Source organism: Pyxicephalus adspersus, chromosome 6, assembly GCF_032062135.1.
Source record: "Pyxicephalus adspersus chromosome 6, UCB_Pads_2.0, whole genome shotgun sequence".
Taxonomy (NCBI): domain Eukaryota; kingdom Metazoa; phylum Chordata; class Amphibia; order Anura; family Pyxicephalidae; genus Pyxicephalus; species Pyxicephalus adspersus.
Window position 1 is genome coordinate 88,928,323 of NC_092863.1, and position 104,311 is coordinate 89,032,633.

The 104,311-nt window shown below is 38.1% G+C and overlaps 2 protein-coding genes and 1 long non-coding RNA gene across 4 annotated transcripts; 1 reads left to right on the plus strand and 2 right to left on the minus strand.

The window, feature by feature from the left end:
- Window positions 1-1,351: 1,351 nt before the first annotated feature.
- Window positions 1,352-14,043, plus strand: LOC140334266 (uncharacterized). Its single transcript, XR_011921501.1, has 2 exons — window positions 1,352-3,963; window positions 7,244-14,043. It is a non-coding gene; the product is annotated as an uncharacterized lncRNA (long non-coding RNA).
- Window positions 14,044-20,681: 6,638 nt separating this feature from the next.
- On the minus strand, window positions 20,682-60,531 carry ALPK2 (alpha kinase 2). 2 transcript variants are annotated; one of them, XM_072416537.1, is made up of 9 exons: window positions 59,563-60,531; window positions 50,247-50,394; window positions 45,670-45,797; window positions 45,038-45,073; window positions 40,746-41,020; window positions 39,767-39,855; window positions 34,874-35,091; window positions 32,243-32,291; window positions 20,682-23,970 (listed from the first exon to the last, which is right to left on the minus strand). In XM_072416537.1, exons 1-9 carry the CDS (start codon window positions 60,518-60,520, stop codon window positions 23,754-23,756), a joined length of 2,118 nt encoding a protein of 705 aa, XP_072272638.1. In that variant the 5' UTR covers window positions 60,521-60,531; the 3' UTR covers window positions 20,682-23,753. The 2 variants fall into 2 exon arrangements, with proteins under 2 accessions (XP_072272638.1, XP_072272640.1); XM_072416539.1 differs by lacking the exon at window positions 59,563-60,531 and adding an exon at window positions 53,257-53,343.
- Window positions 60,532-60,845: 314 nt separating this feature from the next.
- LOC140332781 (uncharacterized) lies at window positions 60,846-73,067 on the minus strand. Its single transcript, XM_072413975.1, has 2 exons — window positions 71,615-73,067; window positions 60,846-61,814 (listed from the first exon to the last, which is right to left on the minus strand). Exons 1-2 carry the CDS (start codon window positions 72,944-72,946, stop codon window positions 60,846-60,848), a joined length of 2,301 nt encoding a protein of 766 aa, XP_072270076.1. The 5' UTR covers window positions 72,947-73,067.
- Window positions 73,068-104,311: the final 31,244 nt, after the last annotated feature.

Here is a 104,311-nt window from a genome sequence, read left to right on the forward strand (position 1 = left end):
AAAGTTATTTGTATTCTTATTATTAATAATATTATTAATAAACAGTATTTATATAGTGCCAACATATTACGCAGCACTGTACATTTAATAGGGGTTGCAAGTGACCGACAGGTACAAATACGGTGACACAGGAGGAGGAGAGGATAGAAGACACAAATAACATTTCAAGATGATTCCTATACCAAAAGCAAATAAATACCCTTTATATTCAGGTCTAAACTTAACCAAAATAATTAAAAGCAATTCACACTGTCTGGATGTCTCTGGTAATAATAACATGTACAATACATAACATAACATTCTGATTGGCTGCTTTGAGTGTCACGCTCTGCGCTTGCTCCTTGCACAATTTTACAATATACACTCACAAATAATCATTGTCTAATGCAGATAAATTTAGAACTTTTCTAAAAAGGGTAATAAATCTAAAAGAAATGTAATTTGATAGCGTTACTTTCAAATTGTACATGCCCTTAGAAAGTCGAACCTACATTATTGAAACAAAATCAGTTCTTCAACCCAGAAAATCAAAGTGTTAGATATTGTGTGTTTGTTTTCTTTATTCATATATAGAGTTGGATAAACTACAAAAGAGATATACCCGTTACATAAATGTCACTATTTGTCCAGTGGTGGGTCACTGCAAGGGAATGCAAGACCAAGTCTGTTAATCAATATTTTAATGTGACTTATCAGAGGGAACGCAGCTTGTTTACTTAAAAGTTCAGCTTTACATAAAGGCAGAGTGGGCATTTCCTGTGCAGCTACATTCACAGGAACGGGACCGATAGCACCAAGTCTATGGCATCACCTGCTCAAATTTAGTTTTTATATAAATAATATTTCTATTTCGTTCTCTTTAAGGTAAGAGATTTATCTCTAGTTAAAGTCTAACAATTGTATACATTTCTTTATTTGTAACTATAGATAGAAATAACTTGTAAATAAATGTAGATATTAAAAAAATAAACTAAATACAATTAAATAAAACAAATTACTGCATCTTAAATAAATAAATATACTTTTATATATATTATATTTTATATATATTATACCTTTTTGTATAAACTATATTACACAGAGATCATTTGTATTATATAATGTATAGTATAATATGTAATACATAATACATATATTTAGACATAAGCAAATGTAAAACACACATCTTTCTATATACAAATTAATTTGTGTTTAGGAATAATATATATAAGATTCAGCTTTGTCATTTATTCATTTATTTTATCTATTCTTTCTAATACAACATCTTGCCTTTCATTTTTGAATCTAACATACATAAATAATATACCTTTAAATGATCCTAATATAACTAAGTTATATTTTTAGCTGGTAGCCTAATGGAAAAATAACTTTATTAGAAAACTATTACAAATTATATATACAATTATTATATATAAAATATTATAAAAATAAGTAATTTTATACTGCAACTAAAGTAATACTTTTCCAGCCTCTGTCATTAAAACATATTTGCTAGTTAGTATGGTGTATAAATATTTTTTTTAGCCTAATTTGTATTTTGGTTGAGGCTAACAAATTGCCAATAAAGACTTTAGGTCTGACGGCCATTGGCTCTAATTTCTTATATTTCTTGGAACGTGATGTTAGGATAACACTTGGGAAATTCAACATTTACCAGCAAATGCCAGCTGTTCACCAATTCAACTTTTTCATCTCAGGTTCATATTAGTCACAGTTAGGCATCTGATTTTTCCAAAGATCTCAGCAGTTTATCTACAATCCCAGCCTCTCAAATGGATTACTGTAATGCTTTGTATGTAGGTCTATCACAAATAACTTTAGACTCACTTATAATTACTATAAAATAGTACATAAAGGTTTCTAACAGCTGCTAGACTGGGGAATTTAGTGTTATATTCGATATCTTTTAAAGCACCGAATGACCTGAGCACAACACATTTGCATAATCCAGTGAAACCTCACATTTCAGCATGTTCCCTTTATTCCCCGGACAGTGGAAACCATATGTTGTACAGATCTTCTGTACAGTCTTCAGTATAAATCAGCCCTATGTGATGAATCTCAAACCTTAACCATAGCTATGACTTAAGATGTAAAATCCAAATGTGAAAAGCAAGAATAAGGCACTTCAGTGAAATTGATTTTCAGCATAATTAAAAATTTCTACGTCTAGAAATGTTGAAAAAGAAGATGTCCAATGAGCTTTTTTAAAAAAAAATAGCTTCAGGAGCCCTTTAAACCGCCCTCCCCTTAAAAACCACCCTAACCATCCTAATGTTGCAATGACTGTTATGCATTTAATCAAAATGGCACAATTTAGCTGAAATCTCTGATTTATTTCAATTTCTGTTATTCCTCATGGCAATTTGGATTTTTACGTGCTGATATATTAAATAAAGTGGTGGTTTGGGCATTGTGCATACTACTGATGTATTTTAATATTTGTAATACACTTATTTATTGAAGCTCATGGGATTCATAACATGCTCAGCATAAAAGCACTATAAAAATACAATTATTTTTTTATATTACACTTTCTACAAAGCTTTAAACTCACTATATTAAATTTAAGAAATCTTATTTTTAAATCTTTAGTGGTAGAATGGATTTTTTTGGTGTTACAATATACATGGCTATCACCGCCACCAATTCTCCATATTGTGAGATGAGTCCATCAAGTTCAGCCACTAGGTAAAATTATTACATATCCTAGATAAAACCCTAGAGCCATAGTTGATCCAGTAAAAGGCAAAAAAATCCATCTAAAACATGGTGGGTGACTAACCCTAGAATGCTAACTACCACGCTTAATATATCTAAAAGAAGCTTAATGAGGGAAAACAATAAGTTTATTAAGAACTGTAGAATAGAATATTATAACATAGGCTTGATTTTCAAGAACTCCAACAATTGGGCGATCCAGCAAAGTTGAATAGATCAGGTCCAGGATTGAAACATTTGCCACCTAACATGAAATGATTTTTAAGAAATCTCTTCCAAGTTTGCTGAAACACCCAGGTTCTCCCATAATAGTCAATTTTCTCCAGTCTTGGAGAAGTTTACCAAATTAAGCCCATCATGGGGCATATGTATATGTAAACCTTTAGCCGAGGAACCATTTAACTCCATAAGCTTAGTTTTTGGATTGTGTACATAGAATGGGTGGAACCATTTGGGTATAGTGTTTCTGTGAGGCGAAAGACACTCTCCCATATTCTAATTCTCTAAAGCCTGTGGTAAGGAAAATGGTTATCCTCTTGATTTCTCTGCCATTTCTGCAATCTACCTACTGTACATTTTTTAAACACTGAGCTTTTGCAGACTTTTGGTGTTTTTGGTTAGGAGGCACACTGTGGCAATTTATGCTCTAATGGTAAATAATCCTGCAGAAAAAAATATTTGAGAACTATGTAGATATCATATTCTTGTAGAATTTTCAGGGGTCTAGGTGCACATAGGTCTTGCTTCTAGGATATTCTTTGATTTATATGGATCTTTGTTCTTCTGCATACATTGATGCTAACTATGGCACTTCCCACGTTCCCTCGATCTGTTGGACTTTCTATTTGTCTGTGTTTTTCCTGGCTTTATCTGTATATTTCCTGTCTATCAATCCTGTCTATGTCCCCGCCCTGCTCCACCTCTAAACTCACCTGTCCCACATTCCAACACTTCATGTGGCTATAAAAGTGCATTGCTCTCTTCCAGTATGAGTATACCCATTGTTGGTTGGGTGAGTGATTTATCTTTGTTTCAGTCAAGCCCTCTTGGGTCCACTAGTTTGGCAACCATCCATCTGATCTCTAGCTTTTGGGTTGATTCTACCTCCATCTGGTTTTCCATTGAAGCCATTTGATTTTTTTTTTTACCTTATTCCTGGGGGTTACTTTTCTCCCGATGTGTTATCACCATCTCTGTCCTGGTGTGTGCTCTTGCATCTAACGTGTTCATCTGGCACCTTTGGTAAGTTTTATCTTTTATTACATTTAATGTTTAAGCTTCCATTTTACTGTTTGGCATTCTTTGTTTGTGCTACATCATTTTTAGATTTCTTGTACATTCTTAGTGGATTTTTTGTGCAGCTCTTCCGCTAATCCCATTTTTACATTCCTTCATTCTATCTCACTATAATTCCAGCGTTGGCCAGTGTATTTTTCAGTTATATTCACTCCATCAGTACAATCTCTGGCAACTTTTGTATGAGCCTTTCATGGCATCACCCAACCTCTGGTACCATCGTCGGTTGAATAACTGGGAGTGACTGTGAATTTTGACCAAAAGGGAACTGCTATTGGTGGATTCTTCTCTTACCTGACCTTACCATATCTGACCTATGGCTGGGTGCCTATTGTATGTAGACTTGTCTATACCTTGTCCTATTTCTTGTATATTCCTGAAATTGTCACCTTGATGTCATTAGACTATACTATCTGACTCCCAGTCCTTGGCTTCCCCTATTTTCAAAATTGCCAGCCATGATCCTATGCATTCTGTTCCTAAACAACACTAGAGTCCAAATCAGTTGATTCCTTCTCCAAAAGGTCCTGACACACTGAAAGGGGTCAGTGCTTTGCTTCTATTTGTGGATACCTTGTATCCAGCTGATCCATGCTTTTACCGATAATTGGTGCTCTTTCACCGTTACTGTAAACATTGTAGTGAGAAAATAACATCGACTTTAGCTAAGTCCTAGTAGGTTTAAATCTATTTTCAAATAATTAAAAAATCTGTTGACTTATCACATTCTGGGACCAGAGGGGAGGTTGGAGATCAATTCTCTTTGCAAACCCAGGCATGATTTAAGCTTTTTTTTGGATTTCAAGAAACCATATGTCTTTTGAAGGCCAGAATAATTGTACATTATATATTTTAATATATATGACACATTTGTTAAAGTGTAACGTTCGAGACAAAGGTCACTCTGAGCACAATTATGTTGATTGCCTACAGAAGTGCTAGGCGCTCTAGCATGTTGGAGCCAACATCTAACTTTTGAAGTAGATTATAAGGTTAAGGTAAGGTAAGACACCAGAAAACAAATAACCTTACCCACTGATTCCTTGTCAATGTGAATACGAATATAAAAATTAGCAGAACATTTTGTAAATTGCCTTTACAGCATTACATTTACATTGCATTTACAAAGGAATGGGATCACAACGTCATATCATTGGATGATTCCTGAAACTGCCTGCCATCAGATCTAAAGGGAAATAGCAAATGCTTCTGTTAAATGACCACTAATGTCTTACTCTTGATAGGCTGTGATCGGAGGTTTTAGTGTCTCTTTTTCTAAGTTCTTTCTTATAAATGTGAATGTTCAGCCAACCCAGGCATATATGAAGTCAATGCAGTGTGACCATAGAAGCATTGCTCCTGTATGTCCACCCCTCCGCTTACTTCTATGGCCAGTCTTAGAAAAGACTATTTGTTTTCTTATAGAATATGTGTGCGGGTGTGTGTAATGGGGTCTCTCTGATTTGCTGCATCTTATAATGAACATTATGGGAAGCTTACAGTGTGCAATAAAATTAAAGTAAGCAATTTCAGTCCAGGAGAGGAGCTGGTAGGGCTAGAATACAGCTTTGGAGCTAAACCCGTGCTACTCACCTATCCCCGTTCCGTTGCAGCTCAACTTTTTTGACCGTTCCCTGGTGCGATCAGGCAGGTAAAGTAGATTATAGCAGAAGGGACATCGGCTGTCCCATTCTGCAATAACCACCTGCCTTATCACGTATTCTTCAAAGTGGGGCTTTAGTTTCACTTTAGATTCTGTTTAGGCCCATTCTAAACTGATCTTTTTCACATGGTGACCATGAAATCCATGCTATTGACACCCATAAACATGTATTTCATTTTCATTTTTTCTGCACAGTTTAAACAACAAATCGTCTGCCCTTATACCCTACATATAAACTTATTTTTATCCAGTCTGTAAAACTCCTGTCTTATATCTGATGCTTACCCCCTAGATAGTAATACTTTTATTTTCCGTCTGTTCCTCAGTGGCTGAGCGGGGAAAGTGGACCTGCCAATCACAGAGCTGCTGTTGACATTTGCGCCTTGTGCCAGTAACAGGCTGTACCTGCTGGGATACCGGGCTTATTGTGTCTTCATCAAAGCTGAAATCCTGTTTCTGCTCCTGACAAGCCGTTCAGCAGCAAAGCATCGCAGGGGGTTTACCATTGTCATATCATTTATTTTTCATGAGATCTTAGCCATATTTTCATGCGTAGTGTCAATTGGAAGGAATTTGCAGCAGTTATTTCTGTAATTTAGCACTTACTTAACTTTAATTCTAAATCAGCTGAAAATATTCTGATCAATGTTAATATTATTATATTATATAATATATCAGCTCCCATGTAGACTCTGGGACTGAAAGTTAGAGGAAATCTCGATGGATAAACTGACAGCAATATGAAGATCGAGCCTCATATATAAAACAAGTAAATAATTTACATAATTATAATAATAATAAAAAAAACAGCTGAAGAAATCTCCAAGCACAGAGAAAATATTCCCAGCATAACTTAATTAAGTAGAGCTGAACTTTTGATTGTGATTAAACACATTCAAGGTTCACCAGAAGGAAATGTTTGTAGTCTCACTGATCTTTTTGTTAAAGCAGCCACAGCCTGAGCAGAAAGTTCGTCTCCTATCAGCATGCTGTAGAGAAGGACCCTTTTTCTGTATTTGGAAGCAGTTGTCCCTCTGCAAAGGTGTGACATGCCTGCTAAGAAAGAGCTATGATGTTGCAACCAACATGAACTTGGGACACAACAAACGTGGGCAACTCCTGCTGAATCAAACCTATAGTTTTACAGTTAGTAAAGCTCATAGTCCTTGCAGATTGAAGATCTCTTTCTCAGCAGGCATATCACACCTTTGGAGGGAGACCACTGCTTCCCCAGAGGGCATGGGTTCTGACAAGGTACAGGTTTTTATCACATGTAGAATGTATTTAGCCTGAATGCATTTGTGTTTTAAGACTATGAGCTGGGTCTTGTAGCATTAATATGGGTGCAATGTGAATACATCATACATCATCTTTACATGTATATTCACTTCTTGGGGTTTATATATATTTATTATTGCCTAGTAGACTAGGTATACAGATATATTGAAATGGATATCGTGATATAATTGCATGCTGGGGACAATAAAATTCTCTATCTGTATCCCAATATAACACATCCAATGTACATGTTGAAAATTCTAATGTATATTGTCTTGTTTTCAGGATGAAGCAGTAGATGAATCTTCTTGATGGATCACTGAATATCTCCGCGTACCTCCAAAGGCCACATCTTGCTACAGCAGCTATGGAGTGTGACAATGGTGTTTGTGTCGAAGCTATCAAACGCCATTATCACACTAATTAGCTACTGTTAGACCAAATTTATGATACCAATACAAATCTTTCTTCCACTCATAAATCAGTCTGTTTTACTATGTAATACTATAACCTTCTGTTCGGAAAATTTGATTAAAAATGATTCACAAAGTTTGGTTATTATATTAAAAGTCATCATGAAAAATTGTTGTACACCTGTAAGAGGGGAATCTGTGTTGGGTGTCTGTAGATTGGTCACCTATCACGAAGCAGAATCAGGATGGCACGCTTGAAGATGGAATTGTGTAGGTGTTCCATTTCTGCATTGCTGCTTGTGAAACCATGTACGGTATATCTCTCTTGGCAAAATTATTAGGATTGAGGATCAGACTGGCAATGAGGTTATGGTGTGGTGCCCCTGAACAGTTTCTTAGGATACCACATTTAACCTCTCACCCTTGGCAGTCCATAGAGAATGAGTCTGAACCAAGCCTAGGTGGGACAAGAGGGGCTGGAGGTAGAACTCATCATTGCCCCTAATAAGGCCAGGCTCCAGGACAGCAACCATGAAACTCCATTCCTCAAAGGTTCAACAGCTGGTGCTTCCTGAAAGGTGGGCCCCAATGATCTGTATGGACATAGTATGTAAGGCTATGCTTAACTGGCAAGAAGGGCATCTCGCATGGAAAGTGGGAAAGCAATAACATTTTGGTAGACCCCACAATGTACCCCATTAGATGCCATCTGCAGCTGCCAAAAATACACTTTAACCATCTCTGACTCCAGGGGTCTAAGCCCACTTGGTCCATGCTCTTTGTGCTGCAACCCCTCCAATGAAAAATTTCTGTCTTAGGAGTGGGGGATTCCCGTCCACTATGTTTAAAATTTGTTTTTAATATAAATTATATGAATGATTTTCACCAAACATTCACTAGTGGTCAGACAGTTTTTTAAATACATACACCAGGAAAATGCACCTGTGGTGAATATTTGATAAATGTCTATTAAATACTTTATGAAAAACAGGCAATTTAGAAAGTGGGTTTATGATACTGCCAATGAAACGGTACAATGGGTATTGCAGTAAAGCAATTTTATTTGTTATCGTATTATTTTTGGCTTTTGCTTCAAAGGTTTATTTAAAAAAATAAGTAAAATAATTTTAAAATCTTATCAACTCATACAAGTTTATTTAAAGCCTATAAACCTCACTATTATTCTAAAATATCTTGTTTGCATGATTCATCTCATACAGTCTAACATTCATCCTGCAAACTGCATAAATATTACTTCTCCTCTACCTGTGAGATTTCTATACATTCCTGTCAATTAAGCTCTCTATTAAACTGAATATTCATTTTATTCTCAAGGCTTTCTAAACCTGGCCTGCATTACTCATCCGACATCTCCCTATACAATCCATAGAGATTCCTCTGGGATGAACCTGTCTTTTCATTTCTTCTTATGACAGATAATACAATCCTCAGAAACTGACATCATTTTATTGTACAGGAAATGGGTTGATTGTTCTGGCAGTGGGTGGTTTGTGTACGTAGGTGTTTAGAAACTTTGTCTTTAGTTAACTTTACCAAAACCTTTTTTTTAATATTTTCTTTTTAGTTATATACTTTTTGGTTTGGTAGAAAATAAAACGCAACAAAACAAGATTAGTCCATAGGGGAATGTAGGCACAAAATGGCCATATCAAATCCATATTCCTTGAAATCTGAAGTTCTAAATCCAAAATCTTCTTATTTAGGGAATAAAGGTATAAACATATAGACACAACTGTAAACCTTGTGCACACAATTGCATGCAATATATAGTTTGCTACATTACTAGGGGAGAACAAGCAGTATTTATGGCATTTAAAACCAGTGACATCTGTATATATGGTATATGTGTATACTAGATATACTAGATATAAAATCTTTCAAAAGCTTGCAGGCAGTGTTTCCTAAATTTTTTTAACATGGGGAAACCCCTTAAAATAACTGTCAGCTCTTCATGGAACCCCTATAATTATTATATTTACACATCACAGTACATTAATGTGGTGGTCAGTAGTAAGAATACATTTTACATTTTGCTGGTTATCGGTGTGAGTCATAAACTGCTCATTTCTACTACTCATCTCTTGAGGAAACATAGGGTTCCCATGAACCCTGGTTGAGAAATACTGCTATAAGGAATCATTTATATAAAACATAAATAATGCTCCTTGTTCAAAACCTTCAAGAATAATTTTTTTTTGGTCCCACAGACCTTTTTCCTAATGTAACTTTTGTTGCAATAAGTTCCAAACAACTAGTGTTGATGCCCCTCAGTGAAAGACCTATTTAGTGAGAGACCCCTACAGAATTAGAATCTCCAAGCAGTCAAATCACCACCCCAAATAGTTTAGACCCCTCCCTTGAGTACAGACCCAGCCCTAAAACATGTTCCATCACAGTCATAGACTGTCCCCAGTGCAGACCCCCTACATTTGCAGACCTCCCTTGGTGCAGGCCCCTCTTCAGTGTCAGATGCCTCTTAGTTCAGTTCCCTCTCATCTTATCTATCTGTAACTCCATTCTTGCATTGAAAATGGCTTCAGCTGGGCAGCAGGATAGGTGAATATTGACAGCTGGCCTGGCATGGAGCCTGTATGCAGAACCATAATGAGGGGTGTTGGTACCAGGTCCTACTAAGACCTTATCCCACACCTAGTCCTGGCTGTGGGTCTGCATACAGGACCCATTGTGCTATTCTACAGTGATGAAGAGCCTTAAGGGCCACCCTGGGGCAAAGGTTGTCATTCTGACCATTGTAATTCCTATTCTAATGTCGGTGCTACTTTGGGTACTTTTAGTCAGGAATATTTGGGAACCCATAAGAAATGTGGGCATTTTTCTTACTGTCCCATTGTGAAGAAGTCTTTGAGAAAGTGAGAATTTTTCAGGGAAGGGAAACTTCTACTACATGGCTGTCACCAGATGAGGTTCCTCTCACCTCCTTCACCAAGACCATTAGAGATGATGAATCTGTTTGGTGTTTTTTTTTCATTTTCAGATAATCATTTAAGGAGGTGATGTCAGTCTCAAACTGGATGAGATGGTATGCACAATCCTCAACATGGCAATGATTTGTTTCTTCAACCCTCTTACCACTCCAGACTTTAGCCCTCTAATAATAATTTTGGTCCCTGATGAGGAGGGATCTCTGTAGCCTACGAAAAGTGTTGGCAGATATATTTACCAATAACATTTACCAATGAAAGATTCATTCTTGGATACAATTACTCTGGTCAACAAACATTTTCTTGCCAAACAGACTAAAGTCTTTTTAGGTTATGTTTGATGCACATATAACTCTAGTTTTTGAAATAATGACCTCAATAATAACCTCAGCGAAAACTAATGAATCATGAAAATTAAGCAAAGTTCAACCAGATATGCCTATGTATACAAAATACATTTTTGAAATACTTAATGTCAATATATTCTATATTCAGTATATTTACAGAACTAATCACAAAGAAGTCATTCGAAAAACTCTGTTTGTATGATTTCCTTTTATGCTGAAGATCAGGACAATCATGTTGAAGACTCCAGCAGTAATCTGCCATCATGTGTCTATCCCATCTGCCCTGATACCTTTCTTCCATCACCTTTATATGTACCAGTTCTTCATAATTTTGTGCTTTATGGTTACCCAAGAAGTTCTTGACAACCATGACATAGCTGTGCCAGGCAGAAGCTTCAGTATCAGTCATGTAACTTGTGAAATTTGAATCATTTATCAGTTTCCGAATCTGGGGTCCATCAGACTCCTGCTTTTAATTTTTCAGTACTCAATCCAGGGAAGAATCTACAAATGTATTTGAAGCAATCACCATCCTTGTTCAGAGCTCTAACAAATTGCTTCATTAATCCCCACTTTATGTGCAGTGGAGGGAGAATTATTTTTTCTTTGTCAACCATTGGCTCTGTAATAATGTTCGCTGCACCTTTTTTCATGTTTTCCTTTGGAGGCCATGTCACTTTTTTCCAGTGATCCTGCTTTGTTCTACTATCCCACAAGCAGATGAAACATGGGTACTTTGTGTATCCACTTTGCTGTCCAAGTAGGAAGTTCACCATTTTTAAATCAACACATATGGACCATTGGTGTTCATGATAGCAAAGCTTTTGTGAGACCATTTTGATATTTTCATAATTTTCTTTAAGTTTTGTTGAGTGACCAATTGGAATTGATGCATAGCAGTTGCCATTATGCAGTAAAACAGATTTCAAACTTCGAGTGGAACTGTCTATGAAAAGCCGCCAGTCTTCTTCTCTGTATTCTGGTACTCCCATATGGGCTAGTAGTGCAGGGATGTTATCTATAGGGCTGACATTCTTCTGTCTAGCAAACAATGTAAGAGGCATTCACTCCATTGACCACCAGGCTAATGTACCATGAATTGGACATATAATATTGGCAGGAGTTCCCTGAAATCTGGACGTTATTTCAAGGGTTTCTTCATGATAAAATAGTTAGGAAAGGCCAACTTATTGGGATATTGTGAACCAAGAATCTCTGTTTTTTAAAAAAAAGTGTGTAAGAGTGTATAACAGACAGTTAAATCAGATCAAGATTGTGTTTTAGACTGTAGAAATTATGAAAGTACACTGAGTATTTTGGTATTGTTTATTTCATATTTTTTTACTTTTTACTAATTTTTTACCTCTTTCCCCACTTTTTTCTCCTATGAAATGTCAAGGCTAACATGGGTTTAGGGGTAACACATTTAAGAGAAGGGAGATCATACCCAAAACAAATATTTCAGATTTTGTGGGAAATAATAGAAAGAAAAAACACATTTTTTTATCTCTCAGTTGGAGACAATATTTTTTGTGTCCAACTTCTATAGCTTGCATACCTATTCCACACTTCCAAATAACATTTTGCATCAATAGAGAATTCACTACCAAAAACAACAAAAACAAATAGAATCAACCTTTAAAGTTGGCTGGAACATTTTCTATGGAAAGGAGATTTCTCTTCTCTCCATATTTCAATATTTTAAGCCACTAGAACACTAGAACGGATCTACAAGTAACAAATTATTTTTGAGTAGACTGGCGCCTTAAGTTTTTTTTAATAACTGAAAATTTTGTTTGCCTGAAAAATTAATAAAGCTGTTCACAAATTGGATGTGTTTACTAGATTGTGTCCAGTTTAAATAAATATCAGAATTAATGGGCAATTCAAAATCTGATTTGCTGTGTAATTTAAATTCATTAAGGAGACAAAGTATTCCGTCATAGAGAATTCCATTATTCTGGATCAGTGAAACTGGAGCAGGGTGGCATTTGAGATTAATTTATTTTCATTAGTCGTGGGATATCTCACAGGTATTTTAGAAGACACAGGGAAAAAAAAAGTTAGCATACACATTACCATACACAGTAAAGCCTATTTTCCAAATGAATGTGAACAATGCATAATGTCAGATGTGGTTCCTTCATTCCACCACTGCAGCTTGAAGAGGTCTTCTTCTTCACTTGTAACAGACAGATTACACAGCTCAACAAAACCAAAAAAATGTTTCACTTGTCAAGGATTTTTCATTATATTTAGTGTATTTCAGGTCTGCTAAATCCAGAAATGACATCAGTTTCATTGACTTGGCTCTAGTTCTTTATTTACACCGATGTTTTGCATTTTTTATATTAAATGTAGCATTATTTTCATGAAACTTTCATTTGCCTTCTTTTTATTCATACATTTTCTTTTTTTTTACAGAAATATGAGTTCTTCAAGAGAAAGTTGTTTAAATGATCCTAATGTATTTTGCTACATTTGTGGTGAATATTCTCAGCAAAAACAGAGAAGAAACATTACAGAATTTGTGAAACAAGCATATCTTGCATGTTTTGGTATTAAACTGGGGGACCAAGATAAGTATTGGGTTCCCCATATGGAATGCAAAACTTGTGTAGAGTGTCTTCGTCAGTGGAAAAATGGAAAACTGAAAAGTTTGAAATTTGGAGTACCAATGGTATGGCGAGAGCCCAAAAATCATCATAATGATTGTTATGTATGTGCTGTAAATGTAAAAGATTTCAATAGTTACAGGAAAAACAAGTGGGAGTACCCTGATATGGAATCCGCAAGACGACCTGTGCCCCATGGTGCTGATGTTCCCATACCAGTGTTCAGTACACTCCCTGATATTCTTGTATCTGACATGGAGGATATACAGGGTTTGGAGTGTAATCCAGGAGTTAGCAGTGGAAGTGAATATGAAGGAAGTGTTTCATCAAACCAGCAGTTCTCCCAAGAAGAGCTCAATGATTTAATACGTGACCTAAGTCTGTCAAAACAAGCATCCGAACTTTTAGCATCCAGGCTAAAAGAAATGAACTGTCTCAGACCGGAAGTTAAAATAACGGTTTATAGGACAAGAGAGGTGACACTCCTACCGTATTTCAGTGAAGATGGAGACTTTGTGTATCATTGCTGTCAGTGGTACATAACTAGAGGGGCTCAATACGTTCATTGCTTAAGCAACCTCTGCAATCATAGATTGTAAGCTCTTCGGGGCAGGGTCCTCTCCTTCTCCTGTGTCACTGTCTGTATTCGTCTGTCATTTGCAACCCCTATTTAATGTACAGCGCTGTGTAATATGTTGGTGCCATATAAAGCCTGTTTAATAATAAAAATAATATTAGTCAAGCTGACCAAGGGAAGAACTGAATGTCTTCATTACAGAAATCCAAACAGAATATTGTCGTAGTGGCTAATGACGCGAGAGGCTCAATGACCAATACTTACTCTACCAACTTTTTTTTATACATGTAGGGCTCTATTTATAAAACAAAAATTCAGACATTCCCTCAAACATTCCCTCGTGGGAATCTTCCAGGTTCACGTGTTTTAATGACAGTAATTGATTCCCGCAAAGAATAGTGTACAGAACCTGTAGCCTTTAGTTACCCTGCTTGTCCTGAATATCCAAGGCTGTTCTAATTGATCAGAGCTGAAGTTGGCACTACTGAAGTTTGCCCACCCCTTCCCTCAGGTATCCAAAATTGCTTGATGCATTAACTGGATAAACAATAAGATAATAAGTGGATAAAGTAACTAATCACAGAAAGGCTTTATGGGATATCCCAGAACTATTTTTAATGACCTGAATATAACACCTATTATTTTCTAAAACAGAAACTTGGCACTCGGGATCGGCATCGTTCAAACTCACTTATAATGATAATTCATATTGCATGCTCATGATGGCCACCATACTCTCCCTGACAATTGGGATACATTAACTACACCGAGCTAAACTCAATTTGTGGATTTAAAAACCCAGCCTGGAAGAGATCAAAAAATGCAAGTCTGAGCAACAGACAGGGGTTGCGCTTTTGCATCCATGGCCTGTGGGGGTAAACCCTAAGGGATTTATTTTTTTTTTTTCTCCGTGACTTCTTTAAATTTTACTGTTTTTGTGCACAAAATTTCAAAATTGCAAAAAATGAAACTATAAATTTGCTCTGCTGTGAATATTCATCGCTCCTTAATTCATCATTGGCATTTTGCTGCCCCCATCTGCTGGCTGCCTGACAATGGTTGTCAGTAACTAAAAACTAAGCTTTTATAACAGTCTGCTAACACCATAAGCGTGCTGTTATTTACAAGAATGAATCATTTATTAACCATGTTTTCTAAACGTCTGTTTTCAGCCTTGGAGTTTTCATCAAAATGTTACAATTCATTGCCAAAAAAAATCTAATATTCTTCGCCTATGAATTATTTCTTCTGCTGCACAGAATCTTCCTTATTTCTGTAGTTTAGGGCTGTGTAATTGGAGCAGCGGTTTCAATATTTCTAACAGATCTACAGTCATGTGAAGTGAAAAATGTGAATTATTCCCTTCGGGAATTGTTACTTTTTTTGCAACATATCCGCATGGGCAATCATTAGATCAGCCTCTATCAACAGGGGTCTAGTGAAACCCTGAGGTTCCCCCGAGCAGTTCCTTGAGCTTTGATCTCGGGCAATGTGTACAGCCATCCCCAGACTTTTGTTTAGTCATGGCCGATCACTAAACAACCAAGTGGGGGTTGCAGCGGGATGTCTTACACTAATCCTTCCCTTACCATGGAACAGAACAGTCCTGTGTGTACAGGGTTTATTCATTCCCCTGGGTCCTGCTTAATAAAAGATAGATTCCAGTAACACAAAATTACCATCTGCCATCATCTGCAGCCTAAAGCGTATCTAAATATTCACTTTGCATTAATAGATAGATAGCCCTTTTATATAAGGTAAAAAATCTGTTGTTGTTTTTTTTTTTTTATGTTCAACACCCTTTTCTTTTAAAAAAAAAGAGTGCAGCGCCCTCTAATTCTCGACAGCCTAGGCATCCTGCGAAAGAGAAAAATTGCAGATCCCACGCATGTGCAGTGAGATTGTCAAATTTTTTTTTCATCCTACATCACCCGATCTCGCGTCTGGGTTGGGTGACATAGGAAGAAGATTAGGAAGAAGAAGAGAAGATGGCGACACCCAGAGCGCTGGCTCCGGTACGGATGCCAGGATGACGCGGGACCAGATGCAGGACACCCCTGGAGGGATCAGACTGCCCTGCAGGATTGAAGGTAAGTATATTTTTTTTTTTAGTTTTGAGTTAAGTTTCTCTTTACGTATTGGTGGGCAATATATTTATATCTTTGTTCTCTGTTGTTAGATTAGATATTCCTGAAAGTAAGTATTTGTCACAGGAAGAACTCATTATGAAGTCAACTTAAGGAGTAAAAATTAGGTTGCTGAGATATATTAGATCAGTGAGCCATTGCCAATTTGTTTTCATTCCTGAGCAAGTCCCAAATATGTATATATCAACTTTGCTTTTATATGTTAATATTGAGTTCTGCTTTAAAGTGTGTGCAAACCAACACAATGAGCTTGTATTTCATTATAACTCTTCAACCAGACATATTTTGCTTGGTTAGTTGCCCGTGCCATCAAGGAAGAAAAAAATCCATTGATAAAAAAACCTGCAACTACATTTTTGGCCGCATAATGTATCTAAACCAAAACTCAACCAAACTGCCACCACAGACTTGGGGACATTTTTTGGACCAGGCAGTGTATTTGTTCATCCAGGAGTCTTGTGAGCTGTGCTTTCTTTATTGCACAAACCATTACATAAAATAAAGCCTAAAAAAAACATTTAATACAGCGCAACACAAAACAAGATTACAGAATGTTCCATTTTTTCCTGGGTTTAAATACAATTGAAGGACCAGAGAACACTGTGACAATTTGCTGTTCCTCTATCACAGCTGGGAGTTTCTCCTTGTAATTGTGAGCTTTTTTTGCCCTGGAATTACTTTGAGTAAATTTCTGCAATGTTTCAAAGAAAGATGCCAGAAATGATCAATTCCTTGAAACAAATTAAATTGTGACAAATAAACCCTAACGATATTACCATAAAAATAAATGATGTTTTAGTGTGTATTATTCAGTGCTGTTGAATTGATTCATATTCATGACTCATACATACATTGCAGATAAAAGTATAAAAATTACCTTTTTTTTTCTCGCCGGGACTTATTTGCACAGTTCTTGCAAATAATTTTGTTGCTGGCATTTAAGTTTATCCTCCGACGACCAGGGTAAGGGTCATTTAATTAATTCTGTGTTTGGTTTTCAAATGGAATCTTCTAAGGGAATGTAACTCAAGATAGAAAAAATAAGTATATTATAGAAAAATTCATTTTGTTGGAAAAAAATCAGATTATGAACACAATTCAGGAATAGGTCAGTAGAACATTCAAAAGTAAAACCTGTTTCTTAAATCTCAAACCCAGCACTGCTCCTGCATTATAGAGGACCAAGAAAGAAAGACCTAGGAAGAATATGTTAGGAGGAAGAGTAATATGTGCCATATTGATCAAATCAAGATTTTTTTCCATCAATATTTTTTTTTTTACTGAGGGCATGGGCATATTCCAAGATTCCAAGGAGTCATTTAGGGAGCATCATTTTCACATATGGGTTGGCACTACAGAGTCCAGATCTTAACCCCATTGAGAACCTTTGGGATGTGCTGAGCATACATACAACACATTTGTGGTGGTGTATCATCGCTCGGACAAAGGAAGTAACTGAAGATCTTAGAAAAAGAGTTGTTGGTGTCCAAAAACTTAGAAAATGTTACAAGCCCATCTTTAAAGAATTTGGGCTCCACCTATCAACAGTCAGCTCTCCGAGACTGGAGAAAATAAACTACCAGATTCTCCAGCAAATCAGAAATGTATCCAGTCCAGGATTGAATCTTTTTCCAAATAGGAGCAAATGATTTTTCATATTTGGACCACACAAGTTCTCTTTCAGACAATAGTGAGTCTTCTCCAGCCTTGGAAAGCTTTAAGTAAACAGGCTCATTGAGCCTGATTTATTAAAACTATCCAAGGCTGGAGAGGAGACACTTTCATCCCTGAAGCTGGGTGATCCAGCAAACCTGGAATGGATCTGGTCCTGAAACCAAAACATTGGCTAGCAAATAGTAAATGACTTTAAAAAAAACTATTTCCGTCCAGGTTTGCTGGATCACCCAGCTTCACTTATGAAAGTGTATCCTCTCCAGCTTTGGAGAGCTTTAATAAATCAGGCCCATTTTTCAGGTAAAAACGCAGTATTCCTGAGTCACACTCGGGGTAGCTTTTAACTAAAAAAAACCCCACTTGACTTATTCCATCGCTCTCCCCCGGCGTCCTGCTGGTCTGTGCAGGTCCTAAGGACACGTCCTTCCTTCTAGAGCTCCAGCCGGCGAATGCAGCAGTGATCTCCAGGGTTTCCCGGTTACTTCGGTGCATGCGCCGGTGCGGGGGCTCATGCGTGAAATTGGCGTGAAATTCAAATAATTTTAAAATAGATTCAATACAAAATAGCTGTATTGAGTCCATTACAAAAAAATATTCATATAATATATATATAATTATATATATATATTATACATGCTACTGTACAGTTAAAATTACACGTTTAATTATTTTTTTTTTTTTTTTTACACAGATTTTTGTGTTTTGTAATCTAAAGTTTATTAATAAATTTGTAAAATGTAATAAATATCAGTGAGTTATGCCTAAGAATTATAGCCTACAATGAAAAAAATTTCATGCAAAAAATTGTACCGCTTTTTGCATAGAAATTTGAACCGAATTAAACCACTAGAGAGGTTAATTGTTTTAACACAATGCATGGCCCAAAACAGTTGTAGTTTTTAATTAGAAAACCCAGCACAATTAGACTGAGGATCTAGGAAGGATCTGAGGAAGGAGAAGTAGGGCCATCAGTTATTTGTGTCTGTACTGACAACACAAAAGCAAGCTGCCTATTTAAAATTCTGGAGTTCCAAACTCTCCTCCTGCTAATTGCAAATGGTAAAGAATATGTTTATTCAATATTTGTATATATGAATATGAAGAAAGAAAAATTGAAAACTTTAATTTTTACTCAATATAATATATATAAAGGGAAATGCTATCCATTTCCTTAAAGACTCACTGAGTTTACAGTCAGGCATCTGTCACTTGGCAAGCAGACTTGACACATTTCCAAGGCTCCAGCCTTCTCTACAGCAGAAATCTAAAATCCATCTAATCTAATTATGTTTGTCTCCATCTATTAGGTGCAAGAGGAAATTGAATTTCTGTCAGCAATCTTTCTTTCCTGAGTGTGTTGCTTGTAAGAAAAATACTCTGAGATACCAGCATAAAATGACTCTATGATGATGGTTCTGATCTGTTGAGATGAAGGGTTGCAAGGGCGGGTAAGTAGACATATTTGGCTGCTTATGTAGAGGAAGCAAAAATCAGCAATGTCATCCATAACTACAAAATCTGAAGAGGGACATTGTTCAATAAGTGTTTGTTGGCAGAAAAAGAAATATGCTGCAACATGTTGAGGGTATCGGGAGCACTCCTCTTGCTTTTTCTCCATGCAATTATAAAAAAGATAGCCAATGCCGGTATATAGACATATAAGCATTTGGTTTGGGATGATGAGGTTAGTGGCACCACTATAATGACATCCAGTGATGGCAGTACCAACAGTCTTTAGAGTGAAATGGGAAGTTATATGTGGCCATCTTCCTACAAAAAAAGGTACTGTCGGTTATTTAATTAAAGAAAAAAAGGTAAAGAAGAAAGGGTGCCAGGGGAAGCTAATCTGGGTCTGTCATCTCACACAAGGTCAGACAGTAAAAATGGAGATGAGAAATTAGGTGCCAAGAGGTAGATATGTTGGTGCTTGATCATCATTACTTCCAACATTGGGCCTGATTTATTAAATCTTTCCACGGCTGGAGAGGAGACGTTTTCATCAGTGAAGCTGGGTGATCCAGCAAACCTGGAATAGATTTCTTTAAAGTCATTTACTATTTGCTAGCAAATGTTTTGAATACTGAACCTGTTCTATTCCAGGTTTAGTGGATCACCCAGCTTCACGGATGAAAAGGTCTCCTCTCCAGCCTTGGAGAGCTTTCATAAATCAGGCCCATTGTCTTAATAAGCAGTGCCATTAAAAGGGAAAGATGTCTTTTCTTTCAATAAATGGTGGGTAAATCTCTAGAAAGGAGCTCTTGGGAAAAGGACAATAGGGAGGAGGTGGTAGTTTTGCAAGAATTGGCCCATTTGTTTCCAGAGGTGGCAGTATCTCATTCCCAAATATGTTGGTTGACCAACGTCCAGTAGAAGCTCTCTTAATTCATCGTGTCCGGCAGACCGGAGGTTCACTCAGTGTGTAATGAACAAAATATTCCACATGACTCTGTGATGCAGTGAGGGGATATGTTTCACTCCATGTGACTGTGGAGGGCAAAAAAGCTTTTTTAGGGATCAAGAGAAGAGGAATAGTTGAAAGCCGAGACACAAGAGAGTTTTACCTTCATGTTGTTCCTCCACAGATAATCTCGTAGTGATGATGTAAGCTGCACTAAAACACCTTTTCAGGGGTATGGAGAATGTTTTTTCGTTGCTCTGTCTTTCCCCGTTGGCGAGAATTCTCCATACTTGTTGCCTTCTAAGTTGAGGTATGACCAGGACAGAAAGTGAGGGAAGGACTCCTGAAAATGCGACTCATAAAGCTATACCTAAGCTATACACATGAAGCTATACCTATAGAAGGTATAGAAGGTTTACCTTCTTCCAATGTATTGTCCAACTATAAGTTTCGGCAGAAACCGATCTTGCCGAATCTGCGTATGAATATACAGATTCCAAAGCAACAAATTTTTTCATCGTTTTGGAAATAAGGAATAGATGTTGGTGACCTTGATGTTTTATTGCTTACAAAGGCACATAGATACCTGTTACATTGTAAAACAGTTTATTTAACAGGATATTGCCTGACATTTCACACAAATCGTTGTAAACTTCTCGGACACAGTACACAACAATCGTTCCGAAATATAATTCTTAACAGAAGACAAATACATTAGAGAAGGGCAATTAAAACACAGTAAAGCACAAATACAAAATATGTGCAAATTTTTGGGTACACATTGACCGGTAGTGCAAAACATTTGCAAAGTTTGTGATGTTTCCAGTACTATAAAAGAAATCAGAAGCCTTTGTTTAGATTAATGAAGAGAAGGTAACTGCAAGTGCATGCATCCTTAATTACCCTTCCTAAATAATGACCTCTAATTAGCTTTTTTGGATTGCTTTTTAGACTACAATATTGACCTACAGCTGGATGAAGTAGTGGCTTTTCAATGTGGGGAAGATTTAAAACTTTTGTTAGGTTATACATGCCTCCAAAAACTAAGTAATATTTGTTAATGCTGCAAATGTAAAATGTGGATTTAATGCTTATTTTAGCATTTGAACACACAGGTTGACCTTGTAACTTTCTGCAGTCCCTAAGTTTTTCCTCATCTTTCTTTTGATCAAAATTTTTTTTTTTCTGCATGCATTGCCTGTGGTTTGTAAAATGTGTGGAACTACATGTTGGAAATCAGTGCCCAAAGTAAAAAGCAGCAATGATGGCTGAGCAACAGCTATCCTGGAAGGTAATGGAAGGCAAGCTATGATGAAAATCTACCATAATGTGCAAGTATGTTGGGTTTTTTTTCCAAGCATTCCTATTGCCCCTCCATGAGCTCTCTCCATTCTCTAAATACAGTTAAGTAACTGCTCTTCCATTTATCAGGACAGGAATCCAAACTGCACCATATGGTAAAAAAAACTGCCTACCATCGTTATAACCATGGGACACTTTCTGAGCAATAACTTCTTATCTATTACATGAGTCTGACATCACAATAACTGGGAACTAAACAATGCATTTAAACACAATACAAGAAATGAAAACATGATAATAATAATAACATGCTTTTTGACATGATATAAAAAAGACAAACATGATGTGAAATGATATCCATGGGTCTCCTGTAGGATTACATAATTACACTAATATACAATACATAATAAAGGTTTGTTGTACTACATTAAATAGATGAATGTGGGTGTGAAAATGTTTGTAGTCTGCTTTTATATAAATATTTTTGCCTAATTTTCTCTGAAGTGAGTCAAATCAAAGCTACTTCATTGACTGGTAGGGTGGCAAGATGGAGCACCAGCTGTTTTATGTTAACAGATAGTGATTCCAATGGGAAGGTTCTGTAAAACATATACAGGTTGACAATCGAAAATCCGGCCATCAAATACGTCCCTGCTGCCTGCTCCATGGAACTGTGCCAGATGTCCGCGGAGCTGCAAGAGGAAGGCTGGCCTGTGTGTGGAGGTAAGTATAAAAGAAACAATCCAGAATTTTTAAGAATCTGGCGCACCTCAGGTTGCCAGATTTTTGAATGTCAACCTGTATTAACGAAATCCTAACACTAATAAACATCAAGAGGGTGAACAAGATTTACTAGCATTGATGTGAACCGGAGACGCAAGCACAGAGATATTGCAAAGAGATATAGGAGGCCTGTCAAAGAGTTGACATATAGTTTGTTGGCCTTACGATGGGTTGCCATGAGTTATTGCAATTAGTTATTTTCCCTATTATATGTCTTTTTACCATAATAACTGGAATAATAGATATAATGCATTATATTCCACCTATAGCAACATCCTTATATAAGACCACACAATAAACAGAATATATGACTACATTGCATATAATTAGAAAAATAGATTGTAGCTGATATACAAAAAAAAACAATTGTATCACTCTCCTCTGTTTAACCAACACTCCTAATTCAGAGAAGCTAATATAAAAAATGAAATGCTAGATTGCTCAGCAGAAAGTCAAATACACAATGCTACCTACTAAGCAGTGTGTATCAGGGGATATACAGGAGCTGGGGCTTTTCTTTACAGCATTTTACTGAATTTAACTGAAGCTTATAGAGGAGAGCCCAGTGAGAACAAGTTGCATGTATTCTGGTCCTGAATAATTGCACTTTACCTTATAATATTGGTTGTTTTTTTTTGGAACTTACTCATTTCCTAAAATTATACTATCAGCCTGCAGACTTAGAATATTTGCTGTAAAAGTTACTTCAGCTCAGCTAGTTCAAAGCTTAGTTCCAAGCCGAGATAGTGACAGAATTGCAGAGCTTTATACCAAGTGATAAACAGATACTAGCAAGTAATTTTGATTGTGCAGCAATTTTTTTACACTTGCAGGTTGCACTTTGTTCCTAATATCCCAGTAAAGTCTCTGCATCAAATATGAGGGCCTCAGTAGCTTTCAAACATACAAAAGTGGACAATCCCTTTAAACACTTTCACACTGCACAGTGGTAGTAAGAGAATCATTAGGGGATACAATAAATCCAATAGTGTTTAACAATAGATAGCAAATATCTCACATGTGCCATTGTAACTATTTTTTAAACTTCTTGTAACACTACAGCAGGAAATGGTCCTAATACAGCACTAGCAGAACATTTTAATATTTTAACATTTATACTCTACTCTTCATGACCAGTAACCTGTTGGGACAACCTACTGAAGTTAACTTCTGTATTCTCCTACTATCCTATGGCACACGTGCAAGACTTTATCTTTTAATGTGATTCTGTTGTACTTCATTGTACCAGTGGCCCTGCAAGAAAACCTTTTATCAAGAAGAAGATTTAAAATTTAGGCATCAGGGCAATTCTAGCAAAATAGGCTTGTGTAGAATACTTATCATATAGGCAGAGGCTTAAATTGTCCAAGCAAACCTACAACATGTTTTTAAATTTGTGCTCAGTGGATAATATCAATAACAGGATAGCAGGCAGCACTACGTCCATGCAGCTACTGGAGCACAGATTGCAATGAGTTCTTGCCTGATTTACCCTCATGGCTGCCAGTGGGTCCTGTGTGTTCCTCAGTCACATGATACAGAACAGTTCATTTGGATGGAAGCGCCTAGGAAATCGCTATGTTTTATTCTTTGGGTTTGTGCTGTTGCGACTTTTGCGAGAAGCGGTCAGGATTGGCTGAGGTTTCTCTTTGGTGGCGGTTGGCTTTTTTGGTTTCGGGTTAATAGGCTTCAGGGACTTTAGACCAAGGATTTCACAAAACTTGTTGCACTGATGCAGGGCCTTGAACTGATCAATGAACGTCACAGAGCAGTTTCCTTTAAATCCCTTATATCTAAAAAAAAACAAAAAAACAATAAAGAGAGAATTTGGTTTAATTGCATACTATATCTGAGTAAATTAAATACAATACATGACATTACACATAATACCTTACTATTACTTTAGATCCTTACAAGCAATATCTATAAATATGCAGGAGCTAGTACACTTCGGCACAGTTTTTGCACCTAATACAAAGCCACTGATGATATCACCCTTCTAAAGTTTACAAAGTAACTTGCGGGAGCAAAAATTCCTATGTTGCACTTACTGTAAATAGCAGGCATCTCCAGCTCTATGCTTGCTAGTAGAGTGATCTGAGATACATATTACCAACCTAGAAGCCTAAGGTCCCCACCCCAAATAGAAATCAAGGCTGGAATTCTAAATATCCAATATAGGCCATGGCCTAGGGTTACAGATCTGCCAGGGAATGGGGCTGTTATCACACATGTTGCTGTCCATTAGCAACACTTTCTCATTGATCTGCGTTATTTCTGTCCCTGTTTCTGCATTTTATTGCTGAAACTGTATTCTGTGTACTCTTAGGCTATGGACACGTGTTAAGCTACGTACGCACGTTTAATGGTTCTCGCCCGATAATCGGCTACGGGCTGACATTGGACGAGAATCTGGCGTGTGTTCAGCGCCCGTCGTCCATCGTCCCAACGACTGTCCTAACAGATCCACGGACGATGGACGACGAACGATCCTAATGCAAGGGAAGGGAAAGCCCACAGCAGGGTGCCGCTTCATCGCTCTCCCCCTCCCCTTTTCATAGAGCAAAACGGTGCTGTATGTACATCACTTGTTCATGCATCGTGCAGTGCTTAGTCATTGGAAAGGATCGCGAAAGATCCTTTCAAACGACAATAATTGCACATGTGTATGCAGCTTTAGACTTTTGTCATTGGAAAAGATCTTTCATGATCCTTTCCAACGATAAAAGACTGAAAGATGCATGAACGAGTGCTGTACAAACAACGCTGTTTTGCTCTATGGAGAGGGAAGGGGGGGGAGAACAAGTGAGCGGCACACCGCAGCACACTCTCCCCTTCACCCACATTGCGGTCGTTCGTTGTTCATGGATCTGCCAGGATGGATAAATGAACGACGTCGGAAGGCCTGCTGTACACATAAAAGATTCTTGTCCGATACTAGCCCTGAAGCAAAAATAAAAGTTAGTCTATGAAAATTTAGAACCAAACTACAGAGTAGAGCAAGACTTTGGGTACACAGCACTGCTACAAATCAGATAATTTGCACCGGTTGAGTGAATAACAGAGTTTACCTGGGTGGACCTGTTATCTGCCCACCACAATAAATACAACATATTTATTTCTGTGTTGTTTTCTAGCAAGCAGCCTGATTTTGCTTTACATTCTTGTCATCATTCAGTGTAGATCTGACTCTAAATAGTTGATTGGCCCAGTACAGTTTTTACTTTATATCCATAGTTAAACTAAATCATCAACTTATCAAACTTATCAATTATCAAAAATGAAAAGCGGCTCTACTCTCCTCACTATCCAATTACCATTTTTAAACATACCAGTGAAATACATTGTAAATGTTAACATTGTGACACAGAAATCTGGAAGTTTCTAAAACTAATCTCAAAGCAAACTTCATTACATGAACATGAAAAATTAATAAGACTTTTATTAATATTAGTCAAATATGTTACCACTTTTTAATTCTTTTACTTTAAGTACATTCTTAAAGTCCAATAAATCTCTTTTTTATGATATTTTTGGTCCCCTAGTATTGAAATTGAAAAAGTTCTGGCTGCAATATACCTGCTTTCCAGAGCTACCCTAATAACTTCCCACTGCTATGTGTTCTCGGTCTTTTAATAAGTTAGGTTTCAAGCAGCTAAAGTTTTCAGCAACTGTCAGCTCATGATTGAAGGCTTCCTCTTCCAAATTACTGAGTATTTCTACAAAGTCTATTGCCTAGGTTTTTCATCCATTTCTGACAAAGCCCTGATGAAGTGGGTACAGCTAAAGGGGAACGGTACTCACTGGTGGGTGGAGAGCTTTTGCCATAATCAGATTGCCAAGTACATTGTACTTGGCAATCATGGCAGAAACTTGCCAGAGGCTCAATCATCATGTTGACCTTTCATAGTCTTTGTTCGACCACTGCATTGGAATAGATTTCATTTAAACTTTAAGACTCTGGGTGGCCATTACTATCCCAGACCCAAAAAAGGACATGTTACTTCATTTTCTGTTCCTGTAATACCAAGACCAGAAATGGGAGAAGTGATTGTCACCAGAGCAAGAAGCCAAAGATATCAATAAAATATTGCCTTCTCAGAATATTTTTTCCATCTGTGGCCATTTTGAAAGCTCCTCTTTACAATCAGGACTTGCAAAGTAATAGAAACAGACAACCCTTCCCTGTTCCATACAAAATTAGGTGGAACCTAAATATTTGGAAGTGGAATAAAAGGATCTTCTGCACTTTGACCATCTGCCTCCCTACAACTATGTGGTTGCTCATAATCCTAGAAGACAGACACCATTTGTCCTCTGTGGGCCCCTTCGAATCAGCACTGCCTATAGGGCCACTATAAATCAATTCACTATGATCCTCTGTGTACAAATCTATAAAAGAACGTAGTTAAGCAAGGTATCTGAAATAGGAAAAAAAACTATAAAACTGTGACTGCAGAAAACACAGAACAATTGGAAATAAAGCAGGCTGGCTGTGCTTGAAAATGCCAAATGTATATTTTTACAGAATCTTGCCGGTTATATGAGTCACATATCAGCTTGGGGTCAAATAATATCAATAACTGAGTAGGACCATTTGTATTTAATAGGATGAGCAATCACACACCGCAGGCATTCTAAGAGGAAATACAGAGCATATCAATAATGTGGCCATTGTAAGCACAAATAGAGAATGGACTCTGCTGAACTCTGAATCTTAAAATGTTTCATTTTGGGTTATATTTTCAGTTTGCAGAACATTGTAAAGCCTAATGGAAGTCGCATATTTTTATGTCCTGCACCACACAATTTGGGATTTGTAATTGATTTTTCCTTGGAAATGAATTAAACCCCTTTTTCACCTGGGGAGGCATATCTCAATAACAACAACTGATAGCAGTGGTTCCCATCCAGATTTGTATTGCAGAGGAATACGGGGGCCTTGGCTGAGCAATTCTGTTACTGAATGCTAGTACCAAAGAACAATCTTTATCTAGTGCCTATTGGGCTGGATCATTATTTTAGGCACCCTGTAAAGCTTCCTTAACAAGAACAAGTGAAGGTAGGAGTACAAAAAACTGACTGCATATCTATTTATGTGACTACAATTTAGCTTTAAAGGTAAAATGTCATTGTAACTGGTCATTTGTATATAGAAGGCGATGAGATGTCTCCTAAATTCTTGCAGGGCCACAGTAGGCAAAGTAGGGCAGTGTGCATTGGTGGCAAATGTAATTGGTGGGTTTTACTGTATAAATATTAAGCGCACATTTTGTTTTCCATCTTTGCATGAATACAACTATTTATTATCCCACTATATACACCAACCCTTCTCTGTTACCTAAAAGGAACCCTTTAAATGATTTTCAAGTCTCAATAAATTATGCAAAAACGAAAATTTGGGATCAATGGTGAAAATTTCCCTTATGGTGGTGATTGAAAAAAAACACCCTTACAGATGGATAAAAATATCATTGGTGTCATGCAGGGGGTTCTACCAAGTGGCATTGGACCCAGAACTAGGCAGGCACCATCAGACTTGAGGTCAATGAGCCACAGTTTAAGGAATCCCTATCAACCTCAGGAGGAACCCTGGTTGAGAATGGCTTATCTACATAGTTACAATATTCTAAATCAGATTAGGAATCCACAAACAGAGAAAAGTACTTATGGGGAATTAACTGAAGAAAGCACTTCAGTTTGTGGCCAAAGTATCTTGAATTGACACGTTTGTGTTTTCTTCAAGCATTGACAGCAAAACTATGACTTCGCAGGGGGAAAAGGAGCTTGGCTGCAAGATGATTCCCCTAGTGGCAGTGGTTATTATCCTTCCAGAGAGGTGTTGCTTTGGGTAGGAAATATTGTGGAAAAGGAGAACAATAACGTCATCATGCAGCTCTCTTCCTAAGTCTGCCAGCTCCCAGTGTTAGATTAACAGCATGCTGTGCAGTAGCCATGGACTACCTAGCATTGCTGCCATTCTTTAATAGTCTAAGATCTGATGTGTGGGAGATTACTTAAATCTTATCCAAAGCTACTGTTTATGCTAGCTACATATATATATATATATATATATATATATATATATATACCGTATATATATATATGTATAAGAATAGAAAGATTTTTGCTGGGTGTCACTAGCCACCTAACCTATTCAGAAAGTCTCCGGGCTAGTTTGCACACTTGCAGTGCACTTCCTATAGTAAGGCCATATTATTTTTATTATTATTATAATTATTATTAAACAGTGGGTTGCAAATACCAGAAGAATACAGACAGTGACACGAGAGGAGAGGACCATACCCTGAAGAGTTTACAATCTAGTAGGTGGGGGAAGTATCACACAATAGGAGGGGAGATATGTAGTGGTGGGAAGTAGTGACGGTTTCAAAAGACAGAAGAAGACGGGTAGGCAAGTTTGAAAAAATGGGTTTTGAGTGCTCTTTTAAATAAGCAGAAAGTAGGAGCAAGCTGAATCGGATGAGGAAGACCATTCCAGAGAATTGGGGCAGCTCTAGAAAAGTCTTGGAGCTGTGCGTGTGATGAGGTTATGAGTGAGGAAGTTAGTTGTAGGTCATCCGAGGAGCAGAGAGAGCGGCTGGGGGAGTATTATAGACTGCTGGGGTGAATAGATTGAACATCTTCATAGATTGTCAGCAGATAAGTAAAACACCTGGGGGTCTTGAGTGAAGAGATACATTAAAGGTACTTTGTGTTAAAAGCACTGTTATCTAGTAAGGATACAATTAGTATTTTTAAGAGTACACAGCGAAATAAGGGGTGACTTTTGAACTACCTAGTGTTCAGCTTTTAACAAATAAAACAGAAATTCCAAACTATTATTTTAGCACATTGCCAGTGGCTGAACTCCTTGGAAACCTTTTACTCATTAAATAATATTGCTTGCGTTACTAAGACATTTGGAGAGTCACGACTTTGAGAAAAGGAAAACTATATTAATCCTTGTGTGTGGAAGTGAAAGATTTTAATGATGAGGACGTTGCAAACATAATGAAAACACAATGAAGAATGTTTCAATAAAGGCGTGCAACCCTCTGCTGTGAATAAAAAGAATACGTCATATAGTAAGATCTGCACAGACAGAATAAAGGAAACACAAAAAGTCACTTTTAACACAGACATTTGGTTTTATAATGGCACATTATGGAAATGCACGTTGGTGCTAAAATTTCTAATTATAAAATGTTACAATATGTGTTTTGAAGCAATGTCAGCATGAAAGCAATCGTCATCATGACTGTATAAGGTAGATACAGTGGATTGGCAGCTATATGAGGGATAGAGGATGTTGCATCAATTCCATCTGCATCAGCAACAGCCGCAAATTGTGCTGCATTTTGGTTCATGCTGTGTATTTTTCACATGCACTGCCACATTTTCAGGGGGGGACAATTACCTTTCTACGTATTTTTGGAGATGTAGGGAAAACCAGAACGCCTGGAGGAAAACCCACATGAACAGGGCGAGAACCTAGGACCCAGCATTTCAGAGGCGAGAGTGTTAGCTAGTGAGTTATACCTGCAATTTATTTAAGAAATAATTGGATTTTCGAAGGCATATTTACTTGTCTGAGAAATCTGTAACTTATTATAGCTAACAGTAGCTAGACACATTCAGCTTCACTTGTTCTGTAATGTTGAAGACATTTCACAGTTTATCCAAGTAGCTTCTTCAGGATCAATGAGTGTCTGGAACATAGCCCAGCATGTATAGCTGCACAGGCAACTCAGTCAAACTACCATGAAATGAGCAATAGCAAATATGGATTGTCCAAGAACATGATAGTTCTATGACATTCTGTTCTAATTATGTAATCCAATTACCAGTTTGTTATATTTTTTAATGGTTTGAGGTAAATGGCTGAAGGTGTGCACACTTGCCAAATTGCCAGGGAAGAGATGTTAAACATAAACATTCTCAGGTGGGAACCAATTGCTGCTATTGAAAGACATAGACCTGGAAGATTCCCACCAGGTTTGAGGGAAAGTCAGATGCCAGGCGTATTGAAAAATCATCAACATAACAGGACAATAGGTGTGAAGTTCCAGTTCCTCCAGCTTAAGTTTGTTGGTAACTCTAGTGCTTCAAGGCCTGCAAAATTTGCCAACCGATGTGGAAATTCACAAACTCGGAACATTAATGTGGTGGACATGGTAAGTTGCTGCCTTCCTTGCAAATGACTCCCTAATTGTTGGTCTTTAGGTGCAGTACAACCTAACACAATAAAAAATGTAGCAGAAATCTTTGAATTGCTGTATTTATTTCTACACACAAATATAATTTATTTTATTCTGCATCCTTTTTTTACTTTTCAACCCCATTCAGATACTTGTTAAAACATGTGTGGGTTCTAAACATGCACTTTAAAAATAGTCTTTACGCCTTTTTTATAATATGGTATTGATTAATTTGAACCATCCATAAGTGCTTGGAAACTGCCAACAATCCCATTATTATGACGTTCACTGCATGAAACCAAAATATGTGAACTGTAACTCTGAATAAAACAGTATAGTTCTCAGCTTTCTATTCATCCACCACTGCACTTAAGTGTTTGTATATGAACAAGGCATTCTAGTGTTTGTCATATAGTAAGTGGAGGTGCTAGGAACAGAAACATTCCAGTTTGATTGAGAAATATGACTAGAAATGGAAATTCATAGTCAATATCTGTATATAGCCGTTATCTTCCAGTGGTCATTGGTACAGTACAGCTCAGTAAATTTGGCCATCGGGTAACAGCTGTCACTGGGATTGTGCAAATTCAGAGTTCTGATCCCAAATGGCTCTGATATAAATTGGATTTTTTTTTTTTTTTTTTACATCATACAACAGAAATACATCTATCACATTTTGGAGGTGCATTAAAATCACCATGTATTATGGCTTGGTAGTAACAATAAATTAATTATTTAATAAGTGATTATAAAAGTATTCTCTGAAGGCTTATAAACACAGGGGACACACCCAAAAAGCAGCACAGAAATGTGTTGGCTGTATTTCTGCCATCTGCACATAGATAATGATCACTTTGATTATGATTTGTATTTATAAAGCACCAACATTTTACGAGACACTTTACAAAGTTCATGTCACTAGCTGTCCCCCTAAAGGTTCCACAATGTAATGTCCCTACCATAGTCATATGTGATTAACACGGTCTAAAGCCAAGTTTTAGGGGTAAGCCAACTAACCCAACTACATATTTTTGTGATGTGGTAGGAGTGTCTGGAGGAAACCTATGCAAACACAAGGAGAACATACAAACAGATTGTGTCCTCACAAAGATTCAAATCTGGGACTAATACTACAAAGGCAAGGGTGCTAGCCACCCTGCCACCCCTACTAATTGGTTTGGCTAACCTTTCTACATTTTTTCTCTTTTCTACATTCATTTTTTATTGCCATCTTTACTAAAGATTAACCCTCACAAAAAAAAAAAATAATGATAACAATGATTTTAGACTTGTACTTAAAAAGGACCTCTTATAGAAAAATCTGCCTATTGTGTCAAAAGTCATTCTTCTATTGGGCTACTTTGGTTTCTATTAGAGAAGAATGCCTCTAATATTGACCATGCTTACATTCAGTTTATTATTTTGTATAGTTACTCTATAAAGCATCTGTTAGATAACTTTTAATAAACTGATGTAACGCCCCTGTGTAAAAAGCACAGGGCAGTTGTTTTTAGGCTACATCCATGAATCTTTGCAGGCAGATAAAATGACCGAAATATTATGACTAGCTAGATTTTCTCTTATGATGCATGATTTTCTCTTATGAGGCTATGACCAACCTTACTTTAACTTTAGGATTAAAATTCAGTATATTTATATTTGCCATGGTCTCTCTTGCTAATATATCTCACAGCCTGTACCAAACTGTGTGTAATAAAGTTATCTTTTGGAAAACTATTTCATTATAAATGTCAGATCAATATTGTATCGGTACGTGTGAAAAATGTTACATAGTTAGAAAAAGTTCAAACCAATAAATGAATCCAATGAGTTGCAATAAATTGATTCATAACAGTAAACTCACCCCTTGCTTATGGTTGCTATTCCAACATCTGTTAGCTTCATTCCGACTCCTGGGGAGGGAGATAAATATGTTTTAGTATCACAAATATCTGATGAATGTCTATATCTGTATGTTAGGACCTTGTTCCAAGCAGGGTGAAGATTCTGTACTATGTGTGACCTAAGGCTGTAATCAGCTCATTTGTCAAAACACTTTCCTGTTAGTGTTAGCTAGTTAGTTAGCTCTAACTAGCTGAACTTCAGGAAAACCAGATACAGTCTAAAGTGTACTAAATTATTGTGTGTTCTTACTTTGTGGTGGGTTTTATGCATTTCTTTCAGTTCTACAAGTAACTAGTCTTTTATCAGCCCCCTGTAGTTTTTAGCAGACACACAAAGTGATGATCACACTGCTACATTTACCAAATATTATTTTGGTTTGTAAAGGCATTTAACAAAAGCAATGTAGATTTATATCCTTTGTGGCTCTTTTTGTGCCCTTGATTTCAACTTTAATAGTCTTTCACAATCTTCTGGTAATGTGTGCCAGAGATTCAAGCCAGAGGTCCAACGTTGCATCTGATTGCAGGGTAAGCATTCTTTTCTAGTGTAACGTGGCCTTATTATACACAATTATGGGATCCAACAATAAGAGCCATCATGGTTCCTGACCAACTGGGAATTTTGGGTGTTACACCCGCCTCTGTGCCAACTCCAGATTTAAGTACACAAATCCTACCATTTGAACCCCTAAGAGATATACATGACCTGAAATATTTTGATATAAAATGACCCTTAAAATTAAGATGATTCCAATAAGTATAGTACCGAAGTGTGCACTAATTTGTAAAATGAATGCTGTTCCTCACATTAAATAGCAGACAGATGGTATAACAGTTATAATGTGTCTGGTGCCAGTGATTTTCTTCACAGCAATATCAGAATGTTCCCTGCTGGAAATGTTACTCAAATCTCATTCCCTGGCAGCCTCCCTACTTACCCGCTGAAGTACATAAAAATATATTAGGTTCAGCACGTGGGACTGGATGACCTATGACAGCTGGAATGATTTGTAAAACTTGGAAGAAAGGAGAAAGGGTGTTGACCACCCTGATCAAACTGATTGGTTGCTGGGAAGAATATGAATAGCTTTGTGCCTCCCAAATTTCAGGAAACTGGAATCCACCTTTGGATTTGAGACTAAAGCTAACCTGCAGAAGGATCACTTTGCTCTTTGAGATTTTTACTACTTGCATATACTTGCAAAAGTTGGTGTAAACTATAGTAGAAAAAGGAGAGGGGTATGGGAGGCAAGGCTAAGCCTGCTTTAAAGTGACTCTTTGCTCATCCAGGAAAACAAAAGAGTCCCTTAAATAGGCTCCTATTCTTATATCTGCTATGATTTTGTGTAAATTTTGCCATGTTTGATCATTGCTTGCTTTCATCAATATTCACCAAGATTCTAATTGGGATTCTCCATATCCCATAATCCTAGCTCAATGTCTTTGATTGGCATTATGAGAGCAGGAATACACAATACTCCTGCTAAATGATCCTATACAGTTCTATGGAGAGTTTAGGGGATGAGCATACATTATAAATATGGTGTCCAGCATAAAAATATATTTTGAAACAGCAAGGAAGGTTTCACTAATAGGCTTACACATTAATATATATATATATATATATATATATATATATATATATATATATATATAGGACTGCTTATATAGCAGATAGTAACTCAGTCAAGGAAAGAGAGAAGGGGCCTTAACCATTACCTATGATATCTAAAAGCACAAAACATTTTGACTTTAGATAATTGTAGTATCCTCATGGTTTTAGGTCCATTTAGGGGGGGCTATGAATCTAACTAGAAAGTTTTGGACCCTGATCCTTGAGAGTCATGAATAGCTGCCTTCTGTTGCCAGTATGTGAGGTGGAAATCTTTCCCTTTCCAAGTGTATTTGTCTGATGACCAATGGGTGAGTTTAGTCCCCATTAGGGTGAAAGTTTTAAAACAGGTAAAAAATCCAGAGCTGTGTAGGGTTTCCCTGGGATGGAGAGATAGAGGCCTAGGTGTGTGTGAGACCAAATGGTCCTGGAGCCTTTGGGCCTGGCTAAGTCAGGGCGCTTGTCAGGGATATCACTGGTAAAACCATAAAAGTTGCTTTGTGAGTTGAGGTCTACCATATAATGGAAAGAAACTACCCATGGAGGAACCTATAGGAAGATGTATTATGGCAGGAGTACACATGTTCTTGTTTCAGGATTGTCACTGCAAGATTGGCACTCCAGAGGAATTAGATTCTTCTAAATCATTGAGCCTGGGCATTGTGTTTTTAAGCCTTAGCATAGCCCACGGAGTAAAGAATTAATGTGAATATTATTTTTTGCTATCTGAATATAGAACTGCAGTCACCTGACATTCAGTATTCACTGACCCTCTCTCCTATTCCTGAGTTTTACAAATAAATACCTCCAGACCAAAGATGGCCTGAGCCTGAGAGATTTATTTGGACCACATCAGAAGGTAACCTTGGAAAAATCACTTGCTCCTATAAAGGTTAGTGCTACATACTTTTGTCACAATATCACAATCTGGAGGGAACACTTTCCAATAAGAGTATGGTAATTAATAAACAAGTCTCACCTTGCAAATCTGTGACGAGCAAGTTTCCATTGGTCCGTTCATACACCCAGTGCTGGAAAGTGCAACATTTTTGTCCAGCTTCTGAATCTTTTCTGAGGACATTGATCTCTTTTCCATCCTTGACAGAATATTTCACAAAATCTCCTACTAGCTCCTCCTCCACTGTGGCATATGGTATATTGTTTGCAGGACGGTGAATTAGGAAAATAGGGATAATCCTAAAACAAACAAAAAATAAATGTTATAAAAATGTTCATCTTGACTTTATTGTTTTATAGTGTTGTAACCATGGGTCTGAAATGGCCCTTTATCTCTGTCTATAGACAGAAATATACATGCTTTGGCAAGCTTTTGGCCTAAAGCATCCATAGATGTCATTTATCTGTGTACTTAGTAGTTTACCTTGAGTTTAGCTTATTTCAAGTTATGCATAATTTTAGGTTAGAGACAGTCAGGATCTTGCTTTTTAGTGATGCCTTTACTACTTGTCCATCAAATGAATGTGTTCCTTTACTTCTGCAGGATAGAACATTTAATAAAAACCTTATTTAATTAACGTTTCACGCTACTGCGGCCAAAAGACTCTGCTTATAGCTTGGTGATTGTCAGTATCTTGGCGTAACGTGCCTCTCGCCATTGCTTGCACAGCTAGCGGACAGCACTAAATGTACCAATGCAGATAATGATAGATTCATCTGTCAGTTAGCACTTAGTCAACGCTGCTCCTCCTCAGAATCCCTGGCATATCAACTTGACGATGCAAAAATTAATGACAATATTTTGCAACTCCAACCTGTAAGTTTTTATTACATTGGATAAGAAGTGTTTTGTAGTAGTTTTAATACCTGCTTGAAGTGTCCTTCATTAGTCTCAAGGGGGACTGATGGGCAGACTGCCCCTTTAAAACACCCCCCATTGGAGACATCAGAGTTCCGAAAGTATATTTCTCCTGCAGGGACACAAGGTTTTATGCACCCACTGCAGTTAAGCATTAGAACACTTGTCCCTGTGCTCTGCTGCTGGTCAATGCAGAGTGCATAAAGGGAGTGATCTTTGGCCCAACAGATTCTGCACAGTTCTGGAGTTCTGAAATTTAATTCTAGCGGTCGAGCTCCCCGTTTCTTTGCTGTGCTCATGTGTCAGTTTGTGCTACTAACCCAGCAGTAGCCTTTGCTGATAGGGTTTGACAGCTGGTGACAGAAGCTTTTTAGGAGAGGGTTTGACAGTTTCTTGCAGTCAGCCTTTTCTGAGCATACAACCCAAGGGTCACATAGCAAACTCAGCAAGCTTAAACCAGGGGATTGCTGGAATAGACAGGTAGCAATGCAGCCAAGTGCATTTTCCATCTAGAAAGAGACAGAGATAGCCAAATGTAAATCCAACTACATACAGTTCATTCAGTATGGGACACAGACAGTCAGATGTACGTTACGTCTTGATGGACATAAGATGTACATGCCTGCCTTTGTTGCTTGCTGGGTGGACTGTGTACCTAGTTGCCCTGATAGGCATAGTGTCCACTTGGCTGCCTTGATTGACAGTAGCTGGGGGTCCGCAGTCTCAGGAGTTTGTCACTCAGGATCTGTACTCAGGTTTGCACTGGGGGTCTATATTTGGTATGTGTACCGCACTGGATAACTGTACCAATGTCTGTCATGGGGGGTCTGTAACTTGTGGCCTGCACCAGGTCTATATTGAGGTCTGTATTGGGAATATGCACTAGGGGTCTGTGTCCAGGTCTGCCTAGGGGTCTGTTTTGAGGGCTGAACTGGGTGTTTGTACTGAGATTTGTACTAAGGGTATGTAATTGGGGGTAACTGGCTCTGTTTTTTTTCATGGTGGGGGGGGGGGAGGCATCTTTGCTAAGTTTGCCTTGGGAATGAAAATGTCCACAACAGAAGTTCCCACAATGTGGATTAGAGGTCGTAGCACATCAGAAAGACCACTTAATTTCTTGGCTGGAGAACATCCAGCATTATTTAGCCCTTTTTGCCCCAGCCCTATTGTCCCTGGTCCATTCCTTTAAATTATTTCAGTTCTTTCAATTAGATAATTATCATCACTTGTGGACATTATCCAGAACAGCGTGAATACAAATACAGTCTGCCCAGTAATGTTCACTCTTTAAAAAGAAAAAAGAAATTAAAAATATTTTTTGGTATCATTGAAGTAGTTTATAGTTTTGGAGAGAATCATGAGGGTTTAGAAATACTTTTAGTTTCTATCGCTACCTGTGCCTCTGCTACCACTAATATTACTGGTGTTCATTTTCATTGTTAATGGAAAGTTGTAGAAGTTTTAACATTTTGAATTGTCAGCAGAATCAAAAGGGGATTCTTCCTACATTACTGCTAGGGGATGTATAAGTTGGAGAATTGAGCCTCAACACAACATGGGATACTGACATCCAACAACAGAAGTATTGAATGCTAGAATGATAGAGGCTGCATTGGAACAGAACGAAGGTAAGAGAAAATGGACTGGCGGAGAGTGGTCCCAGTAAGCATAAACTCTATTGCAGGGCATCTCCAGGTTTCTTTTTTTTTTTTTTTTTAGAGACCAACAGGTTCTCTTTGGAAACAGTGACAGTGCAACAAAACCAACATTGCTGAGCTCTCCTTTTAAAAATGCTACTTGTTTAGGTATATTTTATAGCAAGCATGCAACAAGTAAAGGCAAGCCAAGAAGAGACATCCTATACCTGTGGCTGTAAATGATCATGTTTCCAGTGGCAGATGAATGAATGAGCACTGTGTACACAGCACCTTCCTGTTCTCTGGAGATGGGAGAAATGCTTGTGTGGCGCCTACTGTGCTCTCCTCCATAGAAAAGCTCAGCTGTCATTCTTGATCAGTTGACCATTGTTCTGCCAGGATGGATTGATGAATGACATCAGGGGACTGATGTACATCTGCTAGATTTTTATCAAGCGCAACTATTCATCTCAGGTGACAATCATCTGACTTCTGTACAGGATTTAAGCCTAACCTGTGTTCTTTATCTAGATCAGTGACTCAGAATCTGCTAGAGGGTCCAACTGACAGCCAAAAAAGGAGCATTTGCAGAAAGAGAAGTAACCAAGTAACTTCCACTACAGGTCTCCTTTCACATCACAGCTATATTTGTCATTCTTTTATTTGCCTTTTACTCAGCAATATGCCACATCATGAAGAAATGTATCCCCCTTCCCAAAGGATAACAGTGCACCTCTTCCTCCCTCCCGGTATCCAATCAGTCAGTAAAATGTCAGAAATGAATTCCACAGCTTCACTATAATTCCAAGTAGCCAGCAACTAGTAATAGACAGACACAGGTGCCCTTTCCACAGGCAAGAGACAGACAGACTGGATTTCAAACAACCTTTTTTTTTACATCTGATATGTAAGAACAGCAAATCTCTTATGATCCTGGAAGATAAAAGCCGCACTCCTCCTGCTGGTGTAGAAGGATGGGGAAGAAAAGCAAAGGCTACCGTGCACTAGGCTGGGATATTCCATACAGTTTATAAAAAGAAATAGGGCCTGCGGTTCTGCTTTGTATACCCGGTTCCAAAGCCTCTTTTTTTTTTGGAACATACATTTAGCAATTAAAAGTTTGACAAGCAGAAGGACTGCTTGCAAAGGTCCTTTATCACTCCATAACACACAGCTGTTTCATGCCCCTCTGAAAGATCAAAAATAATCTCTAAAGAGGCTTTTTTCATAATTGTGTTAATTGTAAATGATATTTCCTGTATTGTTAGTAATGCAGAACTATATGTTAGGAAAAAACTGGGACCAGGCAGGTCTTTCATTACAGAAGAGGCAGGTGATATCCCTTTTTTGCAATAAAAGAAAAGTACCTGCCTGATCACACTTTTTTTTTTGTTACATTCACCTATCCATTGCACGTACTAGTTCTCTTCTAGGTGTTGTATGTTTGGCCATCTTGATTGGTCATGCCAGGAAAACGTAACTCCTATGCATCCACATGAGAGGTCATTGTTTCTTGGCACAGGGCATACTGCACATAGCACACTTAGCTGCACATGTATACACTTAAAAAAAGATTGTGAACAGGCATTGTATGTTTTATTGCAGAAGGGACATCACCTGTTCCTTCAGCAAAGAAAGTCCTGCCAGCTCATCAGTTTTTATTGTGGAACAATAGTTCCACTTTAAAGCTGACATTTAATCTGCCTAAAAACTTGCCTTCCCTGGATCCACCTTCTCCCACTCATCAAAATGCTAAAGAAATTACTAATTAAAACATTTTATTGTGTGCAATAGATACTTAAATGCACATCTAGGGCCAATATTACAAAGACTCTGCAAAGCAGAGATCGTAGAAAATTGGAGGGGACAATAAGTAGGGTGCTGTATGGAGCTGCCTAAAATTAAGAAGCTGTGGTAACACTCACATGTGATTCTGAGCCTCTGTGGTTGAAAGAACTAAAATTCAATGTGACAGTTCAACTGGTAAGGGAAGGGCGAGATGATTCTGGAAAGCTAAGAAATTAGGCTGGCTTCATCTGAATTGCTGCAGCTAATATTGCATACTGAGAGAAGCACAATGGAATCACAGATAGTAATTTCAGTACAGAAGAGGAGACTGCACAATCGTGCAAATCTGTGCAAAGTAAGGTTTGAGGAGAACTCTAATAATTTCTACATAAACCCAAAACTCATGTATCATCTGAGAATTGTGTAGGGCTCCTAAGCCAAGCTATAAATACACAGGGATGTGAAAAATCTAATTTAGAGTGAATAAGGAGTCAATTTATAGAAAAAGAATATAACTTTCTGCTCTGTGTGACCTTTGCAAGGCACACTATGGCCATAAAATACTTTTGTAATGAGCCCCTAAGAGTAAAACAGATAATGCTGAACATTTATTCATTTTCATGTTACTTACTCTGGAACTGTTCCGAAATCCTCCAGCTGTTCAGCTTCTGCAGCATAAATCTTGGCATATTCTCGTGCTGTATTTTGAACATAACATTCCTGTAAAACAAAAACATATAGGATGCTTTTTAAAGACAATAAAAGTGGGGAATCATGAATAAAGTCAGGGCAAACACATAAATAGTTCTAGTTGCCTGCTGTACCACTACTGGACAGAGCAATGATGTGAGGCTTAGAGAACAGAATCACATAATGCGGTGGAGGAAACAGGCATCAAACAATCATAAAGTGTCCAATGCTGTGTCTTATGACCCTTGCACACTTGTGGTTGCAAACTATGTGGTGGCCATCTCCAAAGTGCATAGCACACTTCTCCTGTATATCCAGGAGCAGAAAACCATTTGCAGTTGCAGTGCGGTATATCCTCCAGAGGACGAAAAGCAACCACACGGCCAGAAGCAAGGTATGGCTTCCAGGAACCATGCCACAACCCAACTGCAACTGAATGCCAAAGTCTGTGCAAATTGGTTCCCAACTTCTCCCCTAAAGCATAATAGGACTGGTTGGAAGTGTGGTTTAGAATGCTGTGCAATGCTGAAGTTAACACAAGTCTGAAATGAACTTTACAGGGATTGCAGCTTTGGAAAAAAAATAATTTAATCCCTATTTTGTTACATGTCGGTGTTTTTTTTAGAATCAGTGTTCTAGTATCGTAAATTGGTCCAAAGAAAGCAAAACTTAAAAAAAAATGTAACTATGAAATTGTTAATGAGTCACATCTCACTGTGCTGTCCTTGCACCAGTATTTCCCAAAATGTCATCAGTCTGATAGCACCAATATAAATATGAATATCTGACTACCACTTGGGTGTTTTACAATTATAACCCACCTTAAGTGCTACTAAATGATCAAAATAATAAACTCTCTACAAAAGTCAACAGACTGAAGACATTGATGTGCGCCTTTGTATAGAAAAAGTTTATCTAACCTGTACAGCCAGCTTGTAGTTCTTCTGCACAAGTTCATTGTTGGTCTTTGTTCCATAGGCGATAGCATTGTGCACTTTTAGAACACACGGGTGACCCGGATTAAACACCGGCAATAATCCACACATCACTTTACTCCGGAAAGCTTTTCTATGGACCCCTTCTCCAAAGTGCAAGTCCTCGGTTGCTAGCCGACCATGGAGATTTCCACCAAAGTACATGTCCGTGATGAAATCTTCTCGAAAGAAAAGCTGATTGAATTCAATCTCTTCTCCACCTGGTAATAAATGTGTGATACTGTATTCTCTGAAACTCACATATGCCACAGAACATACAAAAATATTAAATTACTCATATTGCTCAAATTGCAACATGGCAATTGGTGGTTACTGATAATTTATGAATGGTGGTTTCTGGTTGGCTTCTTAGGGTCACCAATATTTGCATGTCGTCACTGCTCACCATGGTATTATTAAAAGCCAAAAAATGCTACATTTCCCAAACCTGATTCACTTTAGGACAGCCTAATTGTAGAGGTGGGAACAGCATGAGCAGAGGAATATGCATAAAACAAAAAAAAAACAAATTGCATCAAGCCTTTTATTAACATTATCGTAACAAAGTACAGAGATTACTGTATATATCCTACATCTCCCTCTTGGTGCTGGTTGCCTGCTGACAGGACACTCTTCTTCTTTATCCAAATTGAAAACCTCATCTCTCTCTAACACCATAGAAGTTATCCTGGGTGTTTGGCATATTACCCATATTCATCATCTTACTTTGGAGAGCGAATATCTGTTTAGTATTTTACATCTCTCTACAGATAACTTATCCTTACCAAGCAGTCAATCCACCAAGTCTATTCCACCAGTGTTTTTAACAGGACTACCTTCATGGAAAATCAAGCTTGAACAAGTGTATTCAGATCACTACTCCCCCTTTTTTTGTACGATTCAGGCATTCAGGTACAAGCTCAATTACTGATCTTTTATCCTTTTAACTTACATCGCTACCTGGTCAATATATCAAGGTCTCAAATCCCCTGAGGAAGCCCACGAGGGCGAAACACAGCGGGAGAGACCATTAACAGGAAAATCACCTATATTGACCCTGACTTCACTGGGGTTTGGTGTACATGACCAACCCAATGTAATGTATCAAGATTCATAATGTCAGAGTACTAAAACCTTATATGTATGTATGTTAAGACATCTATTTTATTTTATTGAATATATATAAAAAATTTTATTAAAATTTAATAATATTACTGCCTTAAAGAGACACTTTTCTTTTCATCCTCTCCTTATCCTACATTTCCCTCTCCTAAATGTACTGTGCAGTATATACACTGCTGATGAAGATTGCCTGTATTGGCAATATAAAGACATTAAATGTTTAGCTAGCAAACCCTCAAAAAATAAAAAGTAAAGTAAATATAAAAATAAAAGGGAAAAGCTATTTATGCAAAACAATTAAAGTCAAAGCCAGTGACTTTTAGATAAACGGAACTCCACATACTTGTTTAGCCTGCGGTCTCACTGAAGCTAATTCTTCTGAGTGGAACCCCTTTCTCAACCCATTAAACTTGCTCCTACCTTTTTTCTTTTTTTTTTTTTTTTTATAAGTACTTCCCCTTATTGAATGGGAGCCCAGAGCCTCCGGGTAACCTACGTCACACATCCCAGGAGGCACATGGCTACTCCTTCTGCGCAAGGGGCATTTTCCATTACCAAGGGGTAATAGATGGGGATCTCATGCATGCACAGTGAGATCGGCTGTCTTTTTTTCTCTACAGCAGGCTACCTCACCTGATCCTGCGCCTGCGCAGTGCGAGATTGGGTGACGTAGCAAGAAGAAGGCGATGGATGGTGGCACCTGGTGCTTCTTACATGCTGGGACAAAGAAGAATTTCAAGACCAGGAAAGGTCCATCGTGTTTGAGGGATCTTCGGTAAGCGTATTTTTTTTTTTCCGGTTTAGTTCTGCTAAGTATATATTGTGCAATATGGCTGCCCCCAGGTACACACTTAATAAAAAAATATATATAAAGAATAAAAAACATCAATCCACACAAATATTCATTGCCTCTGAACGCAGATTCCTATGAGTACCTATAAAATAGGTATTGTTCATTAAGTTTGTATTCTCTCCTCTTCCCTCCCTCTCGGTCTCCTGGTTCTCTCAATCTCTTTCTCCATCTCATATCGTTATTTTCTCCTTAGCTAATTACACGGTGCAAAATTTCAAGATAATGACTCTTATTACACACAGTTTTTAGTGCATACATTATCTTGTTTTACATATAGCAATTTAAATACAGTATTGCTGTAATTATTTCTTTTTATTGCTGTTCCATTGTTAAAATATACTGCGTGGATGTAATTTTCAGTGTAGAGGAGGAAAGTGGGGAGAAATTAGGCTCTACAATACACAATCAATAACTTACAATGGTGCGGGTAGGTAATGCGGTTTGTAATGTCAGCACTGCTTAAGTCAAACTCCAGACAGATAAAAGACACAAATTAATGTAGCTTTGTATTTATCAATACGTCATTCATTTTTTTAAATTAGATTACCATGTATCGGGGTAAAACTTGTAGCATTTGTGGTCTTTGTATGGCAGAGACTGGAGTTGGTTGAAGCAGCATATAAGGCCAATCAGTTGTGCTACTCTGCTCATGTAACAAACAGATAAAATCATCATTGTGCTGCTTCTTCTTTTACTCTCTTGTCCCATTTTTTTAAATTAGATTACCATGTATCGGGGTAAACTTGTAGCATTTGTGGTCTTTGTATAGCTAAGACTGGAGTTGGTTGAAGCAGAATATAAGGCCAATCAATTGTGCTGCTGTGCTCATGTAACAGATAAACTCATCATTGTGCTGCTTCTTCTTCTACTCTCTTGTCCCAAGCTGGGAGGGACAAAACCTATAATCTCAATTCTAGTAGAATAAATTGGTTCTACAGCTCTGCCTGGCAGATCTGGGTTTGGCTAGAGCTGGGCTTTAAAGCATAAGTAAACCCAATAACCAACAAATCATTGTTGTTGGTTAACACTTTTAACATTTTACAAGTCGGCAACCGGCATTAGGCCGGATCGGCGGGGGCATTAGGCTGGAACGAACTACCGGCTAGGCCGTATCTGGCCTAAATGCCAGAGTTTGCCGACCCCTGATATACAGAATGGGGCTGTGAAAAGGTTGCAGGAGATAAGCCTCAATAAGAAGTAAAACCGAATAAAGACAAAGTTAAAAAAAAAAGTATTTTCTATATCTTTTATTTTTTTATACCAATTCTATTTGTTTAGGACTCACTTCTACTATAACCTCACACTCGTAGCCGCTGTTTTTTGACTTTGATGAGGATGATTTAATGATATCAGGTGTGGAGGAAAAGGAAAGGACATTTACCAAGGTGACACATAACAACCTCTGCCAGATGAATTTGATAACACATCCCCAGAATATTATTTATCCATAAGGATGAGGGAGCCATAGAGCTGTCCAAATGCACGATTAGCTTTCATCTTTGCAGCAAACTGGGTGAACCATTCATCTAATTATAGATAACACTAAGTACAGTTTATTCACCAGTGGACAGGGTGTCCTCATCGCCCACCTCAAGTTTCCATTCCCTGTGTCTTTTCCCAAAAATGATTCATTCCTTTTAAGTGCCTTACTTGGAATCATTTTATGTACAGGCATGCGTTGAGTTGAGGATTATAAATACCAAGTGACAGGGCTACAGTCCAGTCTGTGGGTTTCATCTTCCCCTGGCTCCTAAGGTGTCATTACTAGAGTTCACTAATTAGGAGTATATCATTACATGGATACTCATTTTAATACATATTGAGGTATTTGATTGCGCAGCTAGCCATAGGAGGTCAGATATCTCCCTATATTCAATGGGTTGGCAGTAATATGCCAAAATATGACTATGAGGTGCCAAAACTGGTAATTCATCCGACAGACAGAATTGCTTAGTGAGAATTATGTGCCTAAAGCAGAACCAAACTCTCCTCGTTCCTACGCTTGTGCCGATATCGTTACCCAGTCAGTCCCCTTTTGGGTTTCAGACCTTAACTGGCCTATCCAGAATGATGCAAGATCATCCTTGTCCTATGTAACTTTACAAAAACTCCTAGCTTCAATTTTACTAGCTATTCTCTGTATTTGGGAGTTAAAACCTAATATAATTTTCTAGTGTTATAATCCTAGAATTTTAAGGGTTAATTCAAAAAATGTACATATGTTTACAATGTGGCAAACAGTGTTTTGCAATATTCATATTACCATCTATATCCTGATAGCGTGTCAGCTGCTCCAAAACTGCAAATAAAAACAAAGTCTGATTATTATGAGCAGTTATTAATGCAATTATTTGATATAATATTGTACATCAATTGTATATTAATAGCAAGAAGCAAATTAGCAAAGCGTGGAAGGGGGTAATAATGCAGAACAGCAGTTGGATGAGAGGACCAATGAGATAATAAAGTGAAAATAAACACAAAAAGCCACCAGGAGGTAGAGGTTTTTGGACTTTTCCCTGCTCCTGGTGGCTCTGCTCAAGTTACACTGTTCCTGCCATCCAGGTCTATGGATAGTGGTGCCAAGAATAGAGCACTCTATTCTTTGCACCACCATTCATAGACCTAGATGGCAAGGACAGAGTAACTTGCCCAACAGCCAAAAAGGATCAGGCTTCGGTGGATAGGCATTCTTGCCAACTATGGCAAATGCTTACCCATAAATACCTGTTATGATTTTTACCATCATATTTTAATGATGAGTACACTTTCAGGCTAATAAAGCAATGACATGCAATGTGCAGTTATTAAAAGATCAGTGAGACCAGCAGTCAATTTTGATGCATTATTGCACATTTCATGCTATTCCCCGATCTACACAATGCCTATGTTTACCTTCAGATGTCAAGTGAAAATCAGTTGACACTTTTCCATGCATGTTCTTCAATGTACATATATAGATCCCCTGGTCCTTCTTACTGGTCTGTACAATGGCAAGGGACACAGGTGAATCATCTTTAGGACTGGAAAGAAATATAACAACTTCAGTATTAGGACAATGCTGTGTATAAGAAAACATGACGTTTGTGTTCCACAACCCTATTTAATGTACAGTGCTGCGTAATATGTTGGCGCTATATAAATCGTGTTTATTATATTATATTAATATTAACAATAATAATAACACAAAGAAACAGCAGAACAGCATTTGTTCACCCTAAAATGCCCATAAAGGTTTGGAAGCGCACAAAAATATAACAATTAAAGATAGTGGGGACTTTTATGAACATTTATAGACATTTAGATTTTTTTTCCTCTTTCCCTCCCCCTGTGTAATATAAAAGAGAATAACCTGATTTAGGGATACATGTATAAAAGTCCTGTATGCTCATTTCAAAGTATAAAAAGTCCAGGTAAAAAGTCTGTGTAACCAGGCCTAAAGAGCATGTATAGCCAAAACTTATTTTTAATTTGCTTAGAGCTGAGAAGGATTAAACCCACTACTAGAAAATTTTTGCTGCCTGTGTACCATTGGAGAAATTTTCCTACCATGTCTTGTCCTAGAAACGCAGAAGAAAGTTTACGGAAAAGTTGAAAGCTTACAAACGTCATCAAACATCAGCAATTTTCATACAAAACATACAAACATCTTTACGTGTATACAAAAACAAAAATAATTATAAACGAAATAGAAATACATAAACAGAATACATCAGCATCTGCAATAGTCAAACTTTACCTGAATACCCATACAAACTCCCCTCGCCTATACTATTCCTGAAGGTCAAAAAGCATTACCGTCACTTTATGCATGCAACTCTTTTACAAAAATCCTGCCAAGGAATGGGAAAGAAAAGCCTCTTAGCCAGAGATTAAAAGTCCTAAAGTGGGCTAACTTTCCTTTCCCCCAACTAAATAAAAAAAATGCCTATAACATGGACTGCACATCATGAAAAGTATTTCCACATTCTCTATGGTCAGGAGCTTCAAAATGCAGAGGGCCTAAAGAATGTAAAAACTATACACCTTATTTTGCAGATTTTATGACAGTTAAAAATACCATAACATACTGTATATAAAATGTACTGTAGGTGGTTGGCTGGCTTTATAAATTATACACGGTTTCTAAAACAAGTAATGCCCTCAAGCTGCCATCCACTTATTTAATTTATTTACAAACAGAAGTGGAGACAAATAAGTGGAGGTGGAAAAACCTGGCGTTTACTATAGATAAGTCCACTTATTTTCATAACCTCCAGTATTTCTATGTAAGCTCGGGTGTTTATCAGTGTTCTCCTGTCTCGGCAGCTGCCACCAGCTCTTTGCTTTTCTTGTGTTTGACATGTACAGGGTATCAGGATTCTATCATTAGCAACCACACGGCACTAATACTGCTCCTGGCAGGTGCTCTAATCTGTCAATCACTGTCATGTTACCGAAACAACAGACAGGGCAATGCAGAATTGGTAATGTATCTACAAGTAATGTGTCTATTTTATTAAATATATTTATTATGGTGACTGCTACAAAATAAAGTTAAAAAGATACGTTTATGATATGAAATTTTGTATTTTCCTTTCTAATAGTTTTGAGGGTAACTAACAGCATGGGAAGCTAGATCCAATAATAAATAGATTAAATGTGCCCACAAGCCCAGCAGCTGGCCAATGCTTAGTTAGGTATCAGATACAATTCCATTCCAAATGATGTTGGTTTTTATTTCGGATAATTAATGCAAGAGATAATCTGTCTACCCTGTTCATGTGACTCTCCTTTCTCCAAGCAACAAACATGAAGCCATACTAGCAGCTATTCCAGGTGCCTGGGAATGATCAGACCCAAATGTAGACTGTCTTATGTACCTTGTAAATCGTAATCATTGTGTTGCACAGGTAACATAAAGCACAGCATTATTATGTAGAATGTAAACATAGCTACCTCCACGTATCTACTCTAAATATTGACAAACAGTTGTAATACATCAACTCACATTTATAATCCTGATGAGCCAGTACAATCAGAAATTACATTGCAGGAAAATCTATACCTATCTATATACTTCCTATCTAAAATTCAACCTTCTAAAATTGTTCTATCTTGCTGCTTTTGAGAAAAACTAATCGTGTGAACATCCAGCTGTTAGTAAAGTCATTTGTCTATTTGAACCTCAGATGTCACCAACCAGTGCTCTGTGCTTTTGTACTTTTAGACAGAACTAATAAACTTGGGGGGCATAGCGGTTTAGAGGTTAGCGCTCTGGCCTTTGCAGCACTACATCCCAGATTAAAATCTTGGCCAAAACACTATCTGCATGGAGTTTGTGTGAGTTTCCAGACACCCTGGTTTTCTCCCACATTCGAACACACAGTTAGGTTAATTGGCTTCCCCCAAAATTGACCTTAGACTGTAATTATGATATATGACTATGGTAGGGACAATAGATTGGGAGACTTTGGACTTTGTAAAGTGCTGTGTAATATGCTGTAAAGGTGTAATACGCTATCTAAATGCACGATAATAATCTCCTATAATCATTTTTTTTTTACAATTTGAGGTTGATTTACTGAAGTCATTTGGGCTACTTATTTAGCAATGTGAGCTACAATTTTGAAAAGGGATAATTCACTTAACTTAGTGAATATGCTGAAAATTCACTTTGCAAAGAATACCTAATCACATGCAAAGAAAATGTTAAAAAAAGTGTAACAAGGGAATTATTTTTTGCAGAGCAGGAAAACAGCCTAAACCCCTTTAATACATTTCTTGAAGCTGAAGCCTGTGGAAGAAGACAGGAGGACCTGGCAACGTTTGGCTCTCATTGGCAATCAGCAAGGGGTGGTTAATGCATTTGTAAAAGGACCCTGCTATAAAAGATCACTCACATGTTTACATTAGGCAGCTATTATGGGAAGGTATGCTAAATGGGTATACAATAAGTGATAGGCGTGTCCTCCAGCAAGAGAGTCACAACAGCTTCTAGTTCCAAAGATTTGATGGAAAATCAGTAATAGGACAACAACCCATAGAGAAGGTCTAGCAAAGCTGCAGGAGGTTAATTGGTGTATGGCAAACTCTTCCTCTGTCACACTATAATTATCACTGTGGTGGGTTCTGCAAATACAGAAACAAGATGCCAAACCCATAAGACAAACCTCTAAAAACACTAAGCTATGTAATAATCAAACAAAACTAAAGTCATTGTGTAATAGCAGTCTGCAACTAAATACCCCCACACTGCATCTACCAACAGAAGGGGAACAGTTGTAGGAAAGCCAACCAATATTTAATTTTCTATATTTGTGCATTGGGTGTTTTTGATCTTTTTAGTTTGAATTGACTTCAAATTGATGTACCAGCAAGTACCTTGCATAGGCAAAGCACAAATTCACTTGAATGCTGTCACAGCAGGCTGCTATGGCCTCTATGTGATAGTGTTCTAAGGATGTGGCAGGTTCATTTTATCCACAATTGCTCTTCTATGTTCCCCAGATACAGATCAAAAACAAGGCTCCTGGTGTGCATCTGAACTGACACGAGTAGAGACCTGTCAGATTGAGATTTAAAGGTGGGAGATGCACCAGGCTGGTAACTTCCTAGATTGTTGATAGCCGGGAGATCCATGCACTGTATTTTAGAATCTCAGCATCCTGAGTACAGCAACATAGGTCCCAGCCTCACTTCATACCCTGGGAGCCTGGAACAGGAGTAAAGTAACCATGGGGGAGCAATGCTGGTGTCACACACACATGGACAATCATGGAATAATACCAAATTAAGGGTAATGTGGCAAGCCTTTACTCATCAATACTCAAGGCAAGAAAGGAAAAATTGAAAAAGAGTTGTCATTGGTCGATAGAACTCTTAGGCCAGAGTTCTGCCATCTGAGCACAAGAATTTTTAGATTGTCCTAGGTAGTAAGGAAAGATAAGTAAAGGTAAATGCAGGTACCAGCTTACTATGAGCATGGTGGAATTCAAAATACATCTATCATCTGAGATTAAAAGAGACTTTAACTGCTATCATTCCACTGAAAACATTTGTGCTTGACTGGTATGTTAGCCCACTGGGTTTAGAAAACTTTGAGTATGTAATTTGGAAAAAGGTTGAAGCCGCAATATCATGATAACCAGGCAACTGGTGTTTTTAGACCACCAGTGGGTGCTTCAGTGTTTCCTTTGACAGGTGCACATGAACAGCTCACCAGGCAGATAAAGTAACATGTTACTTGAGTCTGTCATGTCCTAATCATGGTACAATGTAATAAATGAATGTAAATGCAGCTACACTAAAAAAATACCAGCATAGCCAGACACAAAGCAGTGTTTAGAGCTTTGGATCCCTTGCACATCACTGCTGTAATGTTTTAAATAAAAAACTCCTAAAACAATCAGTGGCAGCTTACAATGATTTCTATCTCAGACTGATGTACAATGCTGAGTCGATGCCTCCATTGTACAAAATGTTGCACTCACCCTCTCTGCATTCGAGCTAGCAACTTGGAATCCTTAGTCCATGTGATAGTAGAATCAGCATTGATATCTCCAAAATGACAGAAGAGCTTCAAGTTTCCAGAGCAATCAGGAAATATCTCAGCTTGGATGCCATGCAGGATTTTGGGAGCTGCAAATATTAAAACATAAGGATGACCATTTTTTGAAAAATAAAAATGCATTTTATGTTCTTTAAAGCTGTAGGCATTTTTTATACAGTATATACCCACTTGTAATAGTTTTTCAATACCAAATTTGTGGCACAATATAAAGTATGGGCAGCTAAAAAAATAGTACATGTAGTATGGTAAAGACTTTGCAGATGAGTTTTGTCTTTTGTCCATTGTGGAGACAAGGGTCACAGGACCAACAGTGAAGGTGAAAACTCCCAGTGGGACACAGACAGCAAATTAAACCCAAGGCTTTAACCATTGCCTACTATATCTGAAAAACAACAAAAAAAAATACATACACATATATACTTTAATATTATATTATAGCTCAGAAGAAATATAAACACTATAAAGTCAGTGAAATCTACCCAAGCTTCAATAGAGAATGGATCAGTCAATGGGAACAGGACAGTCTCCAGCTTGCAGCTAATACTCCTTATAGAAGGTCTTCTGGAGGGGTAGCTGCAAAGGGGAGCAAGCTTCTACAAAAAAGTGTATTTGGAGCTTCTAGTATGGAACTAAAAGCCAAACAGCAGGCAGACATTCTGTCCTTCTTTCTAGGGATCATCATTATTCTATCCTCTGGTACCCAACCTGCACCCATGGCACTGATTGTTTTGGTGGGTATTCTATTGCTTACTTAGTGCCTGTGATGTAAATATATTCCATAGACTGACTTGGAGTATTTTAATAGTTTTCGATTTTTTCTTTCCCACAATGTTACAATGTTATGCTATTCATCTTTTTTTCTTTAGCATGTTTTTCCCCACAGATAAATTATCAGTGATCTTGCTGTAAGAAAAACTAAAAGTATGACAAGCGAGGTTGTAGAGAGCACAAATGATGAAGCAAAGGAACAGTAATAGCAGTGATCTCCAGCATTCTCAAGTAACTTGTCTCTGGTCTGTCCCCTAAAGTATGTCTTCAACAATTCATCTGAAGCATGTCTCCAAGTTTCAACAACTCGTATAGTATTGTTCACAATCCCCTGCAGCATGTATGAGTTTCTGACCATATCTAGTAGCATGCCCATAGTGTTTAACCAATAATTGTTGCATATCTGCCATCTCTTATAGCATTTTGTAGCTTTACATTTACAGAATATTATTTGCGGCCCACCACTGCTCTAGGCAATGGGGGTGTGGAAGGGACACATATACAAATAAAAAAATGAAAAGATAAAGGCAAAAGATATCGTATATAGAAAGTGAATTAGGAGAGGTTCACTGATGCATTACCCAACTTTTCACACCAGGGATGTGCTTTGTGTCTTTTAAGATGCCAGTAATGTTTCCAGTGGAGATTTTTCATTTACATACCCAAGAGCTATACCAAAGTTAACAGAATACACTCCCAACAGATTTCACCTACAAATTAAATATTCTGTGTGGATATGCCAACCCTGTACATAAACAGATTATACTAGGGATGAAAGCAGGCACTCTAATAGCTTTTCTGTCCTTATGCATCAGTTTCCATGCATGATCCCTCTTCCATCGGTGAGCAGGTTTGTCACCAGTATAAATAGACCCTTTCCATGTTCTCATGCACAGTGCTTGTTCAGTGGAAAGTCACAACTGATGGTGTAAGCAGGTGCAGTCATTCCTTTGATTTGGTTCTCTAGAATAGCTCACTTTGAGGGCATCTTGTTTCACAACATGCAATAAAGCTGTCCGTGGTTTGTTTCACAAGGAGCATGGACTCCCAAACCAGGGGGTCTTAGTCACACATGCTGCTGTAGTGACATATTACCAAATGGAAACTATTGCACCAGACCATTTATGACATTATAATAAATAATTTGAAATATAAAAATAAACGTCAATGCCATTTTTAAAAACCATTAGATGAGGCTCAAGAAACTAAGCTAAGTGAAACACAGATTTTATTTCAATTCTGGTAAATCAATGTTTCTCATCATTTTAACATAAGGAAACCCTTGAAATAACATTCAGGTATTCAGTGAACTCCTGCTATATTCACAGCTCACAGTCACTTAAACTGACCTGAGAATGTCAAAATCCACATTTCTCAAGGAACCCTTCTCAAGAAACACTGTCAAGCTGTCCAGCAAATGTGACACTAACAAGGGTACGGACAAACCATAAAATGCCTATAATACAAACTGCTTGAAATGGTCAGCTTTATAGGTGTATAAATCTTGCTTAAACAATATAAAAGTAAAAAAAACACTGCTGCTGTACCCAATTAAACCCAAGTGTTAAACCCAACTTTATGTTTAGGCAAACTCGTTAGTTTTGGATAGAGTAGAGTTAAACCAAGTCAGATTATTTTTTCCTGTCTTTGTCCTGCTGGGGAGATTTCATTTCACTTCCTTCCTAAAGGAGTATGAAGACATCTCTGACACTGTAACAGGTGTCTCTACTGAAAGACTTCAACCCAAAACTCACAAGCAGAACCACTGCCAGTTTTGTGCTTGAGCAACCCATCCACTTATCTTTTATTTTTTATAAAACATTCTTTGTTTAAGGATTTTTTCAGGGATACAAAAACAATACAACCAGAATCAAAATAAATAACATACAAAAGTGGAAACAATACAATAACACCAATGTATAACTCGTTCAACATAATAGCACCGCCCAAAAAACAGCAAATAACGTAAGTCAAATATCCAGTTAGTTTTTTAAACCCTTGAATATATGTGTGTGATATTCTGTCCTTCCAATAGTTTTTCTCAGATAAAAAGTAATTAGAACTGATTCAGACACACAATTACTTGTGCACTTTTGATTAATATTTACTAACACACCCGTTCTATAAATCTCCAATAGGACATCCAAAACCCAGGCACTTACAATACACTGCAGATTTCCCTTTGGATCCAATCATTTTGTTGGATCGGAGTTCACATTGGAAGTGAAAACCAACGTATATGTTCTGGATCTTTGTTCTGGTAATACCCGAGACTGACCTATGCCCCGAGATGGAGTGGAGGCTGATTTTATTGCAGAAGGGACATAGCCTGTCCGTTCTGTAATACCAAACATGTTTCTCACAATTATTTTTAGATTAGATTTAGTTCTGTGGTGTCCATCTAAGCCCAGAGGGTGATGGCTCTCTTCTTGTGATTTACCAGTGGAAAAACACTACAGGACATGTGAAAATCAGGAATATGCTAGCAGAATAAAAAAGTAATAATAAAACCATGGTATGGTCAGGGTCCCACCATTCACACAAAACTGCTGCTTTACTATTGGTGACATTTTAATCATTTTCGCTCACAGTTCCATAGAAAAGCAATAACACATTTACTATACATTTGTTTTATGCTTTCTCTCAACAATTTTACACTACATTACTCTGTGCCTCATTTGATAACACTTTTGTTGCTGCCCACCATCCAAAAGTCTACGAGTGTTGGTGTGTCTGTCTTGCATGATTGAATGGGAAAAGAATGGGAAATGATCGAATGTTACCCAAACAGTGCACTTTTAGCATCTCACACCCCCTGTATTTCCGTACATTTATTTCTGCTTTAAGTTGGAATGTGAACAATCCTTAGGAAGTATTTCCAGTGATATTCTGTAACCAATTCTAACATTTCTAATTTTCCACTTAATTCTCTGCTATTTCTGACACGGATCACCATCAGGTCTTGGCATTGTACTGGCTGATTTTTTTCTGTTCGGCAATATTCCTTATATTCACTTCTGACAAGAAGTAAATCTCCAGCAAGCCTCAGTCACTGCAAACTATATTAAACTTTTACTGTAAGGCCATGCACACCAGTATAAGAAAAGTAAAGCCCTCGAGCCTGCAAGGATTATATTACCAGTTGGCTACAAGTCTGAAAATAGCAATCATCCCTGGGTCACTTGGTGAGTTATACTTCTCTTCACATGCTTACAAAAGACATTCTGTAACATTCTAAGTGCACTACACAGTGTATACATCAGTGTAAATAAGTCAACACTGCACCAAAAGATAGTTTCATTTGTTCCAGTTTGATTTAGGGCATAATTTAGGTGTATAATGGGTTCAGAAACAAGAGAAAAAGAGAACATTGCTACGGTAGATGGGCAATGCAGTGCACATAATTCACTTACGTATATGTCCTTTAGTGAATTTTAATACTAGTTTCTTATACTGTATATTTGTGTTGTGATGCTTTTTAAAATAAAATAAATGCCAAGGCATGTATACAGCAAGTTGCTGGAACATGTTAAAACACATGCTTTAACGCAATACCACGAATGTTGTGTTGAGGAGAAGAAAATTTCCACTATATATATATATCATATTTCATAGCGGTTTACAAAGTAAGATGGAAGCAATAGTGGTAACAATACATGAACAGTATAATAATCACCGTTAACAGAATAATAAAAGCATCTAGCAATGCAGTTACATGTTTAGAACCATTAGAGCAAAGAAAAAATGGGAAGAGGGCCCTGCCCTGCAAACTTAATCTAAGAAATATATATATATACATTATATATCCCTCTTACTTCCCAAATACAACAGACCCAACCTTCCAATATTCACATTCTTTTGGACGAAATCCTATTTATTGCTGCCCTTGTTTTGCAGTGGACTCTTCCAGTATTGTATACAGCCTACAATGTTAGGAGATGGCCCTATACAACTTGTTGATGACCGACTGTGCAGGTGTGGTCAGAGGTGAAAAACTTTGAGAAGGCTCTCAAGTTTTGAATGTAAAGGGTCAGAAAATGTGATTACATAAACATTCTGGCTTGTATTTGGTCCTTGAGGACAGAAGATGGACATCCCTGTTATTGAGGATGTAAATATTGAGCAGCCAGTGGCTGTATAGGTAAATGTATAGGTAAAAGTATAGGTATATGCTGTATAGGTAAATTAAAAGTCTGGGTTGAAGGGGTGTAGGTTTAGGTTAGAAAGCAAAACAATCACCATGCATACAACGCTAAGGGTTACATTCACAATAATAATATCCAAGTGTTAACATTGGTAATTTATGCTTTGTTTACATTTACTTGGGCCCTAACATAAGTGCTTGCAAATGTCAGCCTGTTAACTTCAAATGGAGAAAAACGTACTCTTGGACCTGCTCTTACCCCTTTCAAACCCCTCCCCAGCACCACCCCACGATTGACTCTAATTCGACCCAAAGCCTTCCCTAACATCTGTCTAAATTATGAGCCATGTGATGCTCTTGCTGCTGCTACCCTGTTCCATCTTGCTTGCTGCTAGCAAGTCCAAGCCTGGGCAATGGACCACTCAGGGATGAAGACTTATGACACCATTTGGCAGCCCAGCTAGCCTCCGCATGCATTGTGCACACATGTGTGCTGATGGGATTGGCAAAGCTGCCAGTCAATAGAAACACTGGTACATACAAGCTCTGATCCAGTGCAGAACCAAAAAAATCTGGTACTGTACTAACCAAAGCAGTACACTTGGATCATCTTTTCAAATGGGGCCATACTAGGCCTCAACTAATAAAGCAAATATCTGCACCACTTTAGGGGGCCATGCAGTGCCTTACAATGTATATTGCTCTGAGCTGTCTGACTTTACTTTTTACATGTGTTGGGTGGTCTTAGGAATAAATGCCAATGTATATATACCACATGAGGTATAAGTATGTTTGCTGATTCTGATCTGCATTAATGGGCTTAATCCTGGGATTACACTGGAAAATCTAAACAAAGGCTCCCTGCAGAAGAAGACTGTGTTTTTTTTACCTCTTTATTGGGCAGTGAGTGTCTTTTAGCACTGCAGCCTCTAAATGCCTTCATCTCTATTATATGCATTATATGTTATTCCTCCTGCCAGTCCCTGCATCCCTACTAAACCCTATAGAGATGTAAGGGTCAGAGTATAGAACCACAGAGCTTGTTGGAAAACACAGGCATTCAATCCTCCTGGAAGCCTGGATTCATAAAGACATTTCCGGAAGCTGCAGCTTGCACTTGCTGCCCACGGAAGTGGTAAAAATTAGTCTTCTACTGCTGGGAGTCATAAATTATTGTATTAAGCTGAAGTAGCTCTAGAATAAAATATACCTTCGTGACTGTAAATATTCAACATGGTGCAATCACTTTTATTGGGCACCCACATTTAACCGTGTAGGCATCAAGAATCAGGTATAGGCAATTAGGATTGGCACTATCTGGGCCTGTTTGAAAACTCTATGGGAGCATCTTATTTTAACATTACATTGTCTCGAACATTACCTTGAGGGTTATAGAAAGTAGAAACAGGTCATTACTTTGTATTTCTTCCCCACAAACCCCTAAAAATACCTGAATTGTTAAAAACTACTTAACAGGTATCTAGAATGGGTCACTTCCAGCATAACCACTTACTTTTGAATGAGCCAATATTATCACATTGTGCCATCTTTATATCAAACGCATTTCCTTTTTTTAAAAGCAAAACATCCAACATTTTAATAAATATTCATCAAAGCTTCAAGCAGTTATGCCAAGATTGGCACAATAATTCAAAATGATATAAAGTTTCAATATATACTTTAAACAAGTGACGGCTTCAATCATGCAATATCAGCACATTTCATTTGGTTCATCCATCACCGTTCCCAATGTAATTTATAAAGTTCCTTTATAGCCTCTCATTAACACTGGATAGCATACTGGAAAATCATTATAGTGTTGCCTTTATGGCACAGCTTCTTTTTTTCTTTCCAAGTGATGGGGGCATGATACATACATTCCATTACAAAATATTTTGTGCACCTAGTTTATTAGATTTCATTTAAAGTTGCAACTTTAGTAGCTCCAACATCTTAATAAACTTAGAAGAAATGATATTTCAGCTTTCAGTAGGTGCTGGAGAACTAAACTGATATATCTGTGTATTTCGCATGGACTCTCAATGGAAGATCTCATTGGGTACTTACGCCAACACACCTACTGTAGTCATTTCCACTCAACCTTTGGTTTTTTAAAATTCACTTTAATTTATGCACAGGAGCGCATCCAAATGTAGAAAACCATGGGGGAGATTTACTAAAAGAATGTAGGCTGTTCATATAGCAAAATTAATAATACCCTTGCATGGGATATTTATTTACCTTTGTAGAGGAAGCTCTGGTAATTTCTATCATCCCATTGTGTACATTGCAAATACATTTTTTAAGGTTTCATTGAGTGTTCTTTGCAAAGTAATCTATGACTTTATAAACTTAGTGAATTATCCCTTGCAGACAAAACCAAACTGGCAACTGCTCTTAAACTCAAAAACATTTGGAAAGGCATTCACACAGCCAACAATACAAGGTTTCAACATGTACCAGCCATCCTGCAAAAAAATCTCTTGCAGAGAAAAAGTGGGTGGGATGGCCTAAAACTCCCAGAAGGCCAATGAGCTTGGAATTATGGTAGAAAGATCTCATTGTTAGAATACACAAGATAAAAAGGAAGCCAGGGAGAGAGTTAGCCCAACAGGCTCCATTTATCAATAGGTTTTCCAAGTAAAATCGGCTAGAATACAAACTAATATGGGTGATCACAAGCACAAACTTCAAAGCACTTACTAAGGTAACAACTTAATCCAGTTCCAAGTTTAGTTGTAAAATGCAAAGTGGGAAGCGTTCTTATTGGCTGGAAGTTGTCAAGGATAGTACAGCTTCTAACCATCACCAGCCAGTTGAGACACTGATTGCTATGAAATATAATATAAATATTTAATTTAGCTAATAACTCACTCTGGTATTGGCTGGGAGATTCTTCAAAAACCAAAAACACCAATATAACAAATCTACAGATAATATTTGTTTTATTACTTTACATCTATTTAAAATTTTGCTATTAACTAAACAGAAGTTAAAGGGTTCTTGAAACAATGGCTTCTTGAAGGGTGTATAAATGAGAGGCATACCATTGAGCATATTATTAATGTAAACAGAACTCAAACATATAACTAAAACCAAATATTGTAAGCTATTAATTAGTATGAATCTCATTATTCTAATCTAAAATCAATATACAGTTATATACAAAAGTAAAGCAGCCATGTTTGACTAAAGTGGTTATCCTTCATTTTCTGTTTTTGTTAGGGCTGGTGAGATCAGTAAGGTCATCACAACCAGCAAAAGGTATTTTTATAAATCTGAATCTCCAGTCCGAAATGGTTATAAGTATGCAGATTTACCTCTTGGAAATGTATTTATTTTTGTTTTTTTTTTCTTTGCCTCTCAGATCAGATATGTTGATTTGAGCTTCATACTATAAGGCAGTTCTATCTCCTACTTGAGTTCAACGATAAAAACAAAACAGTTATATAACAGCTGAGATTACACAAAGGAGCACTTTGTTAAATGACAGTTTCACCTGTTCCAATGGACCACACAGAATGTTATCAGCTTTAAGCACAGGCAGTAGGCATTCTTGGGGTATCAATACCTAAACACCAGACTCACCTTCTTAGTTTGATTGGAAAAAAACTAATAATAACACAAATGTATATTCCTGAATGATAAAAATACACTAATTAAACCTGATAGAGGAAATATCCTCATTGTTGACTGGTTTTCTTTCTTAAATATAACTAACGAAATACAGAATAAAAGATTAAACCTTTTGAATTTTTTTTATAGATGACTCTGACTTACATATATTACTATGGGTTATTTTGGGATGAGGATCTCAGTCCTACTGCCAATACAAATTTATCCAACCATTTCTCTGCTAATTAAATAGAAATATCTTTGCTTTGTACAATGAATACATGAAAAGGTCGGTCAATAAGTCAAATCCAATAGATAATGTAAACTGCAGTCCTCTAAATTTCTCATCCTTCCAAAACCCCTGTGTAGGACACCATTACAGCTCGTATTTGGCCGTGATGTGTTCCTTAATGGATACAAATGGTTCCTAAAAAATCTCACTATTTTAAATTGGTTTGTTCATATTTGCCTAATCTCATTTTTTTGAGCTGCATTTTAAAAAAAGGAATCTTATCAAACCACAAAAACAACACAAGCAAATTGAAAGCTTTAAAACACACATGTTGAAAATAGGATTTGTATAGAGTAATTGTAATTCGAAGCACATAGATGTATAGTTTAAGGTGTCTTTAGGTTTAGATGTAATTTTGTTTACCGTATAGAAATTTGATGTGTAAATCTATCACCGAAAACTCAAAATTGTTCTTACCTTTGTTGATGTCCTTTGAGCCGGTTGTGTCAATGCTACTTTGCCTTTTGAGCCTTTTCTCTTCTTCTGGTTGAAAACCCTCATTTACATCCACTGCCTGTGCTTCATTTCCTGCAGTTTTGGTGGTTTCTTTTCCAGCAGATTTAAACTTCTTTTTTACCATTTTGCTGTCTGAGTTCTTCTCACATAGGCTTGCAGAGCCCATGAAATACAAGGGACAGCTGGCTCCTCTAGCCTGGTCTAGGTCAATGCTCCGAGCTCGAACTAGCTCTGCCCCTCTAATTGTGTCAGGGTCTCGGCACACTTGTGACGGCTCCTGAGAATTTGGAATGTTATCCTTGACATGCAGTGAATGTGCCTTTTCTATTTCAGTTGAATTATAACACATACCATCCTTACTTTTAACAAGGCTTAGCATTTCACCATTCTCACCACAACTCGAACGTCTTTCAGCGATACCCCCTTGGTAATTTTTAACAACAACATTGTTAATTATATCATGATGTCCTTTACTAATTGAAGCACAAAAGATGTTCAATGGAAATATATCCAGTGCCTTCTTCTTACTATGCATTTCAGCCTCTTTGTGGACTGATGCATTTCGCTTCATTTGCTTTCCACCAACACTTTGGACTGAGTTAGTTCTTAGGTTATCATCAGAGGAAGGACTTTTGTCAACCGCCAAGAAACAAGATCCCTCTGCAGGTTCCAAACTTTTGGTTGTATCATTTGAGACATCTGATATTTTTAGTATGTCCATTGTGTTCTTTTCTCCTGGTGGTTGGTCGCTTAGAATATTCATTTTTATTCGACAGTTGTCTATGATCTGGCTGTGCGAATTGTTCTTTTCTCCTGGTGGTTGATCCGTTAGATCATTTATTTTCACTCTACATTTGTCTATGGTCTGGCTGTTCAAATTATTCTTTTCTCCTGGTGGTTGATCTGTTAGATCATTCATTTTCACTCTACATTTATTTTCACTCTACATTTGTCTATGGTCTGGCTGTTCAAATTATTCTTTTCTCCTGGTGGTTGATCTGTTAGATCATTCATTTTCACTCTACATTTGTCTATGGTCTGGCTGTTCAAATTGTTCTTTTCTCCTGGTGGTTGATCAGTTAGATCGTTCATTTTCACTCTACAGTTATCTATGGTCTGGCTGTGCGAATTGATCTTTTCTCCTGGTGTTTGATCTATTAGATCATTCATTTTCACTCTACATTTGTCTATGGTCTGGCTGTTCAAATTGTTCTTTTCTCCTGGTGGTTGATCCGTTAGATCATTCATTTTCGATCATTCATTTTCACTCTACATTTGTCTATGGTCTGGCTGTTCAAATTGTTCTTTTCTCCTGGTGGTTGATCCGTTAGATCATTCATTTTCACTATACATTTGTCTATGGTCTGGCTGTTCGAATTGTTCTTCTTTCCTGGTGTTTGATTAGTTAGATCATTCATTTTCAGTCTACCGTTATCTATAGTCTGGCTGTGCAAATTGTTCTTTTCTCTTGGTGTTTGATCAGTTAGAAAATTCATTTTCACTATACATTTGTCTATGGTCTGGCTGTTCGAATTGTTCTTTTCTCCTGGTGGTTGATATGTTAGATCATTTATTTTCACTCTACAGTTGTCTATGGTCTTGCTGTCTGAAATGTTTTTTTCTCTTGGTGGTTGATCAACTAGATCATTGGCTTTTAATGCACAATTGTCCATGCTCTTGCTGTCTGATTTATTATCATCCTCTTGATTATTTATGTTGGACGCTTCATGCTCATGTCCTTGTTTGCAAACTTCTTGTTTATCTGTAGTGCTCTCAATAAAGTTTGTGTCATCAAAAGTAACTCTACATAAATCCACATGACTATTCACTTTCTGGAAATTGCTATCCACTATGTGTGATACACATTCCAATGTTTTTGGTTCACTATCATCAGTTTGTGATTCACTGTTTACCATTTCCAAACCATTATCTGGGATTTCAGACTCATGTTCTTTAATCTCATTCGTGTCTGAGATTTTAATGGATACAGGTAATCCAGATGCTGGTGATTTCTCATTTTTAATATTGTCATTTTTCTGTATATATTCTCCATCTTTCTCAAAAGAATCATTCCCATCTTGATTTTCAGGCTCTGCTGGACTTTTCTGACTGTCCCCCAACTCATGGATGTCCTTGTCTTTTTCTTCTTCTGTGTTCTCAATGAGGTTTAACTCATTTGGGGTTTGAATGTTTGCTTTCAGAAATCGTATTAGCTGTACAAATATATGAAAATATCACAGTACATAATTAGAATGGTATAATCTAGGCAGACCTAAAACATAATTAAATACACCTTGGGAAATTTAGTGATGGATATATTGTGATGGGATAAGGATAACAAGAGAACACAGTTACATGTAATTCAATGATGCCAAGTTATGTAGCATTTTGTTATTGTGAACTACAGCAAGGACTGTACACAAATGGTCAGAGAGGCATGAAACATAAAAAAAAACATAAAAAGAACAAAAATGAAGGTGCTTTCAACAGCAAATAATCAGGTTTCACATTTCATTTTTATGGTCACAATGAGCAACATTCTTTTCTTTTTCATTGTCTTGTGTTCAGTGAATGCAGAATAGAATACAACGTATGTGTTATTTCAGCCTTCATCTGCCTCATGCCACTGTTGGTAAAACTATGAATTGCATTAAACTTTGCTTTTTGTCACCTGAGGTTTGGATCTATGCCCCCTTTTTTCAGACCTTACACTAGGTGATGGTGGTGACAGTGGTGGTCGGAAGGTAAGGGTGGGCAGATCACCTGCTAAGTACTCCCATCAATATGAAAATAACCCATCTAATAATGCGGGGCATGATAGAACTGCATTTTATATAATGTCCAGGCTGTTGCTTAAAACATTTTATTTTGTTTTCATTGAAAAAGGGCATTAAAAATGAAAGATCAATGCCAGGTAAGCAGCTTTTAACTTTTTATGTTTGTCCATTGGTGTGAGGATTAACTGCCCTTCAACCTGCCTTTGCACCAAACTTTGTTCAGGTCCAGTGTTTTTGACTTTTATAACATGGATAAACCCTTAAAATAGGTTTCAGGTTGGGGAACCCCTGCTATAACAAATATATCCACAGCTTACAGTGCATTAGCGTGGTAGTCAGTGAGAGGAAAGCCTCTTATATTGCTTGAAACTGGGAAGAATGTCACCCTTACAGATAGCCAAAAAGCTAATTGGTGTCAGTTAAAATTACCTGAGAGGCACAAATTGTTTGAGAAACCCCCAGCAAGCTCTGGAAAAACCCTAGGTAAGAAACACCACAATAAGCTATGGTGTGTGGTGAGATATGACCATGCACCAGAACCTAGGTTCAAATCCCTGCAGTGATACCTTGCAAAACATATAAACATTAAAACACCTAGTACACTCTGCAGATTTCATGGAAAGTTTTCCTGTCAAAAATTACTGATGCGTCCTTCATTATGACATGTCATTTATCATTTACACAAGGAACTTCATCAGTTTTAGCTGAAAGGATTTGCTTCCTATTACTTTGTTTTGCTGTCACTCACTGATGCCTATAATGACTTGTTTTGCATTCTGTTTTTATATAATTGGAGATCTGAAAAAATCTGAAAAATCTTAAAAAAAATATTTTCTAACATTTCTTCATCTGAACACTGTAAATCAATCAGACAGCAAAGCACCTGTATGTAAGTAATTAGGTTTTGCTTCACTGCCCTGGAACTCCCATAATATAAGCATGGCTGCTTCCATTAGGTTACTTTTATATAAAGCTCAACTTCAGGCAAAACTTTTTCGGGGGCATCAAGGAAAGGGATTTATACTTTTACTTCAAGCACCACATTTCTCTGCTTTACAGCCAATAAACTAAATTTCCCCTAAAAATCACCAAGTCTTTTTTCTGTTCTCCCATCTGCACAACCTTAAGGCATTCTCACTTCTGCAACGTTGGGTCTTAGGACCAAACTCTGGCCAGAATATTAGATTACATATTCTACCCATGTTCCCTTACAAAGAGTTTGTGTTCCTCTTATGTTAACATGGATTTCCTGGTTTCACCCACATTTCCAAAAGTTAGATTCCCTCAGAAGCTGTCCTTGGTACATGTGGGCAAATGGGCAATTCAGCCACAATTCAGTGCAAAGTATCTAAATTTAAGCCTGCCCCTGTCACTAGAGGAAAATAAAGCTTGCTGGTGTGGGTCCCGGGGCAGGGCAGAAGAAAGTTTTCTAGCTGGAGGGATAGTGACAGAGGAGAAGAGAACTCCCTTGTGTCCAGCCACAGATCTGCCTCTTCCTCTTTACAAGTTCCTCCCCTGCCCCAGGGAATTTCATTGCCCTCAGCAATGACATTACAGGTACTAAATGCTTTAATTTATTGTTTTAAGATGAAGGTGTCCTTTTGTATTTATGACGTATAAATATTGGTCTTTCCGAAAGCTTCTCCTTGTCATCATAAACAGGTCATCTACAAAACCTTATTTTAATCATGTGAAGTTGTAAAAAAAAAAGTTTGATAACCCTTCAGCAGGATATTTTTTTACAGCTGCTGCACACTGGGAGAAGGCAGCAGATTTGGCAAGCCCATGGACCCCAGTTGTTGCTGAAGGTTGGGAATCCCAGCTACATTATGGATGGCCACACCTGTATTCAAGTAGACCTTGCCATCAAAATGTTTAATCTGATCTCCTATTGCCCATTGCTACCCATAACATTACTATTTTTGTTAACTGGTACTTGTGAAACTTGTGTGGGAAATAGCTGTCTACAGCAGGAATAGTTCTTCCTTTAACTCAGTGGATGTGATGCGGCAGCACAAAATGTTTAAATAGCCTATACTTCCTGAACCACTAACTCATCTGATATGAGGGTTATAGAGAGTCAATTAGATGCAGATTTTTACTAACTTGAAACTGAACCAATCATATAGTTGCAACATTTGATTAGCTCAAGTCAGTCAGTGAAATTTGCATGCAATTTACATAAGAATCAAATTTTCTACATCTTATGATCATATAATGAAGGTAGCTGCTGCTTACAAAACAACTTAAGCAATCAAATGTGTAGATGTCTTTTAAACAGTTCTGAAACAGGGGCACTTGCTACTAAATAATGAACATCTTTCTTACTAGACAATAGATAAATTATTTTTTTACTGACCCCACTGGAAAAATTTCCCCATACTTCCCATGACTGTGTCACTAGGGTATGAAATAGTTTCCCAGTGACTATAGATTTACCAGACAGGAACTGAAATGAAACCTTAATTAGGATATTTGGGCAAGCAAAAAGTTTCCACAGACAAAGGTGATATTTTTGAACATTTGGCACATAAAATGGACATGGTGTATTCATTCCGGATTCTGTGTCAGTGATTGGATCACTCCTAGGGAGTAAGTGGAACTTTATTTATGCATTATGTAAACCTTAAATATTAGGTTTCTTGTGTCCACAATATTATTGACCAGTATTGTATCATCAAAATGAAAATAGCTCCCTAAGCACTTTGGATGGAAGTCTGTGGATGCCTATGAGTCTAACAAGGGATATAAAAAGAATGAAGTTATCCAAACTCAACCACTCCACTGTAAGGAAAATAAACCTTTGTGTGTAGGTTGTGTAGATTTCAAATGCCTTGAAATATGTCCCAGGACTGTCTGGTCCAGAAAATTCAAAGTGCTGACTGTTGATGACTCTGATGCTAAAAGAGGCATCAAAAAGCCCCAAAAATTGCATTGTCACATTACTTACAGAACTTTTACAACACTTCAAAGAGCATGCATCAGCAATCTGCTCCTCCTTAAAAGAAATGGAAGATGTATCAGGAAAAACCTTTGGTGTCCAAGAAGAACATTAGTGAAAGGCTACAGTTTGCCATCTAGCATTTAGGCAAAGACCAGGCCTTTTGGAACATGTGATGTAAAAGAACACATCAAATAAAAAGTTATTTGGCCACGACAATAGTCGATATGCTTGATGAATATTTGAGACCACATATACAAAACTTGAAACTTAACTGCAAATGTATCTTTCAATCTGGCAATTATTTCAAATCAAAGTAGCAAAGGCACCAATGAATGGTTCAATATAAAGAAAGCTCTTGATTCCTATTGAAATGTTAGGGGGTATTAGAAATGGACAATTTATGTAAGAAAACACAGACATCTTGCAAGTAAGAGAATTTTGAATGCAAAGGCAAGCAAGCAATTGTATAGCAGTTACTATATTAGAAGTTCATTAAACTAATCCAAATGTAATTATTTGATATAAAATGTATTTGACAAAGGTTTTGCTACCTGTATAAACTGGCAGGTCTGGGCTCCTGTGGCCCTGTAGAGATTCCATGGTATACTACAGCTCTGGTTATGATTTTAGAAGTCTATTTATCTCTAAGTGACAGCACAGAAGTGCCAGGACAGAATTTTGTATGCATTCTCTTTGTATTCTTGACTCTTATTCAGAGAAAAGTGCAACAAACTGCTGAGCAAAAAAGCCATTGAAACAAATTTCTGTTGCTGTCCATATGTATTCCTTATGGTCTCTTAGTATTATAGTGACACCCGCTGTCAGATAACATGACAAGCTAAGCTTATGTTTCCAGTCACAGTCCCTTTGAGGAATGAATCCCTGCTAAAGTGTATGAAGATAAAAGTTGTTGTAAGGAAGAGACTGGCTTTAAATGGGTTGATTTTCCTACCTGATTGATCAGTCCATGAATGAATCATATAATCAACCATAAATTATTCCAAATGTGATCCATCAAAAGTAATTGATAACCTTTACAGAATTAAAAAATCTTTATCTTTAATAAATGAGACTGATCAAAATAAAATACAGTTATGTTTAAAATACAGTTTTAGCATTTCATTTCAGTTGATTACAGAGAAACTGATAAGAAATTGATACATTGGAATCCATTGTGAATGGATTTCTGTATATGATACTGAGATTAAATACTTTTCAATCAACAGATAATGTTTATGTCTAATTAAAAATTGATCAAAATAAAACTTATTGGTGTACAACTAGCTTTAGCTACAAGAATGTATTAGATAAAGCCTTGGAAGTACAATGTGTCCTGTAGTCTAATAGATAATTATAATAATTACCTGTCAAGTCCTAATCATATGACTCTTTTACTGCAGACCAGGTCATTCAGAAATCACTACTTGTCGCACAGAAGTCACATCTTGTGAGTTATGTGATTAATGAACTACATTGTGCTTGTCAGTCAATTCACGTATCACTGGTATACCTCTCTACAATGCTGGTGGCTACCATTTATAACATTCATATAACCAAATTAATTCATTGCCTATCACCGCCTTGTATTTTATAAGGCAGTATGGCACATGGCCATCAAAGGCCTGCCTCCCTATATTTCAACTTAGAAATACCTGTCATAGAACGTGTCCTCTGAAAGTGGGAATTGCTTGGCTGCCATGCTATCCCTCTGGCTTTAATACTTTGAGTTACTGACCTTGAACATGTATGCAGCTATGAACTTTGGATGTATTGAAGTCAGTGAGTCAAGATAAGCCAGGGAAATAGGAACTTCAGAAAGAGGTCAACAATGACAATTCCATATTTCTTTAGTGGCACGGTTGCTATACACTTTTGTAAATTAAGGCTTAGTTTAATTACAATACAGGGTTCTGATTCATTACCACTTTGTAATTGGGGACACACTATTGAAGTAAACTACTTTGAGATTTTGGCTTTGACTGAATGCTGGTGGAGCAAATCCTGGAACTGTTGTCCAACAATAGGTCAACGCCACCACTGGATCCACTCACCACATAATTAGTCCATGCCTGCTACTTCACCCTAAAACTCTTAATTTGGAAGTGGATCTAGAAATATTGGAAGTGAATCTGAACCCACAAAGCGATCATTTGCTATGTTATAGGGGACATTTAGAAATATTAATTGTATCAAGTCTTAAAAAATTTACTTTTTGTCTTGAATTCCTGTTGAAAAATACTAGGGTATGTGAGGCTGAGTGAGCTTTATATTTGGAATGTAAGATAAATTACACTATTACCTCTGAGTGCCAGTCTTGGGATATCCAATGTTAGATTTGGTGATGTCACTACTGTGCTCCTATCTAGTGAAGTCTCTGATGTAAAGAAGCAAAGTCCTGCTCTTCCACCTAGATCATTGCCTGCACGCAGAGATATGCTTCAGCACAGCTCATGGTGCAAAATCAACATGTAAATCATTGTATATTTATTTTCATGGTTGGCATAGGATAGGAGTGGCAGGGAAGTACCATTTATCTACATTGAGCTAAAAAGTGTTCCTCTTTCCCATCCCCAAAGGTTGGGAGATATAATCTTTTTATTGGCAATGGTCATGTGACTTAACATAAAGAACTTACATTTAGGAAGTCATAAAGTGATCACTGCCTGCACAATGATCATTGCAACCACATACGTGTTTTGCCAAGTTAACTTTTATTAACTAAGGTATTGTAGCACTAAGAATGCAAATGTCTTAAGTGCATTATTTGGTAATAAAGTCCAAAGTACATTCATCACAGGGAGTCAGTCTTTTCACATAAAACAGAATATACTGTATAATAATCTTACCAGCAAGTGAAAGAGACAGTACTCTCCATCCTTAGGGAATACTGCATTCTAGGTTCAGATAAGCTAACTGCAACAAATTTCCACGGACCAAAACGTGCTACAGGCTTACTTTTTTCCAGTGTACTCAAAAAGTCTTTATGGATACACTGTGACATGTTGCAGTATATTGTTATATGCTGGTTAGGTGTGCTTGTTTTTAGCTTGATTGAGTGTTGGTGTTTTATTAGGCTTTATTAGTCATACACTGTGCTAAATATAGTTCATGAGCACCATATAGTTGATGACAATGGCCACCCAACACCCAATGGTTCTGTCTATTATCTGCAATAGTTCCAGGGAGGCAGAGCAGAGTTTGATCCATTTTTCTTGTTATTTTCTGTGACCAATACAGAGATTTTAACCAAGGTTATTGTACAGCCTTGATGGCCAAGGCTCTGTGGTGAGCTGAACATATTGACTTCATATTGGTATTGGAATCAGGGAGTTCAGTAACACAAATAACAAGAAATAAAGTTTGATGGAGGTCCAAACTTTGTTGTACCCCCCCCCCCCCATTAAAAAAAGATGTAAAGTGACTGTGCCACAAATATAGTGGGTCTATCAAATTTTCAACTTCACATCTTAGTGATTATATAGGTGATTTATTGTTACATTTATTTCAAACGGGTTCTCAGTGTCTTGACTATTATACCTGATGTTTGCTGCATTGCTGTAGGTTTGAAATAAAGATTTAGGCACAAATTTTTGGTGCAAGACCTCACTGAGGACCCATAAAATGCATGTGATAAGCCATGTGCTTGGGTGTGCCAAAGCCCTTACTATATAACTACATAAATAAAACTGTGTGACTAAAAAGGTCGGTTCACATCACCATGTTTTTAACGTAACACGCACTAAAACATGTGTATTTGAACCCACAGTGTTGTGGTGCCAATAATTTTAATGGCACCCCATTGGATCCCCAGAGAGCAATTGGAATATAGCACATGATGCATGGTGTAGGTCAGCCTTTTTCATTAAACGTACCCCCGAAGAACCCTTGAAATAATTTGAATGGCTTAAGGAACTCCTGGTGAAAGCAATATGTCATTGGGAAAAATGCCGTTTTGCCTCCCCCACAGTAATAGTCACCCACCTTTACATTAAAAAAAGATAGTTGTTTGTAAGACAGCTAGCTCTAAAACAGGAAACCCATTAAGTAGGTGGGACTTTTAAGGCAGTTCACATACACTCTAGATTTTTAGTTCTGAAAAACAACAATTTTTCTTTTTAAAAACAAAAATTTTTATTATACTATCAGGTGTAAAACATATTTTAGTCAAAATATATAAAAACAGGTCTAGAGTCACATCCTCTAGAACAATGTAGTGGGATGTTTTTCATAGAATTAGCAAAGATTTTTCAATAAGACAGAGGTTCAGACTTGTTACAGATCCTTTGACCTTTTGGATTGTCAAAAATCTGTAAGAATATCATAAGTCTGAACCTCTGTCCTATTGCAACAATCCTTGCTAATTCTATGAAAAACATACCCACTACATTGTTCTAGAGGATGTTCTCGCAACTAGCTCTGCCATATAGAGCTAACCCTGAAGCTATGAAGGTACCATCAGAAGGATGGCCATCCAGCAACAGCTCAATGAGCACCTAGGAAATTCTGAAGGAACCCCAAGGTTCCATGGAAACTTAGTTGAGAATGGATGATGTAGGATGTGGTATGTTGCAAGGAAATGCAGCATGGCCTATTTTCTCCTGCAATAACATGCATTACAGCTTATTCAGGCTTATACAACAGACTATATTTTTATTTATATCTTTATTTTTTATTTCTATTCTATTCTGTAATAGATAAATGACTGTAGCAAAGGGACAATGATATTTAATGTTTTCTACTGTTTGGGGAGTCAGATTGGGGACAGTAGAAAGTGGCCTAGGCACATACTATACAGGAGAATGTAATGTGAATTATGGCATAGACAGGGTTAAACGTGTGACATATAAAATGAGAGCACGGATCACATTTCTTGATCCAGCTGTCCTAATCTCCATCGGGCTATCCAGCTATTATCAGCCTTCTTCTAAAATTAGAATCCCTCTCTGTTTATCCCAGTCTTTTTCAAATCACTTGCCCCATTCGGCAGCAGCACCTGCCAGTCATTTTCCTGCTTAAATGGTATCTTGGGAATTCCCTGTACATTTTTGTGCCCGTTACATACAAACATAATCATAGGTGTCTCTCTATAATGTGAACGATTGAAAGAAAAATAATGAGAAAACTATTCAGGCTGCCATTGCTAATGGCTCCTTTGGAAAGTATAAACAGCTTGGATTCAGTACTTTCTAAGTCATTAACATAAGAATAGAAATAAAAAATGTTGACTTTTTTCTTATGGGTCCATAACGTAGAAACGATGAAGTCAGGCACAGGCAGAAAATTAGCAGATGATCAGCAATGGCAGCCCTTCTAAAAAGCTTTAAGGGCAAACCTCAATGTTTTATTAAAATGCAGAAAGTCTACAATTAAATTGCATCCCTCCAGGATCGCCTACTCTTTCGCCTTGGTCTTCTAAAAATGCAAAATAGAAAGTATGTTCAAAAATGCACCCAACATTAACTAGCAGTTTTTAATGATGTTCCATAATAATTAAGGGATACAAACAAACATAAGGCCAGTTTCACAACTTTCCATTGGTGGGACTCAGGATATCAAGTCTCCTGTAGGGGCAGCAAAATAAGTATTTACTTGCACATTTTTTTTTTTTTTTTTTTTAAAGTACGCCGCTTTTTACAATAATGTGTGAGGGGGTTGTTTTTAGACCACTATACACAATATAATCTGACCCTGCACTCTTTGTACAATCTCCTTGTTGTTGGACTTTTGCTCACAAGCCATATCATTCTAAGTTATTGCAAAATTTGCAGGTCAAATGCAAGAAAAAAGGAGGTCAAGTCAAACGCACCTGTCATTGAATTCCCAATAATCTCAGAGCTTTGGGCTTGTGCCATGTGCGCAAGCTGAAAGCCTCGTTGACACATGCCTTGTTGACACATGTAATTTGAGGACCTACCTAAACTATTGATAATATTTATATACAATTAGGAAGGCCCTTATAGTATATAGGTGTTGGTAAGTACAAAGAAGATTAACTAGTAGTTATTCACATTCAACTGCACTGTTCTTTTTACAGCTCTTCAAGTTGCTTCATCAGTTCAGAACTGATGAATCAGCCTGGAGAACTGGGTAACGTCTTCAACATTACAGAAAAAAGTGCAATGGAATTTGATTAACTACTACTAGATATTTAATGACCTGGATAAATGATCTAAAGAAGATTGCTTAGTCATTTTGAAAAGTGTATGGTAGGCTTAACACATTTTGTGAAGTTTAATTTAAATTCAGTGACTAGTATGGTATAGTTGTAATTTATGTGGGTGTGATGCTTTACCTTGGTATGATCATCTTCCTTGATATATTCACCTTCTGTACCTTCTGTTGTACATGGGCACTTTATATTCCCTTGTTTCAAAGCAATTTTAGAACATTCCACAGCTCCCATAAACTGTTGATCTTGAATCTGGCTTTGCCCCCCGTCATGAAGTTTTGTGATTTCGAGAGTAAACTGATCTTGGATTTCCTCCTCAGAGAGCTGGTGGGCTTCCTGTTCTGTATGATTTGCTGGACTTTCCTTATCAATCACGTCCTCCTCTAAAATAAGTTTTTCTACCCCTTGTTCTTTTTCCCCAGGACCATCACATATCAGTGAATGTGGTACTGATTCATCGGTCATTGTGATCAAACTGGTCATTGCTTTAGTGAATGCTTTCACCAGATATAGTTCCATAAACGGATTGCTGTGTTTAGTTGATGCTGTTTGGACTTCTTTTGAGCTATTTTCCACCTCAATTCCTGCCTGGTCATCTTGTATGGCTGCGGAAGCACAGGGAAGTTTACATCTCTCCTTTCTTTTTGGACTGGAAGTATTGTCCTGTTGGTGTTCTACTGTAATCACCATCTCTGTCTCTAGAGCTTTTAGAAGGTCTCCTTTTTCTACCTCTGGAGCTTTTGAGTGACTGACACAGAGGCTAGCTAAGTCGTCCATAGCTAAAGTGTTACTCGATCCTTCATTTAAACAAGTCAGACCACTCGAGAGTACATCACACTCATTTCGGCAATCCTGGCTTACTTTTGTCTCATCATCCTGGTCGGTCTCCAATAAAAGGACCGACTCATCGCCTAGCAAAGCACTCAGCCAGATTCCATTGGTATAATCCGTCATGACATCGGAGCATTCCAAATAGTTGAGACAATCATCATAAAGTTCCTTTTCTATAGTCCCTTTAACATCCCATTTTGGCTCTGAGGCTCTGCAACAATATTTAGAACCATGCCACATGCAATAATGATGGTTGACATTACTGGTATGGCAATTGATCCTACAAGATGGTAAATCTTGTGGTTCTTGGTCACCATTTTTATCTTGACGTGAGTCTTTAATATTTTGTGACGCTTCCACTCTGTATGGAATCATTGGACAAAGCACAAATTGGGAGTTTTCTGTGTCAGGGTCCACTTCCTCCAGGATAAAGAGGGTGTCACCTGTGAAGAAACTGGGGTCATCTTCTTCAGTATCAAACTTTGTGTCCTCATCTGAACTGTGATCACTTGTGGCTTCTAAATGAAGGAATGCCAGATGTCTTACTGCTACAAAGGGGTCTGGTGGGGAGTCATTCTTTGGTGTATTATCATTGACCCCAGTCCAATTGCATTCCCCTTCCATGAATCTTCAGTTTTTTTCTAAACAATGGATGCATGAAACTTAAGGTAATTGCATTATTATTATCTGTAGGATGATTCCTTTCTTTTCAGAAGCCACACTCCACTTGTTCTAATTGCTTTAAATTCTCCTAAAATAGAAAATAGCGTAATTACTTCAATACACAAACACATCCCCTGTGGTATGTTGGGTTTGAGAGCCAATAATCAAGTACCAAGTAGTTCACAATTTGGAATTTTTAAAGAAAAGAACAAGCTTTATAATACCCCCCCCCCCTCCCCCAAACACCTTCTGATCCTTTACATCAACCTGGCCCGTTAGTAGACCTAACACTTAACACTTCCCAATAACTAAAAACCCTTGAATTATCACTCCACCACTCTACAACCTTTACTGAACAACACAACCTCTAACACTTAAACTGAACCTAAGACTGGATTCCTAAAGTAGATATAAACTTCAACTGATGCTTTTTAGCTTGCTAAAGCACTATCTATCATGAGCAATGGCCAACAGGGGTCCTAAGTCAGTTCTGCACAGGGGCCCATTTTTGGCCACATCTAACACAGATTTTCATCCCAGGATTAATGTATGGATGTTTTTTTAAATCACAGACAGGCAGGTAAAAACTCATCCTAAGCCTCTTCTGCAATACACAAGTCTATTCATACATTTTTTGTTTATTGTTTCTGTTTTTACAACAACAAATCATAGATTGAGTAGTCATTGAATTAGGAGGACAGATATAAAAGTTAATAGTTTGTTAAAAGGAAAGCCTTTTGGACTAATAATTTAGAATGTAGTCTCCATTATCATTAGCATATTGATTTATTTACAGAATTTGATGCCTTATTATTCTTCAGATGTATAAAAGTATAGTGTTTTGTATACAATGGGCCTGATATATCAAAGATCTCCAGGATTTGAGAAGATAGATTTATGGGAGAACCTTGGTGATCCAGCAAACCTGGAAATGACCTGGTTATGGTCGGAAAACATTTTCCAAATATTAACAAATGATTTTTAGCAACTACGGATATATTATCTGTTAATGAATTGGTTGAAACATTTTTTGACAATGAATGCTTCCTCCTCCTGTGCCAACACAAGTGACAAACATCACTGATTCTCAATCCCTGTATTGCCATCATGACATCATCTGGTACTGTCATATGTATTCTTGACAAGTAAAAGTTATGCACACAGCATAAATACAGCGTATATACTGTAAGCAGTGTGTATTGTAAGTAGGCTCAGGTTGAGTTTTCCAGTGGCCCTTTTAACCACCTCAGGTACAGCGATTGTAGCCACATGCCATGTACAGTGTATTTGCATTATACCACAATGGAGACCTAAAGTTGGCAAGTTTCCACTGTCATCTTCTTGTTAGCAATACCCTTACAGCCTGGCATCATAACAGTCTCAAGCAGTCAGCCCATTGACTATGGCACAAAGCTTGTTGCATACTGTGTTGCTGTGCTCCACTATCGGTATACAAAGTGTGTGAGTGACACAAGTGTCAGCCAGAAAACTCTAAGGATTAAGCTAGTCTAAGTTAAGGCCAGCTGAGCCAAACCACTAGAGGAGCCTTGGTCAGGGAAAGCACCAGCATATGCCCACTGTCTAGCCCAGTCCTCACCAGAATCATGGCTAGCATCATCAAATTGTACCCAGCCAAAGCCTAGCTAGCTTTAGTTTGCATCTGGCCAAGTCTTAGGCAGCATCTTTAGCCTGTGTCTAGCCAAGTTTTTACCAGCATCAGCTTGTTTCCAGCCAAGTCTTTGCTACATCATCATCATCCTTCTATAAGCAACCTTGGTTTTGTCAACATTAGTTTATGCCCTGCAAATTTTTTTTGTGTCCTGCATCAGCCTGTGCCAACCTGGTCTTTTCTAGTAAGAGCCTGTGCTCGGCCAAACCTTTGCCTGTGTCTTTAATATCCTGTGTTCAAGTCTTCTATTATCACCAGCCTGTGTCTAGCTAATTCTTTAACAGCATCATTTTGAGTCCAGCCAAATCTGTACCAGCAGCATCCAGCCCACCCAATTGTCACTCTGCCTAGCCCAGGCTATAATATACCCTTTCCTAACCCTAACTTATCACTGATAATTTTAAGAATTAATAAAGTTTAATTTCAACCTTACCTTAAAATTAAATCCTATATATATATATATATATATATATATATATATATATATATATATATATACACATATATTGTAAAGTCTGGGGATTAGCTCAGACCACAGCCAGCACGTTTTTCACCAAAAGAATGTAACAAACACAAGTCTTTATTGGAATAACTAAAAAAAACAGCTTCTTTTCAGCAACTCAGGAAGGTATAAATGATTACTTGATGATGATGACTTCAGCCTAGTGGTGTGAATGTCCATAGTCCATCAGAACATCCCCACGATAAGGATGAGCCCAATACAAGACTCTCGTGAGGGTCCAATCCCCAGCCTGAGGTTTCCACAGTCCATAAATCAAGTCAGCATCAACAGCAACAGCAACACCACTTCTGAGCTTAATTCCCCATAATCTTGTTTGCAGGCCACTTACTGCAATTCCACCTCCCTTTAACTCTTGCACACCTCAGCCCTTATGGGATTCTCACCTTCCTGGGCAGGTGCAAGTCCTGGTGTGTACGTAGATGGACTAAAGAGGCCCACCCAATTCTTCCCCTTCAGTCTGGAGTCCAGGTCCCGTGACAACTAGGAAAAAAAATACAGCAACATAGTTGCCTAACATAAAAATCCCCAACTCCTTTCCTGACACACCAGTCTAAAAGTGCCAGTGCCCACATATAGGGGAAATGTACCTTTCATCAAGGATCCAACCCTGCAATCCTGTACAATATATATATATATATATATATATATATGTGTGTTACTTAGATTTCATTGCACGCTGTTAGCTTCTGACACTGAGCTTTGGAAGCAACAGCAAGTCACAAAGAGCAAGGCCGATGTACACAAAACCTCATCTATCCATTTTCCTCCACAACTTCACAGTCCTTGGCCTGTCTCTTTCATTCATTGACTTTCAGTACTTTCTATCACTAAGGTTAAGCAGCATATGTTGGCATTACCAGTTACCAGAGGCGGGAAGTTTTTAGGAAGCTACATAAAGCACCTTCTGGCCCATCCTATCACACATTTGTTGGTCCTCAAACCTACTTTAACAATAGTACTGGTATCAGCATGCATTTGATGTATTAACAACTACATTGCTGCATTACTATGTGTATTTTGTGTCTGCCTAAAGTTGGTAGAGAAGGACAGACATTTGCCACATTGCCTTGGATTAATTTGGTTACATCCCATGGTACTGTCCCTGCTAAGAAGGAACAGTTGGGAGGCACAGCCCAGGAAGAATCTGGACATAAGATAGGACCATTAACACATAGAACAATTCAGGTAAGCCCTGAAAATGTTACAAAGTAAGTTATATATAAATGTCTTCTACAGCAAACATCTGTAATAACAGATAGATCATGAAAACTGAAAACAAAACCATGTAGATCCTGTGTATATATCACAAACAATTTTGGGGATTGACAGGACCTCGGTGTATCATATCAATGCACGTTCCGATATTCATTCCATCATAAATCATTCACCAGGGTATTAAAAGATTTAGACTCAGAACTACTGTGCTGACTGTTAACCTTTTGAGACAGTAATATCACACTTCAATTCTTCACATAAAACTCTGGCCAGGTCAGATCAAACTATCAATGATAAAAGTGTCTGACACAAGAACCACTATTACTGCCCAAAACCACCCACTAGATTATTTCTTCCATGTTTCAAGGGCACAGTGGGAGGTAAAAGGAACAATGCAAATTAGTTATCATTTTAGCCAACAGTAGTTGTGAGGGCACTTTCTAAAACTTTTGTTCAAGAGCAGACTAAAGCTAAGCCCAAATATTGGCTGGAAGAACATAGAACTAGTCAATAGTGTTGGCTTTCCATTATTGACTTACTATTGCTTGTGTTGGGGTGGCCATATTGGTAGAGACGGATCCTTTCCCCATGTCAGTGCCTCCAACAAGAACAGTGAGTGGCTTGGAATCACAAATGACACCAAATCTCTTTAGACTAGCTATTGCATACAGCAGCATCTTACATTTCAGACTGTGGATATAAAGCTATAAGCCTAGGCAGCAGCCATACCAGAAAGTGCACTGAGATATATATATATATATATATATATATATATATATATATATATATATATATATATATATAAATACTAGCTGATTACCCAGCGTTGTCCAGGTATTTATCTATTGCAATCTTATATTATATTATCGTTTTATTTTTTATCATATTATCATTTTCAATAAAATTTAGTTGTAGACATTTTGGTGGTTGATCTGGCAGAGGAAGTAACGATTTCGCTTTATGGTAAATTTGCTCTTGCACAGTGAATGTGGATGGAAACCCAGGCTGTTGAACAACTGATGTGGCGCTGAATGATGTCATTTGGAAACATGAGTTGTATTTTCTGATGTTATTAAGAAAATGCTCTGAGGTATTTGCTGATGTGTAATTCCAAAGTTTTTGTGGAGGTGTTTCCAGTTGGCAGATTTTGACTTTCCTTTTTTTGCAGCAAATACCAGGAGACTCAGATTTAAACTTTTTGGCTTGACTGTAACTACAGACCATTTCCATTTTTCTGATGGTAACACTTACATGCTGCGAGTAGTCTTTATAGTGGAATCCTTACAATGCTAGACTAAAATGTTGTGCAGTCCATGATCGTCTGGCTCTTTCTCTCATTTCATGTACTCGGGTCTCATGCTGTTGTACTGTCTCTGAAGTTCTAGAGACAGTAGCTCTTTCTCTCATTTCCTGTAGTCCAGTCTCATGCTGTTGTACTGTCTCTAAAGCTCTAGATGTAGTAGCTCTATCTCTCTTATGCTGTAGTCGGGCCTGTTGTACTATCTCTGTAGCTCTAGATGTAGTAGCTCTTTTTCTCATTTCCTGTAGTCAGGCCTCATGCTGTTGTACTGTCTCTGAAGCTCTAGATGTAGTAGCTCTTTCCCTCATTTCCTGTAGTTGGGCCTCATGCTGTTGTACTGTCTCTGAAGCTCTAGATGTAGTAGCTCTTTCACTCATTTCTTGTAACCAGGTCTCACGCTGTTGTACTGTCTCCTAGGCTCTAGATGTAGTAGCATTATCTCTGTTATCCTGTTGTTGGGCCTCATGCTATTGTACTATCTCTGAAGCTCTTGATGTAGTAGCTCTATTTCTGTTATCCTGTAGTCGAGTCTCACGCTGTTGTACTGTCTCCGAAGCTCTAGATGTTGTAGCTCTATCTCTTATTTACACTAGTCGGGCCTCACGCTGTTGTACTGTCTCTGAAGCTCTAGATGTAGTAGCTCTATCGTACAGCGTAGCAAGTCTTCTATTCCTTGGGATTTTCTTGTCACTGAGCAATACATACACACATACATACATACATACATGCAAATATACCTCCAACATATACCACAGTGCTGTACAGAGATCAGCAGTGCGCTCACATGAGTCTGAGTCATATGTCTAGTTTGGTTAAAATGTGTTGGTTAAAATGCGTTTCCGAGTGACAGTGGAACATATCAAGTTTGGTTGAAATGTCTCCATGCGTTTTATAGTGATGATGGAACATACACACATACATCCAATTTTATATATATATACATACATCCGAATATAGCTCTGACATGTAGTACAGCACTGTACAAAAATCAGCGGTGCACCCACATGAGTCATATGTCTAGCAAGTTTGGTTGAAATGTCGCCATGCGTTTGCTAGTGATCACATACACACATCTATATACTGTACATACATAAATACAATTATATATATATAGATATAAACATGGGTGTTTATTTTTTAAACAGTATATACACCCATATATTATATTACCCAGCCTTGCTTGGTAAATATCTAAATAGTCAATCACACTGGTAGTAACTCAATACATTTAGGTATGTAGACATTGTCAAGACAACCTGATAAGGTTAAAAGGGCCATCTGAATGGTGAAGGAAGGTGATTTATTCCCCCTAGCGGTAATCCCGAGTGTGACTCGGGGTGGATTTTAGATACCAAAAGTGGTAATCCTGAGTCACACTCTGGATCGCTTAAAGCTAAAAAAAAAAAACACAATTACCTTGCTCCACTGTCGTCCCCCGTTGTCCTTCTGGTCCCCGCAGGTCCTGCAGACAGGTCCGTCTTCTCTGATCTCCAGCCATGAAGTGAAGAGCCGAGATCAACAGGGTTTCCCGTGACGTCGGTGCGTGTGGGCGGAGCGGCGGGAAATTCAAATAATTTTGTATTGGATTCAATACAAAATAGCTGTATGGAGTCCAATACAAAGAAATCTTCATATAATATATATATATATATATATAATTATAATATATATATATTATATATATGCTACTCTACACTTATATTACATTTTTAACTAGTTTTTTACTAAATTAATTACATTTATTACTATTGGACATGCTTAAAAAAAAAATTCCTCAAAATACTTTGATTTAACTGTTTTTGCAGCAGTAGTCACAAGACAGATTCACTATCAGGGTCCTTTACACTCCCCAGGCTGCAAGAAAGTCAGAGGCAGGGGGACCTACAAGACAACAGCAAAGCACACAAAAAAATGTGACAACACCACTGCCCCTTTAAATTGGTTGTCACCTTACATTACCTATGCTGATTGAGGGATGGAACAGTGGAATTCTACATATTGAAAGCAATAATATGAAAAATAAAGGGACATGCCCCATAAAACATATAAAATACATTTATGGGTTGGCATACACACCTGACAAAGGAACATGCCAAGAAATTTTACACCACATTTTCCATTCTTTTGAAAATAGTTAGAAAAATGTATTATATTCCAAGGAATATATTGACCAGAACATGCCAGATAGAATATGCCAGTTTGCACATTTGAAATTTCCCACTTGGAGGAATTTCTTGATCTATTTACCCCTCTAGAAAAACAAAATAGTTGGACGTATTGTTATGAGGATTGTTAATACAATAGCAATGTATACTAGATATACAGTATATATATTTAGGTGGGAAGATACATATAGTAGGTAATTTATGTTCTAGTTTATCTTTGGGTTTTTTTTGCCTTCCTCTGGACCAACTATGTCCATACACAAAATATGTCCAACAAACATATTATAGATAACTATAATATATTATTGAAATAATGGAAGATATGTTATAAAAATTTTTGAATGTACCTTTAAAGTCCACATTGTGGATTTGTTGGATGTACTGTATTAAAAAGCCTAACTGCATTTTTAGGTTGAATGTAATAAATAAATTTCAGGTCCTGTCCAGGAAACAAATGCTGTAAGAAGTTTTGACCTTTGGCTTGTTCCTGACTTTAAGATTGTCATTCCGGTACTTTGCTTTACGGCTGCCTGCTCTGACATGTCTGAGGGCCGTACTCTGGAAATCTTTCACAGCAAAGTCCACTATTCCTTGCGCAAAGCTCTGGTGAACATTGAAGTCTTCTTAGATGCGGCACCTTGGCCACACCTTTGTCAACCTACAGTACAAAGCACCCACAGTCTAAAAACAACTACTTACTGACCTTATTACATGACAACCTATATAGACTTCATCTACTGAGAAAATCATACATTTACACAATGCACAAAAGTCCAAGTGATATCAAAATGCTTTCAATGATTAAAGTGAGATGACATGTTGTTTATGAAGGTCCTTGCTCAGACACTTCCTGTTACAAGGTGACAACTCTTTGTCCTCTTCTTCTAATTGCTATCCTGTGTTGTCACCCTGCCACCGACTTTAGATGATAAGTAACTGTGCCAATCTCCAAAGTGCAGGCATGTTCAGTCATTATCACCATCATCAAGCCAACCCCACCATGAAGCAATATCATGCAGCAGTCACCTGAGCGCATTTATGATTTACAGTGCTATAAGAAAATAAATGTCAGCCATTTATGGTTTGTGTCTAATTTAAGATGGGAGTTTTATATTCAGGGACCCTAAACTCTCTTTGGCTGTGGCCAAATAAATATCTGCACAGACCAGAATTCTCTCAAATACATCAGATCTCCACTATACAGTTTGGATTTCATTAAAAGAGGCCATTTCCCCTGCAATTTTATAAATTGTAAAAAAGAAAAAAAAATTCTATTTATCCTGGTAAAAAGCCCAATTTACTCATAGTTATATCTTTTTCCCAGGCACAACAGCAATCTCCCACAGCAAGCCATTCACATGTAGAGGGGAATTTAAACAGCCAGCATTCTCAGTTCCAAGAATACGACAGTGACACATCATCCAAATGACACCAGTATTAAGGCATCCACTGTAGTAAGTAATATTACGATCCAAAACTCTTAAATTTTCAAGCACCTAATGGTTTGTCTTACCTTATATCTGAGCAGAGGTTGATAAAAAGCTTGTGATGCTAGCTTCTACCTTTAATGCCTTGCCTTGATCTATTTTTATCTATTTGCCAAGTAAATGTAATCGACACTTCTACCATGCGCGTTCTCGAAGTGTAAGCTTACATACAGGACATTATTCTGACAGTAAATGCATTTTTCCTATGACTAGCAATAAATATCTTTAGGCGTATACATAAATATAATAAATACTTGTTTGCTCAGACTGTCATCAATGCAAGTTTTGAATTTTTATGCCCAAAGAGTAAGTCAACCCAAATCTGACATTGATGTTTTGGGCCAGACATGGGGTTGAATTATCTATTGGTTACTGATACTGCAAGGAGATTTGAAGAACATATGAACTTTTCTATAAAAATGTTGTTTGTGAGATTTCCAAACTAAGAGAGTGATCGGGGGTAACTCCCTTTTATTAGCACACGGCCCCTCTCCAATACCATATTTGCACCACTAGGAGGTAGATATTGGTAAGGTACTAGACCCAAAAGATTGGGTCTAGATTTGGGACACCATGGCCCACAAATTTGTACCAACCTCTAATGGGAAGTTTTCCACGGTTGCCCAGCCAAGGGCACATTGTTCCACATCTGACTGGCCTGTCTTAAAATCTAGAGATTTTGGGAAAACATTTATCAATTGGCTTATATATTTTTGGCTTTTTTTGGGCCTAAACACCAAATGGAAGTGGATCTTAACCTTAAACCATCTCAGTGTACAAATACTTAGTTCTACCTATTGGCTTATCTATTCATAGCAGCCTAGGTCACTCTTGTGAATGCCTGTTGGTCTACCACTCCTACTGTAGCTCAGGTAAAGTGTAAAATGACTTAGTTTTATACAATGAGAAGATCAGAGCAATGCTTGCTAAGTCTTTGAACATATTCGAGAGTGTTAGACCATTACATGGCAAATGATTTGGATTGCTTGCTCTTTTTTTGTAGATCTTGGGACCACGGTGGCCTCAAGCTTTTGTTGGGATGACTGCTGACTCTCCCTGCCTTCTTTCTTCTTTTTCTACCCTCTTTATGTTTCTTTCTTTGAGCTATACTTTCGTTTATAGTTTGGTTTTCTAGAACACTATATTCTGTCTTTCCTGTCCTCTAGTTTCTTCATTATAATCTCTGTGCAGTTTTATGAAAATTAAGAAATTGTTCTTAATTTATGTTTGGGGGAGGATTTTTTATCATTAGTTACATTTCTTGGTATTGTTGTTAAGAAAAAGTTTGGCTTCCAATTTTCAGCCTTTGTAATTTTTAGATGTCTCCTAGATATATACACCTTGCCCCTTTAGGGCCCTGTCACCCAAGCAATCCTGTTTCTGGTGGGAATTCTTTATATAGGCCCAAGCAGAGAAGTGAAACACCACTTTGGCAACTTACACTTTTCTGAACAAGTGCCTTGCTCATATGGTCATAAAAAGTGCAACATGGCTCTTAGGCTAAATGTCTGCCCCCCTGCATACAATTAGAAGGTTTGCCATCATATCACAAACTTGAAGCAAAAGTGACAACCAGTCACCCAGAGAACCCAGCCAACCAGTTTTACTGATGATTAGAAACATGATGCAAAGATACAGTGTGCCACCCCAATCAGACCTACTGCCCTTGGCTATGGCCAGTGTAGGGCTAGTCTCCATAGAAGGGTCCAAATTTCCTTGAGTCCTTTATTTGGTGGAGTACACACGGACTCGGTTTATTTCAAAGGATGTAAAAAAACAGACAGCTCATGATCTGAAGTATATAAGAATCACACACTAGAGGGGTGTATTTTTAAATTACCCACCTATCAATTCAGCTAAGGTTAGGCATTGATTCAGCCTAAAGCATGGTGGCTCAGAGGGTAGTTATCTTGCCTTTGCAGCACTAGGTCCCAGGTTAGTAATTGGCTTCGCCCTTAAAATTGACTTTAGAATGTATTTAAGACATATGACTGAGGTAGGGACATTAGATTGTGAGCCCTATAAGGGACAGTTAGTGACATGACTATGGACTTTGTAAAGCGCTGGTAATATGTCGCCGCTGTATAAATACTGTGCAATAAAAAGCATTTACTATTGGGACTGCCATGCTCTTTGATAATTGGCCATTAGGGGGCAGAATGAGCCTTTTAGTGTTAATATATATTGAAGAGAGTACTGCACAGGGAGTCAAATGGCTTTGAACATAGAAATGGACAAAGTGATGGGCGAAGTATACATAAATACAGTCCTAGGATGTAGTAGACCTCCCACTTTCCTCTTTCAAGACCAGTTGGCAGGCATTTCCGACACCAATAATTCACCTCTGCAGAGATCTGGGTGCAATTTTCCTCCCTGTTGAGATAAAGCAGTAATTCTCTAACAGTCTGGAATCCATAGCACTTGCTAGTTTTGCCCTTTCCACTGCTAGAGGGCTTATATTCTCCCAAAAACTGTTAATGAACCTCCAGACCCCATGATGATCCTAGGTCTGGGCTGGTGGAACTCTAGGCCCAAAATTTGCCAGGCTGATGGCCCAAGCACCAGCCAAGCTAGGCCCCACACTAGCAGAACCCATAGAAAATCAGTTATTTTTTAATGGTGGAAAAAACACTTTATTGCTCAGTTATTAGATATTTTTTCTCTTTCTTAGACCCATCTCACTGGGTGCCAATCCCAGTGGTTGGGTACATGATAAACATCCCTCACCGAGACTGATTGATCCCCCATTCTACTACACACCAGGAAGCCTTCCAGGCAACAGAAGGAAGTGACCCAACATCGGTCTATGAGAGTCAGTACTTTAACCCTACTGTCATCAGATTCACAGTGAAGAAGTTTCCAGCTTTTAGTAGGCTATCAGTAAGTAGTGGATTTAGTTTTTTTACAAGATTTTGGAGTTTGTCTGTAGAAAATTCTGGAAATTCATTAAATAAGCATTTGTGAGATCAGGTACCGATGTTTTATAAATATACCTTGCTCACACTTGGTGATCCAATTTATCCCTAAATGTATTCAGTAGGGTTGAGGTCATGGCTCTATATTGGCCAATTTAGTTCCTCTACAGCAAATGCATCACACTATGGACACTATCACAATCCTAAATCCTTCCCCTGAAATTTACCCCTGTGCTCACATTTGTAGAAACATTTCAAGTTAGGTGCATTTTATACCGGGTGACAGTCAGGAAATTGTTTCGCCAGCAAATGGTGTCCGCCACTAAATGCCTAAACCTAAATAAAAAGGTGTTGTCGGTATGTTTTTTTCATGCTGACTCTTCTTATTTATTTATGAGTTTATTACCAGATCTTTATGTGATTTTTTTTTGTTTCTTTTATTACCTCTGTGTGCCATTTGCTGGACTTCTGACTAGTAATAAAACAGTGTATTTGCAGTTGTTGAGGACAGCGAACACTATCAGTCGGCCCACCTGATACTGGAGAAGGGGAAAAGGACTTGTTTGTGTAATATTATAGGTTTGGGCTATCATATAAACTCATTTAGGCATTTCTCAACATTACAAGCATGCTTTCAGAGTATGTATGGAGTATATGTCCTTGTATGCTGCCCTTCTCACAGAGCGCTCCCTAATCCGATATTTCAAAGCACTGCATGGAAAAATACAGCCCTTTATTCTGATCACATAGGAATGAAGTCATAAAACACACTCTTCTGTAGATTAAACCAATATACTGTGTGTGTGTGTATATATATATATGTATATATATATATATATATATATATATAAAATGTTTGATTAGGAGAATCATAATCCTTTCTTTGTGTAAACTGTTCGTTTTTTCATCCTCCCAATATGGCTGACCACAACATTCTTCAACAGGCTCAACCATGTTTCCAACGACTCCCATTCAACAGTATTCACAATGTAAGTGACCTGGTTTTTAAACTTCCAGATAAATGCTTACATACATAGTATATGCTTTTCCGAGTATTTAGGAAAATGTTTGTGTTATCAGCCTAGAGAGAATATTCTTTCTTATGCAGCTTGCCAATAAACATGGTTGCTCCTCATGTCAAACTTTGATGGCTTCATATAGATTGCTTCTCTGCATTTAAGTGGCACCCTGCTATCCTTGGCGCTCATGCATTCCAAATACATTGCCTCTCCATGCATAATTGGTAACCTTACTCAGCTACACATGGGCAAAACATCCCACATGCAGGAATACCATAAAGTCTGACACAGCACAATGGCAGCTGAAGAGCTTTAGTGTAGACTTTTGGTATGTCCCTGCACCATTTAAGGTGGTATCCAGATGTATCTGATTTAATGTATTCATTACTATACGTTCTTGGAAAGAACTCTGATGGTTTAGATCAGCGGTCCCCAACCTTTTTGGCCCCAGGGACCGGTTTCACGGAAGGAAATTTCTCTGAGGACCGGGGGGGGGGTTAGTGCACAGAGAGAAAAGAGAAGACATACTCTGGCGTCTTCTCTTTTCTCTCTGTGCACCTCTGCTGCTTCAAAGCGATCACATGACATCTGACAGCCAATCGAGCTGCATGTCATGTGCTCGCATTGCTTGTACACAGACTACTGTGTACATTTACCGGCATCTCATACAAACACCGCTGCGGACCACTTCCGGTCCGCGGATGGTGGTTGGGTGCCGCTTCGTTTTCAATAATGGATCATGTACTCGCGGCCCACTGAAAACACCGCCGCGGACCGGTAGTGGGCCGCGGCCCGGTGGTTGGGGACCGCTGGTTTAGATTTAGGGACCACACTTTACAGAGGGGCCTTATGAAGGCAGTGTGACTTCCTCATATATCTGCCAATGTAAACAACTAAACCTCTGTTTTTAATGCAAATGGTTAAAACAGTATAAGTTGTTTTTTGTAGGTCAACTTGATATTTTTGTTCTGTGTTTCTGTGAAATGTCCCTTTTCCACATGCATCTTGCTTTAAAAGTTAGCAATAAATTGTTTAGAGAGGTTGACAATTTTGTTGCGTTGTTTTTGTTAGCATCTTCTCACTTTATTTAAAATAAAATATTTTTTTATCTGAATTCAGGGGAAACAATGTAATCCTGAGGCCCCCATCAGCACTTAAAGTGTTAAAAGCCCATTTTTTCGGGAAATGATGAATTTCTTGCTTTTCTGTTGGTTGGTGTTCTTTCCCATGCAACATAAGACTGAGTTACTTGCACTGTACAAGATGATGGGATGACATACCATCTGCAAGGAACTGGAAATGAAGAGGAGAATGCCTACAGCAGTGATGAAAAAGTACAGCACTATTTCTGCCTATGGGACTGTTTCCCACAGTGTAAACCCCTGATAGGTTTTAATTGCAATAGGGGAGATATTAAAAATACATTTTTGCTGAACTATGAAAATAATGTCCCTATTGGATGATTTCCCCTTTTCTGGTGATAACTCAACATTTTCCAATTTTTTCTTACTTTAGTGACAATGGTCACCAAGACAAAGATTTTGAAATTACCCAGCAGGATGCAGACAATAAAAACCTAACAGGGGTTCTATCTTTCAGTCACCAGTCAATAAAAAAAAATGTTGGCCTCAGATGCACTTTAGGAAACGATTTGAGGTTTACTAGCCTATTAATGCAGTTGGCATTGGCAGTTTGTTGGGCATGCTTTAAATAACATTAGACAACAGTAGTGCTCATATATCATAGTGACAAAACACAGCGTAGTCCACAGCTGCAATAAAAGTAAGAACAACATGATGTCAATGGACATTTCCCCTCACTTGTGAATTTACCAGCGCCAATTATCACCCATACATCCTACTGTGAACAGGTGTCTACAGCACTCACACACCGATTACAGGACTGTGACACAGACTTGTGACCAATTAGCTGCCCACCTGCCACTGCCCGTACATTTCAGTCTCCTTCTCTCATTGGGTTCTCATTTGTTTTACATCAAAGAATCTGCAGCATGAATGTGACTAAATAGCGATGAAAGGGCCAGACTAGGTCTTCCCGGACTTCCCAGATTCATCTCCAAGTCAGGGAAAGGTGATTAGTCTATCTATATCTGAATCATTTGTTTGCGTAGATTGACACTCAAGCAACTTACATTTGGATTTAGGGCATCTTTATGCAAATGTAAAATACAGAAGGTAGACTCTGAAATTTGAAAGCAAAGGGTTATTTTTCTGTAAAACTTATTTCCAGGCAATACTTTGCCCTGTATACCAGGGTCATATGGATGGCTCTATACTTCATTTGGAGAATGGATCTGTTCCTAAGAAAAGTACGTAGAGTATGTGGCAATAATGACCATGACAAAAAAAGCTGTATGACAGGACCACACAGAAACACAAAATAATTTTAGAGGCAAAGATCCAGGTAAATTTATACCCAAATAGTAAACATACCACCTAATATGAGGGGTAGGTGGGGGCCTTAATGTATAATTATGATATTAGCAGGCATGCAAGATTTCTAGGCCCTATACTAGGTAAACTTCCAAGGCCCCCCTACTTCTTGCTAACTAGCAAGAACAAAGCGTGGTGCTGGAGCAAGGAACAGAGAATAGTCAGACAAGCCAGGGGTCAGGGCAGGCAGTGATCAGGAATAGTCAGGAAACAAGCCGGGTTCGATACACGAAAAAGTTAGGAACAGGAGGCACAAACTGGAACAGCGGAAACATTGAAGCAGAACTGAAAGGAATTCCTTGTCCAGGCAACTTCATATTGCCAGCCACTACCTTCAAAAGAGGGATGTCATGTGATGAATATGAGTTATGTCAACTGCAGACCCCTAACCCACCAGCAGAGGGAGTGCTGGTGAAGAGACAATCTCAGATGTTGTTCACATGCCTGCCAGCAATTGGAGTGCGTCTGTGGAACACTTCCAGTGTTCACAGTCCTCTGAGGCAAAGGGGCAGCTGATCAAGAGTCACATGACCTGGGCCAGGAAGTGAGCAGGGAGTTGGATCCTGAAGCAGAGCCGGTGCTGGCAGCAGGGGAGTGCAAGGTGGGGGAGCTTGAAGGAGGTACGATCCCCTGGACTTGTTGAGATCTGTGACAACTTTCTTGTACTTACAGTTGGAACATGTGGTAACTCTATGGCATCTATAAAAAAAATTATATGTTTTTGAAATCTATATTAAAAAATGCAGAAACTAAACAAAACCCAGTCAAACCGTCTGATGGCAGACCTCAGGTCTAATGCGAATAAAATTTGATGACTGGCTTTTGTTTTTTATCCATTTTTTACCATACCAAGAGTGTGAAATATTCAACCATCTGTTTCCTCTGTTCTGTTCCAGGTCTCTATTCAGCATCAATTTGTGTTTCCTAGAAAACCATAGGCTACTCAGATATCTTTGGACAGCCCAACAAAACAGTTCACAGAGTAGTTTAAAGCAGCAGCTGGTGCCACTCTGGCAGGTGTACCCTGAAGGACCCCGCTAGGGGGGCGCACTGGCCACAGCCGCAGACCATGTCCCCCCTACAGGCGGCAAGCTCAGGGAAAAGGCTCAGACCTGCGATGGGAGTGTGGGTGGGTTCTGGCATCATGACGTCACTAAAGGGGAGGTTTCTTCCCCTTTGAGTGACACCCGGCTCCCCGCCCATGCACAGTCTGGAGCCGATAAATTTAGTAGTCCGAAAAGGTTGGTGACTACTGGTTTAAAGCATCTAAGTCCTGGTGATTCCACCAGCAAGTCTAGCCCTAGGATTTCACTCTTTCTACTGTATCAGAACAACATGACTACGGGACTCCACCATCTGCTATTGTCCAAAAAATAGAAGGAGGTAGCCGAGGAGAAGGTAGCTGATTGTAGTCAGCACAGGCAGGGAACACAGAAAGCTTACAAAAGCAACATGTTTTCATTTTGTGATTTTTAAGCAGATATAACAAAACTATTTTAATTGAATATTTACCAGATAATAAGGGACCAAATTAGAGATGTTCATTTAAGGATTTACATGCTTTTTAACTCTCCAGCACTTACTAAACACTGAAATATCCATTTTAATTGGAATGACCTTTTTTAAAAAAAATATCCTTTTAAAATACCATTAAATTTCTAAATTTGGATAAAGAAGGTATTGAGTGTCACTGCTCTCTGCAGGGAGTTAAATTACTTTTTGTGTGATCTGTAGGTAGCAGTAGGCTTTAGCCGGCTTCATTTTATTTCTTTAGTATTTCCTCTGCCAACTGCTGCTGAGAATGTTTCAGCAGAGTGTACTGGAGGGAATAATATTCTGTTTCATGAATGTTAAGGCTTGCCTTGGAGGAGAGAATGGATAGAGGGGCTACATGCCATCAGCAAAAAAGTGTTAGGAGAGTGTAAATGGGGTGATAAAGAAAATTTAAATTCTTACCTGATTTGTTGCTAGATGGAAGGAAGAAGCCGGAAATGGAGCACGTAGAGAGTCGGAAAGACCATTCCAGAAAAATCAGATGCAGGGTGAGGTTGTTCCTCCCTTGGGTTTAAGCACTTAGTTATGTGTTCTTGTAATGGCTTCTTGGCAGTTTTGAGGTAGTTTCTAGAATACTGGCAAAATGGGGTTTTATGCAGTGGCTTACTTTTGGCAGGTTGTGGTTATTTTTATCATTATTAAACAATTTGAAACAAATTTTTTGTTGACTTCAATTTTTAAGCTTATTTACACTAAAATAAGTATCACGTCAGGTTTTTTCTCTACCGCTTATATTAATGCGATTACTGTAGCGTGGATTTGTGTAGGCTATTCGTTTACACGCAAGACAGTGTGGTCAGAGATTGTGCGCTGCTCTACGTAGTGAATAAGCAAAATTTATTTTTTTACTTACACACGTGTTTCCTTTTTTTCAGATCATGTCTGGCTCTGCTGTTTCTCATCGTACGTGTCTAAACAACCCATTTTGTTATATCTGTGGCAGTTTCACCATTCCCAGTTAAAGGGCGAACATCAGCACATTTGTAGAACAAGCCTATTTGGCAGATGTGGACAAACAGAACACGTGATAAGATGCCATTAGGTATACCTATGGTTTGGCGAGAGCCAGGAGATCTTTTCAGTGACTGTTACTTTTGTATAGTGAAAACTTCAGGATATAACAAGAAAAATAAATGTAACATAGAGAATCCTGGTCTACCATCGGCCATACGCACAGTGGCTCATTCAGATGAAATCCCAGTGCCGGTTTTTGTTACAGTACCCTCTCTTGAGGAACATGATTATGGTGATAAACTAGGTGACAACAATGATGAAGAGTTTGAAAGTGAAGAGGACTCTGTTCATAAAGGATTTGATCAGCATGAGTTGAGTGATTTGGCACATGATTTGGGACTATGGAAGAAAAACTCCTAGCATCAAGACTGAGTAATTAAAACTTACTTGAAAAAGGAATGAAGGTTTTAAACTAGAGAAATTGCATTTCTGCAGTACTTTAGAAATGACAGTGGCTTTGTGTATTGTCATACCATACCTGGTTTAATGGAGGAATTGGGAATTCCAATCTATAACTCAATTGAATGGCGACTATTCATCAATAGCTCAAAGTGGAGCTTAAATTGTGTCCTCCTTCACAATGGCAATATATTTGGGTCAGTCCCAAGTGGCCATTCAGTTTTTCTTTGTGAAGAATATGCAGACATAAAGAGAGTCAATGAGTTGTTGCAAAAAAACCAACACAATTGGGTTATCTGTGTTGACCTTAAAATGGTATGCTTCTTGGTTATCAACGCGGATACACCAAATATCCCTGTTATCTGTGCATGTGGGATGGTAAAGCTTGTGAGAAGCAATGGGTAGAAAGGAATTGGCCTCCAAGATCTGCCCTAAAACCAGGTGATCCAAACATTCTACAAGAGCCACTTGGTGATAGAAAGAATATTGAACTCTGCACATGAAACTGGGTCTGACGAAGCAATTCGTTAAAGCTTTACCAACTGAAGAAATAAAAGCTGGTGTGTTTGATGGTCTACAGATTCGGCAGCTCATCAAAGATGAACATTTCATCAGGACAATGTCAGAAGTCAAAAAGAATGCTTGGTTATCATTCAAAGCCATTGTCAAGGACTTTCTTGTAAACACACAAGCAAATAATTACACAGGAATTGTCCATAAACTCTGAGAGAGCTACAAAATGCTTGGTTGCAATATGAGCATCAAGGTGCATTTTCTGCATAGCCATCCTTCTAACGTCCTGGAAAACCTTGGTGCAGTCATTGATGAGCAAGGTGAACGATTCCACCAAGATTAGAAGGATGGTATCAGGGTAGATGGGATGTACCGTATTTTTCGCCCTATAAGACGCTCCGGAATATAAGACGCACCCAATTTTAAGGAGGAAAATCTAGAAAAAAAAGATTCTGAAAGAATATTCCCCTTCTGATCACTTATGTGCCATTCATACCGGTATTCCCCTTCTGATCACTCATGTGCCATTCAAATTCCCTTTCTGATCACTCTATGCCTTTCAAATTCCCTTTCTGATCACTCTGTGTCATTCAAAATTCCTTTCTGATCACTCTGTCATTCAAACTCCCCTTCTGATCACTCAGAGCTTTTTTTCCACTGTGCGGCAGTTAGGACAGGGAACAGCAGGTGGCGCTGTGCCGGCTTCTTTCGCTCTGCTTTACAGACAGGAGAAGACACGTGCTGCTGCCAGAGAGAAGAGGAGACAGACGCTGCTGCAGCCAGAGACACACGCAGGATCGGGTATCGGGTGAGTATATTATTTTAGTTATTTTATCACACCTTTGTAGTATAGGACGCACTAACTTTTCCCCCCCAGTTTTGGGGAAGAAAAAGTGCGTCTTATACTGCAAAAAATACGGTACATATGATGGCTGACTATTGTAGCATCTGGCGGGATTGTCCTAACACTGAACACTCTAGGAAAAGCTATAAGCGTACATTTTTACCTTAACTGCTTACCCGATTAATTTTCAAATGTTTTACTGTAAAAAAATTGTCATAGCGTAACAATAAATCCTTTGTATGAACAAAAGAAATTTAAATAAACAGTACATTCAAGTTATTATTTTTTTAATTGTATGTAAAGTTTGTATGTTTTTTGACAAAAATCCTGTATCGTAAAAACTGGATGTGATAGCAAAAAAATGGGGTCATTTCTGGATTCACCACCAAAAATTAGTAAAAAATAAGTGTAAGATCTAACTCAACAAAAAATGTGTTCCTCAGTGTTAATAAACAGTATTTATATAGTGCCAACATATTATGCAGCGCTGTACATGAAATAGGGGTTGCAAATGAAAGACAGATACAAACAATAAAACAAGAGGACCCTGCTCAGAAGAGCTTACAATCTAAGAGGAGGGGAAAGTACCACACAATAAGAGGGGGGTCGATATGGATTGGTCAGTGAGGGTTAGGAGACAGAAGAAGATGGGTAAGCAAATTGAAGAGATGAGTTTTAGGAGCTCTTTCAAATGTGCAGAAAATAGGACCAAGCTAAATGGAAGTGGTTGGTTCTACATCAGGTTTGGCCCTTGCCAAGTTAGATACCCAATCCAAAAAAAAATGTCTTTGAGGTACTAGGGATGTGGCTGGGGTGAAGTTACATTTAAAGGTCAGTGGATACACAAAGATCCTTTCTTGTCAACACTAATAGTTAATGTTTTGGTTCATTGTTAGTTAAGGGCCCTTTCAGACCCACAGAGTAATCCAAAAGCAACATGAGAACCATACCACAATCTTGGAATTGTGGAATACATGATTAAACTGATCAGGGCTGTTGTTGAGATGGGCAAAGACTGGCAGACTTTGACTTTCAGGGGTTGTACAGTACAAGGTCAAGGTAATACAAAAAAAGTTCCAAAGACACTACACGGGGAAGGAGAGGGTAGACTGAGGGACGAACAGGATAATCTTGGGCAGAATTCTAGCATGTACAGCAGTGAACTAACTAAAAGAGTTTAGGGGAAGATTGGAACAACAGTGGAGTGATCAAGTTAGGTTTAAAAGGTTGTTTAGGGTTTTGGATGGGTCCGGATGAGGATTGGGGGTAGGGTGGAGGCAAGAATGGGGTTAAGGCTAAAGTCATACTCCCTCCCCTATGTTGTTGCAGAAGATTAAGGTTTGGGGCTTAGTTTGATCATAATATTTGGGTATGTGTAAGCATTTGAGGTCCTTGGGGGCAGTGTTCTTTGGCGTCGGTACCATTGTAGTTGGAGACCTATCTTTGGTGTGAAGTCTTCTGTGTGGTGTGAGATACATGAGGTGAACTAAGTTAGTTTGGGATAGTCTGCAAAAAGTTTTGAGATTGTTCCTAAGCTGGGTGATAGTGTGACTAGGAGCAGCAATATCAAATTGGTGCAGATCCCAAGTTGATGTTGTCGATGCCTTTGAGGACCTTGAAAGACTATAGGAAATATATGGGTTGTGTTCTGTTTATTCAGATTTTGTTATTCAATTGGTATGTTTTGTGTCATTAGACCAAGATTAGTGTGTTTGTCTTTAGTTGGGATATGGGAGGTGGGCATGTTTGGGCAGGAGGATGTCTGCGGAATTCTGTTATACTGCAATCATGATCTCTATGGCAGATCACATAATGACCAATAGAGGGTTGACCGATGTAATTTTTAATGGAAGAGGACACAAGGTGCCTCCTGCTCATCCTAGTTGCTCTCCTCCCTACAGAGCTGAACAATGATATGTGCACAGCACTCGTTCATTCTACAATCACAAAAACATGGCTTTAGGCCCGTTCTGTACTTTGATCTGAAATTCTGGATGAACTCATTGCCAAAGGTCATTAAGGTTTAGGCCCTTCATTCTATCCTTATATGTAAAAAAAAAAAAAAAATGGAATTTATGATTATCTAATGTGCTTTACTTTCAGTTGCAATTTCCTGAATCCTCCCAAAAATTTTCTGTTTCCCATTATAACATTCTTTAATGTCAGATATGACAGGGCAGATTGAAAAGTGAAACAGTATGACACCAGTAATATGTTTGGATATCCTCATATCACGTGGTTGTTGGTTAAATTTGAATAGTCAATTGATATATGTCTTACAATTAGCGATGACCGAGTAAGATCTTCAAGTTCGAACTTGCAGCAAATGGGGCCTTTCTCGCTTACTGAACATAACCGAGAACCGCCTTGTGATTCGCCATGAGGTCGTGTTCTCGCCGAGCGAACGAGGGAAAAAGGAGGGGGGCGGTAACAGCGACTGTTTCCGGCGAGACTCGCGGCTGGGAGCGAATCATTTTCTTCCAGGATGCACAGCAAGACCCAGCAGCCAATCAGGAGAGATCTGAGCACAGGCATTTATATAGGGAATGAGGGAGGGGTTAGCAGGGAGAGATGTGGATTGTGACAGGGACAGTTTAGGAGCCTTCTGTATATCTACAGATATTTCAGTTTGTAATGCTACATATTCCTATTTACCAAAGAAGACTGTTTGGTACTGAAAAATTTCTGTCCTATTATAAAAAAAATACGGCTTTTCAGTCTTTGATACCTCTTGCTATTTACCAAAAAAGACCGTTTGGTACAGTGAAATGTGTGGCCTACTTTAAAATAAATACAGGTTTTTTTTTACTTTATTAGCAATTTATTTGGAAATGGACAAATAAACAGTATTGTACAAAATGCCCAATATTTGAAACAATTGTATTAAACAAACCAAAGTAGCTATAATTTTTACAATGATACATTTTAACAGACTATGCTGAAACCCAAAAATAGAGTAGAGACACAGTGACTTGTTCTGTGCATAATTTTCCCTACATGTAAATGTACTAATAAAAAAAAACAACAAATAAACTCTATTCAAGACTTTCTGAAGTATTTAAACAGACATACAACTGTATCATTATTAGAGTAGTTCTCTACCTTTCAAAAGTTAATTATTTGTTATTAATCCTACCAGTAAGTTGATACATGAGAGAGCCAAATATAATATTGTTCTGTGGTTCTCAAAACAAAGAAGAGAAAGTGTGTATATGCTAAGGCATCTGGGTGGCATTGACAATGCACTACACCTAGCTCTCCATGACACAGTCACACACTGCTACTGCTCTCACTGACCCACGCTCCATCTCTGGTCCTCCATCCTTTTGCCTAATGTCACAGCCCTACTCCTTCACAAGTTTATAGGTGGCATTCCTAACACATGTCATCCAGGTCATGCTAGCAATGCGGTCTCCTGCTGTTTTGATGGCAGACTCCTGCTAGTGGGTTGAGTTCACATGTAGCGCCACCCTTTCTCAATGTCCTAATGTTTATGCTGCCTTTTGTACGCTGTCCATCACACAAAAATCCTATTTGCCTGCTGTCACTTTAGCTGCCATTTTCTGGAAAACCACAAAGTCTTTTAAAACTTTTGTATTTTTTCACTTGTTTCCACTGTTTTAAAATAAAGTAACTTTGCAAAGTCTAGTGAGGGATTGTGGCATAAAGGACACACAAAGTGTAATTTGTACCTTTAAAGTATACCTAACACCAAAATATGTTTTTTCTATTTTGGAAAGAGAAGAGGTGACTAATAGAATAGTTTTTTTGATATCTGTGTTTCATTAGGGAGGTTTCCCTTTATTTCCAATTCTGTAGACATAACAGGAAATGAAATGATATTTTATGTGATATTTTGTGATATGATATTTTAGGGCTGAATGGTGGCTCAGGGGTTAGCACTCCAGCCTTTGCAGCGCTAGGTCCCAGCTTCGATTCCCAGCCAGGACATTATTTGCATGGAGTTTGCAGGTTCTCCCCGTGTCTGCGTGGGTGTACTCTGGTTTCCTCCCACATGCCAAAAACATGCAGTGAGGGTAATTGGCTTCCCCCTAAAATTTGACCTTAGACTACATTAATGACATATGACTATGGTAGGGACATTTGATTGTGAGCTCCTTTGAGGGACAGTTAGTGACATTACTATGGACTTTGTACAGCACTGTGTAATATGATGGTGCTATACAAAAAAGGTGTAATACCAATAATGTGAGAGAAATCCCATCTTAGACAGTTGTCACAATAGTGGTCAGTGCGGGATTTTCCTTCTGTTCTGGTGGCAGCTAGTAGTGGTCCGATAGTTTGGACCAGAGTTGATTCTGACCCAGTTTGAAACTATTCCGACCTCAGATTGAAACAATGTGAGTTCCAAACCAACATCACTATACAATAGCCTGCCGGGCAATGACAACTGTCATCTTGTGTAGTACAGCTCATAAAAAAATCCAATTTAGAATTTCCGAATCTGCTCAACTGATTTGACTGAACCAGAATTGTAATGTTAATGTTCTGATTACCTCTAGTGGCAGCTCAGAATATTTGATTTATAAACTTTTTTTTTTTCTCAGTGATCAGGACAATTCAGGCAAATAAATGTAGGAGCACCAATGGCAACAAAAACCCTGACAGTTGCTCCAACCCCTCAGCTTTCTGTTCTTATCCTTTAGTTATACCTTAAGGTTAATAGTGTTGATTTGTGAGTTTCCATTTGAGACTTTGGCTGCCCTAGTTTCAAGGACATCAGAAACAGAATTGTATGGCAAAAGTCATATTGAATGTCACAGGGATTTCATGTGAAATGAATAGTGTTGCTGGAGACGTTGCTGGGAGCTGGAATGTAATATGACACAAAGTGTCAGCCAAGTACAGGAGTGTGTGATCCCTGGAGGTGAAGAGTCTTTAAGGAAATCTAATTTTGATACATTTATTATGCTCTTGATCTTCAGCTGCCTCTATTTCCAGGTCACTTCTCACTGGATAGTGATCCAGTCCTGATTCATCATAAACAGCATTTCATAGGAGTTCTGGCAGCAATAATGGAGGTTGTAGCAGTAATAGAGGCCATCAGATATAGGGGCCCAGCCTTAAGGGGCCCTTTTAAACCCGCAGTGTAAAACCACAAACAGCAAACTATGGCTCTGCAGCTGCAAGAGCAAAACCACATTACAGGCAACCAAATTTGCATGCAGCTGCAGCACAAAACCTAAACAGCAAATCTGCCACAGCCACGTGCAAAATTGGTCCTCACCTGCTCCCATTCACTTGAATAGGAGGGGCTCGGAGCACAATTGAGCTTGCTGCAGAATGCTGCAAATCACTGTGAGTCTAACATGGCCTTAAAGACAAAAAACTAGATACTTGGGCTACAATAGTTCTGGTAGGAAAGGATATTTCACAATACTTTCCAACGACAAAAGACTGTACAATGCATGTAGGAGCGCTGTACATACAGCATCGTTCTGCTCTGAGGGGAGGGGAGAGAACGGCTCTCTCCTCTTAACTAGTGTTGGTGTTCGAATTCAGGTTGTCCTTATATTCGACCTGAATATGGCTGTTCGAATTCAGATAGACCCAAAAAACACGGGATTCAACGTTAAAAAAAAAACAATTGTAAAAACTGTGTTTAAAAAAAAATAAAAATTAATTTTATAGTAATTTATTGACTTATCCCCATTCATCACCTATAGTGCCCGGAGATCATAGTGGAACTGCAGAGGTAATCTGTGACGTCACAGTGGGAAACTGAACTGCAGACCTCTGCAGTTCCTCTACAATGTCCAGGCACTACAGGTGATGAATGGGGACTTGTCCCTATTCATCACCTGTAGTGCCCTGTATTGCTAGATAGAGAAACTCTATCAAAGAATACATAGTACAGCGCTGCAACAGCAATCTACTATGTATTCTTGGATAGAGTTTCTCTATCCAAGAATACAGGACACTACACATGAGGAATGGTGACAAGTCCCCATTCATCACCTGTAGTGCCCCGAGATAGTAGTGCAACTGCAGAGGCAATCTGCAGTTCAGTTTCCCACGTGACGTCACGTGGGAAACTGATCTGCAGGCCTCTGTAGTTCCAGTAAAATGTCTGGGCACTACAAGTGATGAATGGGGACTTGTCAGGCCTCTCTCTGCTCAGGCCTCTCTCCTTCTCAGGCCTCCCTCTCCTCAGACCCCTCTCACCTCAGGCCTCTCTTCCCTCCCTAGGCCTCAGGTCCTTCTCACCTCAGGCCTCTCTTCTCCTCAGGTGTCTCTCTCCTCAGACCTCTCTCCTCCTCAGGCCTCTCTTTTCCTCGGGCCTCTTTCCTCTTCGGGCCTCCCTCCTCCTCAGGCCACTCTCCTTCTCAGGCCTCTCTCCTCAGGCCCTTCTCACCCCAGCCCTCTCTCCTCCTCAGGCTTCTCTATCGTTAGGCCTCTCTCCTCAGGCCCTTCTCACCCCAGGCCTCTCTCCTCCTCAGGCCTCCCTTTCCTAAGGCCCCCCTTCCCTAAGGCACCTCTTTCCCCAGGCCTCCCTCCTCCCAAGGCCTCTCTCCTCCCCTGGCCTCTCTCTTCCTCATTCCTCTCTCCTCCTCAGGGCTCTCTCTTCCTCAGGCCTCTCTCTTCCTCAGGCCTCTCTCTCCTCAGGCCTCTCTCTACCCAGGCCTTTCTCCTCCTCAGGCCTCCCTCCTTCTCAGGCTTCTCTCTCCTCTTCAGGCCTCTCTCCTCTTCAGACCTCTCTCTCTCGTTAGGCCTCTCTCCCTGAGCTACCCCTTACCTCAGGCTCCAACTCCCTAAATCAGTCTGAAATTGCAATTGCCCTTTATTGAGATTTGGTAGGTGCTGCACAGCAGCATAATTATAATAATAGTAATAGTAATATTAGAAATGCACATATATATGTTTTTATCATCTCTTATTATTATTTTTATTGTTATTATTTTACTATACATATATATATATATATATATATATATCATTTAGTTATGTTTATTCTATTTATTTATTTGATATTCTATAAATTTTCATCTTGTTTATATATGTATCAAGTGTTAATATACTGTCTAGTGCTGTCTTATTATTATTGTTATAATAATATTATTAACAATAATAATGAGTGCACATTTAGCTGCTGTAATCCCTCTTATGAACAGCAGGTGGCAGTACAACACTTTTATCATTTGAAGTCAGCAGGGCAGGTTATTAGGGGCAGTTGGGAATTTGCAGCAGTTTTGATGCAACAAATATCCTGCCGCTGCTGTAAATAGGGGGTGGAGCTTAAAATGAAAGATTATCCCTACAATGTGTCCTCCTCCACACAGTAGAGGTTAAATGCTTGTTTCTGCCTGGTAAAAAGCACTTTTGATTACTTTATTCTTTACTCTTACAGACTGCTCCCTTGAAGTCTTTTTTTAGGACCTCTATCGGTCATTTAAAATATGAGGTGCAAAATAAGGGTGCCAAAAGGAGGGTTGTCCCAATGAGAAGAGGAGAGAGCTGGCTACCATTACAACCAACATCCAGATAAGTGGATCAAAAAAAGATTGGTAATTACTGAATAGGTAACGTAGAAATTAGTATGAGAAATAAATAATATAACATATTGATAAAAAAAAAGTTTATATTAGGCTGATATCGTTCATGTGTAAAAAAACATACAAAAATAAAATTGCAAAAAAAAAAAAGGTGCATTGCCTGCAATGTGTTTTCAATTTTTACATTTTTCAGGCATAGTGTTCAATATACAATATTCCTAAAAGCATGACACTTTGATGCTTTTTAAAAAATTATTTTTATTATTTTTGTATTTGTTTAGCTGGGAAAGGTCACTTTTTTTCTACTTTACATGATCCACCAATTATGGCACCTAAGAACCTTTGCAAATGTAGAAAACTAAAAGCTTTTTGGTTACCTGAGGGTCAGTTTGAAGTTGGACCTGAACTCAAAAATGAGGATTTAATATGTTATAGGGAACAATTACAAGTGTGTATTGTGCCAGAGCCGTTCCCTAAAAGATCTACTTTTTTCATGTACAGTTGATTTCATACAAGATAGGGTTTGTTCTTAGGTTGAATTTGTATGTAGGTCAGATCGGGTACATTATTTTAATAAATGCAATTAGGACAAATTTTTGTCTCAACATATTATTAGGCAGCATGGTGTGAGTTACTGTATGATATCCTCACTGTGAGTTAATCACGAACAAAGCAAAAAAACAAAGCAAAAAAAAATAAAAAATTATGGAGCCTAGACATTTATTAACTTCTGGAGCAAGCTGTGCCTTGACATGCAAAAAGAAACAACTGCAGAGTTTTGGTCTTTGGTCTTGGTCATTAAAGAGTTACAAGAGCTTGCAGGACAGCAAAAATTTTCTTCTGCAAGTCATGGGAACTGCCCCCTTCCCCCTATCAAGCCTCTGTCTTGCATAGGAATAACAGAGACAGCCCTTTAGTGTCAAGAAGTTGTCAATATGTTGGATGTCCTTAACTCAGGGACTACCTGTACCTTTATAATGCAGTAAATCTGCCATTCACGGAAACATTCCCTGGTGTTGAATCATTAACTGCCATTGTAACCCATGGACCAGGGAATGTTTCAGCAAATTACATATTCGATGCCTTATAAATATTCAGATATCTTCATCTGATTGTTATTATTATTTTGTAGCACTTAACAAAGTCCATAGTCCAGTCACTATCTGTCTCTCAAAGGGGCTCACAACCTAATGTCCCTACCATAGTTGATTACACAGTCTAAGGCCAATTTTTGTAGGAAATTAATCTTTGGAGGGAATGTTGGAGAAAACTCACACAAACACAGGGAGAACACACAAACTCCTTGCAGATAGTGTCCATGATTTGAACCTGTGACCTAGCGCTGCAAAGGCCAGAGAGCAAAAAATGAAAAAAATATATTTTAATGTTGTCTTACCTTTCCCACTGTGATGTGTTGTTCTAACCCACCCTCCCTGTAATGTTTAATTGCAGATATCTTCATCTTCTGCTTGTGAATGCAGACCCTATTTATTGCTATGGGGCAGGGCATGGATGGTTCTCCCTTAGAGAGCTCATATCCTTGCAGGCAGCACATGTAAACATAGTGGTGGCCATGTAAACATTGTGATGGAACCTTGGGCACATTAAAATAAACATTGCGTCAGATCCACAGAAATCTATGGAAGCTGGCTAGACATGCTACAGGTAGAAATGTTGAACATGGGTCATGTGCAGTGACTCTGTTGATCTCTCTATTCTCAGATAATGCTATGCATACCACTTCAGGAATTACATCTAGCCCATCAATCACACAAAATGTAGCCTCTTCTCACTTTCCATATACAGACAGTTGGCAATGTTTGGTGATTGCTTTGTTATCTATTTCTACATGAAAGTTTGGAGTCAGATTGTCTCAGTAGATAAGAATGTTAGGGGTTGAGTTACATTGTTGCCTTCCATAGATCCCAGAGGATTTAGAGATGTATGTATATATGTACAGTCCCATTGGAAGCCCCACCATGTAGCCAAAAAGCTACAGATAATGCACTATAATAAATTCTTAAAAAATGGATCTCCAGTACTTTGTTGTCACGAGCACCCTAAGCATCCTTCTATGTTGGGAGATTGATATAGTCAGGCTCCCTTCTTCACACTCTGTCCAGCCCTCTTCCTCAGCTTCAATGGAAATAATGTTTATTAGACGACCCCAACTGCTATTGATCCAGATTTTTATGGTGTTGTACTATTCGGTTGTGAGGGGTTAGCCCAGAAGGGCAGTAATCTTTACCAGATGGTTGGAAGACAGGCTGTTAGGATAGATGTTAGTTTTCAGGTTATCACATCATGGTTTGGATGGATGTGTACAGCAGGCAACTCTAGACAGGGAATCTTCACTGGTGGAAGGAACATGGTACAGGATTAATACAGCATGTTGTCAGGGATAGGGCACACGTTAGAAAACCAGGGAGACAAACTAGATCAGAGAAGTAAGAGTGAGCGAAGTCAGTAACTGAAGGTCACATTAAAAAGGTACTCAAATGCACTGATTCACAATCACATGTCCAGCTACTGGTGCTGGCCTGGTTGCACGTCCAACTTCCACCAAAGACTTTCCGATCCATAGCAACAGGTACACGCCAAGGGAAAACCCCGAATTCTGCTTTATTGAAATTGTTGCATTACAAAATAAAATACAAGGTGTGCTAACCATGCATCAATTTTGACCCTGACGCGTTTCACCTCTGCCATGAGTTTAGTCATGGAGCTATAAACTCTATGACTTGTGATAAATACATAGTATGGCTACTTGTGGATGTCATTTTGAATATTTTGCCTGGGTTCAGAGTATTATTGAAATGCTGAATACCGCCACCTAGGAAATGATTTGCTGCAGCTTCTAATGCAATGTCAGAAGCAATTTCAATACAGCACAGTACCCTGTACAGCTGTGCAAAAGTGATTGTAATGCTGGAGTTCAGCTTTAATCCAACCATATTTGAAGTGACCACCTTTCATATTAGGTGCAAAAGAACAGCCACCATTATAAACCTGTTTTTAGTATATTATACTATATATTACTTGCCATGTGTGGTTAGACTTTGCATGTAATTCTTACCTTGATTGATCTTATATTTGACCCATTTTCAGTTTCTGGTCTGCATTTCCTAAACAGCATAAAAAGGATATAAGAAAAATCCACAAGTTTGTTCACATACCAAAAGAGCAGATTTCAGATTGCTCTGCTTACTGAAATCACAGACTTGCTGTGGCACGCAATCTTTAACATAACAATCAGGAATTCTCCATAAAATGGTATGTTTGGCTGTCAGTGATGACATATAGCTGAAATCACCTACAGGTCAAGCCAGATTGCTCTATTAACATAATACATTCTTGTGAGTATAGTACAGATCCTCCCTGGCCCTGACGCACAGGGAAAGCCCTTTTTTTTCCTTCCAGGATAATCTTTGCTCCCGGAAAAGTTACCTTGTAATATACAATGTCTTCATACTATAAATAGCCCATATCTTATTTAAAGCAATTACAAAATAGGATGTTACGTAAAGCAGATAATATTTACAATGACAAAGGCCTATTTATGAAGACAATTCTAAATCAAATATTGGATCATGCTCTTTGAAGGGTGGTTTGAATACCAAATTCAGTGTCTGTCGCAGTCACTAATTTTTTCCTTAAGCCCCCTCTACTGGATTTTATTCTTTGTTATCATGACAGTCAAGTGGCACAAAGCAGAAGATAGATTATCATGGAAGAACCTGGGTGATCCAGTAAACCTGAAATCGACCCAGAGCTGTTTTTCATTTTAGCAAATATTGGGAATCACCAGCTCAACTCCTGCCAAATATAAAAGATACATAATAATGCCGTTACGTATTCATGAAAGTATTTTAAATGCAACTAATGTAAATATCAGAGTCTGACTTTGTACCGGTCTCTTGTAATCCTGCAAGGGAAACATTTGGTGTGCTGCATGTGTATAGGCGGCCAAACAGTTTCTTTTCAGGAAAAGAAAGCATGTTAATGACCCACATAGGGCAATGCAGCAAGTTCAATTTATTGCTATATTTCCTGGTGCTCAACGCAGGTGCAAGAGCTGAAGAACAGAAGGTCTGTCGATGTCACTCCAGTTTGAAAAAAAAAAATGCTGTTTTCTAGTACTGGTTTAAAAGAAGTTATAAATAATACTCCCATGTTAAATCTGCCCTACCCCTATTCTCAGTATTTACACCCACACCTGCCACTTTTATAGGTACACCTTGCTGGTACCGTGTTGGACCTCCTTTTGCCTTTACTGGCATCATTCTTCATGGCATAGATTCCACAGGGTGCTGAAAACATTCCTCAGGGATTTTGGTCCATATTGTCATGATAGCATCACACAGTTACTTCAGATTTGTCAGCTGCACATCCATGATGTGGATCTCCTGTTCCACCACCACCTGTTCTCTATTGGATTGAGATCTGGTGATTGGGGATCAATATTTTCTTCTGATGAAAGGACAGCATAGTGAACCCATTGCTGTGCCCTGCATAGACAAAATATATCATAATTTTTTTAACAGAAAAATGGTTAGAATTAACTTGTTCACTGAAATATAATTAAATATGAAATAATGGTACACATCAGGGGAAAATGCATTAAACACAGGCAAAAGTTGAGTATAAAAGTAGTGTAAAAATTGGGAACAAAAAGCTCCATAAAAAGCTCTGAAATCCAAACCACTAAATATGGTAAAACAAAGAAAACAATAACAATATTC

Bases quoted from the DNA above. Each gene is read 5' to 3' on its own strand.
- ALPK2 (XM_072416537.1), bottom strand. From the start codon at position 60,520: ATGAATGATCTAACAGATCAACCACCAGGAGAAAAGAATAATTTGAAC. The intron at 39,856-40,745 runs GTTAGATAAACT...TTTGTTTTACAG, and splicing joins ACTACAAGCTGGCTGTACAG to GAATGTTATGTTCAAAATAC. The intron at 32,292-34,873 runs GTGAGACTTGTT...CTCCCTCCCCAG, and splicing joins GCTCGTCACAGATTTGCAAG to GAGTCGGAATGAAGCTAACA.
- LOC140332781 (XM_072413975.1), bottom strand. From the start codon at position 72,946: ATGGAAGGGGAATGCAATTGGACTGGGGTCAATGATAATACACCAAAG. The intron at 61,815-71,614 runs GTAAAGCATCAC...ATATTTGTACAG, and splicing joins AGGAAGATGATCATACCAAG to CTAATACGATTTCTGAAAGC.